Below are 144,179 nucleotides of genomic sequence, written 5' to 3'. Positions count from 1 at the left end.
AAGGCAATATTGCCATGACACTTTTGTGGACTCAGCTAGTATTTTGATAAAACTATTGATATGTGTTTTCCCCCCTGTTAACAAGATTATTAAAAAGCTTACCAAATGATAACCCATTCTCATTTTTGTGAAAGTCGAATCGAACTAAATGGACTAAATATTCATAAACCTTGCTCCATTTATATTAGCCACCAAAGTGGCGGAGAGATGAATAATATATTGAAATTATATATAGAGAGAGAGAAAGAGAGAGAGAGAGAGAGAGAAAGAGAGAGGGGAGAGAAAGATGGAAACAACTGGAGAATAAAAGGTACCTTTTGTCAACATGATAGAAAGTAGAGCGAAGAAATCAGGCAGTATGGGCGTCGATGCATAGGGGAATGTGTGTGCCTGGACACGTCCGCCATATACCCAGAAAGTTCCCCCAAAGGAAAATAGTTCACCCCACCCTCTCTGAATGAATCTGGGAAGACAGGCAAGTAAAGTAATAGACCCGGTCAATAGCCTAGAAATAGAGAAAGATGTTACGGAAACTGAAATATGATACTTTTTTTTGCGATTGATCCAAATTAATCGCTGGTCTTTTAATCAATCGCAAGTCTTATGTACAAAATTGCGATTGATATCCATATTGATAAATCCTTTCACACAACGCAACGTGGACAAATTCTTAATTAATACTTCAAGTTTAAAGTTAAAGATAAAATTAAGTTCTGGCCATGTGATTACTTTGTAAAAGAAATTGTCTAGAGGCAATTTGGAAAAGGTTCCTAATGAATTGAATGAGAACAAAAGTATACAATATTTTGAAGTTTGGGGTAATAAAAATGTTAATAAATTGACTTAATCCTTCTGCAAATCACATGTACTCCACCAACGGTAAAACGGACTATACATACATGTGTCAAGACATGAAAGCTGGGTTAAAACTCTTCAGCTCTTTCCCTTCATAATTTGAATATTAGGGCATTAAAGGACAATACCTTTTATAGGAGATTTTCTACTATGATAAGAGAATGACATCGACCACATATTATTGTTCACCTTCACCAGAACTCATTCTCTTTAACAGGATAACACATGAAAGCAACTACGTTTATTATAAGCTTTTACCTGCTATCCTGTCAAAATGTTTATTTCCTTCATTATATATTTCATGTTGTCGATACATTTATTCTTGACGAATTAAATCAAATCTATCCAAACCGTTTTGATATGGATGTTTCTAGAAATTGTTAAAGTGTTCTGGTTAATAACGTCATATGAATTGATAGGCATTTCATACTGGTTCAGATCCCAGCTCCATGCAGGGAACCCTGGTCTTTGACCTGACCGACCAGTATCATTGGAAACTCATACTCGTACGGGTCACCAATATTGGTCAATAAAGTTCTGAGAAGATGTAAACTTTATCTATCAAGAATAAATCACATTGTCAAATTCATTTCAATAAAAGAGGTTAAAAAATATTACAACTTTTTTAACGGCAACAACGTTCATGTACTGACTCCTCACTTTTATTCGATATTTCGATCCTAATTGTATGCTCCTAGAAGTACATTGTTACCAAAAGTTGATGGTCTGATAAACACGATTCGCCTGTCATTTCATTTCATAAATATTTATTTGGGTATTGGGGTTGAGCCATCAGAAAATTACTATAACATAATCATGTGCGTTCAATTAATTGGATATCATTTTCACAAATATGCATTTGTCACAACTAGAGATAAATTAATCTAGTCGGAGTGCGGTTTTCTCATTTATTGTACAAGTGTATTGAAAAAGAAAATGAATAGAAATTGGTTAGACCTCGAAATAAATTGGTATAGAGAGTACAGAAAGAAAAAATGGAGAGAGAGAGAAAGGGGGAGGGAGAGGGGTAGAGAGAAAAGGAGAGAAGGAGAGGGGGTGAGATCAAACTAGCAAAGAGACATGTTAAAGAGAATGAGACCAAAATGGATAGAAATAGAGATTGAGAGAAAAAGAGAGAGAGAGAAAGAGAGAGACGGGAGCTGAGAAAAAGAGCATATTATGAAACATCGATTATGAATGATAATGATAGAGAATTACTTTAGTTTGGCCAATGGAAACAGCAGAAGATTTCATATATCCCCGTTTAAATGTGCATGTTTATCATATCGTAGCATTTATTTCGTTTGGTAGACGCGTAGGCCTGCATTCTACTGAAATTTAAACCCGACGTTAGGTTTTCGCTTTTTATCAAAATCTGGTTCAACAAAGAAAATTATTCTGAAGTCTATCAAATTTCCTTTTTGTTAAACATGATTTTAGACCCGGAGTAGGTCTTCGGTTTAACTGAAGTAGTAGTAGTACTATACGGATCGTAGGTGGAGCAAACTACTGCATCACAGGATTGGTTTCAAAACTGTTGTTCCATTCACAAGGAAAAGCATTACGATGGATTCAAAGGGAACGACAATTATGATCATCTTCATTAGTCATGGCTTACTAGAAACCGAAGCTGGATCTGCTCCTACGAGAGGTAAGAAATATTGAATTTATCGGTGGTAAACAACGATCTGACGACAATTGCTCCGAGGTCAAACTTAACCTCATCCTAATCCAAAAACTTACCATAAACCTAACTTAAAACCTAATATTAACATTCCCAAAACCTTTGTTGAATAAAGCCCCTGCAAATTGTTGCAGGAGTACAATGGAGGGAATCGATCTGGCAACAAATTGTTGCTCCATGGCGAATGTTCTACACTAGCTAATTTCCTTTATTCAACAGTTGACTCGCCTCCTGATTTGTTTTGCTTTGAAAAAAAAGATATGGAGCACAGTCAAAATGACTGTCGAGAACTCAACTCAAGACCGATTTCCACAGCCAATTCCATATCCTACTTGTAGTGTTCTGATATTAAACATGATACGTTTCTGTAATTTGTAATTTATTTTTGTGCAAATCAAAAGGTGATGGACAAGGCTACTAAAAGTGCTTGAGGCTGTTTTTTAAATGTCTTTGTGATCGTGTTATAAAGATATACAGGCGAAATGAAGTTTTAAAAAATGCACAGAAGATATGTGATCTCTAGGCTAAGGTAGGTTAAAGGGATCCGGTAACTTTGTCTCAGATTCTGAAACAAAATCCTGGATTTAGCTCGTGCTGCAATCATAATTATAAACCTTTAGGTCAGTCAGGAACCCCATGACTTGTACCAGCCGATCGCCTGTCTAATTATCAAGATATTTATGATTGGAAATGGAAACCAAATTTAGCGTTTTCCTAACGGTTTTTCTTATTTGGGGAAAACGAATATGGTAAATCCAGTCACTCAAAGATTTTCTACTTTTTGAGGCACTTCTTAATCATTTTGAAGCGCAATTTTTTTAGGGCTTCAATATTACATCATATCACAGATACTGATAACGTATAATGCTGTAAATCTCAGATTTAACATTGTTAAACAATGCCTTTAATTTGGACACAGAATACAATGATGCTTTTATTCTAAAGAAAAGGCATTATAGTCTGAATCTTATTCTGTTACTAATTTTCTCAGATTACATTCATTTTCTTCAGAATACATTTAATAATAATGTAATGAATTGATCTCAAAGAAATACATGTCTTTCATTCCCGTACCTTTCGAGAGTAGCTGCTATATCAATCAATATCTAAAATTCTTCTATATCTCTTATTCTTTTAGAATCGGATTCACCTTCGTCCTCTGGTGATTGTGATAATCCCACTTTAACATCCATGTTTAAAGGACAGAATAGACAGGTAAATAACGAATTGATTCGTGCATCCTTGTTTAGAGGGAGAAAAAGACAGGTAATAAGGAATTCCATACAGTGTTCGTGAAATATTAGCCATTCCCTTCAAATTTTAAATTAACTCTGCAACATTGTCTGACAATTAGCCAGTACATAGTTGCAGTCTGAGCAAGAGCAAATATCGGAGCTCCAAATTGAGTATCCTTAAAGCGTATGCGGGGAAGGGGGCTGATCGGGCTGTAATGTCTTACATCATTTCGTCAACGTTCCGGCGAGCGAGTTTTCGTATATACTGACAATCACTGGTGCCGAAAATAACAGTTTACAGCATTTCAATTTTCCTTATTGATAAATAACAAAGAGATATGGTGAATGAATCTCAAGTATTGTGAGATTTATTCTTATCATTTTAAAGTGGAAATTCAAAGAAAATCACAAATATGTCAACTAATGTATCACTAGTAACTGCTAGGCCAACAGATGGCAATCGTACACGTTTTGGGTCAACTACATATCGGGTGATTTATAAAAAAAAACACAAATACAACCACCTCCATAGCATCTGGAATAAACTAGAGATTCGCCCCAAAAATAACGATGTTTTAATGACGACACATAATGGACCAATACTGCCCAAGCAGACGACATCCAATAACGAATGAACATAATTGCAAAGCTATTGTTTCTCAAATTATAATGAGCTTAGTGTATATAAATGTGATGGCATTTCAAATCATTCAAAAGGGGATATGAAACCGATTCTGATAACTAAAATATTTTGTTTGTAAATACACAGGATAGGGGTTAATCAATAATCAAAGAAACCAGACTTTCAAATTGAAAAACCCTCGGAATGATATTAAGGACGGCATTTGTTCCCTCTTGAAACATATCGCGGTGTGTGCAGCTGAATAAACAATGGCGTCTTATTTTGTTTAAAAGCGACAGATTCTCTTATTTTTGTATCGCTGCATTTGTCATCAAAATAAATCCATGCGCGGGGTTTAGAGTGAGGCAATAGATTATACATTTAGCCTTACGGTAGTGAAGTAAGAGAAAGAACTCAAAAGAAGATGAAAACACAGGCACTGAAAATGTGTGAGATGTCATGGGACATCGTCTGCTAATTAAAATCATGTCCATCCTGTGATCTCACACATCTCAGCAGCGTTCGGAGAGATCTTCAGGTGCTATGCCGGGGTTGTATTTAAGCGTTTTGTAATTTATAATAATCATTACTTCGAATGTTTCGGAGCATTGAATTTTGATCACCTTACCGAATCAAAGTTTCAACTTTGCAATAATGAAAATAAAGTTAGTTTTTAAAATCAATGAATATCTACTTTAAAAAGAATTCCCACCTTGGATACCCGAAGTGATATCAGCGCATATATTTTGGGGCCTCTCCTCCCGGTATAACTGATTGGGTGGACCACTACTCTGGAGTTTTCCCCTACTCTTATACGAATAGTCCATTTGGGTTATCAATGTGCAAAGGTGGCAACTCTTCTCTACTTGGGCCTCTATTTAACGTCCTATCCGAGGGACGAAGTGTCTTTCACTTTGACAAAGCCTGCATCTAGGATACTGGGAGGGGCGCGTTAACACACAACGCAGTCATCTGTCATCCGTCTGGGTTGGATTCAAACCAACGATCTTCGGTTCAACAGGCAGACGCTTTATCGACTGAGCCAACATGCCTCCATATTGTATTTTCTGTGAAAAGAAAAGAAATGGAGCACGATTTCTGCTTAGAACTCAGCTCAAGATTGATTTCCACAGCCTTTACCACATTTCATGTTAATAGTGTGTTCCGATAACTTAATACGTTTTTTGTAATTTGTACAAATCAAAAGGTGATGGACATTGCTATTGAATTTTGCTTGAGGTTGCTTTTTAAAGTCTTCGTATTGTGTTATAAAGATATTCAGGTACTAATGAAGTACAAATTTACAGAATATATGTGAATTACCAACGTAGGTTAAGTTGTATACAAAATACATTATTGCTTTAATTCTAAAGAAAAGACAATATAGTCTCAATCTTATATTGTCAACAATCTTCTGAAATTACATTTATTTTTTCTGTCAGATTAAGATTATTAATAATTTAATGTATTGATCTCAAAGAAAAAATGTACTTCCACTTCTGTACCTTACTAGAGTAGCTGCTACATCAATCAATATCTAAAAAGTGTTCTATCTCCCTTATTTGTTTAGAATATGATTCATCTTCGTCCTCTGGCGATTGTGACAATCCCACTATAACATGTATGTTTAAAGGACAGAATAGACAGGTAAATAACGAATTTATTCGTGCATCCATGTGTAAAGGGAGAACAAGACAGGTAATAAGGAATTGTATGCTGTGTTCTTAAAATATTACCCATTCCCTTTAAATGTTAAGGGGGTGTGGTCCGCTGTGAAACCTTGGAGCGACTTTCACACCATTTTTCTCTGCAACATTGCCTGACAATAAGCCAGTTCATAGTTACAGTCTGAGTATGAGCAGATAAAGGTCATTGCAAACCAAATTGTGAAATACATGGAGACAAAATACTGGATACGTGCTCATGAAAGTTATGTTATCATTATTTATTATGCACAAGCAGTGAAATCCATGATACACAGGTGGAAGTATTCTTTGAAAAGGAGAAACAAAGGCTATTTATGTAGCACCTCTATCGCTATAGGAGTGATTATTTCAAAATGTACAAAGTGGGACCTTTTCATGTTTTGAAGATCTGTGGATATTCGGAATCATTTGGGACATGTGCTAACCGTGAACCGGTCTATTTAGTCAATAAAAGGTCCTTATGCTTTGAAGATTAGAAAGAAATATTTTTAAAAGTCTTTTCTAAAGCGGTGGAGTGGGTGTGCTTGAACTGATATACCTCTGGGTTGATTTTACCATGGTTTTTAGAAGGTCCATGTTTATACGGGCATTAATTGAACAACGTCTCTCATATAGCAATGTCCTTTGTAAAACTTACACGGCAGTCCAAGAAAAACACAATTATCAAATTTGTTCAGGAATTTCTCATATTTCACGGAGTAGGCTACAAATCAGTATTTATTGTGATTACAAAATGTGTAAATGTCTTTAAATATTTGTTTAGTTCTGCGGTAACTTTCTGATCGGTTGTCAATATTACTAATGTCTAGGTCACATCTGCCGCGGCGGTACTGCGGTTTATAATATCTACGGCCAATAGCAATTATAGGACAGCCGCAGCATTCCCGCGGTCACATGTGTTAGGGTAGCCGCACGGCGTATTCTGAATTTGTGTAGACAGAAAATCTGTGACAGCCGTACGGCCTTTGAAGTGATGACGCACGGTCGCCTTAAGGCGTCTCTGCGGCGGCCGTAGCTTTTTGATAAATATTAAGACAGACGCAAGGTAGCCGTGAGGTGCCCGCAAGGTGGCCGAAGGAGGACATTATGGTGACCGTGCGGCCAGACTACCGCTTCAACCCTGGAGTATATAAAACGCAAGGCTGTCGTTCTACGGCATGGCTACGGCGAACCTAGAAATGAAAATGAAATGAAAGTAGCCATCGTGTAGTAAAGTTATTCGTCGTTCATATAGCTCTTTCGTGCAAAACTAAGACGCAAAACTATAACATTCGGGTACTTTTATACTACCTATTACATTACCTAACAGGTTTTCAAAATGATAACCTTCTAACGTGATTTTATTTCATTTTCTTCGTAAAAGAGCTGTGCCAACCCGAGGTAAGTAAGAAAAATTAATCCTGAAAATAGGGGTAGAACAGATAACTGCTATAAAGTGCTTTAAAGACACCTCTATGACTTCGCTATTCATTACAGTACGGTTCCATGACTTAGGGCTGTAGTAAAGATCCTAAGGCCAAATAAAAGTTATATCTGGTTTTCGTCCCCTTTTAATTTTTTTAAACAAACCGCCTCAAGTTGATTATTATTTGATATTTTTGTTCTGAAATGAAAATACACCCTACAACTCGGAACATACAAAATCGTTAATATAATGCAAACCTAATTCATATATTGTTAAGAAAAAAAAAGGTCTGTAGAAAACTTATCAATAGCATTTTTTGTGTGCAGGATATATATAAAATGTTAAAACATCAAAATTGAAATCCCTCCTCCTCATTTCAAGATTTTTGAACTTAGGCTAAATTATACTTTGCCCAAGGGATGCAGCGCAGACTACGCGATCCGACTGCCATCCGATTTCCGAATGAATAGCGATTGTAATAGATTTGGAAATCTATTAAAACAAGCATCATCTCCCCGATTTGGGTTCTAAACTTATGATAAGTATATTAACAATAGGAATTTTAGTGCATTTAAACATGCTAGTTAGAATAATTGCCTAATCGACTTCAAACCGTAGACAATCTATATTTTCCCGGTTTCAATATTGATCGTCACCTCATGCCAACATGGAATTAATACCCGATATACATATATACAGTGCATCCCAGAAAACACGAAACCGAAAACCGTCGATGTTGTATTATAACTTAATCACAATAATAATTAATAAATGACACATATCTCGAAAGCTTAGATCCTCTTCTTTCATTTGATGCACGTCATATAATGCATATGTCACGCATGAGTGATTAAAAGTAATTTGTAGAGAGGAAACCAAAAAGTCATTTGGCGGGCGGTATCTGGATTTTAAAGGGAAAATCACATTTCTAGAAAGTTCAATTTCTCCCCTTTCATATGACACATACATTCCATGAAAGGAAAAAACAGGGCTTACAAATAGTCTATGCTTTTAACAAAAAAATATGGAAAAGTAATGTTGCAAATGCATAAGATTGAAAATGTAATAATTTCAAGTAGCAGATGATGCTATTCGAGCTGAATATCTGACCTTCAATTTAATAATATGTGAACATGGTGAATTACAATATTTTTTTGTTTTAAGAAAGAAAAAAAAATTGAACCTAATTTGTTTCATCTTATATACAATATTCTCTTCATATCATTTTATTTTTAATGTGCAAACGGTTGGATGAATTTTATCATACGTGGAAAAGTCTGGAAACAGACCGTGAGAGAACAAAGAGAGAGAGAAAGAGAGAAAGAAAACAAAATGGAAAAGTTTGGAAACAGACCGTGAGAGAACAAAGAGAGAGAGAGAGAGAGAGAGAAAGAGAGAAAGAGAGCAAAAGGGAAAAGTAAAGATATAAGAGAGAACTCTTTGATGGTGAGAGAAGTTGATGTCATGAAAATGAAAAATAAACAATGTTGTGAGATAGTAAGAGAGAAAGAGAGAAAGAAAGATGGAGATAGGGAGAAAGAGTGAAAACAGATGTCAATATTAAACATGTTCAAGTATGTAGTATTATAAACAGTTGGCATGTGGGGAGTCGGGTGGGGGGAGGAAGGAATTACCACCATCATATTCCCTGTCCCGTTTCATGTGAATTGCCCCTAGCTATTTCCAAATGACAGGGTTTGGAAGAGCCGATACAACTGCACTTGTTGTGGTTCTCAAAAGAGAGAGGGGAGGGGTGTCTACCTTTAATCTGAAATTAGCTGAACACCCCCCCCCCCCGACACACACACACAAACTCTAACACACTTTACAATGAACCACTTTACCCTGACCCCTCCTCATACCAACATTGAACAGCGTTCTAGATCAAATTAATATTCTTCCAATTGTGTTCCAGTAAGCTTACAATGACACAATATGCTCTTTTTCTGTAACAAAAAAAAAAATCGATCTCAATATTGAGTTAAATCCAAATTCACAGCATTTGATACACATAACGTAATTTTCAAACCCCGCGAAAAGCTTTTAGTTAACAAATGTTTTAAATAGACACGGGATAAAATAAATACAATTAGCACTTTAATGTGAAAGCCATTTTACAGTTACCGCTCATAAAAAGTGCATGTTGTTCTTATCAAAGGTCATTTTTTTTCCTATTAGTATTATGTAGAATGACCGATTGCCGCTTTTGAATGTAGGATTAGACCGAGGTTGAAACTACGCATTATCACACGTTCGTTAAATGGATATTTAATTACAAACGGATTTATTAAATAATGATGTGACGTACAACAAACATTTTCAAAAGTGATAGAATATGGGGAAATCCCAAGCACGCCTCTCTCTCTCTCTCTCTCTCTCTAGGTCAATGTGACACATTGTATAGACGATACAAATAAATTTAATCTTACAGACTCTAAATCAAAGGTACTGCATTACATCTTTATGCGGTAAAAGCTTCATTGTTCAGTAATATTCTAAAAGGCACGTTGGATTTGCTGTCATTTAGCAAATATATCGCAGACGCTCTTTTTTATTAAGCATTTATCTTTCTTACTGGTAATCCAAACCGGTCAATGTCATATAGTCTCGTAGTCTTTTTAAAGAGAAGTTGAATAACAATCTTTGAGCTTTTCATTCTTTTTAATTTAGTGTGGAAGAGTATAATAGAAAAATTATCCCCTGAAAAAGTATGGCACTTAAAATGCCTTCAGAATTCGAAATATATGTATGACAATTAGCAGGAGACGTGATGGGCTCAGTGGTAGAACAGTGACCTCGTAACCAGGAGGTCCCGGGTTCGAAACCTTTGGTAAGGTATTAATCCTCATTACCAAGTCCTTCGAAGAGGACTTAAAACCGTCAGTCCCCTAGTTGCTTACCTACAAGCATACACATGCTTTCTCAGCAGTCAGGTAAAACAAACAACTTCCAACTAACGCTAAAGGTTGTGTACCACGACAACATGCCTGCCACATGCTTGTGCTGTCCCATATACACATTTATATAAAAAGTGCATGTGACTTTGAACAAAACTGGGCCAAGTTCACATCATTTTGACGATTCCAAAACCTCACAGCTTGGTGAATATCTAGCTCTCTAGATTTGCCTTATATCAAGTTTTATAGAGTAATTCATATACTATATATATATATTATGGTTAACCGTATTTTAATTCTTATTTTCGAGATACGACTAATATAGAGGTATGCCATTATACAACCTTCCTCATGACATGACGTTATCATGATGCATAATATTTTGGAACAGTCGCGAACAAGGATCATTCATTCGTTTATTTTGTTATACGGTTTTAAAACGCAGGGAAAAAAGACTGGAACAAAGGCTAATATTGCGTCACGAGGAAAATAATTTTAATCCTATTGCTTCAATCGAATTTAATTATGACAAATATCTTTTGTAAATAAAAAGGTTTCACGTCCATGAAAATGTTATTCTTCTCGTTCAACACTAGGCAACATACTCCTCTGACAGGACAGTCACGTTTTCATCTGTTCCAGGTGTATTTCGAAACTCCTATCACTTCCATAGATTAACAGCTGCTTCATTTTCTACGTCAAACTTCAAATAACCTTTAATTTCTTAAAAGTCAAGATTATAAACTCAGGAAGAGCAATGAATTGTTCCAGAGTCGTTTTCATCTTCGCGTCGGTTATCTCGATCTTTCTTCTTATTGGTCTTTCCAGCTCGACTGAGATGGAAGGTAAGTGACATTTTATAGAACGGTGAAGGTGTCGTGATCGAGTGGATACGACACAGGACTGTGGATCACATGGTTCGGGGTTCGAGTCTCGCCACGACACTAATGTCCTTTGGCAAGACATTAATCTACATTTGCCGCACTCGACCCATGTGAGGCAAATGGGTATCTGGTAGGAATAAATTCCTTCAAGTGTCAGAGCGCCATAAAGGCAGCCATGATAAAGCCCGGGAAATAATAATATTGTGGAGCGCCAGGAATGTAAAGTTTGACAGACATGAGCGCTGTACAAGAACCTTCTTTTATCATTATTATCATCATTATTATTATTATTGTTTTCCTTATTAGTATGCATAATGGCCTCAGCTACCCTAACCCTCCTTTTCTATTTTGAGGAAAAGTCATAATTTTCATTAAAGCGGTCGTCATGAAATGTGACATTAGGGGGAATCAGTTTATGACGTGTATGAACATAAATTTAAATCACGTATATTCTATTACTTTTTTCTTTAATTGTGTGATATCGGTGATCATATATTTGTATTTTAGAATGTTATATGAAATGCCTTGAAAAAAATTGTTTGTGAAGCTTGCAAATGTTTCTCAAAGTCAAGTTTAGTTGCTATATGTAATGCTTTTTCTAATATTTTTTTTAAACATGACAAATTTAATCTAAGCTAAATCAAAATGATGTTTACGCTGCTTATCCCCATAAGAGAGGAGAAATTTTGTGAATATAGAGAGCAGACTTTCAATTGCCTATATGTGATCAAAATTACTCCTAAAGTTCCGAATGAAAAAAGCAAACAAATTCTCTCTCAGTAAGGCATGTAATTCCGAAAAGCGTGTTGCTATAATAGCCAACCACCCCAACCCCTAAAAGATTCAACGGATTAATACCCGAGTCGTCTGCCTGGCGTTCCTATATTTTAATTCTTCCTGGTTCAGCCCCTTCAACCTTTGGCTCATGACGCCCCTGCTAGAATATATTGGCAACAAATCATGGATTTCTTAAAAGAAAAAAAGAATCGTTCCAAATATAGGGGGAATGGGTACTGTTTTTTAAGTTGACTTTGTAAAGACATATATAGGAAAATCCTGTTTTGCAAGACCTATATTCTAAACCGTTTGGTCTCAATCCTGGAATTTAAAAAAAAATCAAATTAACTCATTGCGCAAATATTCATCAAGATTACGTTCGCGGCAATAAAAGCACTTATTTACAGCAAGAAGCGTCAAAATTTAACTTAGAATGAGACTAATAATGTGTATATATGTATGGTCTGTTCTAATGTACGGAGCAGAAACTTGGACATAAACAAAGACTTTGGCAAGAAAAAATCACATCATTTAAAAATTATGTGTACATAAGAATGATAAGAATATCATGGAAAGATCTGAAAACTAACCGAAAAATACTGCATATGGCAGGACTTTAACAAAATATCCTCATAGGAATTATTACAGAAAGAAAGTCGAAATACTTTCGCCACATCAAAATACATCAAAGTTTCTTTTTTTTTAACGCAAAGTAGAAGGAACCAGATCAAGAGCGAAACAAATTTCAAATTGGGAAGTTAATATTAAGACATCCAATGGAATGACACTGCAAAAGTGTACTATAGTGAAACAGAAATATTGAAATCATTCTCTGAGCTGTTAGAAGATACCTCGATATAGTGAAGGATCACTTCCTTTGTGGCTGGATCCACATCAAAATAACGTGACAAATACTCCAAAGTAGTCTTTGAGCTTATGATAATATAACAATGATAGTAATATTAATTGGATACAACCCAAGGCGTTCAAGGCTTGGCTCTGGCATTATTCTTGAAAAGTTCTTTCCACTATTTGTCTTTGTCTTGGAGATTGATTCCACTCTACTCAAAGTGATCTCTTACATACCCCCCCCCCCTCCCCAACAAAACAACAACAAAAAATTGACCTCACTCCTGTACATTTCGAGAGTAGCTGCTATCTTTTAAATCAAAACCTTATTATTGTTTTATCTCTCTTATCCGTTTAGAATCTGATTCCTCTTCCTCCTCTGGTGATTGTGACAATCCAACTTTAACATCCATGTTTAAAGGACAGAATAGACAGGTAAATAACAGATTTATTCGTGCATCCATATCTATTTGAATCCTGCATCCATCTATACGTAACCATAGAACATATTAATGAAATGCATTTGCCAAATGGTAAAAATAGTGATCGTGACATTCGTACTTTACATTCATGTTTTTTTCAAGGGGGGGGGGAATTAATTCAAATTCATATGTTTTCGTAGAACGTTGGTCATCTCCTTCATTCTTTTAAGGGGGAGGGTCCGCCAGGGAATCTGGAAGAGAATTTTACTCCCCACACTTCGAAATTGTCTGACAAGCCGAAAACAGATGTTTACGTTTTGGGGATCACTTTAGAGCAGATAAAATTAATAAAACGTTTTTGTTTTAAGCGGGGGTGGGAGTGTGCTCGTTCTCCAGAATCCCTGGGTTGGTTCAACTGGTTTTAAGGCTTGCATCGAAATTTGAGCAACGTCTTTCATTAAAGAATGGCCTATGTGACACGTAAACGGCAGTCCCCAAAACACGATTATCAAAAATTTTCAGGAATTTCTCATATTTCACTCACCTATGGCAATACACGGGGTAGGCGAAAAATCAGTATAGATTATATTTCTATTTTTGTTTCAAATTTGTTTATATTTACGGATACTTTAACGCTTTCGTGCACAGCTATAAAGACGCAAACATATATGATTTGGGTGTTTTTAGACTATTACATCAGCTAAAAGGTTTTCAGAATGATAGCCTTCTTACATGGTTTTATTTCAATTCTTTTGTAGAAAAGAAGTGCGCAACCCCGAGGTAAGTAAGATCGAGGGGGGGGGGGGGGGTAAACGAAATATAGATTTAATGCATTTCCATAAATCCTGAAAAATAGAGGTATAATGTCTAACTGCTAGAGTGCTTTAAAGCCACCTCAATGCCTTTGCTATTCAATACAATACAATCCCATGAGCTAGGCCTGTAGTAAAGTTCCTAAAGCCAAATAAAATTATAACCTGGCTTTTCGTTCCCTTTTCCTTCCTTTGTACGACCCGCCACGATTTGTTTGTTAATTGGTTAATTGGTATACATACAAAAAACTAGGTACCTGTAAACAGTGAGATAACAAATATCGTTTTTTTTTTTTAATCACATTGTTTTGAGCCTCTGAAGAGCAAATCTAAATTTGATTAAGATTTTTTTTTTATTAGAAAAAGTCTTAGTAGCATTTTTGTGTGCAGGAAATATATCAAAGTTATTTATCAACATTGAAGCCCCTCCTCCTCATTTAGAGATTTCTGGACGAGAAATTACTAATCAATTATACTTTACCTTTAAGGCCATGCAATGCACACTATACAATCCGACTGCGATCCGATTTTCGAATCGTTCTTCTATAACCTAAATGATTTAAACAATGTAATATGATCATAATTCAATTCAATTTCAATTTCAATTTATTATTTCATAAAAAATCACATACAATATATATATACATTGAGAATTGTGCTGGATCATTTACACCCGATAAAGCCGATGGCTTGAGAGAAGTGGGTGGACCCATAACATAAATGACAAATGTGGAAAATACAAAACATTAAAATTCACAATAAAACAAAATGCAAGACGTGTACAAGACATTACAAACTAAAACACAATAATAATACAGAACACTATAATTTATATGATAATTGTATGTATCATAGGAAGTCATATATATGTGGTAAGGAACTAAGAGTGGTTACATGTTTGATTGAGTTGTCAATATTATTCCATAATTTCCCCCCATTTTGTTGAATAGAATTTACATTTCGTAACTTTAAACGTGCATATGGCAAGACAATTTTATTTTTTTTGTCTTGTGTTAACATTACGTTTCTTGTCAACTGTAATAAAGTAATTATCAATCTTATATTGTCACTGATTTTCTTAAATTACACTTCTCTTCTTACAGAATGAATTCAATAATAATGTTTTGTATTAATCTTAATGAAAATGAATTAATCTGAGAGAAAATATATGTGTGTTTAATATACAGTGTAATGTAATTAAAGATGGAAATGTGTTAACCATCATTATGTACAACTTTGTTTCACACCGTGCATAGTTACAGAGTGTAAACCAGTGCTCGAGTCACCAACAATTACGATCGAGTGTGACCCAGGATCAACGATCAGAATCACCAAAGGAGTTTGTGTGTTGGTTTCTTCTTGCGATGCTTATGACCCCTCCCTGGAGAGCCAGTGTGGTTACAGTGACTGGACGGCATCGGGGGCTCAGTACTGCGGGACTCGCAATCCATGTACCTTCACTTCCTCATGCAGGACGACTGAATCAACGTGCCCTGGGAAGTACAACTACATCTACGCCGATTATGAATGTAAGCAGTAGCGGTTCTTGAAATGGCGGGAAATCAACTCTCACCCCTACCCCCTCCCCCTTAAAAAAAATCTTCTAGAACCTCGCCTTACTGTAAGTTTTAGTTTATATGTAATTGCATGGTAGCGAAAAGATGACAAAATTATTGTCTCCAATAGCTTTCATATGAAATGCCTCCAATAAATCAATTCATGGAATTGTTATCAAGAGAAATAAATCGTAAGCGATGTTCCCATCGCAACAATAATTGCATATAATCATTTGCAGGAGGCGCAATGGCTCAGTGGTAGAGCAGTTGTCTCGTAACTGAGAGGTCCCGGGTTCGAATCCAAGTTGATGCGCTAATGCCCTTTGGTAAATCATTAATCCTCATTACCAAATCCCTTGGAGAAGACTGAAAGCCGTAGGTCCACTGGTTGCTTACTTAAAAACAAACAAACAAAAATCTCCTGAAACCGGGAAACCAAAATCGAAATATATTCAAGTTGTTCTTATCTGGGGATGGGTAGAGATTAAGTGATGTTTTATGTTATGTATTCATAGTTATGTATTGGTACTGTTCTTTAACTATATACATGTTCAGTCATGAGAATTGTTGCAATTTATAGAGCACCTTTTCCACTTAACACAAAGTGCTTTAAGATACCATCCACGAATCAGTGTTCCCAATCAGTGACAAAGTGAGTTCAATGAATGCATAAAGTTTTAGAACAGATAGGTCTTCAAACTATGAATTTTCCTTCCGTTGGCAGGTTGGTGATGATTTTAATTTGAGGAGCGAGTCTGTTTCAGAGTGTGCGAGCAGGAGAGGATAAAGCTGCATCGCCAGCTAATTTGTCGATGAGTGGTTGAATAAAGATCACTGACGATATTTTTTCCTCTATAAATAAAATTGTTAAAATCATCGATCATATTTGTCAAGCTATTCTTATTCAATACACAGGTGTTACAAATGGAACAACCGTGCCGACAATGTTAACAAGTGTAAGTTGTCAACAACGGGGTCATATGGCATACACCGATACAAATATAAGCTTGGAAGAATATAATATGGTGTAATTTAAGGAATTTGCAAAAAAAGTTCTTGATAATCGTTTTATAACATTAAAAATTAAATGATCGTTCATCTTGCGATTTATTCATTCAATTTACCCACACGCTAAATATCACTTATTAATTCACTTAATTTTTTTATTTTTTTATTTGTTCAACGTACTTTTGAGGCGTTCTTTTTCCCACATACAAATAAAATTATCAGATATCGTTCATGAGTTAGAACATGAAAGGGTTTCATAACATTAAGTTGAATAATAAAACGATACACTTAATATTAATCTTTGATTGGTAACTGGGTTGTTTCTTATTCTGATACTAACTTATGTATGTAATTCTAAATTACCCCGTTTTCATGAAATCTACGTATCACAATGAAATAATTAAAGTTATTTCATGAAATATTATATTATTATTAATTAAATATATATATATATATATATATTTATGTATATATATATTATTATTATTATTATATATTATCACTATTATGATTATACTGACGGGGAAAATAATATATTTTTGTTTGATAACAGGGCACTTCTGAAACGCCAACCGAAGAGCGGACTCCAACGCCCGGTATGTATACACAAAATTATGCGGATGTATCATTGTATAGCGGTTCATTCACTTGACTCTCAATCCGAATGTTTAGGGTTCATATCTCAGCCCGGCACCAATGTCCTTTGGCAAGACATAAATCCACATTCGCCCTTTCCAACCCAGTTGTAAATGGGTACCAAGCAATTGGTAGGGTAATGAAAACCTGCAGGACCCTCTGGCAAAATAGCACTGAATCTGATGAGGCTTCTGTTGGTAAACCAAATCATGATTATTATCATTATCATTCATTAGCATTTATTACTTAAGATAAGACTAATCCGGATAAAACACTATTGGCTTTGATAGTAATTATATATCAATTAGAAACATTAAGAGCTAAATAAATGTAACTATTATCATTTTATTAGTAGTATTATTATTATTATTATCACTGTTGTAGTTATTGCTGTTGTTATTTTGTGAGGATAGCCTGGTCTCATGCTCACGACACAGGCAATCGAGAGTAGGAAATGAACAATCAACATACAAGCATTTGGGGGCAGTGGACCAGTAAGCCGATGTAGCGTTTCTACTTCGGAAATTTTCGTCATTTTGTATTGTATCCTCGTTTACAGATATCGAGTTAAGATTTTGTATAATTTTATAATTTTTTCTCATTATCAAAATGGGGCAAATACGTGGGCGGGGTTGGGGTCGTAAATGATACCTTTGGGGGCGCAGCATCCAAAGCTCCCCGCATCCCCCTAAAAAAGAGCCTGCCGTTGTGTAGATATTGACGGTATCCGTTGCCTCATAAAGTCATAATTTAATTAGAAATAAATATAAAAAACTATCCAACAGGCTACATGAAATTTCAACTTAGCCTTTAATAAGGAATATGGATATGCTATACTTCAACTGAGCCTTTAATCAGGTATAGGGATATGCTATATGTATTTCTATGTCAAGTGTAGGTCTACGAAACCTTGTAGTTGGATGGAAGGGATGAGTCTTTACCTAACATTGCATCTTTTAATGCTAGTCTTTTTACTGCTATTCTTATTCCAAACATAGGTGTCAGAGGTGAAACAACCGTGCCAACAACGTCAACAAGTGTGAGTTATCCATAACGGGGTCATGGGACATACACACATTTACTGGGAAGAATATGATTCGGTGTTATTAAAATAATTTACTAACTCATTTGTTTTTATAGATAATTTTTGTCGTAATACAATTTATTCATTCGATTTTACTCACTCGCTTAATCACTTATTCATTCATTCATTCAATAATTAATTGTATACATTTGTGCAATGTTGGCTACTTTTGAAATAGATATTTCTTTTTCTCACTTACAAATAAAAGTATTAAACATCGATTATGAGTGGGAATTATAATAGATTACATAACACGATACACATCGATCATTGCTAGGTAACCAGGTTGTTTCATATTTTCCTACTAAGTTACGTATGTAATTCTATATTACCCCGTTTTCATGAAATAAAGTAATCACAACAAAATAATTAACGTTATTTCATGAAATAATCTGTTATGATCAAACTGACGGGAGAGAATGGTACATTTCTGTTTGATAACAGGGCACTCCTGAAACGCCTACAGAAGATCAGACTCCAACGCCAGGTAAATATTCACGAAATTATTGAAAGTGTGATGGTAAAGTGGTTCATTCACTTGACTCTCACTCCTTATGTTTAGGGTTCGAATCCCAGACCGGCACCAATGTCCTTTGGCAAGACATAAACCCACATTCGCCACTTCCAACCCAGCTGTAAATGTGTACCTGGCAATTCGCAGTGTAATAATAATTGCAGGGCCCTCTGGCAGAACAGCACTGAAGCTGATGAGGCTTTTCCTGTAAACAAAATTATGATTATTATCATCATCATTGTTATTATTATCAAAGACAAGAAAAATACAGATAAGACACTATTGATTAATAGAGTAGGCATACAGAAATTAGAAACATTATGATTAAAAGCTAAATAAATGTAACTATTATCATTTTATTAGTAGTAGTAGTATTATTATCATTGTTGTTGTTGTTGTTATTATTGTTATTTTGTGTGGATTGCCTGGCCTCATGCTCACGACACTGGCAACCCAGAGAAGGAAATGTACAATAAACATACAAGTATTTGATGCAGTGGGCCAGTAAGCCGAGGTAGCTTTTCTACTTAGGACATTTTCGTCATTTTGTATCGTATCCTCGTTTACAGGTATTGAGTTAAGATTTTGTATATTTTTGTGTAATAATTGAATGTTTTATCATTATCAAAATGGGGCAAACACTAAGGCGGGATTGAGGCCATAAATAATACCTTTAGGGGCGCAGCATCCAAACCTCCTTGCCCCCTGAAGATACACGAGTCTGCCGTTGTGTTAATATTGAAGGAATCCGTTGCCGTTATCCAAAAGGCTACATGAAATTTCAACATACCCTTTAATAAATCGGTCAGGTATAGAGATGTGCTATATGTATTTCCATATCAAGTGTAGGTCTACGTAACCTTGTAGTGGGTCGGAAGGGGTTAGTCTTTACCTAGCATTGCATCTTTTAATGCTCGTCTTTTTAATGCTATTCTTATTCCAAACATAGGTGTCAGAGGTGAAACAACCGTTCCGACAAGGTCAACAAGTGTGAGTTATCCTTAACCGGGTTATGGGACGTACACACATTTACTGGGAAGAACATAATTCGATGTTATCTAAATAACTAATTCATTTGTTTTATAGATAATCTTTTTTCATAACATGATGAACTGATTCAACTTTCAAATTACAATTTATTCATTCTATTTTACTCACTCGCTTAATCACTTATTCATTCATTCATTCATTTATTTCAATTTATATATTTGTGCAATGTACTTTTGACATAGATTTTTCTTTTTCTCACTTACAAATAAAAGTATCAACCATCGATTATGAGTGAGAATAGAAATAGGTTTCATAACACTTAGTTGAATGTTAAAACGATAAACTTAATTCGATCATTGCTCGGTAACCGGGTTGTTTCATATTTTTCTATTAAGTTACGAATGTAATTCTATATTATCCCGTTTTCATGAAATATACGTTTCACAATAAAATGATTAAAGTTATGTCATGAAATAATCTATCATGATTATACTGACGGGAAAGAATGGTACATTTCTGTTTGATATCAGGCCACTCCTGAAACGCCTACAGAAGATCGGACTCCTACGCCAGGTAAGTATTCACAAAATTATGTAGAGGTGTCATGGTAAAGTGGTTCATTCACTTGACTCTCACTCCTTATGTTTAGGGTTCATATCTCAGCCCGGCTCCAATGTCCTTTGGCAAAACATTAATCCACATTCGCCTCTTCGAACCCAGCTGTAAATGTGTACCTGACAATTCGTAGTGTAATAATAATCGCAGGACCCTTTTGCAGAACAGCACTGAAGCTGATGAAGCTTTTTCTGTAAACAAAATTATGATTATTGTCATCATCATTATTTTATTATCAAAGATAAGAAAAATCCGGATAAGACACTATAAGTTGCGAAAGTACAGTTATTAGAAACATTAGTATGTAACTATTATTATCATTTTATTATTGTTAATTACGATTATTATTAATTTTAGTAGAAGTATTATTATTCTTAATATTATTACCGTAGTTGTTACTACACTGTCGCTCATAAAGGTGGAATATTTTAGTTTTACCCCAATTTATGGAATTATTTTTAAAAATATTTAAAAATAATAGATATAGATAATAGTATACATTCTCAGATTTTATTTAATAATAACTTGCCAAGGTGTGTTTTGCGGAACTGCTAAATCATGTGTATGCTACTATGCTTATTAATTAGGGGACCTACGCTCTCAAGTCATAATTGACAGTAATGAGGATTAATGCCCCACAAAAGGGCACTAATATAGCACAACGACACGGTTTTGATCCTGGGGCCTCACAGTTACGAGGCCATTGTTTCGTCACTGAACCATGACTGTACGCAGCGGGGGCTAGGGTAGGGGGCAGTTTCCATAAATAAAAAAAACACAAAAAATGCAATAAATTTTCAATAATTTATTGCATTTTACCCCGGTCCCCAACATAAAAAAATCCTCTGGACGGCCATGCATTATGCCTCAAGGCAAGGGCACACAGAATTTTGTTAATGTTAGGCACCGGGGTTAAATGCAATAAATTATTGAAAATGTATTGCATTTTTTGTGTTTTTTCTAATTTATGGAAACTGCCCCCTACCCTAGCCCCCGCTGCGTACAGTCATTGTTCAGTGACAAAGCAATAGCCTCGTAACTGTGAGGCCCCAGGATCAAAACCGTGTCGATGTGCTATATAAGTGCCCTTTTGTGGGGCATTAATCCTCATTACTGTCATTTATGACTTAAGGGCATAGGTCCCCTAGTTGATAAGCATAGTAGCAGACACATGCTTTAGGAGTCACGCAAAAAACACATTGGCAAATTATTATTCAATAAAATCTGAGAATGTATACTATTACCTAGATCTATTATTTTTAAATTATTTTAAAAATAATTCCATAAATTGGAATTTAAAAAAAAAATTCCACTTTTATGAGCGACAGTGTATTATTATCTTTATATTAGTAGTAGTAGTAGTAGTAGTATATAGTAGCAGTGGTAGTAGTAGTTGTAGTATTACATGTATTACTTTCATCATCATTGTTATTTTTCATCATCATCGTTGTTATTAATATCATTAATATTTCAGCACAAGAAATGGGGGGGGGGGCGAAAAGGGGCATATATTGCAAGAAAAAGGAACGATCGAGAGGGCATGGGAGTTTTTTCATTTCAATCCTGGACAATTTGTGTGAATTGCCGGATCGCATGCCACCGACACCGGCAATCCAGAGTGAGAAATATACAATATACATACATGTATATATATATATATATATATATATATATATATATATATATATATATATATGTATTTGGGGCAGTGGGAAAGTCAACCGAACGAACGAGCGTTTCTGCTTCTGAAATTTTCGCCATTTTGTTTTGTTTCCACGTTTCCAGATGCTGAGTTAAAGTTTTGTATAATTTTGTTCAATAATAAATATTTGTCTCATTATTAATATGAACGATGGTGGGAAGGGGGGAGGCAGCGCGGGGGAGGCTTGAATAATATTTGTTTCGCCTGAAGCATCCAAAGTCCCTTTCCCCCCCCCCCCCCGCCCTCCCGATACAAATAAAAAAAAAAACGAATCTATTGTGCGGAAAAATTAAAGGCATCCGTTGCCTTAAATTGTAATTCGATATAGGTATTGTATTATAGGTCTATATTATGGACAAGAGGTTTTTCATCATTTTAACGTAATTTCATCTCTCTGTATACCTTCTATGAAAGTAAGCTAATATAGATGGCCAGATAGTCATATGCCTTCTTCTCCAACGGCCAATGGACTTGGCAAACATTCTTTCAAAAACAAAATAATACAATGAACATAAAGAAAGGGAAGGTGAAAAAAATCAAACCGTTACTTTAGACAGTGTGTGGGTTTAACGATCTTTCAGGAGAATTTCGAGATTATCCGACAGGCTACATGAAATTTCAACTTGGCCTTTAAAAAAATCAGTCAGGTGTAGTCTTATGCTACATGTATTGTTTATGTCAAGTGTATGCCTACATAATCTTTAAGTGGGTTGGAAGGGTACAATCTTTGCCTAGCATCGCATCTTTAAACTTTATATTAATTCATAACACGTTCACAAAGACTTCCTAGAAATAAAATCAAAAGCAATTAAAGTACACTATTGCATATATCCCAAAGAAATCATGTTTTGATTAGAAAATACGTCGGTGTAAATGCTCGCATATTTTAAAAGGTGATGACCTTTTTTAAAAGGTGATGACCAAGGTTATTGAACTTGATCAAGGTTCATTCTTTGAAAGCCTTTGCGATCGTATTTTAATTTAGGCCTACATTTTAATAGGTATCGTCAAACGTCACATCAAATGTTTATTTCGGTTATTTTCCACAGATTTTACCACAATTCACCAGGCATTGCCCGCAATACCATCCCAAGCAGACATAGTCCACCAGAAGACCTCCCTCTTCAAACGGATCGAGGGATGGCGCCTTCGAAATCACGTGATCAAAACCAAACATGGCTTGTCATTGGTCAAATGCGGTGCCGAGTGTAACAAGCGAGATGACTGCGTGTCATTTAACATCGACAACGGTGTGTGTGAGCTCAGCAACCAGGTAGTAGGCGGCACTGGTGTCCGCAAAGACGACTTTGTTGAAGACGAGGGATTTAAATATTATGAGAAACAATAGGCTTTGAGTCGAAGTTTGTCTTGGAGGTATTAACCATCATGATAATGGTTTGCGTAAACACGCGATTGACGTTAAGGATATATATATATATAAATTCTTCTTCTTCATATATTGATGTCTTGAAATACCAATTAATATCATGGGTATTCACAGAGATTTTTCGATCAAGATGTCGATTTACTTCTTTTCATGTTTAAAACGATACTTTAGAAGTAGAAAATGACACCAACTTGTAATTGTATTGTACATGTGCATATAAAATTGAAAATGATAGATGTCTGTTTAACCAGAAAAAAGTTACAATCGCTAACACATGAAATAATTTGGTTTGTCATGATTTAGAGTACATGACTGCACTGGCGTACTGGTGAACCATGACCAAGTAAAGAAAGAGAAGAGAAGAAAGAAGGAGAAAAAAAAAGAGGAAGGAGAGGAAAGAAAGGAAAAGAAAGAAAAGGAGAAGAAAAAAAAAGGAGAAAGAAAAAAAAGGAGAAAAAGGAAACATAAGAAAACAAACAAAACGAAACAAAACAAACGAAAGAGAGGAGAGAGAGAGAGAGAGAGAGAGGGTGGTATTAAGAGCCTAAGAGAAGAGGGTGGGAGTAAGAGAGCAAAGGGAATGTTGGGTGGAGTCGCCACGTCGAAGGAGCAAGAAAGATACGCATAGATAATTATGTTGCTGTGTCGGGTCCACATGTGTCGGTATTCTTGCTCTATCTAGCTCGTGTGCTATATCAATGCAGAAGTTTGAAGTCGATGAGATGTTTAATGTCGGTCGGCCGGCAATTTTTTTTCTCCCTACGAACTGTGACTTTTTATCGGACAAAGAAAAGAAAAAATTAATTCAGTCAATTTCTCTGATAATTTAATGAAACGTCAAAGCTTCCGCGGATCGCGCGGGAGGGAGGGAAACTGAATTCAGACAAAGTGAGTAGAAATCAGTACAACGAATCGTCTTCTTTCTCTAATAATTTAATTAAACGTCAAAGCTCTCGCGCTTGGCGCGGGAGGGCGAAGACTGAATTCAGACAAGGATTAAGTGTCGAAAACAGTACAACGAATCGTCTTCTTTCCCTAATAATTTAATGACACTCCAAAGCTTCCGCGCTACGCGCGGGAGGGGGAAACTCTATTCAGACAAGGATTGAGAGTAAAAATTTAAGGAAACGCATCGTCTTCTTTTCCAAATAATTTAATGAAATGTGAAAGCAAGGATTAAGAGTAGAAATCAGTACAACAAATCGTCTTCATTCTCTTATAATTTAATGAAACGCCGAAAGCTTCCGCGCTTCGCGCGGGAGGGGGAGGGTGGGGGAACTGAATTCAGACAAAGATTTAGAGTAAAAAAAATCATTTAAAGAATCGTCTTCTTTCTCTAATAATCTAATGAAATGTCAACGCTTCCGCGCTTTGCGCGGGAGGGAGGAAACTGAATTCGGACAAGGATTGTAAGTCGAAAACAGTACAACGAATCGACCTCTTTCTCTAATAATTTAATGAAACGAAAAAGCTTCCGCGCTAAGCGCGGGATAGGCGAAAATGAATTCAGGCAAGGATTAAGAGTCGAGAACGGTACAATGAATCGTCTTCTTTCTCTAATAAATAAATGAAACGTCATAGCTTCCACGCTTCGCGCGGGAGGGGCGAAACAAGAATAAAAATTCTAGAACGGTACAACGGATCGTATTCTTTCTCTAATAATTTAATGAAGTATCAGAGCTTCCGCGCGCGGGAGGGTGAAAACTGAAAAATAACTTAGTTCCTGGCCCCGGGTTTACAGGGTTGAATTTGTAGACATTGGGATATTGGCATTTATATATTTGTCGGTAATTGGTGGCTCGTTTTGAAGGTAATCGGTGGCCTCTCCCCCCTCCCCCACTGAAAAAGATCTAGCAACACCCCTCATAACAACACAGTTTATACACTCGATATAATTTTTAGTACAACTGGTGAAGTACCGGACCACCGTCTTTGTGCATTGTGCAGCAACGAAGCATATACAACGTCTCACTTCCAGGAAGTGCCGGTGGACATTATTGCGCAAAATGTGGATCTCAAATTGCAAAAGATTCCTACTCTTGGAAGGGGTAGGAGAAAGCAATTTTATGTCATATTACTCCAGGAAGTGCCTGAAAAGGCGTCTAATGTGGTTCTAAAATTGCAAATGCTTCCTACTCTTCCTACTCCAACCCCGCTTGGTCGTTCCGCTCCCTCGCCGCTAAAGCCTCGCTCTGTCGCTTCATCAGGTTTTACATGTATTTCACCCCATGCCACCCCCCGTAAGAAACTCCTGGATCCACCACTGATGCCCATACCCATTGAGCTTCGGGGGCTTCGCCCCCTGACCCCCTGATGGGGCTTTGCACCTAGACCCCACTTTGAAAAACGTTCAGCGGGGCCTGCATGTTAGAGTGGGGTGATGCGGATTTTTTTTTTGTCAGCCCCCCAAACGTTTTTGCTCATTACGCCACTGCATGACTGTATGTAAATAATTCGTTATTTGATTGTGTGAATTGTATCCATTACATTGTTAAAGTTGTGAAATTTTATGATTTAAAAGACGCCCTTTTATGTCAGACTACTGCCATTATGCAATGTAACGTTATTAAGAAAAATGCACTACAATAATTATAAGTAATGAAGAGACAATTAACACGAAAATGTTTGCCTTGACTAATTAATTATTTGGATTTTAAATCATCTTTTGAGCAAAGGCCTACATTTTCATGAATTTCAACATAACGGTATTAATCTAAGGTCTACACAAACACGTACACGCACACCCACACAACCACTCACTCCACAAACGCAAGGAAAATACTGAAGATTGGATGCTAATGTTCTCAATCTTCATGCCTTTACTGTTGGGGCACTATAAATGGGTTTGATTTTCAGGATGACATCATAACTATGGGTATACCTTAATAATAAATGCTGAAACTAGTGCCTATGTTTTATTTGAACCGAATCAGATTCCGTAGGACTAGGTTAGCTTTACAACGATTCATCTTTGCTCTAAGATATCGGCTGCGTACATAGTATTCTACCGGTCGTAAATTTGGATGCAATAAGAATTTGACGTTTGATAATGTTTTAAATGACTAATTTATTGGCTTACAGGCTTATTTATCTCATGTGGTCGGGAAAGCACATCCACTTGATATAGGACCGGTGTTGGCGCGACTTAAATCACTTCATCAAATGTGTGTGTTTACCAGAATTATGTTTGTTTTTAATATTTGTAAGTCGATTTTCCTACTTTTGCAGTGTTGTGCTATAATATGATTTATTTTGTTGTAAATTCAAATCCTTTTTGATGGCTCATCAGATCTGTGCACATAATTCAGTTGAAAGGCCCATGTGATGAACACACGTTCAAAGCTCCGCCCCTTTTGGGATTCTTCATCACTCCTGTAGCCCCTGATCGCAAAAGTATCGAGAAATGTCGATTTCAATCTCATGCATTATTCATAATTAAAGGAGCCGGATATGTCCTTGGTGTGAGTGTGGACCACAAAGCAACCAACAATCTAAATGATGTTCTTTTGTACATCGGATGGTCATTGTTTCAGTGGAGAAAAAAACTGAGTTATGGGTAAATTTTGTTTAAAAAAAAAGAAATCATCATGTTTTTATAATCAAGTTTGTAATACGGTGTAAATCATGATACAATACATTCCATGAAAGGAAAAACAGGACTTACAAATAGTCGATGCTTTTAACAAAAAATTAGGGAAAAAGCAATGTTGCAAATGCATAAGATTGAAATTGTAATAATTTCAAGTAGCAGATGAGGCTATTTGAGCTGAATATCTGACCTTTAATGTTATAATCTGTGAACATGGGGAATTACATGTTTTGTTGTTTTCAGAAAATAAATAAATTGAACATAATTTCTATTATATTATATACAGAATTCTCTTCATATGTATTTTATTTTTAATGTGCAAACGGTTGGATGAATTGAATCATACGTGGAAAAGTCTGGAAACAGACCGTGAGAGAACAAAGAGATAGAGAGAGAGAGAGAGAAAGAGAGCAAAAGAAAAAAAAAGGAAATATATAAGAGAGAACTCTTTGATGGTGAGAGAAGTTGATGTCATGATAATGAAAAATAAATAATGCTGTGAGATAGTGAGGGAGAGAGAGAGAGAGAGAGAGAGAGAGAGAGAGATGGAGATAGGGAGAAAGAGTGAAAACAGGTGCCAATAGCATGTTCAAATATGTAGTATATTAACAGTTGGAGCATGTGGGGAGTGGGGTGGGGGGGGGGGGGGAGGAATTACCACCATCATATTCCCTGTCCCGTTTCATGTGAATTGCCCGCGCTCCCTTCAAATGGTGGAGAGTGGCAAATATAGATGAAAGTCTTCCCAAACGACGTTAGTGCCGGGCTGGGATGCGAACCCTCAAACCCTGAATTAAGAGTCAAGTGAATGAACCACTATACCCTGACCCCTCCTCATACAAACATTGAACAGCGTTCTAGACCAAATTAATATTCTTCCAATTGTGTTCCAGTAAGCACACAACAACATAATATGCTCTTTTTCTGTAACAAGAAAATTGATTGATACAAATTACGTAATTCTGTATTAACTGTAGCTATTGTCGTCAAACCCCGCAAAACCCCGCTTTTAGTTAACAAATGTTTTATAGACACGGGCTATAATTAATACAATGGGTTCACGGGCTATAATTGATACAGTGGGTTAACTAGCACTTTAATGTGAAAAAGCCATGTTACAGTCCCCGCTCATAAAAAGTGATCTTCTTCTTAACAATTTCGAAATATTTTTTTTTCCATTAGGTAGAATGATCGATTGAAATATTAGACCGAGGTTGAAATTACGCATTATCACACCTTCGTTAAATGGATATTTAATTTCAAACGGATTTATTAAAGAATGATGTGACATACAATCAACATTCTAAAAAGTGATAGAATATTGGGAAATCCCAAGCACGCCTCTCTCTCTCTCTCTCTCTCTCTCTCTCTCTCTCCAGGTCAATGTGACACATTGAATAGATGACACAAATAACATTAATCTTACCGACTCTAAATCATAGGTGCTGCCCTACATCTTTATGCGGTAAAAGCTTTATTCTTCAGTAATATTCTAAAAGGCACGTTGGATTTGCCGTTATTGAGTCTTTTTAAAGAGAAGGTGAACAAATAATTTGTGAGCTTTTTCATTCTTTTTTACTTTAGTGTGGAAGAATATAATAGAAAAATATCCCCTGAAAATATGGCACTTAAAATGCCCTCATAATTCGAATACACGTATGACAATTTGCAGGAGACGTGATGGGCTCAGTGGTAGAGCAGTGGCCTCGTAACCAAGTCGATGTGCTAGTGCCCTATGGTAAGGCATTACCAAGTCCTTCGGAGAGGACATAAAACCGTCAGTCCCCTGGTTGCTTACCTACAAGCATACACATGCTTGCTTAGCAGTCAGGTAAAACAAACAAACAAACAAACTAAATCGGAAGGCTGTGGACCACGGCAACATACCTGCAACATATATATGTTTGTGTTGTCCCATAAACACAAATATATAAAAAGTGCATGTGACTTTGAACAAAACTGGGCCACGCTCACATCATTTTCATGATTCCTAAACCTCACAGTTTAGCATAATTATACCAATACTTATATTGGTGTTCAGCCTTTTCCCATCACTTCCGGACGGTCTCTTTTACAATGCAATTACATGACTTGATCTTTACAAAAAAGAAAACAATTTGACATTTTGATGAACAAAAGAAGAAAAAATATGCCAATAAAACGAAATCCCGATACGAATTACAAACAACTCCAATTGTATGACTCTCTTTTTATTAGTGTTTGGTTGGTAATTTTGGAACAGTCGCGAAGAAGGATCATTTATTCGTTTATTTTGTTATACGATTTTAAAACGCAGAAAAAAAGACAAAGGCTAATTGCGTCACGCGGATAAATACTTTTATCCTTTTGCTTTAATTGAATTTTATTATGACAAATGGTTTTTTACCAAAAGGCTGCAAGTTCATGAACAATTTTATTCTTCGCGTTCGACACAAAACAACATACTCCTCTGACAGGACAGGCACGTGTTCATCTGTTCCAGGTGTATTTCGGATCTCCTTTCACTTCCACAGATAAAAAGCTATTTCATTTTCGACGTAATATGAAAAGACATTTTACAGTTCACTCTTATAAAAAGTGCATGTTGTTATTATCAATTTCGAGATATTTTTTGTTCACATTATATAGAATGATGGAGTGCGCCCATTTAGTGGAAGATTAGACCGAGGTTGAAATTATGCATTATCACACCTTCGTTAAATGGATATTTAATTACAAACGTATTTATTGAAGAATGTAGTGACATAAAAACCTACATTCTAAAAATTAATAGAATATTGGAAAATCCGAAGCTCGTCTCTCTCTCTCTCTCTTTCTCTCTCTAGGTCCATGTGACAATATAGTTAATTCTTATGCAGATACACATTGAATAGATAATAAAAATAAAATTAATCTTACCAACTCTAATTCGCAGGTGCTGCATTACATCTTAATGCGGTAAAAGCTTCATTGTTCAGTAATATTCTAAAATGCAAGGTGGATTTGCCGTTATTGAGCAAATAGAGGGCAGACGCTCATATCCAAAAAGGCTTTATCTTTCATATTGGTAATCAAAACCGGTCAACGTCATATAACCTTGCAGTATTTTTAAAGAAAAGGTCAACAAATAATTTGTGAGCTTTTTCATTCTTTTTATTTAAGTGTTGAATAATATAGTATTAATGACTGCTTTGAGAGAAATAGTTGTTTTTATACGCTCTCGGGAAGGTTACAATTGGGCTACAATTGGGCTATTGCCCTCGGCACGCCTTGGGGCAATAGCACAATTGTAACCTTCCCTTGAGCGTATAAAAACAACTATTTCTCTCAAAGCAGTCATTAATATTTTTATATGCCGAAAACAAGAGAGGCAACTAATGACAACACCTTGGCCTTTCTCTAGTTTATCTGCACGGTTGTTTTTTATGAGTGTATCTTTGAGAGTAGACTAGATCTAGATTCTAGTCTAAGCAAGATATTTTTTACAATTTTGGGGGTGGACCGGCCCTGTGGGGGAATAGAGAGAAGAACCTGCGCTTCCATATGACACCTCACTTATTGAGTATCACCTTCAGGATCACAACAGATAAAGGTTTGAATCTCGAATTGAAAAAAAAAACTTGACTTTTTTTGCATGGTCGCGCAATGCACGTAGACTGCATAGAGACTGCATTGCGTGTAATCTCTATGGGAAGAATATAGCACACAACATCGGGTGCGCGATCAGACACCCTGACAACTAGATCTATTTTCGTCTACGTCTATGCTGGTACTCCATTTTCAGCAACTAAACTAACATGTTTATGGATAATTTCACGTACCCTTTTTGTTGTTCTTGCTGTCAGCGAGTCTTGCATTTGATAAGTTGAAATCTTGGGACAGTTTCTTTAGCCATTTTTGTCTTGTTTGGAATTGTCTTGTCTTGTATGAAAATACCGACCAATTCTTCGCACACGTACGGTGTCCTCGATCGCTCAAACCATTTTTTAACATGTAAACCTATGGGGTAACCATGGAGACTGAACTATTTTCCCGGTAACCATGGTTACTGGGATTTTAGAACTGTTTTAACCATGGTTACTGGGAATTTTACAGAAATAGTTAAAGTTTATGAATGCAATTTCGACCAATCAGATGGCTGGATTTCTTAAGTGAGGTACATAATATAATATAAAAGTTATCCTATGAAAAGGATGGAACTTATTAAAATTGCACTCATATTTAAATTACACGAATGACAATTAGAAGGAGACGCGATGGCTCATTGGTAGAGCAGTGGTCTCGTAACCGTGAGCTCCCGGGTTCGAAACTAAATCGATGCGCTATTGCCCTTTGGTAAGGCATTAATCCTCATTACCAAGTCATTCGGGTAGGATTTAAAACCGTCAGTCCCCTTGTTGCTTACCTACAAGCATACACATGCTTTCTCAGCAGTCAGGTAAAACAAACAACTTCCAACTAACGCTAAAGGTTGTGTACCACGACCACATGCCTGCCTCATGCTTGTGCTGTCCCATATACACGTTTATATAAAAAGTGCATGTGACTTTGAACAAAACTGGGACAAGTTCACATCATTTTGACGATTCCAAAACCTCACAGCTTAGCATAATAATTATACCAATACTTATATTGTTGATCGGCCTCTTGAGTCTTAATAGTTTCTTTCACAATGCAATTACATGACTTTTGAAGAAATAAAGACAATTTGACATTTAAATGAACAAAAGAAACAAATATATATGCCAATAAAACGAAATCCCGATATGAATCACAAACAACTCCAATTGTATGACTCTCTTTTTATTAGTATTTGGTTGGTAATTTTGGAACAGTCGCGAAGAAGGATCATTCATTCGTTTATTTTGTATACGATTTTAAAACGCAGAAAAAAAGAAGACAAAGGCTAATATTGCGTCACGCGGAAAAATATTTTTTCCTTTTGCTTTAATTGAATTTGATTATGACGAATAGTTTGTTAATAAAAGGCTGCAAGTTCATAAACATTTGGATTCTTCACGTTTGACACAAAACAACATACCCCTCTGACAGGACAGTCACGTTTACATTCTGTTCCAGGTGTATTTCGGATCTCCTATCACTTCCACAGATAAAAGCTGCTCCATTTTCGACGTAATTACGTAATTTTATATTATCTGTAGCTATTATTCTTAAACCCCCAAGAGGTGTTTAATTAAACTATGTTTCATACAGACACGGGCTATAATTAATTATAATTGGTTAACTAGCACTTTAATATGAAAAGCCGTTTAAAACAGTTCGCGCTTATAAAAAGTGCCTGTTTGTGCTTATTAATTTTGAGATATGGTTCCCCTTATGTAGAATGATCGAGTGCGCCTATTGAACGGGAGATTAGACCGAGGTTGAAACTACGCATTATCACACCTTCGTTAAATGTATATTTAATTACAAACGGATTTATTTTGAACACTTGTTGGGGTTTGAGAATAATAGCTACAGATAATACAAAATTACGTAATTACGTCTAAAATGGAGCAGCTTTTTATCTATTGAAGTGATTGAAAGGAGATCGGAAATACACCTGGAACAGAATGAAAACGTGACTGTCCTGTCAGAGGAGTATGTTGTTTTGTGTCGAACGCGAAGAAAAAATATTTGGGGATAATTTTTCTATCATACTCTTCCCACACTAACAAAAAATCTTACCGACTCTAATTAACAGCTGCTGCATTATATCATTATGCGGTAAAAGCTTCATTGTTCAGTAATATTCTAAAATGCAAGTCGGATTTGCCGTTATTGAGCAAATACATCGCAGACGCTCATATCCAAAAAGGATTTATCTTTCATATTGGAAATCCAAACCGGTCAACGTCATGTAACCTTGCAGTCTTTTTAAAGAAAAGGTTAACAAATAATTGTTGAGCTTTTTCATTCTTTTTATTTAAGTGTTGAATAGTATAATATAACAGTTATCCTATTAAAAGGATGGCACTTAAAATGCCCTCATATTTGAAATACACCAATGACATTTAGAAGGAGACGCGATGGCTCATTGGTAGAGCAGTGGTCTCGTAACCGTGAGCTCCCGGGTTCGAAACTAAATCGATGCGCTATTGCCCTTTGGTAAGGCATTAATCCTCATTACCAAGTCCTTCGGGTAGGATTTAAAACCGTCAGTCCCCTTGTTGCTTACCCACAAACATACACATGCTTTCTCAGCAGTCAGGTAAAACAAACAAACCAACTAAAGCTAAAGGTTGTGTACCACGACCACATGCCTGCCTCATGCTTGTGCTGTCCCATATACACATTTATATAAAAAGTGCGTGTGACTTTGAACAAAACTGAGCCAAGTTCACATCATTTTGACGATTCCAAACCTCACAGCTTAGCATAATAATTATACCAATACTTATATTGGTGATCGGCCTTTTGAGGTTTTCCCATCATGTCCAAATGGTTTCTTTCACAATGCAATTGCATGACTTGATCTTTTGAAGAAAAAAAAGACAATTTGACATTTAAATGAACAAAAGAAAAAACATCTATGCCAATATCACTAAATCCCGATACGAATCATCAACAACTCCAATTGTATGAGTCTCGCTTTATCAGTAATTGGTTAGAGACACATAAGTCTGCTATTGTACTTTTTAGAGTAATATATTATTCAAAATGTGGGTGTGAGTATCTAGCTCTCTATATTTGCCTTATATCAAGTCTTATAGAGTATTTCATATGCTATATATATATATATATATATATATATATATATATGTTTAATCGTATTTTAATTCTTATTCGAGATACAACTTTAAGGTTTGACATTACAATGATGCATAACATTTTGGAACAGACGCAAAGAAGGATCATTCATCCGTTTATTTTGTTATACGATTTGAAAACGCAGAAAAAAGAAGCCTGGAACAAAGAAACATGCAGAAAATAATTGTAATCCTATTGCTTTAATTGAATTTCATAGTGACAAAAAAAAATTGTTAATAAAAAGGTTTCACGTTCATGAACATTTTTATTCGTCGCGTTCGACACTAGCCAACATACTCATCTGACAGGACAGTTACGTTTTCATCTGGTCCAGGTTTATCTCGGATCTCCTATCACTTTCACAAATAAAAAGCTGCTTCAAGTTCTACGTGAAAGTTTGAATAACCTTTAATTTCTTCACAGTCAAGATTATAAACTCAGGAGAGCAATGAATTGTTCCAGAGTCGTTTTCATTTTCGCTTCGGTTATCTTGATCTTTCTATTTATTGGTATTTCCAGCTCGACTGAGATGGAAGGTAAGTGACGTTCATTGTACATGAATATGGAGTTGTCGTGGTCGAGTGGATACGTCACCGGACTGTGGATAACATGGTTCGGCGCTCGAATTCCGCCACGACACCAATACTCTTTGGCAAGGCAGTAATCTACATTTACCACACTCCAGGCCCAGGTGAGGTAAAAGGGTACCTGACAGGAATGAATTCCTTGACATGTTAGAGCGCCATAAAGGTAGCCATGCTATATAAACACTATGAATATGACTGACAAAGAAAGCGGACAAAATATACAGTTCCTCAGGTAGACAAAGGAACATCCCTTCACTGCTATTATGTAAAAATGTGTAGAACAGGTGTCACATGCATATTCACCTTTTTACATAATAGCAATGAAGGGATGTTCCTTTGTCTACCTGAGGAACTGTACATTTTGTCCGCTTTCTTTGTCCGTCATATTCATAGTGAAAGCCAGGGTACGTATAACATTACTGTGGAATGGCAGGAATGTCAAGTTAGAGGGACATTATAGCTACCAAAGAGCCTAGAAGTTCTATAATTGTCGTTATTTTGATAACTATTATTATAGTAATATATATATTTTTTTAATATTGAAGAATAATGCCTCAAATACCCTAGATTTCATTTGCCATTTCGATCATAATTTCAATTAAAGCGGTCATCATGAAATGTCTTTGAAATGATGCAAATCAGTTTAAGACGTGCATGAACCAAAATTTAATCACGTATATTTTATTCATTTTTTCTATAACTAAGTGATATTTGTGATATGGATGTATTTTAGAACGCTCCATGAGATGCATTTAAAAAAAAATTGTTTTGAATTTTGGAAATGTTTTACTAAGTTTAATGTGTACAAGTCAATTGTCTTTTTTTTCCTTCTCAAAAACGTGACAAATCAAATCTTTAAAAAGAAAATCTAAAGTATAATTTTTACGCTGCTTATCCTCAAAAGAAAGGAGAACGTGTGTGTATATATAACTTAGAATTGTATTTACCTCAGTAATCAAATTGTACCTAAATGCAAAGCTCTTAATGACAAAACGTTTTCGCTCAAAAAAGACATATAAATCATAAAAGGGCGTTGCTATAAGTGCGACCACACCCCCTTCTCCCCATGATTCAACGAATTAATACCCGAATCTTATGCATTGCGTTCCTAGCGCTTACGAAATATTTCAATTTCCTGGCTCAGCCCCTTCATTTGTTAGCTCATTACGCCACTGCTAGAATGTTTTTGAGAAAAAAATCTCAACAACAAAAAAAAATAAAATTCGGATATGGGGAATGTGTACAGTATTTTAAGGCCCGGTCCCACTGCACTTACGGATGCAAAGAGGATGTAAAACGTAAAAAATCTTGCCATCCGTTGGAAAACGCTATGCATCCGTTGTGTACTCATTGCATACGTGTTTCATACGCTCTATCCGTCGAGCATCCGTCCACTGTGATTTCATCCGCGCAAAAAGTTTTATTCAAAAACTTTTAGAACGGATGAACTTCCGCCGTATAGGATGTAAATCCGCGACAAATACGAGCAACAAACGTTTTATGTCCGTTATCATCCGTTAAACGTCCGCTGTATCCTCTCTGCATCCTCTGGGCATCCTCGTAACTCACATCCGCTGCAGCTGAAAACGGAAAGAGGGAGGAAAGATAAGGTACACGGAACGTCTATACATCGTTAGTAACACGGAAATAGAAAGGATGTAAGCGTATGCATCTCGTATATAAAGTATTCAAAGCTGTCATCCACTTCCATCCGCTTTCATCCGCTAGTCATCCGATGAACATCCGTTTAACATCCCCGCTACATACTACCCACGTCCGCAAATTTTGTCCATTTCTGGAGCGGATGAAAACGGATGGAGCCACCCGCGAAATTCTGCTCGTCCGCTGTGTCCTTTATGCATACGTTTTGTGTCCATCAGCCAGTGGGACCGGGCCATTAAGTTGAATGTGGATAGACATATACAAGAAAAATCTGTTCGGCATGGCCCTTATTCTAAACCGTTTGATCTCTTTCGAAGCTTTCGAGCATCCTGGATATGATTCTGTTTAAGTAAGTCATTGCGCAAAAAAAGTAGTGACCGCAAATATTAATCAAGATTAATCATTAATCAAGGTCTATTTACCTCAAGCAATAACCTCGATACTTTCAACAGACTCTCTTGAGGCAAAATACGGAGGAATGAAAATACACTCTTAGACACAAATAAAAAGAGGAGTACGCTAATGGTGTGTAAAATACCTGGCTTCGTTCAACATGTGCACAAAGTTGATATTCAGGAAATTGCAGATATTAAGCGTGTCAGTGTTGAAGTTGTTAATACTCTGCTGATGACACTGTATTGTGTGTGCATAGTGAAGAACATCTGCAACAATAATTACTGGAAGCTGTAAAAGTTAAGAGAGAATAGTTTGGCATACACAGTGAAATATTAAGGAAACAAAATCTGTGGTTTGCAGCAAGTCAAAGTAAAAGCGCAGACTCTATTTGAAACAATATATTGCCATGATAACTAGATCAACATATCATAGAGCAAGTCTATATTTACATCTACCTAGATGAAATGAGAGGCAGATATCAAACTAAGGATTGAAATTGCGCGAAAGGTGTTTGGACTATGAAAGACTTATTTACTGCAATGAGCCTGAACATTGAAATTAGAGAGCATGAGAATGATGAGACTATAATGTGAAGATGTGAAAACTAACACAGAAATGAGAGAAATACTGCATATGGCAGGACTTTAAAAAAATATCCTGATAAGAATGGTTCAAGAAAGAAAGACGAAATACTTTCGAAACTAAAAAATTTACCAGAGTCTCTTGAAAGATTCATTGGAAGGGAGAAGGTACCAAAAAAAAGAGAAACTAAGAACCAAGTGGGAGGTAAACATTAAGACATGGAGTGGAATAACAATGCTAGAGTGTAGTAGAATGGCAGAGAACAGACATGTTTGCGATCAACCTCCGAGCTGATAGAATATAATATACCTCGATAGTTAGGGATCACCTCCTTTGGGGTTCGATCCACACCAACTTATACCACACAGTAATCATTGAATTAATGATCATATAGCAATCATAGTAATATTGTATAAAATGTACCTCTCTTTAGTATGCTAAATAAATCTAGTCATCTGATTGGTCGAAATTGGAGTCGTGATTTTAGCCATGCCCGCAATGAAATGAACTATGCCTGTTGCCCCCGGGTAACGGGCAGCATAGTTAAATTTTGTCCCCATTGGTTTACGTGTAAAAGTTTCTAGTGCGAGCGCGGATACCATACAGTGTGTGTGCGATTCCCGAAAGAGCGTAACCTTCAGGCAACTTTCCAGCGAAAATTAACAGACAGTGTCTCAGATTTGCTCTGATGTTTCTACCAATCTTTACTCAAGAAAAGTATAAGGCAAGAATTCTTTGTTGATTTTGTGTGAATTTAGGTATATAAACGAGGCATAGCTATTTCTACAATGGCTCTAGGGGAAGCGCGCCCCTCGCCTCGGGGTCATAGCATGATGTAACGTACCTCCCCTTAATGATACTATGTCCCTTTTGCAGCCAACATCGATTTATGTAAACTTTGCAGGAATTATGAATATGTCATGTATGCCCAAAGGGGCTCCAAAATTATTCTCGAAAATTGCTTTCCACTTTTTTCTTTCAGTTTTGAGGATTGATCCCATTTTACTCGAAGCGAAGTGATCCCTGAAATGACACCTCCCCCCCCCCCCCCCGGAAAAAGGACTTCAACTTCATCCTCTGAACAAGATATATGGACTGCTTTCATATTCGAGGGATAGCTGTTTCGGGTCTCGGGGTCATAGCAGGATGTAACGTCCCCTTCAACCTATAGAAACAGCTATGCATGTCATAGATACAATGCAAGGTGCCAAAGGCGCTCCAAAATTATTCTCGAAGATTGCTTTCCACTTTTTTTCTTTCAGTCTTGAGAATTGACTCCACTCTACTCAAGCGAAGTGATCCCTGATATGACTCCCTCCACCCCCTCCCCCTCCCCCAAAAAGAAAAGAAAAATGTTCTTCCACTCCTGTATATATATATATATATATATCGAGAGTAGTTGCTATATCACGCAGAATCTAAAGATTGTTCTATCTCTCTTATTCTTTTAGAATATGATTCATCTTCGTCCTCTGGTGATTGTGACAATCCCACTTTAACATCCATGTTCAAAGGACAGAATAGACAGGTAAATAACGAATGTATTCGCGCATCCATGATTCAAGGGGGATCCGCTAGGAATCTGGGAGCGACTCTAATACGTATTTACTGCAAAATTGTCTGACAAGTCGATAAAAGGTCCTGTTTTAGGGATTGTTACAAATCAAAGAAATAAACAAATAAGTCTTTACTTTAAGCGGTTTAGTGGGTGGGCTCGATGGTTTCACGGGTTTTAAGGTTTGAATTTATTAAGCAACGTCTCTCATAACTTAATGGCCTATTTAACACTTACACGGCAGTCCAAGAAAAAAATATTATCTAATTTTTCAGGAGTTTCTCATAGTTCACGTCCCTATGGCAATATACGGAGTAGGCTGGAAATCCGTATTGATTCTTTTCTTTTTAATTTTTTTACTTAATTTTTTGTTAAAAGAGATACGGTAACTATAACGCTTTCGTGCACAGGTAACACAAACAATACATATAATGTCGGTGCTCTTAGACTACCTATTACATTACCTAACATGTTTTTTTTTAGAATGATAGCCTTTTTTAATGAATGATTTTATTTTATTTCTTTTGTAGAAGAGAGCTGCGCCACTCCGAGGTAAGTAAGATGGAGTGCTTGTTAAACGAAATATCTTCGATTTGATACATTTCTATTAATTGTAAAAAATTGGGGGTGGGACATTATACCTGCTAGATTGCTTTAAAGCCATCACAATGCCTTTGCTATTCAAAAGAGTACAATCCCATGAGTTAGGCCTGTAGTAAAGTACCTAAGCCCAAATAAATTAATATCTGCTTTTGCGTACCCTCCTTCCTTTGTACGACCTGCCTCAATTAGCGATATATTTAATCCAAAATGAAAATACACACAAAAGCTAGGAACCTATAAACAGTGATATAACAAAATCTTGCAAATCTAAATGAAATATGTACAACAATGTGTCTCAGGGGCGTACGCAGGGGGGGGGGTTGGGGGTTCAAACCCCCCCCCCCTTTGGTATTTTTATGTATGTAAACCCCCCTAAAAAAACCTAAACCCCCCCCCCCCTCCCCCTTTGATTTTTTTTTTATTTTTTATTTTTATTATTATTTAAAAAAAAATAAAAAAATAAAAAAAATTATACCCACGGCTAACCTAAATGAGGTGACCTTACCCCCCCCCCCCCCAACGACAAAAAATGTCAAATTATGAAATTTCGAGACCAAAAAAAAAAAAAAAAAGTGTCCGCTTACCCCCCCCCCCCCCCCCCCCCCCCCCCCCCCCCCCCCCAACTGAAGGACTTTTCGGCCGGCGCGATTTTCAAATTTTCGGGAGCAAAATATTTAAAACCCCCCCCCCCCCCCCCCCTTGAAAAAAACCTGCGTACGCCCCTGATGTGTCTCAGTAGCATTTTATTTTGTGTAGGAAAATATCGAATATTAAATATCGAATTTGAAACCCTTCCTCTTCATTTCGAGATATCTTGACGAGAAACTACAAAATTAATTATACCTTGTATAAGGCCATGCAGCGCACACTACACAGTCCGACTGCGTTCCGATTTTCGAAACGCCACTTGTCAGAGAAACGAAAATCTAAACAAGCGTCATCTACCTGATTTAGGTTCTAAAATGATAAAAATACTAACACTCGAAAGTGTAGTGCATTTAACCTTCCAGTCAGAATAATAGCCCATTCGGCTTCAATTCGTATACAACCACACTACTTGTCTGATGGAACTACGATTCTGTGCCGATTTAGCTTTTCCTTATCCAACGGAGCTTGAAATCCCTTATAATATATATTCCATTAATCATATAACTATTCGGACCCTCAATCATTAAGATTTTCTAATTTTGAATGTTCATATCAAATGCTTTGGCAAATTCTTGCAAAATCGGGTCGTAGTCAAATCGTAGCGTGTGTGGTGGGCTTAACATGTGCAATAAGTCCAAGCTATTGTGTCCAATGCCTTACCGTCAACATTGAATAAGGGTTTTTGTATATCTGATGATTTTTAATGCCCAACCAGAGCTTGAACCACATCAAACATCCTGAAAAATTATACTTTTGATTGATAATTCATGTTGACAATACAATAAAAGTAAGCTATGGGACACCAATGACCCATGGAGTTACTAGCAACTTTGAACCAACACGTTCAAATATAGCCGAGCAATATCGAGTTATGTTTGGATTGATTTTGTAGTAACTAGGCAAATGTCCGCACATTTCCATTTGCTGTTTGGCGATCTTCTGGAAAAGCTTTTATCTGGGCCTTTGCCTAATTGATAGATAGTGATTTAAAAATTTAAAAAACGAGTGCATCAAGAAATTATGTCCGTCGAAAATTCGTGAATAAAAACTTTGGGATTTTAAGCATGAAATGATCCTTCTTCCATATTTATTGCGTTACCATATATGCCAATAAACATATATATTTGTATATATGTATTTTCGTTTTTAATCACGTGTTTATATATTTATGTACATAACTTTGCCTCAATAATTTGAGGCTCGCTTCAACGGATTGTTATTTTTTGGGGAAAACAATGGAATTAAAAGCTCTACACTTGTGAATAGTTTAAACTTCTTTTCGGGATGGACACCAGACAATTCAAAATATGTCTTTCTTCTTTAACATAAATGATTTAATGTAATAATCGTCTTATTCTTATATTGGCACAATTTTTTTTTAATTATAACGAAATTAGTGATGGAGAATACCTTCATTTTCTTTTAGAATAAATTCAATCATCATAAAAAGTTCTCATCTAATCGTATGTTATATCCTATGTATTGTGAAGATGGAAATGTGTTAACCATCATATGTACAACTTTGTTTCACACTGTACATAGTTACAGAGTGTCAAGGAATGGGCCAGTCTCCAAAGATCACGATCGAATGTGACCCAGGATCAACGATCAGAATCACCAAAGGAGTATGCGTGTTGGTTCCTTCTTGCGATGATTATGACCCCTCTCTGGAGAGCCAATGTGATAGCAGTGACATGACGGCAAATTGGGCTCCGTATTGCGAGACTGTCAATTCATGTTCCTTGTCTGTCTCATGTACAGCGGGTTCAACGTGCCCGGGGGATTACACCTACGGCTACGCTGATTATACATGTAAGCAGTAGCGATTCCATACAATGTATATGGCTGAAAATCACCCCCCCCCCCCCCCCTCCTCATAAAATATCTTCCACCTCAATTCAAAATTTTAAATTCAACAAAATATTGAATGAATCCAAAAGCAAATGCCGAATAGATGCACGAATACCCAAGCCCGTGCGCCCCTCAAAAAAAAAATGACAAGAATAAATTGAATTCTCGCTCATACGGCTTCATCAGGAATTGATGAATTTATTCAATTTGTTCAATCAACAGCATCATAGAAATGAAGTGCGCCAAATGCAAAGACGCAGCATCAAAAGCAACGAGCTATTAATTGTTAAGCGCGAAGCACAAAAGTAGCAATCTGCAATGCACATCAGACAATCCTGGACAGTGCAAACATAGATGAACTCTGTGACGATTTCGATGAGATCGGAGACAAGGAGAAAGATTTTCCAACATTAGTATAACTTATAAAATAGTTCACTAGTTGTTATGTTGTTTCCGTTCACCCTTTTTAAAATTCACGTCATTGTATCTTTATTTTTTTATTTTTTTCACTCATTTTATTTCCTGATATTTCCTAAAACATTTTTCATTTTTGGAGAAAGATTATTATGTCACAACTTATTTGTGACACAACTTATTTTCAGTGGGGAAACTGAATTCAGACGAGGATTAATATAGAGAACAGTACAACGAATCGTCTTCTTTCTCTAATAATTTAGCGAACAGGGCAAAGCTGATAGGGGGGCAACTGAATTCAGACGTGGATTAAGAGTAATAATCAAATGAAATGTCAAATGACACGATACAACTAATCTTCTTCTTTTACTAATAATTTAATAAAACGTGAAAGCTTCCGCGCTACGCGCGGAATGGGCGAAAATGAATACAGACAAGTATTAAGACTAATAATTTATTGAAACATTAAAGCTTCCGCGCTTCGCGCGGTAGGGGGGAAACTGAATTCATGAAGGACACGATACAACAAATCGTCTTCTTCCTCTAATAATGTAATACAATGTGAAAGCTTCCGCACTTCGCGTAGGAATGGGCAAAAATTAATTCAGACAAGGATTAAGAGTCGAGAATGCATGGAATCGTCTTCTTTCTTTAATAATGTAATGAAACGTCAGAGCTTCCGCGCTACGCGCAGGGGTATGGGAACTTGATTTAAACATTAATGATTAAGAGTCGAGAATGGTACATCGAATCATCTTCTTTCTTTAATAATCTAATAAAGCGTCAGAGCTTCCGCGCTACGCGCGGGGGAAGGGGAGCTTGATTCAAACAAGGATTAAGAGTCGAGAATAGTACATCGAATCGTCTTCTTTCTTTAATAATCTAATGAAACATCAGAGCTTCCGCGCTTTGCGCGGGGGGGGGGGACTCCCCCTCCCTGCACCCAACCCCCTAGGAACCGCGCTTTGCGTGCTCACTACCGCCCCCTAAAATTAAATCCTGGTTACGCGCTTGGGAGAGGTGCAACTTGCCACACGCTTCTACCACTTTGGTTGCTTTGATCCATTGCCGAAAATATTTTGGCACCTATCATCCTCCCCCCCCCCCCCCCCCAACCACGGATACAAATCGACACCCTTGGTTTGCGAGCAGGAGAGGTAAGAGCTGCATCTCCAGCTAATTCGTCGATGAGTGGGTGAATAAATATCACTGACGAAATTTTCCCCCTATACATCAACTTGTTTAAATCATCGATGGTCTTTTAATGCTATTCTTATTTCATCCTAAGGTGTCACAGATGAAACAACCGCGCCGACAACGTTAACAAGTGTGAGTTATCCTCCATAAGGGTCATCTGACATACAAACATTCACTAGGAAGACTGTAATTCGGTGTAATTTAAAGAATTGACTTTTTTTTCAGATGAAATTTTGTACAACATTATATATTAAATTAACGATCATCTTACAATTGATTTTCTTCTATTTTTACTCACTCGCTTTATCACCTGTTCATTCATGCATTCATTTAATTTCATTTAAGTTTTAATAGTTCGAACAGTAATAAGTTTCATTACACCAAGTTGAATGATAAAACGATACACTTGATATCAATAACTTGGTTACTGGATTCTTATTCTTCTACTGAGTTATGTAAGTTATTCTGAATTACCCTGTTTTCCTAAAATCTACATATCACATTTTAAGAATTTTAGTTATTTCATGAATTATCTAGTATGATTATACTGACGGAACAGAATTGTATATTTCTGTTTGATAACAGACCAGCCGTGAAACGCCTACAGAAATACGGACTCCAACGCAAAGTAAGTATTCACACAATTATGTGGAGGTGTCATTGTAAAGTGGTTCATTCACGTGACTCTCAATCCTAATGTTTAGGGTTCGAATCCCAGTCCGGCACCAATTTCCTTTGGCAAGACATTAATCAGCATCCGCAACTTCCTACCCAGTTTAATTGGGTACCTGGCAATCGCTAAAGTAATACTAATTGCAGGACCCTCTGGCAAAATAGCACTGAATCTGATGAGACTTCTCTTGATAGACAAAATCATGATTATTATCATGTAATATTAAAGATAAAGCAAATCCAGATAAAGCACTACTGGTTATAATAGCAGGTATACAGCAATTAGAAACATTAGAATTAAGCGCTAAATACATGTAACTATTATCATTTTATTAGTATTATTATTATTATCATCATTGTTGTTGTTGATGTTGTTATTGTTATTTTGTGTGAATTGCCTGGCCTCATGCTCGCGACACTGGCAATCCAGAGTAGGAAATGTACAATAAACATACAAGTATTGGGGGCAGTGGGCCAGTAAGCCGAGGTAGCGTTTCTACTTAGGAAATTTTCGTCATTTTGTATTGTATACTCGTTTACAGATATTGAGTTAAGATTTCGTATAATTTTGTCAATGGGGCAAATACGTGAGCGAGATTGGGGCCGTAAATATTACCTTTAAGGGCGCAGCATCCAAAGCTCCCCGCCACCTAAAAAAAAGAGCATGCCGTTGTGTATATATTGAAGGAGTCCGTTGCCTTGTAATGTAACTATGAATAAATATGAAACTATCCAACAGGCTACATGAAATTTCAACTTGGCCTTTAATAAATCGGTCAGGTATAGGGATATGCTATATGTATTTCCATGTCAAGTGTAGGTCTTTGTAACCTTGTACTTGTAGTGGGTTGGAGGGGTTATTCTTTACCTAGCATTGCATCTTTTAATGCTCGTCTTTTTACTGCTATTCTTATACCAAACATAGGTGTCAGAGGTGAAACAACCGTGCCGACAAGGTCAACAAGTGTGAGTTGTCCATGACGGGGCACATGACATACTTGATACACATGTTTGCTGGGAAGAATATAATTCGGTGTTATTTAAATAATTTACTAACTCATTTGTTTTATAGATTTAAACAAATCATAACATGATGAACTGATTTAACGTTCAAATTACAATTCATTCATTCTATTTTACTCACTCGCGTAATCAAATCATTCATTCATTTATTTCATTTTTATATATTTATGCAATGTACTTTTGACATAGATTTTTCTTTTTCTCACTTACAAATAAATGTATCAAACATCGATTATGAGTGAGAAAATAAATAGGTTTCATAACACGATACACACCGATCATTGCTAGGTAACCGGGTCGTTTCATATTTTCCTACTAAGTTACGTATGTAATTCTATATTTACCCCGTTTTCATGAAATAAATTATTCACAACAAAATAATTAACGTTATTTCATGAAATAATCTGTTATGATTATACTGACGGGAGAGAGTGGTACATTTCTGTTTGATAACAGGGCACTCCTGAAACGACTACAGAATATCGGACTCCTACGCCAGGTAAATATTCACAAAATTATGTAGAGGTGTCATGGTAAAGTAGTTCATTTACTTGACTATCACTCCTAATGTTTAGGGTTCGAATCCCAGACCGACACCAATGTCCTTTGGCAAGACATGAACCCACATTCGCCACTTCCAACCCAGCTGTAAATGTGTACCTGGCAATTCGTAGTGTAATAATAATTGCAGGGCCCTTTGGCAGAACAGCACTGAAGCTGATGAGGCTTTTCCTGTAAACAAAATTATGATTATTATCATCATCATTATTATTATGATCAAAGATTATGTAACTATTATTATCATTTTAGTATTGTTAATTACGATTATTATTAATTTTAGTAGAAGTATTATTATTATTTTTATTATTATTACCGTAGTTGTTATATTATTATCATTATTATCTTATTATATTATTATCATTTTCTTGTAGCGCAGTAGAATATATACCTAATGTTGGATAGTTTCTGCGCTTTATAAATGTACTATTATTATTATTATTATTATTATTATTATTATATTAGTAGTAGTAGTAGTAGTAGTAGTTGTAGTATTACATGTATTACTTTCATCATCATTGTTATTTATCATCATCATCGTTGTTATTAATATCATTAATATTTCATGGTTGAGCTAATGGTAGAAGTAGCATTCCTATACAGATAGCAACCAACAGTATGGTTTAATATCAGGGAGAGCCGTTTTATTTATGTACACTAAATGGGGGGGGGGGGTTGGGTGAAGAGGGGCATCTATTGCAAGAAAACGGAGCAAAAATATACAATATACATACATATATGTATTTGGGGTAGTGGGAAAGTTAACCGAACGAGCGTTTCTGCTTCTGAAATTTTCGCCATTTTTTTTTGTATCCACGTTTACAGATGCTGAGTTAAAGTTTTGTATAATTTTGTTCAATAGTAAATATTTATCTCATTATTAGTATGAACAACGGCGGGGGAGGGGGGGGGGCAGAGGGAGGGGGGGAGGGCTTGAATAATATTTTTGCGCCTGCAGCATCAGCCCCTAAAGCCCCCCCCCCCCCCCACCCCCAACACACACAAACAAATAACGAATCTGCTGTTGTGTAAACATTAAAGACATCTTTGCCTTATAATGTAATTCGATATATATATTTCATTATAGGTCTATATTATGGGCAAGAGGTATTTCATAATCTTAACGTAATTTCATCTCTCCGTATACCTACTATGAAAGTAAGCTAATATAGATGGCCACATAGTCCTATGCCTTCTTCTCCTACGGCCAATGGACTTGGGTAAACATTCTTTCAAAAACAAAATAATACAAAGAGAGAGAGGGTGAAAAAAAAGTCAAACCGTTGCTTTAGACAGTGTGTGGGTTTAACGATCTTTCAGGATAAATTCGAGATATCCGACAGGCTACATGAAATTTCAACTTGACCTTTAAAAAAATCAGTCGGGTGTAGTCTTATGCTACATGTATTTTTTATGTCAAGTGTATGCCTACGTAATCTTTAAGTGGGTTGAAAGGGGTTAATCTTTGCCTAGCATCGCATCTTTAAACTTGATATTAATTCATAACACGTTCACAAAGACTTCCTAGAAATTAATTCAAAGACAATTAAAATACACTATTGCATATATCCCAAAAAAAAATCATGTTTGGATTAGGAAATACGTCGCTGTAATGCTCGAACTTTTTAAAAGGTGATGACCAAGGCTATTGAACTTGATTAAGGTTCATTCTTTGAAAGCCTTTGCGATCGTCTTTGATATAGACCTACGTTAATATGTATCGTCAAACGTCACATTAAATGTTTATTTCGGTTATTTTCCTCAGATTTTACCACAATTCACCAGGCATTGCCTACAATACCATCCCAAGCAGACATAGTCCACCAGAAGACCTCCCTTTTTAAACGGATCGAGGGATGGCGCCTTCGAAATCACGTGATAAAAACCAAACATGGATTGTCATTGGTCAAATGCGGTGCCGAGTGTAACAAGCGAGACGAATGCGTGTCATTTAACATCGGCAAAGGTGTGTGTGAGCTCAACAACCAGGTGGTAGGCGGCACTGGTGTCAGCAGAGACGACTTTGTTGAAGACGATGGATTTAAATATTATGAGAAACAATAGGCTTTGAGTCGAAGTTTGTCTTGAAGGTATTAACCATCCTGATAATGGTTTGCGAAAACACGTGATTGACGTACATAGAGATTCACTCTTCTTCATATATCATTCACTTATTATACCAACTAAGAATATGAGTATTCACAGAGATTTGTCGATCAAGATGTTGATTTACTTCTTTTCTTTTCATGTGTATAACGGAACTTTAGAAGAAAAGTAGCAACAAGTTGTAGTTATGTTGTTCATGTGCATACAAAATTTATGGTGTATGATAAATGATCAATATCTGTTTAACCAGACAAATACTGTTACAATCGCCAACACATTAAAGTAATTATGTTAAGAGTACATGAATGTATGTAAATAATTCTGTATTTGATTGTGTGAATTCTATATCCATTACATTGTTAACATTGTACAATTAAATTATTTAAAACGCGCCTTTTTATATCTGACCACTGTCATTATGTAATGGAACGTTATTAAGAAAAAAATACACTTCAATATTTATAAGTAATTAAGAGACAATTAACACGAAAATGTTTGCCTTGACTTAGTAATTATTTGGTTTCTGAATCATCTTTTGAACAAAGGCCTATATTTTCATGATTTTCAACATAACGGTATTAATCTAAGGTCTTCACAAACACGTTGACGCACACCCACATACACACACAAATAAAATACTGAAGGTTGGATGTTGATGTTCTCAATATTCATGCCTTTATTGTTGGGGTACTATAAATAGGTTTTGATTTTCAGGATAAAATCAGAACTATGGGTAACCTAAATATTAAATGCTGAAAATAGGACCTATGGTTTATCTGAACCGAATCAGATTCCGTAGGACTTGGTCTTTGCTATACAAGGATACATCGTTGTTCTAAGATATCAGCTTCGTACATAGTATTTCCCCGGTCGTAAAAATTGAACGCAATAAGAATTGTACGTTTTATACAGTTTTAAATGACTAACCTATGGGCTTACAGGTTCATTTATCTCATGTGATCGGGAAGGCACAGCGACTTGATATAAGACCGGTGTTGGCGCGACTTAAATCACTTCATTAGAATTGTGTGTTCATCAGAATCTTGTTTGTTTGCAGTATCTTGTTAGTAGATTTTCCTACTTTTGCAGTGTTGCGCTAGAATTTGATTAATTTTGTGGTAAATTCAAATCCTTTTTGATGGCTCATCAGATCTGTGTACATAATTAAGTTAAAAGAATTGCTAAAACCTAGGCCCATAACTGTCAGTGATGAACACATATTCAAAGCCCATAATTGAGTTTTAAGTTATTTTCTATCTTTTGGTTTTCCGTACAAGTCCTATCCCCTCTTATTTCATTTTTTCTCCTATTTTCCTTGTGTTATTCTTTATTTCAAACTTTTATTTTTCTTTTATTGTGCTGTTACCTGTTTTTAACACTGCGTTGATCTCTTCTTTTGTGTATATCTTCGTTTTTTCTATTTAAAAAGAAATCATTCCTTATTTTATTCTTCATTCTATCATTCTACCATTCACCCCTTTGCCCCTTATTTGATCCCCTTTATCCTTTAAACCCAATCTTTCCTCCTATCCTTCCCTTTGAATTTCCGTCCCATAGACAACCAAAGTATTATTTCCATATAAGCTGCATATAGGCATTACTAAAAAAATAAAAGGCACCAATATGTCCTTCGTGTTAGTGTGGACCCCCAAAAAGCAACCATCATTCTTACGGATTATTTGTAAATCGGATGTTCATTGTTTGACTGGAGAAAAAAAAAGATTTTGAGTCATGGGTAAATTAAAAACACAAAAAGGATCTTATTTCTATAATTTGTCTTTTAATACGGTGCCAATCATGATATATTACATTCCCTGGAAAGAAAGAAATAGGGCTCAGAAGTAGCATATGCTTTATTTAAAAATTTAGGGAAACAATTTATGTGGCAAAATGCATAAGATTGAAGTTGTAATAATTTCAAGGAGCTAATAAAACTATTTGAGCCTAATATCCGACTTTAAATTGAATAATCTTAAAACTTGATGAATTACAATATTTTGATGTTTTAAGGAAAATAAATGAAATGAACCTAATTATCTTATATCAATATTCTCTTCATATCTTTTAACATATTGTATTGTAATGTGCATACAGTCTTTAAACAGAACGTGAGAGAAAAGAGAGAAAGAGAGAGAGAGAGAGAAAAAAAAGAAAAAAAAGGATAAGAGAATAAGAGAAAAGTATTTAATGGTAAGAGATGTTGATGTTTTGAAAATGAGAAATACATAATGCTGTGATTTAGTGTGTGTGAGAGAGAGAGAGAGAGAGAGAGAGAGAGAGAGAGAGAGAGAGTGAGAGAGAGAGAGTGAGAGAGAGAGAGAAAGCAATTGAGAAAAGGGAAGACAATAAAAGAGAACAATGGTGAGAAATGTTGATGTCATGAAAATGAGAAATATGTAATGCTGTGATATAGTGAGAGAGAGAGAGAGAGAGAGAGAGAGAGAAAGAGTGAAAGCAGTTGCCAATATCATGTTCAACTATTAAAACAGTTGAAGCATGTGGGGGAGGGGGGGGGGGTCTCGCCCCTGCTCTCTCTCCAACTGACAGGGTTAATTAAAAAAAAGCGTTCTAATTAGCCACCAGAAAATGTAATGTCATTTCTCTCTCCCCCCCCCCCCCCCCCATCTTAACAATTCCCCCCCTAATATCCCCCATCCCCTTTCTACATTTTCCTTTTACTTTTACTTTTTTTTCCTTTTAAGCTTGGGTCATCATGGACTGATTATACACATATAATTTAATTACATCAATCTTTTTAAAGATTACTTATTGTTGCCAATGAACAAGATCCATTTGCGATTATTATGGTAGGAAAGATAATTAAAATCTATTAAACACAAAAGGCGCCAATATTCATATGACACCGACCATTCCAACTCTCTAAATAAGCAGTAATCGTGACAACTGTAATCATCTTTTATTTGAGAAGGCAATAATGCCTGGTCACTTTCGTGAATAATTATGTTTGACTCGGTTTTTTTTTTCTTCTCTCCAGCAGTACGAAGCTGTATTCAATAATCAGTGAAAATCATATCGGGTCTTCATTATAATAAAATACTTAGAAGACACTGATTCGCCAATACTGGTGAGTTTTCATTGGCTAAGTGATGAGTACATTAACACTCATGAATAAATTAAGCGGAGATGACCTTTCCCAATGTGCATGTTCGATGCTGATCCGCGTTTTATTTTGTTGGTTACTGTTGCGTGAAGAGCATATACGAATGTAGGAAGCATCGAACATAAAATGAATAATTCATGAGGCTTCGGGCGCTTTCAGATCGTGTTATAATAGGGACTTTTAGATTTGCGTGGACTGATACGTGTAACGTTCATTCAAGGCAGTACATTAAAAGGACGTCGATCGTAGCAATCCACGTTGTCGTTGTGCAAATCTAAATGTCCCTAATCACTGAAATCTAACACTACCTAGTGTAAGAGTCCCGGTAAGAGTTCAGTTGTTCAAACTTCAAACATGGCGGAGCTTGGGAGACTGGTTTCGTGAAGCTACGCACGCGACTATACTGGCACAAACAGGGGCAACCACACACTGACTGCATTTGGTAACCTCCCCTGCTCTACCCATTTACCCCCCCCCCCCCTCCCCCCCCCCTATTTTAATATTTGGCGTCTCGCTTAACCAGCAACGTATTTAATGGATCAAATTTTCACTGGCAATTAAGGTTACCGTTTGTTTGTTAGTATGTTGTGCCCTCTTGTGCTGAAAAGGAAACATGTCCGTATTTTGTTTTTATATGAGATATTACAGCAACAAGTCTGGAAATAGAACGTGCAAGAACAGTGACAGAGATAGAGAGAGAGAAAGAGAGAGAGAGAGAGAGAGAGAGAGAGAGCAAGAGATAAAGGGAAAGAACTAAGGGAGAACTATTTGATAGTGAAAAATGTTGATATAATGCTGTGAGATGAGAGAGAGAGAGAGAAATGGAGTTAGGAAGAAAGGATGAAAACAGATGCCAATATCATGCTCAAATATGTTGTATTATAAACAGTTTGAGCATGTGGGGAGGGGGGGGGGGGGAGGACATACCACAACCATACTGCTTGTTCCGATTCATGTGAATTGCCCCCGCTCAATCCCGACACAGTTTGGAAGAGCTGATAAAACTACACTTGTTTGGTTTCTCAAAAGAGAGAGGGGAGAGGGTGTCAAACTTTAAATCTAAAATTGAACACCCCCTCCCCCACCAAATGTGAGAATGATAAATTTCACATTTCAAACGTCAAATTTTTCCATTTGTTTTCAACAAGAAGACAAAAAGCGTTCCAATTTGACAACAGATAGTATAACTGTGTCCCCCTTATTTACGATCCTGCCCCTAAAATCCCCAACCCTTTCTATTTTTCCTTTTCTTTAAGGTTGTACTTTTAAGCTTATGGCCATCCTACAGATAAACTTATATTATATCAATCATTTTAACGATTACTTACTGTAAATGAAAAGTCCGCTTTGTGATATATATTATAACATTAATAAAAAATGTATTAAACATGAAAGACACCGATATCCGTATGACACTAACCATTCCAACTATCTAAATAATCAGCAGTCATGACAATTGCAATATTTTTTTATTGGAGAAGGCAATATTGCCATGACACTTTTGTGGACTCAGCTAGTATTTTGATAAAACTATTGATATGTGTTTATCCCCCTGTTGACAAGATTATTAAAAAGCTTACCAAATGATAACCCATTCTCATTTTTGTGAAAGTCGAATCGAACTAAATGGACTAAATATTCATAAACCTTGCTCCATTTATATTAGCCACCAATGTGGCGGAGAGATGAATAATATATTGAAATTATATATATAGAGAGAGAGAGAGAGAGAGAGAGAGGGAGAGAGGGGGAAGAGAAAGATGGAACAACTGGATAATAAAAGGTACCTTTTGTCAACATGATAGAAAGTACAGCGAAGATATCAGGGAGTATGTGCGTCGATGCATAGGGGAATGTGTGTGCCTGGAAACGTCCGCCATATACCCAGAAAATTCCCCCAGAGTAAAACAGTTCACCCATCCCTCTCTAAATGAATCTGGGAAGACAGACAAGTAAGTAAATAGACCCGGCCAATGGCCTAGAATTAGATAAAGATGTAATCATGGTAATTTATGGTAATTTTTGAAATCTCATTTTATATCAATTGTATATTGCATTCACAGGTATTTCAAAAGGAACAACTGAGGCAACAAGGGTAAGTTATCAATGCTTCAAACCTTCTAATCCTCAATGTATCATTCTCATGCGAATAGTGTGACGACAATATGGATTGCATAATGCACATAATAATCATTCATGACATCATCTACCAAGAGAAATGATATTTTATGACATATCAAATTAAACAACAAAATGAAGCATTGAAGAATCATCGACAATAGCATCAGTGCATAATCTCCTCCAACGTGAATAATAAGTAGACATCAAACTACATAAATATATTGATATCCATTTATAATGATATGTGTATGATTATGGGACTGTAGACATTTGATGAAGTAAATGAAATATCTGTTATTGGTTTCTCTTGAATTTCAGGGACCTACCAGTCAAGCTCCATGCAGTGTCAGGTAAATGATTGTATCCTTCTGCAGAAAACACACACAAAGACGCACACGCACACCTCCTTCCATTTATAAACCTACATAAACACAGTGTTAGTCATGTTAAGGATGCAAAGTGCATTTGAAATCATAGAATTCTTCAACAACAACAAATCTCGTTTGGAACACGTTCGTCCTTCTTCGTTGCTTCAATTAACAAAACTGCTCGTCAAAAAAGAAACATCGATTTATTATATGAAAAGTTTTAAAAGGCATTCCACATGCATCCACAGTTAGTCGAATATCGAAATTAATCAATCGTTTCATCTTATCTTATCATATATATATATATATTCAATTAGAACAATTTGTTCTATAATGAACTTGCTCTTGGTCATTTATATTGTATAATGTGTTTCAGGTATTTTTATATGTTGTATGGCTTCCTTGGAAATCAAGTCATCAACAGTTATTCTGTTGCCTTGAACGGAACTACCGTACGGAGATAAAACTGAATTAGTTTTTAAATAAATAAATATTACATCTTAAAACACTATCTTTTACATCATACTCCATATTACATTCAGTGCCACTTGGAGCAGACGTAGTCCGTCGAAAGGCTACTCTCTTCAAACGGATCCACCAAGGAGGGCGCCTTCGAAATCACGTGATCAAAACCAAACATGGCTTTCCATTGGTCAAATGCGGTGCCGAGTGTAACAGGCGAGACGACTGCGTGTCATTTAACATCGGCAACGATGTGTGTGAGCTCAACAACCAGGTGGTAGGCAGCACCGGTTTTCGCAGGGACGACTTTGTGCAAGACGAGGGATTGAAATATTATGAGAAACAATAGACCAGGTCAAAATCTTGGCATGATTGTCGTAAATAAACAGAAGGAGAGAAACAGTAGATAGCGATGCCAGAGATGCATAGCAATGTTGGTTTCAATTGACTGATATTTTTGAAGCTTCTTGTACAAAGTTAAATGAACAAGCTTGGCGTAGAAAAATGTCAGCCTTTTCTTCAAATTTAGATTGTATATCGTTACCATTCTTTTGGAAAGATTAGGTATATTTAATCATTAGATGCAGATAAATAAAATTTAACATTTTTTGTAAACGGAAATCATTGTCAAATTCAGCACCAATTCAATTCTTTATTGTTTGTACCCTACTAGATCCATAATGCAAGTACACACACGGCAGGTATTTCATCGAACTGTCCCTTTTAACGTTTTCATCATTATGATTTTAAGGAGAACGCACGACATCCAACTTGAAAATTTATGAATCAGCTCACTTGTATTAGAGATATTTATTTTATTACTGCCTTTATCATATATGAAAGATATTAATTGTCTATAATTTGAAATAAAAGCACCTTTACGTCATGGTCTTCAGTGAGGACAATTTATGTGGCGGCAACCATGGATTCCAGTAGGATTGTGATAAAATTGAATTAGAAAACAAGATGAGCAATATCTGGAATTTCTAAATGATTTCAAACGACTGAAATCATATTTTTGCGTTATAAGATACAGAAATGTAACATGAAATTACCTTTCAAGATTTCAAGATTTCAAATTTATTCATGTTTCCAACAAAACATTACAAATCAATTATAAGCATTTAAAACAAATTTGAGAAATACATGTTGGAAACAGAGGGGTCCACTAAAAAGCAATGATTGTACAAGTGTGAACACTTCAAATGAACCTTTGTTGTTGTTTGATTTGGTTTTTTTAAGGCAATTCAGTCAAAATCGACTAGTTATGCCTTACCGTCGCGGTTCGGCCCCTTTATTTCTGAACGGGACTTAACCATATCGTATATGCAATATTTCCACTGGAAAGGGAGGAAATCAGCGATGAACTTTCGGATATTGTGCCGATTTAAATCAAAACTGTTGAGCTTTTGAATAAAGCTTTTTTATTTTGTAATTCATCGACTCTAAACCTTTATCGATTGTGTTACTCCAACCGCTATTAAGGCAAAAATCATACATAATTTAGAAACGAGTTGAAATAATAATAATAATAATAATAACTTTTATTTACCCAGGGTAGCCACTTCAGTTATGAAACTGTTCTTCCAGCGGGCCCTGCATAACATAATATGTTATTACTACCCTTCTCCAATCTAATATGCTGAGCGCCTAGCTAGAAGGCAGAAGGTCCCATTGTTATAAGTCTTTGGTATGACTCGGCTGGGGTTCGAACCCACGACCTCCCGTTCATGAGGCGGGCGCTCTAACGACTGAGCCACCATGCCCCGTGTTTAATACAACTGTATCATTATTTGCATAATCTTTGCTAAAAAATTATGAAAATATCTTATTCAATCCATGGCTAATTAATATCTGATTTCGAGGTTTTATTTCAGATTTCGGAAATAGGGCAGGGGAAGGGGGCTATGTGAAACAAATTGTAAATACCTCTCCCTCCTCCTCCGAAGTAAAAAAAAAAAAAACCCTCATTTGTTACAGTTGGCATGGTTGTTGTTCAGATATTGCATCAATTCGGACGTTTTAAGTCACGTTATAAAAGAATAAGATTGCACGATTAATCATACTAAATTCAAGATGATAAAACATATGTAGTTCAGTTTCAGTAACTTGTCCATTGCATTGTTCATTTTATTACGTTATTTCAGAATTCTTGTACATTCAGAGCCAAATATATGTACACAGTTGATCTACATTAAAATGTTCAAATAGCAATGTTAAGTTTATCCACCATTCCCTTTCTGCATTATGGAATCACATGTACAAAAAACGATATAGCAACAGACATTCAATACACAATACAAAATCAAGTTGATTTATCAACATAGTTCCATCTATATCGTACGCATTATAATACATTACAAAAATACAAAAATGAAAACTAACTAGCACAGATAATTGTTGATTAATAAACAGTTTACATATACTCTTTTACTTTATGTAGAAGTGAGTTTAAATAACGTACAAAAACGTAACAAATACAGTTTATGTCCATGTTTCCTGTTGAACTGTAGGCCCGCAAAGTTTAACAACAAGTATTCGGTAATGTTAACGCCTTAGTTTTCTCCTTTGATTTTCTCCATCTCACTTTCAAAGGAACCCGCAAATTAGTCTGAATATTTTACACTATCATTATTAAACCCTACCACAAAGCCATTTGAATCAAAATCACACAAATCACAATCCATTCTTTAAAAAGAAACTGCGTAACAATGTTGAGAGTATTAAATTTTGACCAAACAAGAAGATAGATGCGTACCATATATGTATACGTTACTTCGAACATTCCCAAGCTAACTTGCATGAAAAATGGGCTCTTTCACTATGACCATCGCGTCTTTCCTCCCGACTTGAGAACCACCTTCAGGAACGCTAGATAAAATGTCCATACTATTTAAACTACATGTACATAGTTTCAAAATTAGTTAAAAGTAGGTCATATCCATACACTAAATAGCTAAATGGATATTTCCATATTGATAGGTCCTATCACACACCACAACGTGAATACACCATATCAATTCAATTTGTAAGTTGAAGTTAAAGATAAAGATGGGTTATGTTAATGTGATTGATTTGTGAAAAATTGTCTAGAGGTAATTTGGAAAAGGTTCCCAATGAAGTAATTGAGAACGGAGATACACAATAAGTTTGAAATCAGTGATAAAATGGTAATAAATTGACTTAAAGTTTTTCTGAAAATCACATGTAATGCATAAATGGTAATTTACATGCTTGTGGTATGAAAGCCTTGTTCAAACTCTTCAGCTCGTATTAGTCATAATTTGGATATTGGTGCATTAAAAGATAACCCTGCCTATAGAATATTTTCTACTACGATATGAGAATGACAAATTACTGTTCGCCTAAACCAGAACTCATTCTCTTTAACAAGATAACGCATGAAACAGCTTTTACTTGTTATTTTGTCAAGAATTTTAAAACTTTATCATGTATTTCATGTTTTCAATGCATGTATTCCTGACGAATCATATCAAATCGATCCGAGCTGTTTTAGTTTGGAAATTGTAACAGTACTTTGAAGCTACTGTTCTGGTAAACACCGTCAGATGGACTGATGGGCATTTCATACTCGTTCGGATCCCTGCTCTTTGGGACCCTGGGCTTGGAACTACCGGAGACCTCTATTGGCGACACATAATCGTACGAATCTTCTATCTTTAGCGTCTTGCTCCCCGATGAACTGGGGCCCTTGTAGAGAGGCTGATATGCGTCTTCGGGTGTACCAACGTCGACAGAGTGAGGCCGGTTCTCGTCAACGTACTCGTTACTTGAAGACGCCATTGCGATATTGGTCCCCGCAACGCTGGAGCCCTTGATGAGCGGTTGGTAGGTGTTATCGGGAGGGTCTACGTCGGCAGAGAACGCCGGGTTTTTATGTACGTGATCATCAGGGGAAGGTGACATTAGTCCCGCGGGTGAAGACATCGATGACCTACCCGTCTGTGGTGGTTTCGATGACACTCTGCCGCAAACCCTAGTGAGGAGAATAATCCTCAAATTCAGTTTTGCAAACAAAACAAATACAAATAATATTGTGCGGTCACTTCGTGATTTCACGTTTTGACTGATCTGCATTCTATTTATCATTTTGAAAGGCAATGTAAAACAGGTTTATGATGCTGGATAATGCAACATAACCTTTTTAAGGGACATATGTATGCTAAAACTGAATCTTGTAACATATAAATCTAGAGCTACAACTACAACCATTCATCCCTTGTTCGAAGTTATAGAGTAACTTGGAAGAGCTTTTCAAGTTTGATTCGGAACTTGTATGAAAGTCTTGTTCAGTTCGTAATATTTTAAAAAGTAGGCCTAATCTTGCAGTCCAGGGGAATGTGTCAATAGCGAGTTGCGACTGATTCTGATTAATCGCAAGTCCTCCATTCAATCACAAACTCACAAACTCCTAACTCTTTGGTACAGAGTTGCGATTGGTATCAAGTTGCAATAGACTGACTCTATCGGAACTGTTTATGAGACCGGGGCTCAAGTCCTACATTACGTACCTCTTGCCGAATAATACACCAAGACACACAACGAGACAGACGAGTGTGATCCCTAAGAGCGCCCACAACGCGCTCCCACCAGACCAGGCGCTTCTCAAGCTTCTCCCCGTGATGTCAGGTTCAGAGGTCTCGCTCACAGTGGTGGTCGATCCATCATCTATGACTACAGGCCACAAATTAATGTAAGAATTTGCATTAGCGTATTCGAATGAGGGGCAAGAGACGCAGTCTGCCCCTCTTGAGAGATTTCATACCAAGCAGTTAGGTTAATAATGATCTAGGAAACGCACGAAACAAAGACACATTCTTACTAAAATTTCCCAATCGGAAGTAGAAAAGTGATCTCCTGCATATTGTTTTGTTCTAGTGGCACCCCATACTTAAATATATGCCTAACCGTTAGCCGTAATGTTTTCCCCTCCCGAGCCCAAGGTCTGTTCAAGCCACTGATATCTTGAATTAAAATATGACATTTCTGTGGATAAAAGGCCTTTAACTTTTGTTTTCTTCTTCAATTCCATGCTTTGGTATATTTTCTTAGTTTAACGACACTGCGTCATACTTTTCCATTGTTTTCTAGAAACCAAATTTCCTAAAGCTATGGCCTGAACTATGCTGCTTTGCAATGTGTTCGTGAATGAGGGTGTAGGTGGGTACGTGTGCGTGCACCCGCGTGTGGGTGTTTGTCTGACTGCACAATGCAATACAAAATAAAGCGGATATGGTATTGATAGAAATTCGAAATCGTTCATTAACAACATGATAATTTAATATTTGTTTACATTTCATCATGTTCATTAAGTTTAATCCGCTTTACTTCAACCCAGAACCAAACTATTGAACCCTAACCCCAACTTCCAAAACTGTCCTAATATACAATGTCTGCCCTAAGCCTAAAACCTGCACAAGCAGATGTCAGGTCACATCTTGGGCATCAATATTATAGTTATTATATTTATTTCATCACGATGTACAGTACAACAATTTTGAGCAATGTGACTGGTTCTTTTTTCCAATGCCACATTCTGTTCTTTAGTTTGGAATACTCTGTATGCATGTTTTTATTGAAGAGGGGGGGGGGGTAACTTTTTTTAAAACAACAACCAATGAGGATGTTCAGGCATTGGTTGTTGTTCTCGTTTCTGTTTTTAATAGTTGTTCTTGTTCCTTTTTTTAATTGTTGTCATTGTCATGATCTTTGTATGCTTTCACTAGCTATGCAATATAATTTCAAGTTGTGCTCCTGGAAATCAAATAAATAAATAAACAAGAATATATGGAGGTAATCCTCAGCTCAGAAGATTTCACGAGAAATGTTCCCATCGATGGTGCTAGCTTACCAGTCTGACAGGCTGGTCCATCCCATCCAGAGAGGCATGTTCCAGAGAAACACCCGCCCGTTACAGAATTACAACCTGAGGCTCCTTCGGAACAACGGCATGTCTTGGAACACGAGTCAAAACAACCAACGTCTGCATAAAGCGGGAAGACAGAAACGGTTAATAGAATTGACTAAGAATTCGTCAACCTTAATAATCTGGTTTCTTACTTCACTTCTCTGCGCGATCGCTTGATTTCTACACGTGCAATTTTGCACAAAACAATAGGCACCGATTGACGAAGCAATTGCTTTGCACTGCGCAATGGCTTTGCCAAAATTTCCTATCTTGATTAGCTCCCTGACAACCCTTCTAATATCGGGTAGATTAATATGGCAGTTGAATAGTTAAAGTAATCTTGAAGCGTTTGGTACATCTGTCCCATTACAAATACAAAATAAAGTTATGCAGACATTGCGAACAATGGAAGATGGGATTCGTGCAATTTAGCACCGAATTATCTCATTATTATAAATATACATGTAGTCCACATGAATGTCCGCTGTACTGACGCGATGGTACGTCACTGGGTGGTGAAAATATTTTTTTTTTAAATTGCTGGCATAATGGACAGTGGCCTTTACAGGCTCGATTACTTGACAGACGCAGGTTATGGAACAATCGAAATGACGACTTGTAGGCGACGGACATATCTACAACAAGATCTGTTAAAAAGTTACCAAGGTTTTAACTCACAGACATCGCAATACGTGTCCCTCGAGGGATCCGTCACATACCCATTAGCGCAAGCACCGTCCACATCGACGCAGTAACCGGTCAGCTGATCACAGGATACGGTAGGACAGTGACATACCTTACTGCAGTGCTCGCCGTAAAACCCATCAGGGCAAGTTTCGGGAACTTTGCGAATAAAGAGAGAGAAGGAAAGATGGAAAATAGAAGAAAGCTGTTGATCAGAGATCAAATGACCATTAAGTAGATACATGGATAAAACTAGAATTAAACCGATATATTCCTGTAGAGCCCAATTGACCAACAACACACGGCGAGACCGACTAATTCAGTCTCTGTGTTTGGTTACAACATACAGAACGGCGTTATACAAAATCAAAATCAAAATCATCTCGGTTTTGCCCCGTCATATGTTAAGAAAGCTCAACGCCAACCATGACCCTGACCCTAAGATTCTGAGGCATACATATCCAAAATGCCAATTTAGCGCGTTCTTTCCCATTTACTTCAGAGCACGACGACAACTTGAGCTGGACTTGTTAACGTTAATGTTCTGTATCCTCATACCTTGACAGCTTGGACCAGACCAGCCGTTTTCACATTCCCCCGGACATTCACCGCTGAAGACATCACAGGCTGACCCTCCTGAGCAGTGGCAAGTCTGATTACAGTCCACGCCGTACAAACCAGCTTCACATGCTATAACGAAACATAATGAATAGGCAACTATAGTCCTTCGCTCTCTTGGGTTCCCTTCTCCAATGTAGCAAGATAGGGACGGGGTAGACATCATTTGATAAAGTTCATCAATTTATCGAGTACAAGCCAAAACAGTTTTTTTTGTATGTAATATATACTGGTCCACTAAATAGCTCGCCAGATAAACTGTTAAACTCCCCCGTACCCCCCCCCCCCCCACCCGAATTAGACCTATTGACTGATGTGGCCCGTGAGACGATTTGATGTGGTCCATCAAACTTAGCAAGTAAAAAAAAAACAAGAACAGTTTTTAAGTAATTTTGTCTAATACTCAGCGGTCCATGAAATATTTCAGACTAAAATATTTCTTGCCGCCTGATTTAAAATTTCTGAAATATTGGCTGACATACCTTTCGCACGATACGTCACGCAGCTCTATTTCGAGAGTGGCAATATTATATAATATTCTTAAAGAATATCCATCGCAAAAACCGTAATAATAGAGACGAAAAATATAGAGGTTATTATGTCGGTATGAGAAAGCCCATAGGTCATTACGTGATACGCGGTATTCATCTGGACCAGCGTTTTCAGCCCCTTTTATTGTAACGGTATCCTTTTAAGAAATAAAATGTTACGGTCACCCAATTTGAAATTCATCACAGTTTTATTTTTCTACATTGTGGGACTCGTCAAGGGCTATGCACACACCGTCTTATGAGCAAAGGTGTCAGTACACACAAATGAAAATAATGACACTTATAAGGCTGCAAAGTTATTACAAAAACACACCTGAAGATATTCGGGCATCTCGTTGCTTAGATGTGTAGGTATTCAGGCATTTCCCTGTTTATATTAATATTATTGTTCCTAAATGATGTGAGCGAGCAAAGAAAGCGAGGAAAACGATGCCTTGTTCTCTTTAATACTATTTTTCATGAAAATACATAGCGGTTTCTAATATCTTATTTTCACGAGTCTGATGTCATTCCAAAGTTTGTTTTCAACATAACTCAATTTCCCTTGGGGAACCCTGTCAAGAAACGCTAATCTAATACCAAGCTAGTTTTCGTTTACTAAATGTTTTATGTACTTAGTAACAGCTTGGCATAGTAAGGCTTAATGAACATGGATCCTGTTTTAGATCTTTAAATATTATGGGCTCGGCTTTATTTACTATTTTCAACTGGCTTACATAGTCCTTGGGGCGTACTCGTAGTAACCAACAGGTTCATGTTTAGCATTTTCCGACAATGGGTAATTCAAACAGTTAAAGATAAAGTTGAGTTCTGGTCATGCGATTGCATTGTGAAAGAAGCAATGTGGATTCGATCAGGAAAAACATATCATGTAGCATTTAAGTATTGGTGTGTATTGCAAGGTCCTGGAATCATCAAAATTATAAGAAATTTGACCCAGTCTTGGTAAAAGTAACAAGCACTGTACACAAAACGATGTTTATGGGACTACACAAACATATGTGGCATAAAAATGAGGTCCTCATTATTAATAACAATTAAAACGCTCACAAACTGTTCACCTCTTCTAAGAACTCAACCTTCTCTTACAAAATAGTCTCTAACCCTCTCGGGACAGGTACTATTCCACATTTGGTGGTTGGCTAATTAACGTTTGAATCAGAACGCTGAATAATAGGCAAGATGCATGAACAATTGGAAATAAAGGGCTTAATTTCTGCACATGCTGTGCCCATTTGTATTGCATGACAACGTTGTATTTGAAGCCAGGTACTTTAAAAAGAAACCGTTAATATCGTTAAATTCATTGTCTTTTTACCATCATTTGCCATCTTCTAAACTTTTCCAAAATATTTTTTTTCTCAATATAAATTGTTCTAAGTGAAATTGGATTTTATTAGAAGAATGAGGGATGAAGAGAAATATATTACTGCTGCCAATTTGAAGAACATTAATTTCTTAAGTGATTAATGGAGCCGTTAAAAATCCCTGTCCAGAAAGGGCTAACGTAAGCATGATTGAGACTCACTCCGGTAACATTTCCCAGTGTACCCCGACATGCAGTTGCAGCCATAAGGATCGGGGCGACAGATCTGGCTTCCTGCACAAGAAATGTTCAACTCCTGGCCAAGGCCACATGCGATTTCACAATCTGAACCGAACCGATGCTTGCCACAAGCTTCATACAAAAAAAGAGAGAAAATTATTGTTTAAAGGACTCTTAAGAAATCAATATTTTACAAATTTGTGATTGGAGGATCAAGACCGTATTATAAAAATTAGGACCATCCAGATGGGCGAAGAAAGTAGTTGGTTATACATAATGCACAGGGTTGTGTTCAGTGGATATTTTGTTGAGCGGTAAATATTACAGATAAAAAAAACAGAACTTCAGTAGTTTCTTTTAATCTGAAATTTTTCAGTTACTGAATTTAATCATTTTCATAGACTGAGTAAAAGTATCATCTGGTTCCCGAAGCAATGTCTTAGAGGTAGAGTATTTGACTGACACTGCTTCAGATCTACGTATACTGTCATCTGCTGCTCACAATGCCCTGATGTGTCTACAGTCACGTCCTAGAATGAATCACCAACTACATGATACGCTCGTGATGATGCTTGGGTACACTAAACGGAAATTGCTCGATGTACGCTTTCGACGAAAAAAATGGTCCAGTTGAAAATACACTACAGCAGTGGTAGCGATGTGGGTAAAATACCCTGCCTTAGTTAATGGAATCAAACTTTATCTGTTCTCGGGCAAAGTACAATTTACTAATCTCTACCTGTCAGACAATTGTCTCCGGTGAATCCAGGTGGACAGACACACGATCCAGAAAGATCATGACAGATCCCTCCATTGTAGCAGGGATCACAGATACCCAGACACGCTGGAGGACCCCATCTTCCTGCAGGGCAATCTGTATGGAAAGAGAGGTGAAGAGCCGTAAAACCTAGTGGCCCTGGGGGGTCGAGCGAACTCCCCTTACAAGAAGTAATCTTTGAGGTGGAAGGTTCGATAAATCCCAACCCGCAACGTATATCCTATGATGATACATTAGTCCACTTTTGCTACTCTCCACCAAGATGTTAATACGTATCCGATATGCCAGCTATGACCGGGATAATAATATTGGAGCACCAGGAACGTCACGGCGTGACGGACATTGTACTTTAATAAGAAACCACCATTGATATTAAAATGACTCGGTAACATTGTTGAAGGTTCATGAAAAAACTGTTACCATCAATAATGATCTGTTTTCACTCAAAACTTTCAGATTATCTTTAATTGTACATCTAGCATTCAAGACACTACCTTAATAGCACCATTTTCACTCATCTGAACAAAGGGCCACTCTAACCAAAAACTGGCTAAAAAATGAAAACAAGACATGTAAAACAATTTTTGACGGAGATTCCGAACATGACAATGATCTTTCTTAGAAATCATTGATAACACTGGAATCTAGACGACTCAGAACGCGCAGAAAAGGCCCAGTATCGGTGATAACGCATTTGACGTCACTGCAGGCGCCTCTCTGGTTATAAAAGGAGGGTGATTTAGGCATTAAAAAGTCTTTAAAAAGGCAAACTATGATAATATTTGAAGAAAAAAAGACATTTATCCGAAAAATAATATGCACTTGATAATCCTAGTACGTTTCTGGTAATTTCGTCATTCCTAATTATCAAATCGGACATGCCCACAATGACGTCAAATGCGTCATCAGGTCACGTGACCGTATTACATTTTTTTTGTTTGGGGGGGGGGGGGCAATGCCCCTCGGGTCTATTACTGGCAACAGCGCAACAATTCATGTCAATAAACAACGAGAAACAAAACTCACCAGGAACTATTAATTGAATAACACTGCCGTTGAATCCGAATGTGCGACAGTTGTCCGTATCATAAATCCTTGCGACGTAGGCTCCCTCGTGCTCCTCGCCAGCAGACGTTTCAACGTGAGCTGTGTCGCCCAAATAAGGCGAAAATATATCACCTCTGTCATTAGTATTACTCGACATGTAGAAAGTCCATGCAAGAATTAGCAAACGTAAACCATCAAGACGCCTGACTTTATTCATTCCCAGACGAACTGGTGTTCCTGGGTAGGCCGTCACTGTAAATCGCCCTAAATTCGGTTGCGCGTCTCCTGAGGAAATGATGAAACAACCATAAACAAATTAAATTTGAACGCGTGCTTGCTGATGATGCCCGTTGTACATATAGCGTCATTAGGGACTTTTCCATGTGTACGTCGACGTAGCAGTCCACTATGTCGACGTGCAAATCGAAAAGTCCCTATTTGCTAACGTACATGTAAGACTGCGTCCACGACTAGCGCAGTCCTTGACTCACCACCTGAAAGTTAACCGAACACAACGTGAATACGAAATGAACTCTACAAATTAGCGCGTTGATTAATTAGCGCATGCGCTATTTTTTCTTCAGACTTGAAGTGCTTAGGTAATAACACTATCGACATTTATTAATTTGTTTACCCATGGTTTAATGAGATTAGCAGCCAATGGCTGAAATGCTAATTATTTACAAACACATTTAAAATACATAGAACACACTATTGCAGATGGTAAAACTATACAGACACCACGATAAATATATTAGTGATAATCAGTGCAAACAATCGCGTTTAATGATTGGCGCATGCGATATTTTCTGACGCTCCTGTACAACGAACACAAGGGAAAGTGAGTATTCCGACATTATACTGCGGCGACAAATATTGGCCGAGCTTTATTTCGTCAAAAGGATAGGGTCACGGTTAGGGATAGAGTAGCAATTAATTTTTGGGTTAGGCATGGTTACGAACAACCGCGGAGCATATGGGTTTTTCTTTCGAGGAATCAATATTAAAGAACAGCATAAAAGAATGTGAAAGAATTTCGGACACCCTGCAGGACTACGTAACTCAAGCACGTAAACTCAAACAAAATCAGTATCGACTGTTTCACAGGCACCCATAAAATGTTACCAGCACAATGGTTCTATGCCCAAAATTTGTTTAAAAAACATCTCAGCCATATTACATCAATAAAAGCTCAAATGTGACACGTAATGCCCCCATCTATATATCTATAACTTGTAAATGTTAATCAATTCTTTTAAATTACATCAATAAAAGCTCAAACGTGACACGTAAAGCCCCCATCTATATATCTATAACTTGTAAATGTTAATCAATTCCTTTAAATTACATCAATAAAAGCTCAAACGTGACACGTAAAGCCCCCATCTATATATCTATAACTTGTAAATGTTAATCAATTCTTTTAAATTACCTTTTAAAGTTCCTTTAATACATCTTTTAATTCCATCTCTTGTGAACTAAACGTCGGTATGGGGTCGGTTTGACGGTGAAACTGGGTTATAAGGCTACATCCACCATCCATGAAAATACTGTCCTTCCATGACCCCCTTCTTTTATTTATACTATCTTTTTTTTTTAGAGAGAGAGATAGACAAAGTGAGAGAGAGCCACATACTGCCAGGTACAAGATGAAATGCTGATACGGTGGTTGTGTGCTCATCAAACTCCGATGAAATTCCGCAAACAATTTTACCGGCTGCGTGGTAGTTGGAATTCGGATCTAACAGCAATTCATGGACGGCAGACGATGAGGGTATCGATAGTGACACGATACTACTCGAGATGTGTTGGGTAAGCGCATCTCTCGTGTCGTAGGTGACATGTTTGCAAGCGATCCTCTCCTGCTGTTGGCGCGTAATTACCAAGACTTTAAGATCAGAGACAGGAGCAAACGGATTAGAAACCCACAGGTAGACATCGGCTGGTCGTTTAATCACTCTGTGGAAATCTTTGTATTCAAAGAAAATAGATAGGGCGAGATGAATTATTTACACAGGTTACTCCGCCCCCTACCCCCCCCCCCCCTTTCCAAAAAAAAGGGCTTGCACACTTCATTAAGTGGGGTCAAATTCACCGGAAGCATCGGAAGGATAATCTTTCACAGGAAAAATATTACCGAGATTGACAAATTTGGTAGTGGGGTTATTGTTTTACGGGATAATTTTGTGATGCCAGGTAAGTGTTCAAAATGAAACTGTGTCAATGAAACTGTATCATTATAAAAGTCGTATTAGTTCAACAGGTCATTCAAAAGCCTCGAAACATGTTTGTGTGATGTTATGATTGTGTCCAATCTGTCATTTATCATATATCGCACAAAAGCCCAGGCGTAATAACATGTCTAAAAACTAGATGGAACTTCGACTGCGCGCAGTCGAAAGTGATGCCTCCGTCATAGAGCAATTTTACAAACAAAAACGGAAGAAATATTTCAAATCCAAGTTTGGTTGTAATCCATTAACAGGTTCTCAGAATATCGTGATTACAAGCTATTTCTCATATATATGTATGACCCTTTGATCTTTGACCTCATGACCCCAACTGCAAGATACAAACATATCTTGAGTTTGATGGTAATCCATCCATCGGTTCTAATGATAAAGCAATCACAAGCTATTTTTGCATACATAATGATCCCCATGACCTTTGACCTTGACCTCATGACCCCCAAATCTACTCAGTTCATTGTCTTAGCAAGATACATACGTGTCCTAAGTTTGGCAGGAATCCATCAATCGGTTCTTGAGATAACGCGATCACAATCTATTTTTGCATATATAATGAGCCCTGTAACCTTTGACCTTTGACCTCGTGACCCCCAAAATCTAATCAATTCATTGGCTCTGTAATTAAGTTACATACATGACCAAAGTTTGGTAGGAATCCATCAGTCGGTTCTTGAGATAACGCGATCACAATCTATTTTTGCATACATAATGAGCCCTGTGACCTTTGACCTTTCACCTCGTGATCCCAAAATCTAATCAATCAATTGGCTCTGCAAGATACATACATGACTAAAGTTTGGTAGGAATCCATCAGTCGGTTCTTGAGATAACGTGATCACAAGATATTTTTGCATACATAATGACCCCAGTGATCTTTGACCTCTGACATCGTGACCCCAAAATCAAATCTATTCATTGGCTCTGCATGTTACATACATGAACAAAGTTTGGTAGGAATCCATCAGTCGGTTCTTGAGATAACGTGATCACGAGAACGGGACGTACGAACGTACGGACGGACGGACGGACAACCGGAAAACATAATGCCTCCGGCTACTTCGTAACGGAGGCATAACTAGGCAATGATACGTTATATTTTACGAGGAGCAGTGGATGTCCTCAACATTTCACTAACATTTGTCCAGGAAAAAAAATCGTACTCATGTATTATTATTACAAATTTTTTTCTCCATCTACTGGCACCGGTGAAATGTGGGGAATTATGCTGGGAATTACCATGTGTTAGGAAGAATGGATTGTCTTCCTTCTTTCAAACAAACTTTAGGAATTATCAAAATAAAAAAAAAGACTTTAAAATAATGAAAGATTTCACGGCAAATTCAAACCTAGGATTTATTCTTTTATGAACATCTCACATAGTGTAACACAATAGGCCTGATGGGACAACGCAGTCTTTCTGTGACGCAGATCCACTTTAATGTTCATTGATTGGGAACTTTCTCTTGATTAGAATAAGATCCTGAACAAGTACATTCATATATTTTATGTGTGTATTGGGGACACGTTTAATAGGCAGTTCGTTTTGAGACATGGGGTCACGTACTCTTGCTGTTCCGTCCCTTTATAATTATATCACATCCTCCATGTAAAAAATCAGTAAAACTATAGGACATGGTATAAAAACACCAACACCATTCAATGTAAACTAGGCGTTGTGGCGTGCGCCTGTAATCCAGCTAAGAGTGGAAGTTACAAACTGATTCAGCAGAGGACGCAGGTTCGAAACTGGGTCACGTCTTTCGGATGGTGACGTTTAAAGGTAGGTCCCCAGACGTACATAATCATATCTGATTTATACACGTCTGTAAAAACCCAACACACTTTTTTTTTTTTTTTTACAATTTTGTTTTATTTCTCCAAATGTGCAATACAAACCATAACATACAATTGAATAAAATAAACGTGTTCAATATTGATGCTTTTACATAAACATAATTAAACACAAACTTATTTGCAGTATAACTTAGTAACAAAGTAAACGTATAAGTACCTAAACATAATATGTCAATTGTGAATGTTATTCACTTATATACAACACAAAAAACTTAAACAAATCTGGAGGTAATTTTACTGGAACAATCATGCCCCCTCCCTGCCCCCCTCCATCACACAAACATACTCACCCACCCACACACATACTCATCCACCCACCCCCCACACAAACACACTACTCACTCAGTGGATGTCTGCTAACATTCTCAACTCAAGAAAAATATACTAAATAATTATCCAGGCCGCAAAATAGAGTTATCCTTTTAACAGGCTCACGATGGAGAAGAAGAAAACAATCTTAATTAATCTTAAGCTGCTCCCACTTTAAGAAATGTGATCCCAGCTTTCCCATTTTAATTGCTATTTTCTTTTCCTCATCCCTATACTTTAAAATGGTTTTGTTCATCTTTTCTAAAGTTGGTACTCGCCCCCCCCCCCCCCCGATATTGACATGAATGTAACATACTTCACCATGAAAATGATAGTATTACACATTTTTATTCTATATGAATGAAGCGATCCACGGCGAGACGGCCCGGTGGCCAAAGCCGCCCCGCCTAGTACCGACTCAGAAAATGTTAAAGTATAACTTTAGCTCTTGAAGTGTGGAAAACGAAGATAAATCAAAGTCACTAAAACAAATTCTTGATTGGAGTTGAAGATTTATTAAAATAAACGTAGAATTAATAAAATCACGAAGTTCATGTTTTTGGGCTGGGCAACCCACTTGAAGCAAATTAGCAACTCATGTCGGTATCGTAACGGAAAAGAGGTCCCGCTCCAGAGACGCAACTCGGTTTTTATCCCCCCCGAACTGACACGCCTCGTCCTCCCAAAAATTGAGGCGTGTCACACAGACGCTTTGCGTAATATCAATCCACCCATAATTAGTTTCCGTATTAAAAGGTCCTATATTTCTTGGCGAATTTACCCCCCCCCCCCCGGATATAAGGCGCTCCGGATGATCCGCATCTCTATTCCTCACATACTTCTTTCACGCACCCACCTGTGTCTCTTACATTCTAATCTTTCAAACAAGAGATGCAAATCACCCGGAGACCCAACAACCCTGGAAATTAATTCAATGAATATAAAAAGGGATAAATGTTGCTATGTCCGTCCACACTAGCGAGCCCGCATGCTTCTGGCTATTACACACCTGTAATCCTCACTTCCTCTCTCATACTATTTCGATAGTGTGAACAGACCCGGCAACAAGGAAAAACCCTTCCAATTGTTATACAAATCTATTTCCCAAATTTGCCTAATTAAACTTAAGTCAACTGTGGCGACACGCCCAGCGACACCTAATCCAATCGGCCAAGCCGAAAAAGTAGAGCCAAAATTAAGAGCGCAACGTCTCGGAACAGGTGTTAAAAATAGCATACAAGGAATTCACCATGTATGTTTGTAAACATAGTTCTAGCGAAATCTACCAGGAATTTGCCTTGTACATGTACGTCAATGAACCTTTGAGGAAAACGTAAACACGAGAATATCCATATCATTACATGAACTTCCTACCAACCCAACAAATATATCTCGCCATTCTAAATCTGTAATTTCATCTAACTCAAAAAGTTGTATTAAAGCCTGCCATATCCTTTTAACGCTCCCGCAAGATAAAAATAAATGTTTGTATGATTCTATTTCCTGCTTACAAAACGAACATAAATTATCACCTACAAAACCAAATCTATGAAGATGCTCATTAGTGTATATGGCTCCATGCAATAATTTAATTTGAAATTCTCGTTGTTTTCTAATGAGTATAGTAATTTTTGGTCTAACAAATATTTCTTTTAATTCTTTATCTATAAAATCATAATCATTTTGCCCATCCCTTACCTGCAAATCATACGTTTGTTGCAGTGCTTTGATAAAATAATCATAAATTGTTCTTGAACCCACATCCACAAACTGTTTTTTTTTACTAGAAATATGAAAATAAGTATTAAAGCTTATCAAATCAACCTCGACGAATTGTATTAACCTTGAATCATCCTTCCATAACCTGGGTAAAGCATCATAAATATCAATAATCATAAGCAAATTATTACCTTTCATACCGAGGTTCATAAAATATTTAACAGACTTAACATGGCCTTTCTCAACCAAGTGATTCAGTTGAACAATCCCTCTTTCAAACAAGTATCTATCAAATATACTTTTTCCATTTATACATATATTCCGATTATTAAAAATAATTGGATTAATATAACCCTCCAAATATCTTAAATTACTTGTCTCTTGCCATGCTTGCAACATTTCCATATAGTATGGTGGAATATCTAAAACGAGTTTAATCTTTTTTAATTCATAATCACATTAAAAAAAAAAATCTACCACCCACACACTGTAAGCAATGATCAAAAAAAAAATTTCATCCCAAATTTTTCTCTCCACATAAAAGATGTTTTATCCACATTATGCGCTGTATTTTAACAGACATTTCAAAATTAATCATTCTTAATCCTCCAAAGTCATAATCCTGATACATTATTGCCCGCTTAATTCTATCTTTCCCCCTCTATATAAATTCAAATGAAATTTTTGCAACTTCTTTGTATACCCAATGAGGGACAGTAACGAGAGCTGAAATATAATTTAATTTTGAAAGCGCCTAAGTTTTTAACAAATGTATTTTACCCATAATAGTTCAATCTCTATGTTTCCACCATACAAGCATTTTTTTAATTTTACTTAGAATTTCTTTATAATTCAAATCATCTTTTAATCTTCCATCTAATGAATAACTAACCTCTAAAATGTGTATTTCCTTAACCAAATTTCCAAATAAAGGCCCATCAGGCTTGTTCTCATCCTCACCCATCCACATAAAATGTGTCTTTGTTTTATTCACTTTAAGACCACTAATTTGTTCAAATGATTCAAAAATATATCGCAACCTTCTAACCGAATCAATATCCTTTAAAAATATTGTCATATCATCTGCATATAACACTTGCCTAATTTCAGATTTTCCAAACGTAATCCCTTTAATACCGTTGTCCCTCCTTATTGCATGCGCCAAAACTTCGATGGCAACCAAAAACAAATATTGCGATAATGGATCTCCTTGCCTTACTCCCCTTTCTATTTCAAAATACCCCGTGGAGTGACCACCGTAACACAACTACTTATCCCTTTATACAATAATTTTACCCAAGAGCAAAATGAATTTCCAAAACCAAACAATTTCAATATTTGAAATAAATATCTATGAGATACAGAGTCGAAGGCTTTCTCAAAATCCAGTGCACACAAAACCCTTTCCCTTGTTCCCCATAATGCATAGAATAAAATAACATGTCATCAATCGTACAGCTTCCCCAATATTTCTATCTTTTATATATCCAACTTGATCATGATGAATTATTTCATTTAAAACCTCTTTCATTCTTTTCGCTAGAACTTTAGATACAATTTTATAATCTACATTCAAAACCGTGATGGGTCGATAATTTTTTTATATGGAGAGCATCTTTCGCTTCCTTCTCAATTAAGGTAATAACCCCTTGTTTTTGAGATGCCGTTAATTCACCCCTTTCGTATGTTTCATTCAATACTTCTACTAACAAATCACCCAAAGCTGGCCAAAAATTATAATAAAATTCAACTGTTAACCCATCATTTCCCGGGGTTTTATTCAATTTCATTTCTTTTAAAACTTTCAAACATTCATCTTTAGTTAATTTACCTTCACAGATTTTCCTATTGTCTTCATTTAACCTTGAAATATCATTAAAAAAGAAAGGGTCGTTTTGATTTATATCAGCCCTTAATGAATATAAATCTTTATAAAATAGTTTAATTTCCTTCAAAATTTCCTCCTTATCTCTAGTAGTTTCCCCATTTTCTTTGTACACCTCCCTAATTACACTTTTCCTTTTATTCGATTTTAACAACTGTTCAAAGTATTGCGTATTGTTTTCTCCATCTTCAAACCAAGCTGCTCTTGATCTTATTTTAATGCCGTGTCGAGAAAAATCATACAATTTATTTAGTTTATCCTTTTTTTCCTCAATACAATCAACAATATATTTAGTGGGTCCCACTTCCAGTTCGCCTTCTAAATCCTTGATTTGTTTCTCTAACAGTTCTATTTCAACCCTCCTTGCTTTTGCCTTTTTCTGCGAGTATGTTATAATGAATTCTCTCATTTTCATCTATAAAAAGTCCCAAAATACTAATTTATTCAAAATCTGTAATGACCATTCAGATTTTAATTCCTGTATTTCCTTAGTCATCTCTTCAACAAAATCTTTATCCATACATAAACTACTGTTAAATTTCCAATATGATTTCCCAAAAACAAACATATCAACCAAATCATTAAATTCTAGCCTAACGCCAGAATGATCTGGCGTAATAAATGTCAAAATCTCACACGTACCCACCAATTTTTTAACACTACAAGGTATAAACCAATAATCTAAACGGCTTTGCACAACCGGCCAATTTTGTCGAAAAGTAAATTGCTTTACATTCGGATTTTTTTCCTCCATATATCTTCTAAATCGTATTTATTTAAAAATTCCTTAATCAAATCAATAACCCGAGATTTCACAGGTGTTTTTGACCCCACATAATCTAATTTTCCATCCAATATACTATTGAAATCATCTCCTAATAAAACTAAATAGTCCCGATCACACTGATCAAAAATACTTTCATCTAACTTCTTTAAAAATTCAATTTGTAAAGTTTCTTTATCTCTCGTTGGAAAATAAACATTAACCAATAGCATTTTAACCCTTTGCATTTCACCTTTAAAAAAAATGTATCTCCCCTCTTCATCTACTTTAATTTTTTTTTCTTCAAAATCTAAATGATTCGAAAATAAAATAAGAACCCCTCTACTATGGTTTGACCCATGACTAAAAAACATTGGCCCTCCCCAATCTTGTTTCCACCGCTCTTCTATCTCTACTGTACTATATGTTTCTTGTAAGAAAATTATACTATACTATACACACACATACACGCACGCACACACACACATGCACACACACAATGTCAATAATTATTGTATTCGGGTATTTTTTTCTGGGAAGTAGGCCAAACGTTAATTTTGTGTCAATCTTGGCGCTAAAGGAATATTACCGACTCAGCCTTCGGTTTTTACTTTAAAACAAAATTAATCAGGTGGTTGTTACATTTATATCAAATTTGTATTTCAAGTAAATATCATTTTATTATGCCTTTAAAGAATAACATTTAAAAACATTGTTTGATTTCATAGAAAGGATCTGCTACGAAATATACCCACTTCATAAATACAAAAAGAAGATACATACCTGAGTGTTCGCACACAAACGAACTCGGGGAAGAACAGTTGTGTTCCTGCCATCTACCATGCGCTAGTAGATGGACGCAGTGGCTGCTAGCATGACATAGAGACGCATCACTGGCATTCCATGCGGTAAATCTTTAAAAAAAAATATATAGATTTTAAAGAGAGAACTCGGAGAGAGTGAAAGGCAGAGAGAGGGAGATAGAGAGAAAGAAAGAAAGGCAAGGAGAGAGAGAGAGAGAGAGAGAGAGAGGGAGAGATGTACATGTATAATGCATTAATTCATACGATCAATAGATTTTCAATAATGTACAAAGTGCTAATTAGGCCTGGGGTGCCTAGTTACCCCTGAATATTAACAGAACTAGCAGATAAGACTGTACAACAAATTATGATTGCAGGGCCCGTGCCTTTGGGACAATTTTTTTAAACTCTGACGGGGCTACTTTGGGTAAACAAGACATTGATGAGGTATTTTTTAAAGAGGTGAACACTGTCCTTACGTATGGTTAAGCAAAGACCCATCAATCCACTGGTAGTCGCAGTTCTCTTCGAGATCAGTGAGCCCAAACCAGACAGATTGATTGCCTATCAACGTCTGCACAAAGTCCTGTTAAAACACAATTTAAAAAAAAAAAACGTGTAAGGAACCACTGTTATGTGGAGATGCTGTTTTCTTATTGGATACATCACAATAGGTACATCGTTCGAGTCCCTACCACATCACTAACGTTCTTCGGCGAGACATTAATCCGCATTTGACAACTCGACAACTTTACAATCAAAAATGAAAATCATATTTCGCGCGGTTTAGATGCGGAAGCTGGGTTGAGGTCGATTAGTGCGGGTGCCACCACTTCCGGAAGTTACGTTGAGTAACACTGGGTCGGTGGAATGTCGTGTTGACTTTATAATCGTGGCAAGTTGGTCCAATATGGACAACTAATGCTGTAAGTTAAATATTTATGGAATATCTATTCATGCTTCAGGGATTAACTTTCGTCGACTAGGAAGCCCTGTCTGAACATTATGTGCTTTATTAGCAGACGAAGTTTGGGACGTGATATTGTGAGGAAATGTATACTTGTATTGAATGAAGGATGAGAAGAAACCAATTCGGAGTATCAAAGTTCTACTTTTTATCGGGGGTATAGCTAGCCTTTAGACAAGGCCTCATGTCTGATAGACGCCGAGCGACTAAAAAGAGACTAATCGCGAAAACCCGAGTGAACGCCAGAGCGAGTGGCCCAGCCAATCAAGTGGCCTTTAATAATCTGGTTTGGATTTCGTATATGTTAACCCTTGTTTCCGACTGGAATTCTCTACCGAAATGGTAGCGTCCAATCACCGAACGTATCATCGCGTGACGTCGGCATATATTATCCATCACGTTCACATGCAGTAAACTCTACGTAGTAAGATTACCTATAAAATCGAACGAAAGGAGTTGGACTGGTTCATTTTATATACAGGGAAAGTCCAATTATCTCACTTACAATTATTGTCAAGTCATCAAATGCTTCCTATTTTTTTGTAATTTTGCATGTCAAATAGATTTGGATGTGATTATTTTGTATTAATCATTAATATACGTTCATCTCATAAGCGAAACCAGTTAATGTCTTTTACCTTTTCTTACATGTTTTGATGATGAACGAATCATGAACGAAATCAAGTGGGGGATGGCCATTTTGATTGGTCAATAAATCCAAAGTCATCAATAATTCATGCAGAGCAGTAAAAGCTAGAATCCAAAAGGCCTCGCGGCTAAAGCCACTCGATCGCGCGTTCACCCCGGGTCTCTAGACTCATCTCAGCCGATGATTGGGGTGGAAAATAGCCAGAGCCACGAGGCCTTCTCAAAAGGATAGCATATATAGCGGAAACACTTGTTCCCAGATATTATACATTGCAATATAGTTGAAGACCGAATTCAAGAATTTAAGAAATCATGCTTACAATAAGACTTCATAAAAACGAATAACCTAAAAGTCAGATATGTCAACGCATCCATACACCCCTCAAAGAAAAGTTACGCTTGAAATACTTAAGAAAAAATGAGGACTCTCTTACATTAATTTCTCGCGTCTTAAGTTGGGCCAGATCTCCGCCAAACTTCTGGCAGTATTCTCGAGCATCCTGGAAGGTCCGATGAGTATCAACATATCTATAGGAGTTGTGTTCTAATGCATGCCAATCTGATGATCCACTGGTAGTACCTGATTGAAAGAAAAAAAATGGACAGAAACTTTTCACGATTTTCAAACGATTTTATGAATCCCCCGGATAGCCCTCTGAAACAGTTTTAGTGGTGGTTAGAGCGAGAGGGGAGGGAGGGGGTGGGGGACGAAGAAACCTGCGGGAATTTATATTTTCCAAAGATTATGATTCGGGATCCCCGATGGCCCACTTCAGTTAGAATTGCTTTGTGGAAGGTAAGAGATAGGATGACAAACGTGCAGATTACAACATTCTTGTTAAAAGGTGATTATACTGACATGCGGAAGTTGCTTTTTAGACGTAGTTCGGGAGGGGGAGGAGCGCTGGGGGGGGGGGGGGGGTTCTTGGTTAGAAGTGATTTTAAGTAAAGCATATATAAAAATGAATGCATTCATCCCAAGTCCCTCTCCCGAGGACCCTCCCACAAAAGAAATATACAAACAAGCGGAACAAAACTATTCTTCTCTAACCGCGCTTGGTATAGACTCATGTTAAATCTATCCTGGACTATTTTTTTTTATAGTTATACCACCAAAACTCACGAATTAAAAAAAGATATCTTACCTATTGCAAGCAGAATGTACAACACTGATAAACAGATAATCAACGCCATATTCGTCATGATGTCAATCAGTCAATGTTGATTATTTCTTACTCCATGTAGAATCAGGGTCTGTTCACCATATCTACACGTTTCTTAATTAACGCAAATCACCAGTTATATACAAAAACAGACTCGGTGTCTATCCAGCGAAGTAGAAGATCCACAATAAATTGCAAAAATATTACTGATGTGTTTTATACATTGGATCTTAATCAAAGCACTACTTCCTCATTGTCCGGTAATTGTAACTATACAGACGATACTGTTGAAAAAACCCGATTAAAAAAATAAGGAAATAATACTAAATTGTTATGGAAACGGGCATTTCCGTAAGGAAGGGAAACTACAACCGCTGGGACAAAATGAAAGTGCATGCAGCGAGTACTCGATTCCAGACTTGCCAAATACCGCATGCAATTGGTATAATAAGTCAGCTTTTATTCTTTTCTCACAAATTATTTATCCACAATAATGTTGCCTGTGAGGTGTATTTATTATTATTGTTTTTTTTTCTTCATTTAAAGATATCGTTCAAGGCTACTTTTCTCCCTTTTTAATCAGAAGAGTCGCTAATTTTGTGTGGATTACAGACAGCCAACGATCGGGTCCAACGAATCGTCATTACAGATCTCCAAATGAATGAATACATAATAATGATAATCATTATGAATAATAATAACAAACAACATGAATAATAATAATTGGCAAAATTAAAGAGAGGGAGATACTTAATTGATATGATAATTATAGAGCGAACGAGAAGAAGAAAATATGAGAGATATACGAAGTAAAAAGAAAAGATAAATATACATAAGCTTATATAATTAAGTTTACTGACATACCGCATAATGTCCAAAATTTTCACTTTAGGCCTATATTTCTGAGAAAGAAAAGCTTGTCTTAATCAGCACTGGTGTACGGTCAGGCAAAAAATATACTCATCTGAGCGTAATTAAACGCCTAAAACCCCTGAGCTTGCGAAGGTTCCGCCCCCTTGACCCCACCTGGGGCCCTATAGCATGAAGGCCCTTGGATGCTCATCTGAGCGTAATAAATGCCTAAAACCCCTGATCCTGCGGGTCTCCGCCCCCTGAATCCCACCAGGGGCCCCATGACAGGCCCCTACATGCTCATCTGACCGTAATTACATGCCTTAAACTCTTGAGCTTCCTTGAGTTCTGCCCCCTGGTCTCAACCAAGGGCCACCAGGCGAGCCCCTAGATGCTCATCTGACCATAATTTAATCACTAAAACTTTTGAGCATCTTGGGCCCGGGTTCTGCCCCCCAGGATCCCACCAAGGTCCCTAAGGGGGGCCCCTGGATGTCATCTGATCATAATTGAATGCCTAAAACCCCTGAGCTTCGCCTTCTAGACTCCACTAGGGACCCTAAGCCTAAGGGGGGCCCCTGGATGTTCGTCTGACTGTATTTAAATGCCTTAAACACCTGAGCCTCCGGGTGCTCATTACAGATCTCTAAATTAATGAATACATAATAATGACAATAATAATAATAATAACAAACAACTAGAATAATAATAATTGGCAAAATTAAAGAGACGGGAGATACTTAATTGATGAGATAATTATAGAGCGAACGAGAAGAGGAAAATATTAGAGATATACGAAGTAAAAAGAAAAGATAAATATACATTAGCCTATATGATAAAGTTTACTGACATATGCCGCATAATGTCCAAATTTTTCACCTTAGGCCTATCTTTCTGAGAAAGAAAAGCTTGTCTTAATCAGCACTGGTGTACGGTCAGGCAAAAAAATACTCATCTGAGCGTAATTAAATGCCTAAAACCCCTAAGCTTGCGAAGGTTCCGCCCCCTTGACCCCACCTGGAGCCATATAGCATGAAGGCCCTTAATTGGATGGTCATCTGAGCGTAATTAAATACATTAAAAAAAACCTGAGCCTGGGGGCTCCACCCCTGGACCCCTCCAGGGGCCCTATGGCAGGCCCCTCGATTTTCATCTGACCGTAATTAAATGCCTTAAACTCTTGAGCTTCCTTGGGTTCTGCCCCCGGGATCCCACCAAGGTCCCTAAGGCGGGCCCCTGGATGCTCATCTGATCATAAAACAATCATTTGGTTGTCCTCGACCGCCCGCTCGTCATTTTCGGGCCGCTCGTATTTTTTTTATTTATTTATTTATTTTTTTTTGGGGGGGGGGCGGGGTTGGTGGAGCAATCTTAAATGTCCTGTTGCCAGTTTGGTCTTTTTAGAACGGAATTCTGTATTTATTAAACTTGCCATTTTTATTTTTTCTATGTCAAAATGCCGTTTATTCAAACATGTTCTGAGCATTCAAAAAAAAAAAAAAATCATTTTAAAGCTTATCTGTACTAGTTTACAGAAGGGATTAGGGGGGAGGGGGGGGGGGGGGGTAAGAGGACACTTTTTTTTTTTTTGGTCTCGAAATTTGAAAATTTGACATTTTGCTCCGTTGGGGGGGGGGAGAGGGGTAAGGTCACCTTTTTTAGGTCAGCCACGGGAATAATTTTGTTTTCCTTTATTATTAAAATAAAAACACAAAAAACAACCAAAGGGGGGGGGGGTTAGAGGGGTTTATACACATAAAAATACCAAAGGAGGGGGGTTTAACCCCCAAACACCCCCCCCCCCCCCTGCGTACGCGCCTGGGTGGTTATCTCATCAAATCAGCTCTCAGTTAACATAAGATAAAGAGGATCATGGGGACTGATTAGGCATTGTTTGCTATATAGAGGGCGCAAGTAGCTATAAGTAGTACAAGGGACAAAGCCAAAAATACTTTCTGTGTTGGTCTAAATATTCATTATACATTAAACTAGTCTTTTACCATATTAAAGTGTTTTATAGACTTTGTTTGTTTAAATGCTTGAAATCCCAATGATTTTTTTTTTTAATGGAAACAAAAAAATAAAAAAAAATGGGGGGGGGGGGTGGGGAATCAAACAAAAAACACCAAAAAAAATGGAGTTAAAAAAACCAAACAAACGCCCGCCCGCCCCTACCCTAGAAAGACAACCGAGGACAACCAAATGATTTTTTTTTTTTTTTGGTCTCGAAATTTGAAAATTTGACATTTTGCTCCGTTGGGGGGGGGGGGGGGGGGAAGAGGGGTAAGGTCACCTTTTTTAGGTCAGCCACGGGAATAATTTTTTTTTTCTTTATTATTAAAAAAACAAACACAACAAACAACCAAAGGGGGGGGGGGGTTAGAGGGGTTTATACACATAAAAATACCAAAGGAGGGGGGTTTAACCCCCCAAACACCCCCCCCCCCCTGCGTACGCGCCTGGGTGGTTATCTCATCAAATCAGCTCTCAGTTAACATAAGATAAAGAGGATCATGGGGACTGATTAGGCATTGTTTGCTATATAGAGGGCGCAAGTAGCTATAAGTAGTACAAGGGACAAAGCCAAAAATACTTTCTGTGTTGGTCTTGATATTCATTATACATTAAACTAGTCTTTTACCATATTAAAGTGTTTTATATACTTTGTTTGTTTAAATGCTTGACATCCCAATGATTTTTTTTTTTAATGGAAACAAAAAAAAATTTAAAAAATGGGGGGGGGGGGGGGTGGGGAATCAAACAAAAAACACCCCAAAAAATGGAGTTAAAAAAACCAAACAAACGCCCGCCCGCCCCTTCCCTAGAAAGACAACCGAGGACAACCAAATGATTTTTTGTTGTTGGCCTAATTGAATGCCAAAAACCCCTGAGCTTCGGGGGGCTTCGCTTTCTAGACTCCACTAGGGACCCTTAGCCTAAGGCGGGCCCCTCGATGCTCATCTGACTGTATTTAAATGCCTAAAACACCTGAGCCTCCGGGGGCTCTGCCCCTGGACCCCAAACATGGGCCACTATATAATTAAGGCGGCCACTGGATGCTCATCTGACCGTAAATTAAAGCCTGAAACCCCTGAACTTTCGGGGGCTCTGAAGATTTGATCCTGGACCCACGCCAATTTATGCTCCACTCGCTACGATCTACCATATCCTTTGCCCCCACTTAAGTAACATGTAATTGAGTGCTGGTGATTCCTATTTTTTTCTGCCCCCCCCCCAAACGTGTTTGCTTATAGTGCCACTGGATCTATGTTTATTGCGAGGTTAGATAGCAAGACAAAAGTCAATTTACATTACAATTTATGATACAAAGGGCATTTTGATTTACAATTTTAGACATTTTTGTTTCCTTATTCAAGAAGTTGCCCCATTTATAAAGCGAGCGAGAGAGACTATATCACAGAAGAGTAATAAACAAAGACAGAGAAAAGTAATTGAAAATGTAGGTTAAACAATGAATATAATAAAAAAAAATGTAGAGGAAAAATGTGAGAAAGAAAGAAGGAAGGAAGGATCGAGCGATTCATGCCATCGCCTGGAATGGTGAAGTCCTCCGTTTTGTTATTTTGTTATTGTCACATGATCTTTGTACAGAATAGGTCATGTGATAGCTGTAGCACGCATGCGTATATCATAACATATTGTAACATCATCTAGTAAAGTCAACTCTGTCATAATCATCGTCAATAAATTTGGCTATTAAATTGTATTGCTTTGTTTGAACTTTATCCACCATTACCATACTGTGCGCAACTATTTTAAGATTATAAGTTGACATATGAAGAGACATGCCACAATATCGACCGCTTTTCAGCCAAAGAGACGATGACGACTTTGGTTCAGGGGTTAGCGGCCCACCGCCAATACCGGGTGGCCCGGCCTTCTCCAGCGGGGAAGTTTCCCGTACTGGCACTGCTGAGTATACGCTGTACAAAAGGAGGTGGCTTGTTGTTGCAGTCCTTGCCTTGTTGAACATTTCAAGTGCCCTGGTGAGAATAATATCTTCTTTTTTTTTCTTTTTAAGATACGCTTAACACATTTTAATGTTACCAAAGATACATTAAATATGAAATTGTTTTTGTTTTTTTAAATTAAATTTCTGCAGAGACTTTGATCTAACTCTAGGGCTAGACTAGGCCTAGCCCTAGGGTCTATATGACAATGCCAATAGGGGGTCTACGTATTACTTCACACCCATGTCTGATGTCATGCTTTAAACAGGTGACAGACTTTACACATAACTGACGCACACTTGGCATTTGTTCACACATGAAATAGAAAAATAAACAAACATTTCAGTTCAACTTGCCAGTTTGTACCTTAAATATGACGAAAATGAGAATTTGTCAAACTTAAATAAGACTTAAAGGGGCATGTTCCCCGTATTCCAGAGGGCGTTAAAAATACATACTCGCTGGCGGACAGTGCTATAGCTGCCTATTGACACCAACAGAATACGGCTCTTACGCAGATGGCATGTTCCTTTAAACTTCTTCCTCCAAGAAAAGTGCTGCTTCAACCTCAAGGCCTTGAAGATTGCGCACTGTGTGTGCCTGTGAGGAGCCTGTGTCAGCCTGTGTGAGCCTGCTGGCCAGGATCCTTGTGCATATATGTACAGGGTGCGAGTAAAAACTAATAATCCTGTGGGTAAACATTAGCTATTTTTGGCAGTGTTTTTCTAATAATTCCTATTATCATCATCAGGTTTAATTTATACTACTGTTTATTTTGTTGAAATACAGACCTGGATTAGCTTTGCCCCAATCGCTAATTATGCAGCTGTGTATCTCAATACGACGGATGCTAACATCAACTGGCTCTCGACTGTATACATGGTCACTACTCCTTTCGGTTTCATCGCTGTGTGGATATTAGACACCTATGGCCTTGCACCAGTCGTAAGTTCCTTTCTAATAACATTCATTGACAGATGATCACTTCCAATCCAAGCATCACGGAATGACATTTTCATTGAATTTCCTAGTTTTAATGAAGAATAATGTACCGGTTAGCATTTTGATAAAAAAATCTACAAATTAATGATATGGTAATAGAGACTAAAGTCCTTTGGCAAGATATCACTTTTTGCAATGGTATGAGTCCCTCTCAACACAAAATACATGTTGTTGAATAAAGTGGTGGGGGTTCTCAGTTTTGTTTTGTCTGTTTTTTACATTTTGGTTGCCAGCCAGGCAATTGAAATAAAAGCGTTAAGGTTGTCAATTGCTTGGATTGCCAATTTTTATTTAAAAGTAACAGCAAACTTCACAAATTAACAAAATTTAACTTACAAAACAAGTTTTTGTTTCAGTTTCCATCCATGTACATGTTAACCACAAAGGCAGGACTTTTGGTTTTCAACAGAACCATGACAACTTCTTATTTCAAGTTCTAACGTACAGTAATTTACAGTTCTTTAAACCTCTGATCGATAGTGGACATAATATATGTTAATTTTTTATATTTTTAAAATATTTTTGTTTTGTTTTATACATTGTGTAAATTGCTGGTAACACCAGCAGACCTGGCAAGGAGAGTTCCAAATATTCTAATAACTTAGCTTGCGGCACCTCAGATGATGTTATGTTCCTCTACTCTATTGAAAAAAAAAGTAACAAAACATTTCTTACACACTTTTTTGAGGAGTAGACGGTGCACGAATGTGGAAGTGCACAATCACATGCATATTAGATAAAGGCAACATTGCATGACAAATAGCCAGCTAAAAGCCTACATGTAGATCCGAAAGTTAAAGACTCTACTGCCATTATAACTGGGATTTAAAGTGAAATCCAACCCTTGTAAGGAGTTGATTTGTATCAAAGCAGAAAAATAACAGAAGCAGAATGGCAAAAGTATGAAATGAATCGGACCAATAGTAATTTAAGGAAGTTATGAATGTTTGATATGTGAGATCAAGTCCATGCGAATCTCAAATTGGTAGTTCAGTCAGTGGATTGTGATGTAGGAGGTAGAGATGCTGTTCATAGGAATGAGTATAAAAAATGGAGCTATATTAAAGGTGCCTGAAAAGCAAAGAATTAAAGTGTACCAACGAAGTGTACTGAAATCAAAATAATAATTTTGTTCTAGAAATGTACCAACGATTTGACCTTTTTACTCAGATCATCCTCGGGGCATGCTGTAACACTCTCGGCCTGGTCATCCGCTACCTGTCTGTGTTCAGCTTCTTCAGTAGCCACCGGTATCTGGTTGTGATGGTAGGGCAGGGCGTGGCATCCTTAGCCCAGCCATGCTTCCTCTTCACCCCCACCAAGGTGGCAGCTCTCTGGTTTCCGGAGGGGCAGAGGACCACGGCAAACACAGTAGGGTCGACGTCCAACCCCCTTGGAATCCTCATCGGGCTGCTCCTCTCGTCGATGCTAGTTACGGAGCCACATGAAATGGAATCATTGGTAAAACAATTGTTCATTGAATTTCTAGATGCAAAGCCTCTTAAGAACTCACTCAGTGTTGAACTTAGCTCTGTTGAAATGTGTCAAAGACATTGTTTTTAGAGTTCCATGTGATTGTGTCCTGGTTCGCTTACACCAGACCTGGTGGAATTCCTAATTGATATGTTCACACATCTTAATGATAATATACCGCTTTTATATACCGGTATGATATGCCTAAGCGCTTGACAGATATATTATTTAAAGCGAAGGTTGAGTTCTGGGAAGAGGTGAAAAATAATTTGTGAGCGTTACTCATTCTTATTATGCAAGTGTGGAAGAACATCAGATAAGACATGTTCCCTGAAAAGCATGGCTCTTCAAATGCCTTCAAATATGCAAGTAACATTGTAAAAATTGGGGGGCCGGCTTTTTACGCCACGTGTTCGTGTAGTCCCATATACATCTTTCTGTGTACAGTGTTTGTAACTTTACCAAGACTTGGCCAAATTTCTTATCATTTTGATGATTCCAGAACCTTGCAATACACACAAATTCTTACATGCTAGATGAGCAACCTTTTCTGGTCGGTTCCACACCGTTTCTTTCACAATGCAATCGCATGACCAGAACTCAACTTCATCTTTAAAATCTTACATGCAGCAAAACTATTGCAATTTCTTCTTGTTCTTTTTTTTTTTGGGGGGGGGGGGATTTTTTTCACACTTGTTCAAGTGATTCTTTTCAATTCTTTTATTGTATGCATTTGTATTCATATGTAGGCCTCCATTATTATAATTTAGTACTGAAATATTTAGGAATGATTCCTTGTGGTCTCCGGAAAACATGTAAAATAAAGAACAAAAGGATTCAAAACCCCTTTGAACTTTTATTTAAGAAAAAATATCAGTGCTTTACAGGAATATTTAACATGTGATAATAAAATAAAAATATATATATGCTCAGCAAAATTTGTTGAATATTGCCTGTTTTTTTTATTTGCATTACATGTACTGTACATCCAGAATTTGTGGAGATCTTGACTGTACTGAAGAGCTGAAATAAATTGATGTGCACCTTTGTTTTTACCTTTTCGTAGTTGATGGTGTACATGATACCTGGCGTTGTAACTGGAGTGCTAGCCATCGTAGTCATGTGTTACTGTAAGAATGCCCCGCCTACTCCACCCAGTGCAAGTGCAGCATCCCATCATGCATCATTCTTCTCCGGGTTAAAACAGGTAAGTTATTATTAAACCCCTTGACTACTGAATTCTAATGTGCCCCGTCGTTCCAGTAGGAAATGGGTTAATGTTCTGTGAGGTGGGTAGGTAAACACAAAATAGCACCGAATTTCTTTTTCATCCAGGTTTTCATGCTTATTCCTCTGTAATAATAATAATAATTATCCTTGCTTATGTAGCACCTGACACTTACTTTATCAGAAGTCTCTAAGTGCTCTACAATAATGCAGCATAATTACCCTGGCTGTAGCAGTGCAGCTGTTACGCGCGCTGCGTTTCAAGGAATAAATTCCTACGAGGTACCCATTTACTTCACCTCGGTGGAGTATGGCAAATGTAGATCAATGTCTTGCCAAAGGACATTAGTGCGGCGGCGGGACTCGAACCGCGGACCTTGTGATCGACAGTCCGGCGACGTATCCATTCTTTATACAGAAGGCTTGTGGTTGCATCATGTGAGAGAGGGAAGAGGATTGGGGAGACCTGGAAAGGACTCTAATCTTTTGTTCTTGAGTGTGTGTAGTCCTGGAAAGGACTGTTGGTAGTCTTGAAAAAGACTGTTGGTTGTCTTTCTTTAATTAGCTTATATGTACATATGTAGTTCTACAGAGAACTATATCGCTGGTTGGAGAGGATGGGTAGTAGGAGTGGCTCGACGTTTCGAACAGGTTGGCTGTCCCTTGTCAGGAGTGGGGAATAGCTGGCGTGCGTGAGCTTAAAGGTAAAGACCAGTTATGGTCATGCGATTGCATTGTGAAAGAAACGTTGTGGAATCGATCAGAAAAGGTTGATCATCTAGCATCTAGCATCTGCAAGGTTCTGGAATCATCAAAATGATAAGAAATGTGGCCCATTCTTTGTAAAGTTACAAGCACTATACACAGAAAGATGTATATGGGACTACCCTATATCTCTCACAGACCATGAGAGAAACAAATTTACCAAATATATGAATTAGTAGGCGGTTTCCCTGCAAATTTTTTATCATCATGTATTAGTCAAAACATATTCTTTCACATGATTGGTAATGAGAGCTTCCATTTCATTTTTTGAAATTGGGGCGTTTCCAATACTGGTCTTTACCTTTAAGTCACTGGGTTCCTTTTGTTTGTATCATGTACATTTATATCTTATTTCAACTGTTTATGTGATTTTTTTTACATGAAATTGCTTGTATCGATATACATGTTTGTAAGTGCAATGCATGTAATTTGTAAAGAAAGTGAAAGTAAATAAATTGAACTGAAGTGAATTGGAGAACTTGCAGAACATTTTCAAATCATCACGTTGAGGGGATAGGGTGAAATCTATCTTTTTCCAAATCTTTAGAGTGTCTTTCCCGTGACTTATCAATTGATGTAAAAATACTCTCGTCAAATATTATTTATCAAATATATTATCTGTCTCTGGGATACACATGTAGCTGAAATGAAAAGAATATGTACGGTAATGTACTTTGGCAAAAGATAGAAAAGCGTCTGGATTTGCCAATCTATTTTCATTAAATGAAGACATTCTAGGTAAGTGATCTTCATGACGTTGCATTCTTATAATCAAGGAAACGTTATTTGTTTGACATGTACTTGAACTAAGTCCGGTTTCGATGCATGTACTTCAAGTTTTAAACAAATATTTGTCAACCTTTATATTAATGTTTGTTCATAGCAGTTGCTTAATATAGATTTAAAGATAAAGTTTAGTTCTAGTCATGCGATTGCATTGTGAAAGAAACTTTGTCGGCAATTGGAAAAGGTTGTTCATGTACATAATGTAGCTCATAAGTAATGCTGTATACGATAAGGTTTTGGAATCATCAAAATGATATGAAATTGGCCCAGTCTTGCTAAAAGTTAAAAGCACTGTACACCAAAAGCAATATACACCTGTATGGCATAATATGGGACTACGCAAACATGTGACATGAAAGTGTGGTTCACAATTTTTAGCTGTTACTTCTTATATCTTTAATATGAAGGTATTTTTTCACACTACACTGCATATGTGTAAAAAGATTTTAAAAGTTCACAAACTATTTATAACCTCTCCAGAACTAAACATCTCTTTAGTAGACTCTGCATTTTTAATTATCAGCATCATAACATGTTATTATCTATTATGGTAGAGGCTAAAGTTTACTTATCAGATTATTTGCATGATAAATTAGTGTTTGTGTGGCATGTGGGTGATATCTTGCTAGCCTGCGTGCGCTTAAAAGCCCATACTGTACATCATTGGGCAAACGTTTTTGAATTGTTGTGAACATGTACATGTACACAAGTACACATTGAAGAAAACATGAATATACAATGAGTTAGATGTATATTCATGCTAGAGTGTGTCAGTTAAAAAAAACTGTTATTAAATATAACCCATCTTTGTAAATGTAATGTATGTAAAAATGCCCTCAAAACCCCATCTTAGATTTCTTTTATCATAAGTAAGCAAGATTTCCTCAGTTTTGGCAAGAATTGTTAAGTTTTATTCATTTTCTCATACGGTAATCTGTACATTAGAGGGGGCTAAGGTTTTACAACACAATTCTCCTCTAAATAGTTTGTTTTCATTGATTCCTGCATACCTGCTGCTCGGTGGACTTTGTACCGTTGCATCATTTGTCAAAAACTAAACAGGACCACTTCAACACTTTAAATACTAGCAGTTTATTTGTATCTTCTATGTTTCAAACTGTTTGTTGATTGATTTATTCACCAACAGTAACGATACATATCTTTACATATCTTTACGATAAACTACAGTTAAATTAATTCTGTGAAATGCTAGAGCGCTGAAATGGCAGCCCAGCTAAAGCTGGGGTCATTACCAAAACAAATTATTGCATGTATGTACATGTATGTATTGTATTTCGATTTCTGTGTATATCAATTATTGATCATTATCATAAATATGAAATGAACTTGAACTTGAACTAACTTCCCCTTGCAGATTGTACGGGTCAAAGCTTTCTGGGTGTTATTTATCGTTTTTGGTGCCGGACTAGCAGTCTTCAACTCCATCATATCTCTTATAGAGGAAGTGTTGTGCCCACTAGGCTACAGTGATGTGAGTAGATTGATATATTCAGAATCGAATGATTGTTTTAGCTTCTTAATCCTCATTTGATGCTGTGAGATAAAGACATTAAGGGGGGGGGGGGTACCTTTGATCATTGTAATGTGTGAATGCTACTGTATTAGCTATTATTTTCACATGCAGATGCACTCATGGTCTTGAAACTTTGAGTGTATATTCACAGATTTAAACCACAGACGATGCTATGATTAATGTGTAAACTGCAAGCAGTTTGGGGGTGGGGGGGGGGGTGAATCAAAGTTATGTGCCGTGCAGATGCATTTACATGTAACTTGAGGTTTAAAGCTTAGTAGGTCATTGTTTAAAATGTTGAGGTTTTTGCAAATGTAAAGTGATTGTATAGTTTATTCAATGTATAAAATCTACCTTAAAAACCTTTTTTGCCCATCATTCAGTTGGTTATCAATTAAAAAGTATAAAGAAGTCATGGATAACATACAATGGCGCGTATAGAACTCAAGTCCGACCTACATGTAGGTTCTGTGTGCCCCTTGTTCTTTGCAAACATGTACACATGCATCAACTAGACTACTCAACAGGCCATTTTTTTGTTTACTGAGAGTATATATTTAAAGGTAATACAAAGTTTTGGGAAATTTGAAAATTGGGTGGATAGCGATTCTTTACAATTTTGATATATTTGGATTCCCCTGTGGATGTATTAAAAGCACTAGAAAATCAACCCCTAAAACACTTCTGCTTTTGAGAAAAATTGAATATCAAAATTTACCCTTGCTCCCGGTAAATTTTGATAAATTTCAAATAGCGCCTATGGCCGTACAATGGTAGCTGCGACCATGAAAATCTCAGAATATGTAGTTGTGATATATAATTTCCAAACGGGAATAGCTAATCGGTCGATTTTAGTCAAGAAACATTGTTTCATAGCTTAGTTAATCTTTTGACCTTAAGAGGGAGCTATACAACATAAAGAGTTTATTATTTACAATTTCATAAGTTTAGATTCGATTTCAACCACAACAACGATCACTGAATATTGTAGGATTGCATATGCTTCCAATATGTTCATTTGAACCAAATTCATGACCCCATACCAAAACTTTGTATTACCTTTAAGCTGTACTCTATGTCACTAATATTTGAAGCTCATATTTTGAATACAGTATAGTGAAATAGAATCCCTTTCTATCAAGAGTAAAACATGTTTTGGTAATTGGTACACTTTAAAGGGATTGGGTATCTTTGTCTCAGATTCTAAACAAAATCCTAGATTTAGCTCATGCTGCAATCATAATCACAAACCTTTAGGTCAGTCAGGAATCCCATGACGTTTACAAGCCGATTGGCCTTCAAATTATCAAGATATTTTTTATTTGAATTCAAAATTTGAGAAAAAACTTTTTGAGGCACTTCACGATCATTTTGAAGCGCAATTTTGTTAGGGCTTCAATATTACACCATACCACATAACCTGATAACACGTAGGGCCATACATGTACATCTCAGATTTAACATTGTTAAACAATGCCTTTATGGTTTGAAACTACATGTATGTTGGTCGTGTGTAACAGGCGTGGATCCAGGATTTCGTAGGGGGGGGGGGGGCCCACTTTTTTTTTTTGTCTGAAAAAAAATTGTAACGACTCAGCCAGCCGCTAAATAAGCGGGGGGGGGGGGGGGGGGGGGATGAGGACACTTTTTTTTTTTTTTTGGTCTCGAAATTTGAAAATTTGACATTTTGTTCCGTTGGGGGGGGGGGGGGTGAGGTCACCTTTTTTAGGTCAGCCATTGGCATATTTTTTTTTTTTTTTTTTTAATTAAAAAAAAAAAAAAAAAATCACAGAAAAGGGGGGGGGGGGGGGTTGCTCCAAAATACACACATAAAAAACCGAAGGGGGGAGGGTCAACCCCCTAACCCCCTCCCCCCCTTCCGTACGTGCCTACTCGTCTGAAAATAGTTTTTCCCCTCCCGCGCGAAGCGCGGAAGTTTTTACGTTTCATTAAATCATTAGAAAAAGAAAACGATTCGTTGTACCGTTCTCGACTCTTAATCCTCATCTGAATTCAGTTTTCCCCTCCTCCCTTTCGTGCGAAGCGCGGAAGCTTGTACGTTTCATCAAATCATTAGAGGAAGAAGACGATTCGTTGCACCGTTCTCGAAAATAATCCTCGTCTGAATAAAGCTTTTACGTTTCATTAAATCATTAGCGAAATAAGACGATTCGTTGTACCGTTATGACTTTTAATCCTTTTCTAAATTCAGTTCAGGAGTTAAGGCACTTAATTACGGTCAGATGAGCATTATTTTGATATACCTAATTGTTACAATGGTAGGTCACTAATTGGCTTGGGGTTCAGGGGGCGGAGCCCCGGGATCTCAAGGGTTTTAGGCACTCAATTACGGTCAGATGAGTATCGAGGGGCCCTCCTAAGGGCTCTTGGTTGGGTCCAGGGGGCAGAGCCCCCAGAAGCTCAGGGGTTTTAGGCGTTTAATTACGATCAGATGAGCATTTTTGATACCTTATTATTTGTGACACTAGCAGGACACTATTTGGCATGGGGTCCAGGGGCAGAGCCCCCAGAAATCAGGGGTTTTAGGCATTAAATGACCGTCATATTATGAGCATCTAAGGGCCCGCCTTAGGGCCTAGGTGGAATCCAGGGGCAGAGCCCTTAGGATTTTGGGCATTAATTTTAATCATGGTCAGATGAGCATATTTTGATACCCCATTATAATGTGACACTGGCAGTTAACTATTTTTTCTTTCTCGCTCTCTTTCTTTCTATTTCTCTTTAATATACTTTTTCAAAGAAAGTGTGGGGGAGGGGCTCGAGGATCCCGATCCCCGCCGTTCCGCGGGCCCTGATATGTAGGCATCTCAAGAAGCATTTTCTTGCCTGGCTGTAAATTAGGAATTTTTAGGAATTTTTCCAACAAACGCATGAAGTGAGGAAAATTATCTCATTTCAGCATTATTTGTTAACCACCGTTATGTAATTATAAATAAACCACGTTTGAATTCTATTTCTCAACCCCCCTCCCCTATCAGTATGCCAGTGCCCCCCCCCCCCCCCCCCCACCCCCCCCCCTCCGATCTACACCTTGTTGGCGGGAAAATTGCAACTGATATCCCCTACCTTTCTTCATTCTCTTTTTTTTCCTTTCCCTTTCTCTCCTCTTTCTCTTTCCCTTCCCTTACTTATCTCTCTTTTAGGTTTGCTGGGGGGGGGGGGGGAGGGGCACGGTCATTTGGTCCCCAACCCGCTCCACACATTCAATTTGTTGGCGGGATTAACCGCAACTGATCTCCGCTTCTTTCTTCTTTTCTCCCTTTCTTTTTTTCTTCCTCTTTTTGTTCCCTTTTAGCTCTCCTCTTTCCTTTTCCTTCCTTCTCTCTTTTTTTAGCGGGGACGGGGGGGGGGGGGGGGGGGGGGAGGCTAGGGTCTTTTGCCCCCCCCCCTCGATCCACAACTTGTTGGCGGGAAAATTGCAACTGATATCCCCCTTCTTTTCTTTTCTTCTTCCTATTTTGTCCTTCCCTTTATCTCCTCTTTATCTTTTTCTTTCCCTTTCCTTCCTTCTCTTTTATTTTTTATGGGGGGGGGGGAGGGGGAGGCAAGTCCTCCCCCTGATCTCCTTCTTCCCTCTTTTCTTTTCTTCTTCCTCTTCTTTTTTTCCCTTTCTCTCCTCTTTCCCTTCTTTTCCTTCTCTCTCTCTCTCTCCTTTTTTTTTTTTTTTTGCGGGGGGGGGGGGGGGGGGGGCCAAGGCACGCTCGGCCCCCCCCCTGGATCCGCGCCTGGTGTGTAATCATATATTTGCTATTATCTCCCTCGATGCAGAATTTCTCTGGTATATGTGGGGCTGTCTTGATAGCCAGTGGCATCCTGGGAGCCTTCGTATCTGGGTTATACGTTGATAGGACGAAGAAGTTTGCTCTCGTTGCCAAGGTCTCCTTTGCCCTCTGTGCAGTGTGTATAGTAGCTCTGTCAGTGGTAAGTGAGCTGCCCTCTTTAGTTTTTATCGTTCCATGCAAATTCAAAATGAAATTTTGATTACCTTTTGCTAGCGCATGCAGTTTAATGTGATTTTTACAGACTTGTATCAGTCAGATGTTATAATGTATGTCTCAGGACCGACCTTTTATGTTGCTGTTAAAAAAAAAAACGCAACTTGGTTTTAAATGAGGTCCATCAGAGTCAGTTTATTGATGAAAACAGAGAGTTGACCACTGGACTGAATTACAACTTGCATTTCACTTACATGTCAAATTGTAATGGGTTTTTAAACAAGATCCAGTCACAAAAATGTCATAAATGTAATGTCAGTAGACAAATATTCCCATTTGATTATAATGCATGCAGAATTCCAAGTGTTTGTTTGCTCATACAGACAAGGAAGTGTTTATTTGTACTTCCAAATGTTAATTAATATTAATTTCCCTTCAAATGAAAGAACTTCATTTGACACTCATACAAATAACCTTCAGGATGCAATGTATAAAACAAATACTGACTGCTTTTTTTTCAGGTCATGGTTAAAAACCAAAGCTCTTCTGTGATCTCGAAACTGCACAATGCCCCTCGACTTAATTTAGTCTCAAGGCACAGTGCTGTTTCAAGATCACCTTGGGCGATAATTATATCCATACCCCTTCACAACAAAATCAGTATTTTTTTCTTCAAAATTAATGTAGTTTCTCACCATGTTGCTTTATCTTCCGTGTTTAATTTCCAGGTAACGAGATACCCAAATATACCTGCAGCTATTCTTGGTGTTTGTGGAGCTTTAGGTTTCTTTGGGTTCGCCCAGTTCCCGGTCTCTCTGGAGCTTGGTGTGGAGGCGACGTATCCGGTATCGGAGGGTACGAGTGCAGGCTTCCTCATCATGTCTGGGTAAGCTGTGATGAGGTGAAAGACCGGGGGGTGTTTCACAAAGATCCTAAGTTGAACTTAGCATCTATGAAAATATTTTGTAAAAATAATTTTAAAAGGCATACAATTTTTGATTCAAATCATTCATATTTCTATTATCAAGGAGATTTCATGTTCTTGATGTGGAATTTATAAAAAGTATAAAATAAAATGAATTTTCGCTTTTGATATATTTTATTATAAGGCTGCAAATGGCTCTCCATAATATTTAAGTACAACTTAGAGTTAAGTTCTGCTTGGGATCTTTGTGAAACACCACCCCTTATCTGATGAAAATACAACTTCATATCAATGGAAAGCTGAATGAATGTAGAATACAAATATAAAGGAAAAAAAAAATTCCTTTCAGTATTGCACAAAAGCAAATTGAAACCTCATTTCTGCACCCCTCCAAATTTCAGTTTCAACAGGGGTCTAATTTGCCGCAGTTACGGTGACGACATATGTGGACCCTTTCAGATCGCCTAGATATAATACACTGTGCATGTAGCCGTGTTTAGTTAATGCAAATTCACTGCGAATAAGCATACTCCTCATAACATTGATATCATTCAGTTGATAGCTAGTGTGTAGGTCAACCTCTTCGGAATGTCAAAACTTTGGATTTCGAGTTTTCAGAGAGCTGTCACCCTCTGACAGACACTAAAATAGCATGTAGTTGATATTATCGTAATCTATGGCTTATAAACTTTCCGTTGATATATAATTCATCTATTTCATTTTTCACTTCCGACAGGGTCTTTAAAGCCCCACTGTCTTACTTGTAGCTACTTGCTCCCTCTATATAGAAAACTTCCCAATCGTTGCCTGTTGCCCTCCATGATCCTCTATTTCTTATGTTATTTGAGAGCTGAGTTGATGAGATAGCCACCTGTCAGTGACCTCACTGTGTGGTCTAATCCCTCCTAGCCACACTAGTGTTGATAAGCTTTAATACATTCTCTCAAAATGAAGCTGTACTGCAAGTCTGCAAGTGCTCCCAATCAAGTTCAACCATTCAAATCGTTTGTTCTCTATTGCAGTCAGGTTCAAGGTTTCCTCCTCATGCTGGCTGCAGAGTGGTTAGCCAGACCCCTTACATCTCAAGAACAACTCTTAACTCCTGCAAGGTCGCTCCGACCGTTCCTTCCGTCACCACGGCATCTCTCTTTCAAGACGGTGTAGAAGACATAGAGGATCTACTTGTTGGCAATGCGGTGTCACAAGACATGACTGGTAAGTAGGCCTTTATATCATCCATGTAATCATTTGTTTTAAATCAGGCAGTCAATGTTTGTAAGTAATCTTGTATTTCTGAAATGACGGAGCCATATTTGCACTTGACTTACTTTCGAGACTAAGAACAAATGATTTTTGCCAAATGATATTGGTTGAAAATGTGTAATTGATAAGTAATCAACCAAGGAAGATACAGAAATCTCGCTTGTGGTCCCAAATAATGCAAGTCTTTTGAATTGTCATGTAATTTTATAGATAGAGATCTTTGAAGGAACATTTTCTTGTTAATTTGACTGCAAAAATTATTGAAAACTTCTTTTTGTTTTACTGGCAAGGTTACTAAACAACTCAGAATTTCTGTGAGGGACTGTCTTCATCATTCTTGTAATCATCACAGTAAGTTTAACTGTACTTTCATATGTTGCTTCCCTCCTTTCCAGTAACAATGATGTTTTTCGGGGGCTATGCGACCCTCGCTGCCATCCTCTTCATCCTGGGCTTCCACACCAGGTATAAGCGCTTGCGAGCAGAGCACTGCAATGCTGCAGATGCCATTCTCAACTTCAGCCGACAAAACAGTAACAACAGGCAAAACGTGATATACTGATCCCCACCCCGAACGAAGCACGTGTGTGCCAGAGGAGATCTGATGTGCTGTTTAACCCGATGACTACCGAATTCTGTCATTCCCATTGAGAGACTACCAGGTTCTCAGAGGGAACGGGTTAAGAACTTAAGATGGTTCCGTTCTCATATGACCTGCACTTCCGGTGGGTTTGAACATCGTTATGTTCAGTCTTCCTATACAAATAGCTTAGAGAGACCGCCTCATGCATGCTACGTATGTTAACCACCATAAGAGTAGATGATGTTTGTCTCATCGGAAGAAGAAAGTCATTAGTTACTTCACAGTCCATCATGCACTTAAGAAAACAACTTTTTTTTAAACCTCTCCTTTCTACAAAATGTGATTCCAGAAGATACTAATTGAGAGTAGTTGTATATCTCTCAGTAGTTTATCTGAAATAGAACAGATCCATGCAATTAATAGCTGTTAAAGTGTATTTTAAAGTAAAAACTTCTTTGTTTCTGTTTAAGTTTTTTGTTCTTTCAGAAAAATCATGTCAATTAATGAAATATATATTTTCGTACATACATCAATGTACTGTAAAAAAAAATAATGGATGTTTTACGGCATTTTATGTGGTGTATTCTACTTTAGAAAAGAATGATAGTGATCATTGTGCTTGTTTTTTTTCACGTTTTTTTTTAAATTATTTTTTACACTGCCAGATCAGTCTCCATGGTAATTCTACCTATATTTGTTATTGTATGAAAATGATAATGGTTACAAATATTGAACTGTAACCTTATGCCCATTTAAATATATATTGAAAATAATTATAAGGTTTATTCATTCGTCAATTTAAAAAAAAAAAAAAAACACTTTTGTAATATAATTCAAGGTACACTGATAATATTATTAAGAATATTATTATATCCTGACAAATTTGCTGTCATGTAATACCTGTCTGTTGATTTTCAAGCAGTATTAAGAAGACGGTGCAACACAAGTTGCTACATACAAGTAATATTCTAGTTTACAAAAAGTTGTAGATATAACTTGAATCCATTTTTGAAAAGAGAATATATTTATGACATGTATTAGCTTTAACATTGTCAAGTATTATGCAAGTAGTCACTTTGTATTCTTTACATGCCCCTGCAATTGTGAATGTTTATAGTACAGGCCCTTTACATTAACAAATGACTTAATCAGTACTTATGAAATTATATATTTGAGATTATGTACAAATAGGTAGTGGACAGAAGAAATCATTGGTAGTTGTTTTTATTCACTTCAGTTTGCACAAAGGGAATTGGTGCTGCGAACAAATACCTCACAGAAGTATTCAGTGCTAATAAACATGAACACAACTATTACACCATTTTGATTTATTATGCAAGGCCAGATGTACAAGGATATCGGAAATAGATAAAGGCATGGTAAGACCTCACTGATAATGATAACAATAAACTACATGCATACAGTATATTATGATGTGACAATAACAGTAATGATAAAAGTGGTGACACATCATCAGCAATAGAATGGTTGGTGTTCTGATTTTGATAAAGCAAGAATTACACTGTCCACATTATTTCTTCTGATTTGAGTCACATCGTTGGAGTTAAATAATTGTTGAGTTCTGTCCTATCAAAGAAAATAGTTGGCCGAGTGATTCCAAAAAGATGATAGAACCATTGAGGGACTCTCGTTAGCATAAATTGTTGAGGTCCGACCTAGAGAGTTTTCTACTGCCTTCTACACAAAAATGAGGGGAGTGATTTGGGACGATTTATCACGTTATGATATTGTTATCGTTACTAGTGGGGTGTGACCAGACTTTAAGGTCCAAAGGGTTGCTGATCAGCTTTCAAGAAGTAAATGAAAATACAGGTGGATAGAATGTTGAATAGATGGTTGAATAGAAATTTTACATGCATCTTAACTGAAAGCATCATTATTATGATAAGGCCTAACAAAAACAATGTTGTATTGCCCTTTAGGTGCCAAAACATGGGTTGGTCGGTTGAAAATATATTTTTTGAATAACTTTTTTAAAACATTTTTTTACTCCCTCTTTGGGCTGATAATTCTCAGTTTTGAATGCTTTGCTACATTTTTTTTCTCTAAAAAAACGGTTAAAAAAAAAAAAAAAATCAAAAGCCGGCGGTAGATTTCAAGATTTATGGGTCGGTCGCAAAGAGGAATACATCTTCTTTTTTTTTTTGCCTAATCAAAATATATACATTTCCCCCAGATTTTTCATTGTATGATTGAGCCATAATGTTTTAGTGAATTTCAATGTTGATGTAAAAATTGTGTCATGATGTACTATTTTTACTGTACATCTTGTAAGGTGTACTATCTATTTTTCTTTAAACAGTGAAAAGTATTTTGTGTATACAATGTAGTTTCTCTTATTCCTATCAATCATCTACTTGTGGTAAATTATCAACTATTATTGTATGTGGAATATATCATATTTTTAAAGACTATGCATTTGAATGTGTGCACTGTATATATCATGACTGCCATCTAAAATCATTTTATGTACGTGTGTTTTTTCTTTTTCTGTAAATGTGTCACTCTCACTTGTAACCAACTGGTAGTCAAATTGGAGTTGTAGTTCATCATTTTTTATTTTTTATTTTTTGGCGGGGGGGGGGGGGGACTATTTCCGTGACAGCTCAGAAAATAATTCTGCGTCAAAACGAAGACAGTCCTTGCTTTTAATTCTTATCCTCGCAAACACTGGGTGTGTTTTTATTGGGGGGGGGGGGGCTGTGTGGGAAGTGTGTAAGGGAGGAGGACATAGATGGTTGAAGAATTTTTTTTGTTGAAAATGGACAGAATCTGGACTATAAACCTGTAGGCATGCCGATGCTAGACATTTGTGGGTTAGAGTAATCTCACTATCATTTCCCAACAGTGTTAGGCAACTTCACAGAGAAGCCTGGGACATTACCATATTTGCCTGTCCTAGATACAAGTTCATTACTATAATATCAGTCTTCCAATTAAAATGCAGATTTACTCTTGATTTCTCTCATTCGTTGACACAATTTAAACGTGTTAGACTACAAGGGCAGTTAATATCCAGTCTTTCTGATATCCCAAGCTAAAATTCCAGAACAAATATCAATTTTGGCGCCAATTTTTCTCTGAAATTTTTCACATATCAGGGTATGAAATTAGTGCTCTGTCTCAAGTGTAGAATATGTTACTCATTGTTTTTGTTTTTTAAGTCTCTACTTCATATAGAGGTATAATATTTGTATGAAATATACTGGTACAATGTACTTGATACAGTGGTCCTTTGGACCAGGAAATGACCTTGTTCTATCAGGAATCTTGGGTAAAAAAACCCCAAAGAATATAAAGATCTGGGATCAGCAACATCACCGTTATATCAGATACCTCGCTATAATCAGAGCTCTTTATAAAGAGGTTCCACTGTATACATATGTTTTGTATAGAATAAGGTAAAACCTGTTTATAAAGACCGTTAAAGGGTAACAAGAAAAGTGGTCTTTATAGGCAGGTGGTCATTATGTAAAGGTTCCTTTAATACATATACCAATGGGAATCCCTAGTCATAGTGCATCAAAAAATGCGGCCATTTGTGGACCGGTGGTCTTTCTATACAGGTGAGGTGTTCACTTAAACAGATTTGACTATAGTTCTGACCATGGGGAATATGCTGGGTGTTGAAATAAGCCATGTCAGAGATACTATCCGCGCATGGGCAGATAGAGTCGGTTGTAAAAAATGTAAAACCCATCAATGTTCATGAAAGTTATGTCATCATTATTCATTTATGCACTGGTGGTACATTATAGGATACATGAATGGAATTTTCTTTTCAAGAGGGCAAACAAAAGGTATTCATGAAGCACCTCCGTAACTTTGGCAGTTATTATTCTAACATGCACAAAGTGGGATGTCTCCATGATGTGTATGTAAAAGATCTGTGAGTATTTTGGGGTCATTTGGACAAGTGCTATCCTCTGAAGTGGTTTATTGATAAACAGGGCTTCAGTATATTGTATATTCTATTGGTAAGTCATGGGATTTAAAAACAGGAAACAGTGGAGGTCTCGGTTGTTATACAGTGCGTCCCAGAAAAAAACGAAACCGAGAACTATCAATGTTTTATCATAACTTAATCACAATTATAATTAATAAATGACACATATTTGTAAAGCTTAGATCCTCCTCTTTCATCTGATGCAACTCATATGATGCATATTTCATACATGAGTGATTAAACACAATTTGAAGAGAGGAAACCAAAAAGTCATTTGGCGGGCGGTATCTGAATTTCAAAGAGAAAATCACATTTCTAGAAAGTTCATTTTCTGCCCTTTCATATGACACCTCAATCAGGAAAATGAGCCAGGAATAAGTTCTGTTTGTTTAATGTAATGCTTGCATTTCCATAATTTGATTAATCGGATTCGTTTTCACTAGCTACCTGCCGTTGCAACAAACAGAGTTGGCAAAAGACTTCACTCCGTTTCGTTGATGATCAGCCATGCACTTGAGATTGTGATTAAGTTATGATAAAACATTGATAGTTCTCGGTTTCATTTTTTCTGGGATACACTGTATATCCTTTAAATTTTCCTGTGGTCTGTCACCCACATATTTGTACATGTAACTTCCTTTCTTTCAAACTACTAGATGTTTTGATGATCGCTTTTTATTTTTACATTTTATAAAGATTAAGTCCGATTAGAAATTGTGTGTAGCCACCACCCAGAGATCAGTGAGTGAAATTTTTGAGTGAAAAATGTGGTCCATTTATGATGTATATGGTCCATTAATACTTGACAAGTTTTAGTCATGACTTCCAAACTAAAAACCTTTTCAGGTTTCATTTTTTATATGTATATTTTCTTTGTATGAATTAAAGCGGAAGATATTTTTATCTGTATATTTTCTTTCTTTGAGTTAATTTATTGTTAATATCAATAAAATACAGCATTATCTACTCTTGAATATTGGCTTTGTGTTGGCATAAAACACTGTGACATGGAGTATGAGATAAAGGGAAGTTAAAAGTGATTTTTTTTTTTCTTTATCCAACATTAATGAAATCAGAAATTCAGACAGCCCACAACTGTGTAGAGTTAAAAATATATGTTTTATTCATACAAATCACACACATAATTGCAATCTATTCTTAATTAAATTCAATTTATATAGGTAATACATAAATAAGATTTTTGTTTGAAGAGTATGGGTGGTACTCCGGTAGCGCATACTAAGCTAGCGCGTACTTAGTTAGTTCACACTTTTATGGAGTGCCTGTTGCAAACTAATTTACCATGTACAGATTATTTTAATCCTTCAGTGAAAAGTGTCCAAAAAATTAATATTGCAATGAAATGGGAAGAAAAGATAATATGAGTATGAACTGAATTTAACAAAGTCTTTGGTAGATTATCTTTGTCATTAATATTGAAGGAGGAAGATGAAACCTAGCATTCCATAGAAGTGTGAACTAAAATTCTTGTTTAGTCTGGACTTAGTCCCGGCTTAACTTATGAGAATACCACTCTATGTAATTATGAAAGCTCCATACTGAGTTTATATAATGTCCTATGGCAAGGCATTAAAGGGACTTGTTCAGATGATAGATAGTGGTGCTAAGGTGGTGACTTCAATGCGAGATGTACAATTAAGATAATGTGAAATTTTGAGTGAAAACAGACCATTATTAATGATAACAATTGGGAAAAACTGATCTGTTTGATTCCTAAATTCTCCCAACTATATTATAATTAAATTAAATTCTAGGTGAATTTAAATTGTCACAAAGAAATGAGTTCGCTCAATATACCATACCAAACAAAGTGTTGAAAGATTTTTAAAAGCCTATTTTATGTCTTATTTTCACAGAAAACGGTTGGGAGAATATACTATTAGAGGGAGTTACACATTGTCGCCTTCAAAGAAAACCATAAATATCGATGTGATTTGAGAATTTGTTCAGGATTTTTTTGTTTGTTAGAGGGTTAGTACAGTAGAAGGGGTATAATGAGTAACATTTCAGACAAAAACTATTAGGCGGTTTTTGATTGATATGAAACCTCAATAGACTAGTTGGAAGTTAGCACTCGGTACAAATGACCCCCCCAAACATCCGCAGATCTTTTAAACAAGGAGTACCGGTAGTTTCACTCCTTTTGTTTGACCTCTTGAGTAGAATAATTCCAGCTGTGTAGCGATCGGTGGACAAATGCTTTTTTAATGATTAATAACTTTCGTTAAAACATATCCAGCAGGCATCTCAATGGGTTTAAACTGTTTTGTACAAATTACCTCTCTTCTGCACATGCCCAAGTTCTATCTACAAACTGGCTTATATTTCAATATTACCTGTATTAGTATTCATGATTAAAATTTGCAATTGGAATATTGCACATACAAAAATATTAGTTTACTGTAAATTTCTGACCTATAAGATGCACATGTAATTACCTCTTAAGTTTGTAGTATAGAGATATCGACTGCTACGAGAGGACTGGCTGTTTTTGTACTCTCTAAGGGAAATTTGCCTCTGCTGCTATCACCCCGAGGCACGCCTGGGTGGGTGGCACACAGAGGGGTGATAGCAGCGGAGGCAAATTCCCCTAGAGCCAGTATAGAAACAGCCAGTCCTCGAATATTAAAGCAGTCGATATCCCTTTTATATACCAAATTTACACAAAAATCTACCAAGAATTCTTACCTTATCCTTTTATTGAGTAAAGATTAGTTAAAAAATCACAGAAAATCTGAGAAACTGACTGTTTATCTTTGCCGGAAAAATTACTGAAATTTTTGATCAGTTGGGAATCGCAGACAATATGTACTTAAAAAGATTTAGGATTGAAATCACATACAGTAGTAGCTCAGAGTAAATACACTGTAAAAGCGACTTTGGTTTGATTTGGAATGTTTTTACACAATTATTGCTATCAATTTGGGGAAACTGCTTCGAGGGAGATCGTGTGCAATTTTTTGTTGGCTCAACAGGGAAGGGGGGGGGGGATGTTGAGTAAGGAAGAAAAAATGCTCACTACCCCCCCCCCCCCCCCTTTGAGCAAAACATACAAAACGAATACGCTGGTTCATTTTACACGTCTGGCGGGAGATTGCGGGGGAGAGGGAGGGGGAGAGGGAGGAAGGGTGTGGTGGCGGGAGTCTCCCGCTACGAGCTGGTGGGACGGCAGGAGAATGAGCGTGGTGGCGGGAGGGTTGACAGCCCTGATTATACTCCAAACCTTACCTACCAAACATAACCTTAATCTTAATCTTAGCCATGGCCAAAATGCTCTAGATAAGTTGACCAAAAAAAGTCAGCAAAGATATGTGGAATCACTAGGAAATCAGGTACATGTATTAGAGGTCATCCAATTCTGACATGAATATACTAAACTCGAATGCATTGAAATTGACATGAAAAAAATAAATTTGTATTAGGACAACTTGAACAAAAAATATATAGCTGCAATGAAACATTTGTTATGAAATACAAAACATAAAAAGTAGAGTTAATGCACACATTTATATCATGTAAATGTTTGTGCATATGACATGTATGCTTAATTAATTAATTATTATTGGTCAACAGGTAATATGAAAATACAGAATACTAAATCTACAAACAAATTACACAAATTTGACTCAATTCCGTTCAATATGTACATGTATATAGTTCTATCACAATAATTTCATATCTAGAGTAAAAAATTAATCTTTCTCTTTTTGCACATTAGTATCAAATAGAAGCACCTTACATGTTTATCAATTTAATACAACCAAATGTTAAAAAAAAAAAAATTATAATATATCAAGTCAATATTTATTGTTTACCAAAATACCAGCAATGTCTGTTATTAGTATGCTTCATGTTCCTAATATTCAGCACGTATACATGTATATATATGGGGACTTGCATGTGCTAACAGATGACAAAACCTTACAGGTAAAGGTCATTTTCATATGCAGTCAATGTTTGATACCTGAGAAATACAGACTTAATTAACAAAACATATCTATTAATAGCACTTTGTAAGATCTCATGATTATAAACCCATTGTACCATTTCCACGCCTTCTGCATTCTGTTCTGTAAAGTGCATAGAGACATGAAATTATGCCTATGTGTTATGCGCTATACAAAAACGTTTATTTATTATCATTATTAACAGATCCCAAGCTGTCAAGAACATCCAAACAATGACAAGCCCTGCACCATACATGTAGGTCAAAGAATTTTACCACCGAGTCCCTATAACCACAAAAAATGGATGTACAACACTTGCCCCCCCCCCCCCCCACACTCCGAAAACGGAGGGATACCATGCATGTTACCAAAATGTCCGGTAAAGGGATACTTTTCACGCACCAAAGTCTGGTCCGTATTGACTTTACACAACAGACTTAGGGGGGTGTTTTCAAAAGGAGGGAACATGCATATGCGTACCCAGGAATAATTTTCCTCAAATTTTTTGATTAGCAATTTCAGCCGATGGATAAATATTTCAAATGAAATTCTGTACATTTCTATGGAAGAAAACTGCTACACAAAAGATATTTTGTATAGCAGTCATGCAAAAATGCATAGCAAATTGCGATGCGATACCAGGAAAATTATTCCCTGGTACCCTAAATAACACTGAGTGGGGGGGGGGGGGGGGGCCGGGGGCAACAACCACTCAAGGGGGGTGTTTCACAAAGATCCCAAGTCGAACTTAACTCTAAATTGGACTTAAATATTATGGAAAGCCATTTGTAGCCTTAAAATGAAATATATTCAAAAGTGAAAATTCAAGTATTTTAGACTTTTTATAAATTCCACATCAAGAACATGAAATCTCCTTGATAATAGAAAATATGAACGATTTGAATTAACATTTCATGCCTTTTAAAATAACTTTTACAAAATATTTTCATAGATTTTCATAGATACTAACGGCTTTCCATAATTTTTAAGTCCAACTGAGAGATAAGTTCAACTTAGGATCATTGTGAAACACCCCCAGGCTTTTACTTCATCAAAAGTATAGGGTGAGGTTTCAGGACAGGTTTAGGGTTAGGGTTAGGAGTAGGGTTAGGTATAGTGTTGGGTCCAGTGTTGTAGTGTGAATCTCAGCTATCACAGGAAACTACCAGGCATGTAGCAATCGTCACGGGGACATTTGTCGGTATCATGATCTCAATGGTTTTCAATGATGCTCACGATAGATGCATAGACACCGGCCACTCCACCGGCTAAACCAACAACAATTAAGAAGATGTTCTTCATCCAGACCAAAGGATTCAACTGCTTACCCCTCAGTATTAGGTGTATCGTGCAGGGCAGTATGTAGCCTAAGATTGTGCTTCCAATGGCTCCTGTAAAAATAAAAAAATAAAATTTAAAATACATGTTTAATGATAATAACAAACAAGTACAGTACATATATTCGGTCGTTTGGTGCCCAATACACAGAGCTACCAAGTGTCAGGCATTATCCAAGACATCACGCATTCTGAGGGTCTGGAAACGCTCTCACGCACCATCTGCACAAGCGATTTCGAAAAAACGCTATACCCTCGCCCACGCGAACATGAACATGTCACGCATAGCTGATCTTTGAACTTGGCGTTTCTGCATACATGACTGTTATTGTGGAGTTCTGAATATACATGTACGTTGACACTATTTCCATGTCCAATAGGCCACAGCAACTCCATAGACTATGTAAGTGAGAAAGAAAGAAAAGAAGAAGTAAGAAGAAGAAGAAGGAGGAGGAGGAGGAGGAGGAGGAGGAGAGGAGGAGAGAAGAAGAAGAAGAAGAAGAAGAAGAAGAAGAAGAAGAAGAAGAAGAAGAAGAAGAAGAAGAAGAAGAAGAAGAAGAAGAAGAAGAAGGAAAAAAGAAGAAGAAGAAAAAAGAAGAAGGAGAAGAAGAGAGAGGGAGAGAGAGGGAGAGAGAGGGAGAGAGAGAGAGATGTCATAAACTTTCTTCCAAGCCAGTAGTTCAAAGTATGTGGAATAAGACATAACTAGATACATTAGAGAAATTCAAACACACACAAAATCTTACCTGTAAAGGCACTAAAATATGCAATACTGTCTTTGAGAGTGAGAGCTATCCCAGCTTGAAAGATAACAATCAAAACCCTCAAAATATTCCTTTTCCAAGTTGCTACCTGCATTTGGAAATGGGGAATAAATGAAAACAATGAAAGAAATGTTTATTCAAATTCACCTTGAGACAGAAAAAGAGAGAGAGGGAAAGAGAATAAAGAGAGAGAGAGAGAGAGAGAGATAGAGAGAGTGGGAGGGGGGGGGGGGGGCTTCTGCTTCTAAGCATGGCTATTATAGCTACACTAAAGACAGCAAGGATACAGAGAGAAGATGAGGTGTTTATTTTAAAAATAATTAATGTACCGGTAACACATTTCAGCAAAATGAATGTAATGACTCATTTTACTGCAGCATGTGATATACAATGTATATTGACCAAACAGTTCATGATGATTATGTACAAAAGCTATCAGACCAAATATGCAACATTTATCCAACTTTATGTTTCTCTTGGAGGAAGGAATGAGGAAGTCCTAGGAAGAGCAAGGGAGAACCAAGCAGAGACCACTCAAGCATGACAGTGAAAGGATGTTGGCTGAGGTTCTTTAGTAATAGTGGGAGTAATAGTAGATGACGTGTATAAAGCGCTTTAAATAATACAATGTTTCTAAGCGCATAACAAAAACACAAAGTAATGTTAACCTAAAACAATATTATACATGATACATAATTTTAATAACAATTTCCTAATAACAATTATATAATAATAATTATCTATAACACAGTGCTTTATAAATCAACAAATGAGATACAATTACATTACATATTAAACAGATCAATTTTTAGTTTACTCTTAAAGGTTTCTAAGGTTGGGGACTCACATATTTCATGATTTCATAGGGAAGTTTGTTCAAAAGTTGGGGCGTGGGGCACAAACAGAAAAGGCATGATCGCCATAGCGGGTGTGGGTGCGAGGGCCTAAGGGGTTTTAGGACTAGACGGAGATGTGCCGTGGACGATGATCGGAGACAAATAGATGAAGTATGAGTTTGTAGGAGTGATGAGTTCTGAGATATATGAGGGAGCAAGTTGTGAAAGGTTCTTTGGACATGTTTTTAGAATGCCATCGAAACGACACCCACTGATCTCCATAGATTGAAAGCCAGACAGTGGAAAAAGACAACAAGGACGTCCATTGTATACCAAACTAGAAACCAGAAACGTGTGTCCTTATATCCTTGAGCAAGGCATTTTATCAATATTGCTCCTCCTCACCCAGGTTTTAATTGGGTACCCGGGAGGATTTGACCATCACTGTAGTTGGATTATTATGTGCTTGTGCGTGCCCGTAAAAAGACGACTAGCTTTGATGCTTCCAGGGAGTGAAGAACATGCACTATAAGGTGCAGAATAGTAATTAAATCCAGTGACCGGCGTAATAATACTGCAAGCACTTTGGTCCGTTAACTCTTATCGTATAATCCCCGTTGTGCCAGGTTGTTTTGGAGATAATCCGATTAACGCGATGGTTCTATGAATGGCAAGTGCAAAACACACAGCACAGCCCAATGAGCATGAACAATAACTGCTATTACGAAAGCGCCCTTGCACACACATGGCACTCAATAGGTAGCGTGCATGCAGCCTCATGGCAGGCTATGAGTTAATGGTGTATAGCGCTATATATCAGAAACAGGTATTATTATTATTACAATTAAAGAAAACTAAATATAAAATCTCTGCTTAACTGCAAATTTTACTCATGTAATGGCGCGCCAAAACAAAAGACCCACAAAAGGATTATAGACTGGTCGAATCAGTCATGCATGCAATGCATGCATGTATGCAACACACTGCACAATGAAGCCAATTGCTGATTACAGAGCGTTTTTTTTTTTTTTACTACTGCCAGTTTTCATGTACAGGTACAAGGTTTCGGAAATAGTACAGTAGGCTCGTGCGCATGTATGTGGCATTTCTATGTACCGGTCAGGGGTGATAGTGAGCACTAAAAAAAATTTGTTTTTTTGTTTCCCCCTCAACCACGCCCCCCCCTTGAGCAAAAAAAATAGAAGAGGATTCGCTGGGAAAAAATGGCATCTAACAACATTCCCCCCTTTCGAGTAAGAAAATTGGGGAAAAAATAGGGCAAAATAGGGAAGATTAGCGAAAATAACGGGGAAATTGGTAAAATCAGGATAAAAGAGGGAAGAAGAAAAAAAATCTGGTAAAAAAAAAAAAAAAGATTTTTTTTTTTTTTTTTTTTTTTTTTTTTTTTTTTTTTTAAATAGGCGGGACGAAAAAAAAAACAGGAAAAAATTGGGAAACCGATTTAATTCGGTTTTTATCAGGCCTGGCACCGGTATTGTAAATGAAAGTGCAAGGAGTTGGCAGCCTAAGGGCTAATTATGCTTACAGAATCAGGTATGGTCACCGTGACAACACACTGACGGAACGTCTCCATCATCTTCCTCTCCTCTTCATCTTGACTGGGTGGTATCAGCTGCGACTTCTCATCAGTACTCTTGTATAAGTCATCCTCGTTATTGTCGTCATCCTTGTTGATGGAATCTTCTTCCGTCAGAAGCTGCTTAGAGGGTCCTAAACACTGGCCTGTTGATGAATGGGATGCAGGAAAAACATTATTATTATCAATAAAGTGCTCTCGCGAGTCTTCTCATTCTATTATATCCAAAGTTGGCCACTCACTATTCAAATTTGCATTTTCTTTTTAAAAATCTTTATATATCAAATTGAAATCCAACTACCACATAAGTCTGTGAATATTGAAGTGCATCCCCTCTTTATTTATTTTTTTTCTTCCTTTTTTCTGTCTTTTTCCCCTTTTCCAATATTTTGTTCCTCCATATTTGTATTATTATATATCCTTTGAGGGTAGTCATACTATCAAGCTTTGCTTACTTTGTCAACCCTCCTGTTTGATGTTTTTCGATTAGTTACAGCCAACCTTACTTTATTCTACATATATTCTTTTGCCATGTGTAAATTTGCAATATTTGTTTGTTATATATTTGTAAAAATACTAAAGAAAAAGAAAATCAAACAGAAATAAATAAATCAAATCAAATCAATCAATACACCATCACTTTGTTTTTATACATACATGCAATGAATAACATTCAGTAGCTGTAGAGCGTAACACGTACATGTTCATGTACTTCAACAATGTCTCTACGCACTTGCAAAGAGATTTTTGGATGATTACACCAGCTCCAGGATTAATATCCTGATTGAAGAACTTGATTAATGAGAAACTGCTTCCTACAGGAACCTACAAGGTTGAAAGTCTCCACCTGGGTTGAGTTTGTGTTATGAGTCTAAGTTACATATTCATCACGACTACATGAATACATACCGATACTTTAATTTGGGGCTCACTGAGATTTGGAAGCAGGCTGGAGTTCAGCGAATAATTTGTTTTGAGCATTTGTGTGAGAAGATAATTATTTAATCACATAGGATCATCATGTTAGAATACTTTGCAGAGATAAATTAAAGTCTTGACAACTGATGCTAGTGCTGTGGCAGGGATTTGAACCCTATACTTTATGACTTATAGTCCGACAACTTATCAACCAAAACACAACATATCTATATCTAAAAATACACGGGGCTCGGGGCAAATTAGCACCCAAAATGCCAAAAAGAGCCCCTGAAAGTCATAAAAGAGCCCCTCAAAATTTGCATGGAGTTCCATGCAAAACAAATTAATGAGTGTTATTTTCATGCAAGGAAGCTTGTAAAGTAGCCCCCCAAATGTTTTAAATATTTTTTTCCCTGGTAAAATATGCTGTACAAAGCACAATATGATGTCTACGGGCCAATTTCAGATTGTAACATAACTAAAATAACTTTTACAAAATGTTTTCATAGATGCTAACGGCTTTCCATAATCTTTAAGTCCAACTTAGAGATAAGTTTAACTTAGGATCTTTGTGAAATATTCACCAGGTGCGAAGATCAACTGCTCCATGATCTCGACGATGGGGAAGACTTGAAGAGGATAGGTGAAAACGATGGCGATGATGAGGGTGACATTGACGGCTATCGTCAAGGGGTCCTGTAGGGGGAGGCTCCATATGATCATCTGCTGGACGTCGGCCCCGTAGAACAGGTATCCCAAGATGCCGATGGAGGCCATGAGGAGGGTGAAGAAAGTCACATTGATGTGGAGCAGGAGGGGTAGAGGTGACGGTTGCCCTCCATGCTTGATTCAATCGGAATAATCTAAATTGCGATGTCATGGAAGAAAACAAATGATAAGATTGCAGAAGTTGTTGATAATTTTAAATGGATTTTTCTGATGGATGGAATCTATATTATAATAATAATAATACATGTAATAGTGGTGGCTTTTTATATCATCCACATCTCTGTCATGCTGTGACGCTCCTGACGCTTCAACATTATCATCCCTGGGGGGTGTTTCACAAAACTTGTCATCAGTGACCAATGACAGTTGTTGTTATAAGCTACTGAAATCCTTGCTTCTGATTGGTTATCAGCAGATTTGTCACTGATATTTGTTATTTGTTGTTGAAAAAAGGCTTTGTGAAACAGGTCCCTGGTCTTAAGGGGCCGCTAAATATGTAATGATCTGGGATAGCGGGTAACCATTACACCTGGATGGAGAGTGGAAAATTAGATTATCATTCTCTGATCTGATTTACGACTTTAAGGGATGATGGAATTTTTTTTTTTAAATGTGGGGGGGGGGGGGGGGAGGCCTGGGGGAGTCTTCCATGCTTTGTAATTAGGAGTTATTCAGATAGAAGAGCTGTGGCAATAACAAAAATTACACACACACAAAAAAAGGACAGAACACATATGCCCCTAATTGTCATCAATTGCTTGTTTGTAATAATATTTCAACCTCGACCCTGCACTGTGAACTTAAACTTGGAAATTCTTAATTCCTTCATGTAAGGTATATTTTTTGTTACAAATAATGAACTACGGAGCATGCCTAATTTTATTGTATTAATATCTAACTTGTAGAATTGAAATATGAAATTTATATACTCATTGTTCACAAAACAAAGAACTTTGAGGGAACCTTGACACTCGTCCAGCTGCCCAGGCTTTCTAAGGGTCATGACCCTGAAGAGCTGCGAAGGGGGAATCCCCATTCAGCCCCATGGGTATTTAGACTGTCACTATGCGCAAGCTATAAAGGCATTTAGGAAAAGAATGCGATGCGTTCAAGCATGTAGTTGCATATTGTTGCTATGTGAGTTGAAGGCAAGGTTCGCGCCATGTAGGCAGAGCGCTATAAGTCTGTGTAGAGTAAGGACTGAGTGAGAGGAGTGAGCTAGTACACATAGGGCGTGGTTTGAGCTTAGACTAATGGGTATTTGATGCTGCTTGTAAGTATCGGCTTGCATGGTGATGTAGATATACAGTAGGCTTGCGGGTGCACCATGTGAGAGAGAGGGAGGATTGAGGAGTCCTGACTCCTGACGACGGATAGTCAACCTGTTCGAAACCTCGAGCCTATCCCACCACTCATCCTCTCCAAGCGCTATAGTTCTCCTTAGAACTATAAGCTAAGAAAGATAACCAACAGTCTTTTTCAAGACTACACCAACAGTCCTTTTCAGGACAACACACCCTCAAGAAAGATTACCGAGAGTCCTTTTCATGACTGCTCAATACTCTTTCTCTCTCACATGGCGCACCTGCAAGCCTACTGTATAATGGGTATTTGTTCTTAGAAATCATCTTAATATCCTTAATAAGCTACAAGGGAGAACCAAGCCTCTACAGGACCACGCTAATGCCACTCTGGAGTCTTTGGACCGTGTCCAGAGGAGATAGATGTGAGTTTAAATGTATCTGTTTGTTCTTTACTATATTTATTTCAGTATACATTTCTATGTATATTGACGGAGTTTTGATAAAGTAATCATTTTGAAGTTCTTAAGAGTTTGAAGAAGAGAAGGTTAGAATAAATCAATAACTCTATAGTTTACCTTATTTTACCATAGATGCAAGGTACATCTGTATCTCATGAATTTAAATATTGAAAGGGATCATTGAATATGTTGTAGATGCGCATCATCAGTGAAATAAGTGCGAAGTGCCACATATCGTTTAATTAGAGAGCCGCATGCTGAATAAGCCTCTTTTATGTTGACAGGTTTTAAATGGAATGACAATCGGAAGATTTGGGAACAAGGTGATGGGATTGTAGACATTTAACTACTTTTATGTGTATTTGTAATCTCTATTATTGCTTAGATTTGTTAGATTGAAAGTTGGTCAACAGAAAGAGTAAATCCCTTTTTACAGTCGTACCTTTGGGCTTTGCCCTGGACACCAGGCCGCTATTTACCCGAACTGGATTTTTTCGCTAGCCGGGATAGCATTGGACGGCTTGACTAGAAGGTCACATGAAGGTCGACCCGACGGTACCAAGGCATGGTGGACATTGATGTCATATGGGACATCAGTTATACAACATTAACCAGCAGGCCATTATTCAGTTCATGTGAATATTCATAACACTTAATTCGACTCAACTGAAGTGTTCATTTATTTTCCTTTATGTATCACATGCCTTTGATCTAGTTCATTCCTGACACTATTTTATTATAATTAATCTATGTGCATAAATAAAGAAGCTTAGTATTTGTTAAGTTTATAATCATACACAATTTGTGCAGATGCTGTTATTTTGCATGTATGTGTTTAGTGGGGACTGGTGGTGACAGAGACTACAACCCCTGGTAATAACAGTAGGCCTACATGTATCTTCACAAACCTATATTCTGGATCGCTTTTTATATTGATGATTTCATCAAGTCCTTTGACCCTCCTTCAAAAAAATAAAGATGGGAAAACTATGAGAAGTTCATATTGCCAAGAGGGAATGCAAAATAATAATATTCACAACTTAACCAGACTTCCCTAATTAGATGTCGATGTACAATGTACCTAAGATTTGTCAGTGTGTGCTAGCTGTACTGCTTATACTTACCGTTCCAATGCCCTCATATGAAGCTGTCACTTGGCCAAAGAAAACAGGAAACTTAATCCAGTTCACGTTCACGACCGATGGACTTATTTTGAAATCTGTGAATACAACATACACATTTATTCTCGTTATAAAGAACAACTACTGTACATGTATATCTTTCAAATTACAAAATGCGAAGTGTAAACATGGAATTTCAACACATGTAAATCAAATTTGATCAGATACAAGGAGAAGTTTGATTGACATCCATCAAAAGGATCCTCTTCTGAGTTTTAGACAGTGTAAATGTATAGAATCAGCTTTGAGAAACCAGTGTTGTAGACCTGTAGTGGAGTGCAGCCTTGATATCTTCTTTCAGTGGACTTGGCATTGGTCTTGCACCGAGTTACCAATATAAAACCTATGGAGGTAATACAGCCAAACCTGCTTTAGCCACCACCTGTGTAAGAAGACCACCTGTCAAACAAGACCACATATTTTTTATCCCTTGAAAAATGGTTTCTAATTGAAACATGTACTAAAGGAACATGTGTATATAAAAAACACCGGCCTATGAAGACCACTTTTCTTGTCTCCCTTGAGTGGTCTTTGAATACAGGTTTCACTGTATTTTTCAGTGACCTTCTATCCCCTACTGCTGGCCTTGTCTACATCACTTTTGGAAACATCAAGTGCAAATGGTATTACATTTTGGAGGCTAAGGTGAATATTCATCATTTTATGACATAGTTTGATGCATCAATTCAAGACGGAACTTAGACAATGAACTTCTGATTAACTTACCTCTGAGGATGTAATACATGACGACAACATAAGCAATCAGAACAGATGCGTTGGCGATAATGCTACTTGAGCCAAGCTGCCTAATCTTCCTCAAAAGAGCAAACGCAATGAACAGTGGTAACGGTATCAACATGAGCAGTTGATAGGAAGGCGCCGTTGTATACGCTGCGTTGCTCACAACACTAGTCCAGTTGGCAGTCTGCGTCATGTCTGCCATCGTCCAATCGGCATTTGACAGCGGGAGTTCTGCCGGAACCACGTCCGACACGGGCACGCCGGTGGTGTTCCTGAACGGAAACATCCGCTGAATGGTGTTGCCGATGAAGATGAAGTAGTTGATGCAGAAGCCAAGCTGGGTCACGATCAGGCTGATGTTGGTGATCCAGGTGCCCCATTTTCCTAACGCGAGCCTGGAGATATCGCCATATGACAGGGACTTCTCTATACTCTGGACGAGCTTGCGATGGGTGAGTGATGATTCAGGGTGGAGATTGAATTTGTTGACGATGTCCTCAATGGCGTACTTTTTGCACTTGACGATAAGGTAGCAGCAATGGACAGTAGCAATTGCAATAAGCACCAGACCAGCAATGCCAAGCTACAAAACATGCAAAGAAAGAGATTTGTTTTATTCAAATAAATGATAATAAATTATAGCTTGTGTACATTTAATATTCATTTGGGGGTGCTTAATGTGCCAACAAAGTACTATTCTTTCCCTGGTTTTAGCAAAGCTGCCTTAAAGTAACTTGGTAACATTGCCTCATATTCTGAAACAAAATCCTGGATTTAGCTCATGCTGCAAAGTGCAATCATAATTATAAACCTTTAGGTCAGTCAGGAATCTGATGAATTTTACAAGCCAATTACACCATATCACAGACGCTGATAACACGTACAATGTAGGGCCACACATCTCAGATTTCACATTGTTATACGATGCCTTTAAGATACTGAAAGCATTAAATATATTGCTCCAATTACACCTGGGGTAGTGTTATCATGACCCACCCCCCCCCCCCCAGCAAAAAATGGCACAAGAGGGAGAGAGAGAGATAGAGAGAGAGAGAGAGAGAGAGGGAGAGAAAAAGAGATAAGGAGAGAGACAGGGATATACTCTGATTGGTGGGCTTTATTAATTTGCACTTCATACATCTAGAGTCAAACCAATGCCTTGATTGCATATCACTTTTAAAATCTTACTATCCCAAAACAAAGTGAATTAAGTCTACAATGCAATATAAAAGCAACCAGAATCTGGCCAGAATACATTTAAATGTAAATGAGTATTATTTCCACAAATATCATACATAAATTAGGTTCTCCCTCCTCGCATCACCTTCAACCCTCACACAAGAAGCACTTTGATGGATAAAGGGTTAAGGTACGGGATACAATGGAGATTTTAATCAAAAACTGGGTGAATTGCACAAAGTGGATACTTTAGTACCTGAACTTTTTTAGGACAACATCGGCACAGAGATACATTTACAGAATAAGAACAGCAACAAATACAGATCTATTGAAGCTTTTTGTCTTGCACAAGAATGATCGGAAAGCTGAAATCAGACGATATAAACAGAAGCCAAGAAACAAAGCACACCCCAAAAATGGGCTGTGATTGGCTGTCGGAAACTATACGTAATGCCAGTCGTTTCATGAAAATGGGCTGTAGCAATGCTAGCTAGAATAACACAAGAATCCTTTGCTGGCTTTCGTCTACTCTCCGGTAGACGATGCAAGATGAAAAACTTTAGGATTAATCTGTATCTATTACTTTCTTTGATTTTGCAATTAGTACCGGTACTAATCATCTCTTTTTAGAATTGATTTACAAATAATGCAACTTACATACAGCCCACTCATGCTGAGAGCAAAGGATATGGAGAGAAAGTTGGTTCCAACAAACGCCTTAAAAATGTTGGCATTATCAAGGAATAGCTGTCCACATTTTGAAGTAAATGACCTGGGCAAATAAAAACAATGTGAATGCAACTCAATTCAACAAATTTATTATAATATTTGGTAAAAAATTAAGTTTCTCTTCACCTATGATAATGTAATGTGCCATACCACTAATTTGGGGCAATAGTCATGCATTTCCCTTGGGTCCATCATATAAAGTATAAACCGTCTACTCACAAAGTTTGTTAGAAGTTTGTTTTGTGGGTAAAATAGCTAGTGAATCCAATAGATGGAATGAAAAATGTACAGGATCAGTAATACACCAGTTTACGGTTACATCAGTGCACATGCGCAGACAGGCTGACCTCGGGTCATTGGTGACCTGAGGTCAGTGGTATTTATGCGTAAATTAAGATTGCGCCCATGCAAATGATGATGTGCGCGCACAACGCAGCGCAAAGGCAGTGATGTCATCATAATTTGCATGGGCGCAATCTTAATTTACGCATAAATACCACTTAAATCCTTGTATACTCGCCAATTAAAATGGCGCCCCTAACCGTAAACTGGTGTATTGTTTGCCTTCCAAAAAAAGAAAATATGTTGCCTGTTGGTTTGTTATCCTTTTAACACTTATTTCAGAGCCCTACAAATAAACAAGATGCAAGAGTAAAAAGAGCAAATATGTTTTGCACATAATACTACATCCATTTTTGTTGAATTACCATATTCGATGCAAAGAAAAGGAAAAAAAAAACTTAACAATTCCTACATGCAAATTGGCAACATGGTTTAATACGGGTTGAAATCCCTTCACTTTTAAACAAAATTGGTAATTTTAAATTTTGTTGACACATTGTCTTGAAGCAATTATTTAGCAACCACCAAAATTTAAAGAAGGAAAGGTGTTCAATTTAAAGCCCGCCTGCACTAGTTTGGCCAGGGGGATTAGACCTCCCTGTAAGGTCACTAACAGGTGGTTATCTCATCAAATCAGCTCTCAATTAATATAAGAAAAAGGGGACCGATTTGACATTGTTTGCTATATAGAGGGCACAAGTAGCTATAAGTAGTGCAGTGGGGCTTTAATGTTACAAAGTGCACGTTTCTACTCACCTGCCGGTCCGAGTGGTATTCCTGTCTGGTGGAAGTATTACATAGTCTTCTTGTGACATTTTGATGAGAGGAAACTCTGTGAAGATCGAGGTATCTACTATCGAGTCTTGGCAGAGCTATACAGGTATCACAGAGGATAAAAATAAAGTGGTGGACAAGTCCTCACCTTATCAGGCAGGCTTTCTCAAGTTTCTGTGCAGTGATTCTAAATATGAAGAGCTTAATTCTAAAAGGAACTAAATCGACTTTTGAGGCAAATTGAGTTATTGATTTCAGAACATTGTCACTGAAGTACCCGTCTTTCAACAAAATTATTTACCTAAATTTTGGGAGTAATTATGACAAAATGCACCTTCTAATATTAATTTTCCATAGACACCTGTACAAAAGGATGGAAAAAGGTGCATCCATAAAAGCCACAGCCCTGGGCTTAAAGGTAAAGACCAGTATTGGAAACGCCCCAATTTCAAAAAATGAAATGGAAGCTCTTATTACCAATCATGTGAAAGAATATTTTTTGACTAATACATGATGATAACAATTTTGCGGGAAATCGCCTACTAATTGATATATTTGGTAAATTAGTTTATCTATTGGCATGTGAAAGATAAACGCATGTGTCGCGTACGTGTGCGTAGTCCCATATACTGTACATCTTCCTGTGTATACAGCGCTTGTAACTTTACGAAGACTGGGCCAAATTTCTTATCATTTTGATGATTCCAGAACCTTGCAGTTCACACCAATCCTTATAATTATATGCTAGATGATCAACCTTTTCTGATCGATTCCACAACGTTTCTTTCACAATGCAATTGCATGACCATAACTGTTCTTTATCTTTAATGCATTGGTGCACTCTGCATAAGTGTGTCACAATTTAATTAACAATAAAAAGCTCAGTCTGCTGGAGTAGAATAAAGGGATTAAACAATGCTAACAGTGAAGATATAATTTAAGAAGAATTATATCCCTCATAGTCATACTAAGAATCTTGCAATCTGATTGGTCTAAACGAGGTCACATGATCAGAACTATCTCCCTGCGATAGGACTTTTGTACCATAATTTTTTGCTGCTGCCCCACTTGCCCATTCAATAAGCATATAGCAAAGTAGGTTAGGCATTTAATGAATACTTAATTCACTTTGGATATGTTTTAGTAGGGTACTGTATCTATCTCCACGCCGGAGTTACGGGTCAAATTTTTGATACATTTGTGAACAAGCACCACAAATTTATATGAAATAGTTTAGATCTAGGTCTACATCTAAAACTCTAATCCAGATCTAAAACTCTAATCAAGATAAGTTAAAAGATGGGAGTTGTTGCTACCTTGTTTGGCATTCAACAATAAGGGATAGAGCAACGTCGATCTGGCGCTGCTCAGTGGCTGCCGGGCTCACGATCAATTGGGCAAAAAGAATTTCCGTTTCGGTTTAATAAAATTTGGAGTGGACTATTATTAGGCAATTATTATTATTATTATTATTAGCAACAATAAACTGCAGCTGCTGCAACAGTAAACAGCAGTGGAGGCAAGCTGCTATTATTCAGCACCACCCGGCCCTGGCCCTCGACTGCCTGCATGTCGCGTCGTTGGTTCCGAGTCTGCATGAAGCCCTAGCCGTCGGGTAGAGTAGAGACAAATCTGCACAGCAGCTCCACTTAACTTCACCAACTCTCAACTTGTACTTGTCTACATATTTTCTTCTTTTTTCATTCATACATTCGGATCAACTAGACATCATACATGTATTCCTTAATGGATCATGCCAAAGAACATCATAATTTATTTATTTTAATAATTTCGTGGTTTTACTTACAAGTTACAGTATGCAGCTACAGCAGCAGTGTATTTCCGTGAATGTCTGAAAACCGGCGTTTCGTTACACCCGCGGCGGCCCCATGGTCAGGTGACACTCGTCAGCTGATTGTTTTTTTCATTTTTCTGTTGTCGCTGTTGCTGTTGTTTATCTGTTGAACGTATGGAACGCCCACAGGGCAATACTTCATGTTAGGTTTACATTGTAAAGTTCAATTCGGCTCCAATATAATATATTACAAAAATAACTAAGCTAATGAATCCAACGCTAGGATAAATCCTAGGTTGAAACTCGAGTTTAACGAAGGAAGTTAGGCTGCAGGTTTAACCCTAATAGGCAGGGGGGGGGGGGGGCATTATGGAGCACCATGGCATTTAAACAAAAATCAATAACCCCCCCCCCTCCCCTTGAACAAAACAACAACAAAAAGTACAAAGGGTTATTATCAGAGGTGAAATTTGGCACTTACCTGATAAGAGACACCCACCTGGGATGAAAGGAGGACCTCATGAGAATGGGAAATGGGCATAGTCGACGAAAAAGGGGGACACATCATATTTTAATAGGGGCATTTATCGGAGGTGAAAGCTAGGGGGCACTTATCAAAAGTGTAAAGGTTCATTTCTCGTACCTGAAAAGGGGCACTTACTAGAGATTAAAAAGAGAATTTATGAGAATGGAAAATGGACACTATAATTCAAAGGAAAATGGGAACTTGTCGAAAGAAAAGGGGCACGTGTCAAAATAAAAGGGGCCCTTATCAGAGGTGAACAGGAGAAGGGACACTTTTACATAGTAATAAGGGCACTATTCAAAATAAAAGGGACACTTTCCTATGTAAAAAGGGGCACTTTGCCACCTGCCCCCCACCCCCCGGAGCGCCGCCCCTGCCCTGGAATGATTCCCCCCCCCCCCCCCCCCATCCAAAACTGCTTCCGGCGCGCATAATTGCTCTAGTCCAGGTCATCAATCTGAATAGTAAGCTGGTGTACCGCGTCGATCGCGGAGGGTTTCGAATCGAATCGAATTCTCGTGTCCTAGAATAATCAGCTATTTGATTTAACTGTTCAATCGTCCATGTCGATGACTTACACGCTCTTCACGGTGTGGTGCATGAAACAAGCGACGAAGTCCAAAAAGTGTATGAAGTTGTATGAAGCAAACAGGTCAGTAACATAATTTTTATTCAAATTTGTGTACAGGGATCATTGACCACCACTAAACGCAAGCGCCGGAAAGCAGTTAGGGATTGGGGGGGGGGGGGACAGGCGCGGATCCAGGGGGGGGGGGCCGAGCGGGCCTTGCCCCCCCCCCCCCCCCCGCAAAAAAAAAAAAAAAAAAAAAAAAAAAGAGAGAGAGAAGGAAAGAAGTGAAGGGAAAGAGGAGAGAAAGGGAAAAAAGAAGAGGAAGAAGAAAAGAAAAGAGGGAAGAAGTAGATCGGGGGGGGGAGGCAAAAGGACTTGCCTCCCAGGCTGTTGCCCCCCCCCCCCCCCCCCAATCAAAAAATAAAAGAGAAGCAAGGAAAGGGAAAGAAAAAAAGGAAAAGAGGAGATACAAGAAAGGAAAAAAGAGGAAGAAGAAAAGAAAAAAAAGGGGATAACCACACAACAAATCGTCTTCTTTCTCTAATGATTTAATGAAACGTAAGCTTCCGCTTAGCGCGGGAGGAAGAAAACTCAATTCAGACGAGGATTATTTTTTGGGAACGGTACAGCAAATCGTCTTCTTTCTCTAATAATTTATTGAAATGTCAAAGCTTCCGCGTTTCGCGGAGGAGGGAGGGGGAAATCGCCCCTCCCTGCACCCACCCACCCACCCCCAATTACGTCACTGCTGGTCACCATTACGAACCAATATTTGGCTCGCATAATTTCAAATTTTGCCCCCCCCCCCCCCCCCCCTAAGAAATCCTGGATCCGCGCCTGATGTATATATACAGCGGCAACAGTTTTAATATAAAATGTAGGTTCTTCTTACTTAAATCATTGGTCTGGAAACAATTATTTGCCCATTGTTGTGTATTGTATTACATTTTCACTGACAATGAATTCACATTGTAATGCAATTTTCAAGTTTCCCAGGCCTATTTAGGAGAACAGAAGATTGATATTGTTTAGTTGTACGATAACATCACTCAGTTTGATTTGATTTGATTGGAGATATATCTCATTAAAAACAGAGTAAAGGCTATACAGTTTCAAACAAACCTACACCATTAAACTTCAAGCTCACTCACACATGATTTATTGCGACACTTTCAAGGCTACTTATTATTTCAAGTTCATGTATATACAAAGGGCAACAGCTTCAATATTAAACGTAATTAAATCAATGGTCTGGAAAATGTTAATGCCCATTGTTGTATATTATACAACATTTTCCAAAACGATGAATATACATTGTATGATGCAATTTTCAGGAAAACCATACTTGTCATTACTGTTATATTTGTTATATGATACTAAAGCAAATCGTTTCGCTTATCGATAAGATAAATCAATGTGAAGTACGTGTCAAATAATGAAATCATTACGTGCTATTTTTAACCAGACTAGACATTTGAAACGTATAAAAAATGTATACACTATTGACAGCAAGCAAGTTTTTTAAACAAAGAATTCAGAAATTGAACAACATTGCACATTTTAGTCTACACGATATGCTCTACACCCTTAGTTGGACTGTAAACAGTTGTCTTCTTAAGTCTTCCATATAATATAAATTTAAAGGAGGTCAATAATCATTACGAAAACACCACTTTCGTAAGGTTGACACATCAATATATATTGTGCACACATGTAACAATGTGATAATATTTTTTCTGGGGGGGGGGGGGGGGGGGGGAGGAGGGCAATCCAAAAAGGGACTGATATGTGAACATTAATATTGATAGGTCGCTTCACAAAAGGGGCATACATAGTCCTTTTTTGTGGATAGTTTTTTGAGCAAAACACAAAATAGGTGGAAGGACGGGGTACACGTCTTTCTTCAATTTTCTGAGGGGGATCGTCCCCCATGGATAATTTGAAAAAGTGCACACGAACAAAATGTATAGCAAATACTGACTAAAGACTGCAACACGCTTTAAGGCTCTGGTGGGCCCAAGAGTACAGCGTTTAGACTAATAGAAATGCTAAAATCTTCTCGCTCGGTCGCTACGCTCCTTCGCATAATATCCTAAAAATATACAAGTAAATATTGAAGAAAATATGTATTCTGTTAGTATCACGTATGTACAAATTACACTGTATGTTAACAAGATTAAAAGTTATAGAAATAGATCAGTGTTCCAAAAATGAATATTCAGCTTGCTCTTTTAAGAAGTCCCTTCCTGCTCAGTCAAACTAAAATTTACCTAGTAAATATTTACAACCCTTCGGACTGCACACTAGATATCGGCAAAGTAAAAGTGAAGCGTGAAAAAAGTATATTGCTTGTTTTTATGCTGTAGTTTTGCTAAAGAATGTAATTTTGTAACACAACAAAACTTCAAAAACCTGTGAGGGGTTTACATATAAGACTTATCATACAGCTTTATGGGGTAGTCCCTTCCGTCACCTCCGCCTCTTTCACTGGCGTACTGATGGGGGGGGGGCAGTAACCCCCCCCCCCCCAATACAATTTAAACATGGGTTATTTTTAATTTGATACCAGTGATTTACAAGTATTGCTAAAAATGGCAGTATTTTTCCATGAGCTCCCGGGGGCTCTACCCCCTGGAACCCACCAAGGGCCCTAAGGCGGGCCCTGTTTGCTCATCTGGCCGTAATTAAATGCCTAAAGTCCTTGAGCTTTCGGGGGCTCTGCCCTTTGGACCCAACCAAGGGGCCTAAGGCGGGTCCCTAGATGCGTAATTTGGTGCCTAAAAGCCCTTCCGTTATGTATTTCTTATGTATTTCTTTGTCTTTCTTTCTCCATATCCTCTGCACTCTCCTTATGTATTTTTTTGTTTTCCCTTTTCTATTACCTTCTCTTCCCTGGGTATACGTGCTTGCACATGAACTATATATGGCTAAACAGTTTTTTAAAAAAAAATATGCGCGAACGGTCAAGGAGTAAGAAGAAGGCAAAAGAGAAAAAGACGGCATCCATGGAAGCCATGTGAGAGTGTCCACTTTTTTCGCTTTTACTTTCACCCTTGCATTCTTTCCTGAATCAGAGTTTTCTCACACCTTGTAGACTCGTGCAGGTTATGGTCTTGTGTGTGTGTGTGTGCGTGTGTGTGTGTGTGTGTGCGTGTGCGTGTGTGTGTGTGTGTGTGTGTGCGTGTGCGTGCGTGTGTTTGTGTGTGTTCGTGTAACGAAATAACGTATACAATAGCTTGGCAATTCTCATGTTATGAGATACAATGTGAAAGGAATTGAGAGAATAATGGTCGCGTAGTTCCCTATTGCAGTCCTCTCTTTTTGGATATTTTTGCATTTTGTTTTTGTAAGAGGTGTAGCGCCAGAAGAAGAAGAGGAAGAAGAAAAGAAACGGGTAAAGAAGGAGATCGGGGGGGGGGGGGCGAAAGGGCCTTGCCTCCCAGGCTGTCGCAACCCCCCCCCCCCCCTCTAATAAAAAAAAAAGAGAAAAGGAAGGAAAGGGAAAGGGTAAGAGGAGATAAAGGGAAGGAAAAAGAAGAAAAGAAAAGAAAGGGGATATCATTTGCAATTTTCCCCGGTGGATCGAGGAGGGGCAAAAGGCCCTTACCTCCCCCGCCCCCGCTATAACAAAGAGAGAAAGAAGAAAAAGGGAAAGAGGAGAGCTAAAAGGGAACAAAAAAGAGGAAGAAGAAAAGAAAAGGGTGAAAAGAACGTGAGATCAGTTCGGGTTAATCCCGCCAACAACGTGTGGATCGGGGTGGGGACCGAAAGGCCCTTGCCCCCCACCCCCCCCCCCCCCCTCGGCAAACCTTAAGGAGGAGAGAAAGGGAAAGAATAAAAAAGAGAAAGAAGAAAAGGGGGCACTGGCGTACTGATAGGGGGGGGGGGGCTTGGGGGAATTCAAATTCAAACGTGGTTAATTTCTAATTCCATAACGGTGGCTTACAAATAATGCTGAATTCTTTCCGAGATTTTTCCTCAGTTTTTAGTAAATTATACTTTTGTATGCGTTTGTTGGAAAATGACAAGTTCCTAAATTTACAGCCAGGCAAGAAATATGATTCTTGAGAAAAGTTAGGGCCCGGGGATCGGCTGGAATCGCAAGCCTCTAGCTCCCCCCCCCCCCTCCCCTCCACTTTGAAAAGGTATAGTAAAGAGAAATAGAAATAAAGAGAGAAAGAATAGTTAACTAGCTGCTCATCTGACCGAAATTAAACGCCTAAAAACCCCTGAGCTTCCGGGGTTCCGTCACTTGCACCCCGCCTAGGGCCCTAGACTCCCCTGGATGCTAATCTGACGGAAATGTAATGCCTAAAACCCCTGTTTTCTGGGGGCTTCGCCCGCTGGACCTCACGCCAATTAGTGTCCTGCCAGTGTCACAAATAAGGTATAAAAATATGTTCATCTGACCGTAATCAAATGCCTAAAACCCCTGAGCTTCTCGGGTCGGACAAGGTATCAAAATTTGTTTATCTGACCGCAGGCGCGTAGCCAGGGGGGGGGGGGGGTAGAAAAAAATAGAGAGGAGAGGAAAGGAAGAGGACGTAGGGAGAAAAAGTAGCAGACAAAAAACATCTTTGAAATTCAGACAAGAATTAAGAGTATAGAGAACGGTACAACGATTCGTCTTCTATCTCTAATAATTTAATGAATCGTCAAAGCGTCCGCGCTTCGCGGAGGGGGGGGGGGACTGAATTAAGACAAGGATTAAGAGTATAGAGAACGGTACAACGAATCGTCTTCTATCTTTAATAATTTAATGAAACGTCAAAGCTTCCGCGCTTCGCGGAGGGGGGGGGTTGAATTAAGACAAGGATTAAGAGTCGAGAACGATTCAACGAATCGCTTTCTTTCTCCAATGATTTAATGAAACGTAAAAGCTTCCGCGCTTCGCGCGAGACGGGGGGGGGGGGGGGGGGGGGAGGGGGGCTGAATTAAGACAAGGATTAAGAGTCGAGAACGGTACAACGAATCGTTTTCTTTCGTCAATGATTTAATGAAACGTAAAAGTTTCCGCGCTTCACGCGGGAGGGGAAAATTGCATTCAAACGAGGATAATTTTCGAGAACGCTATAACGAATCGTCTTCTTTCAATAATAGTTTAATGAAACGTCAAAGCTTCCGCGCTGCGCGGAGGGGGGGGGGGTGAATTAAGAGAAGGATTAAGAGTCGAGAACGGTACAACGACTTGTCTTCTTTCTCTAATACTTTAATGAAACGTCATATATAGCTTCCGCGCTTTGCAGAGGAGGGAGGGGGGAAACTCACCCCTCCCTACATCCCCCTGCATTACGTCACTGCTGGTCGCCATTACGTACCAATATTTGGCTCGCATAATTTCAAATTTGGGCCCCCCCCCCTAAGAAATCCGGGATCCGCGCCTGGGGGGGGGGATCAAACATTCCAGGGGGCTCACCTTCCAGGGGCAGTGGCGTAATGAGCAATGGGGGGGGGGGGGGGGTAGAAGAAAAATCTGCATCACCACCACTCTTACATGTTAATTGCAGGCCCCGGGGAAGTTTTTCAAATTGGAGTATAACGATCAGGAAGAGCGTATAGCGAGCGTAAATTGGCGTAGGGTCCAGGGGCTTTGCCTCGGCCGGGGTCAAAGGGCAGACCCCCGGAAGCTCAAGGTGTTAGGCATTAAATTACGGTCAGATAAGCATATAGATACCTTATTTGTGACAATGGCAGATTCACTAATTGGCGGGGTCCAGGGGGCAGAGCCTCCCGATCTCAGGGGTTTTAGGTATTCTAATTACGGTCAGATGAGCCCTAAAAGGCCGGGCTATTTGAGGTCTTAGTACGGCCGGGGGGGGGGGGGGGTGCATTATGGCAGTCAGACCGCAGCCGGTGCGAAAACCCTCTATTTTATTCAGCACGTATGCAAGAATTTACGTGTCTTGCATACGTAATGAGTAGTGCAGACGGTCTTGCCGATCGGCAATTTTTGCCTTTATAATTGTTCATTTCTCATGAAATGGGTCTTATTTTAAAGATAAGAAGTTGCACTCTCTATATACTTATATGTCAATCATGTTAGATATATTTTGGAAACAGATATTTCGCCTTGAAAAAAGGGTTTTTCGACGATAAATCTATCTAAAGAGTAGGGCTGATTTTCACATAGAAATCATTCTTGCGTCAAGAAGATGTTATAATCAGCATAAAGCATAAATATTTTTCTTTACAATGATATCAAAATTATTATATTTTACGCTGTACCAAAGTCAGGAACCAAAAAAGATCACGCTCATGTTCATGAATAATTAAAAAAAGTAGTCATCTTTGCCGATGTGATAATAGAGAGTTCTGATTGGTCAACTACGTCAACTACGTCACATATGTTTCGCTTTGGTTTATTAACATTCTGAATACCGCCATTTGATAACCATGCGTTGTGGCGTGCGCCTGTAATACACGTGCGCGCAAGCCGTCTTGACAACAATCTAAGGACCCGAGATCAAATACCTCTCATGCCAGATAAAACGAATTTTATTTACTCATATTCTTTTTTAATCATTTTCTAATTTTTTTTGGCCAGTCGATGGCGCGGCGGAGCTCCCTGGAGTTTAATAATCAGTTATGCATTGCCATTGCTCAGACGGCGAGCATGCACGATAAGGAAATCACACACAATTTCGCGCTATCATAAAAGAACAAATTGGTAATTTCCGGGTTTTTAGGGTCTTAATTACCATGGTTATAAAAAGAACATGATTTTGCGTCAATTAGGTTTTGACATATTTTTGATCAGTGACTTTTCATCTTTCGAACGAATCTCAAAGTGGACAAATTTATTTTGTACCAAAGTCAGGAACCAAAAGTGAAATTCCCGGGTCAAAACAGCAGTTGAAATGTTACAAAAATAACGTCAATAAAAGTTGTGAAAATTATTGTTTACAAATTGCGAAATATGGCAAATTACATATCAAACTGATGCTGAAAATCTCGAGAGTGACTTTCCGTTGCATGCTGCCATGTTGAATGAAGTTAACGACCAAAACGCAGCTACATGTACACCCCTACAAATCTCACTGAAAAGCGCATGGAAATTCAGCAGACGTAAATGTTATGTGATCGCCAGATATCGCTGAATAAAATCAGCTTTCAGCCTCATTAACGCGCGCGCTGCGGTCTGACTGATGGCCCCCTTAAGATCTCGGCCGTGAAGCGGCCGATCTCCGCACTTATTTGCATATTTATGGTAATTTATGCAAATATGGTCATAAAATCACATGTTTACCCATAAATCATATATTATTCATATTTAAGCATTCTTTTTCACAACAAATTATATTCGTTAGACCATTTGGAATAAAAAATACGACAACAAAATTTGGAAGAGCCAGCTTATTTCTTATGAAATCTCTTGTTTTGATAATTTGTATTTCATTGTTTTTTTAACTTATGTATTTTATTGTTTTTTTTTTTTTATTTCACTTCTTACTACAATTCAACAATTTTGACTCCCAAAACAACCACCTAAATTTTAAACAAGACCCAATAACCAATGTTTATTTTGGTTAAAGGAAAAATGAGATTTTCGGGCTGACATGCAAAGACAAAAGGTCACGTGACCTTGTAACTCACGGTAGGTCCGATTTTCAATTTTTTTATTAAAGGTGCGCAAGACTCGAAAGAAAACAGTCAGCGAGCGGCGGGCGCCATCCATCATATGCGTTCCCGAGCAATCGGAAAAATCGTGGAGGGGGCCATATAGCCCCCCGGCCTTATTAGGGTTAAGGCCCTTGTTGGGGTCCAGGGGGCAGAGCCCCTGAAGCTCAGGGGTTTTGGGTATTTAATTACGGTCAGATGAGCATCCAGGGGCCCGCCTTAGGGCACTTGGTGGGGTCCCGGGGGCAGAGCCCCCCGGAAGCTAAGGGGTTTTAGGTATTTAATTACGATCAGATGAGCATATTTGATACCTCATTTGTGACATTGGCAGGTCACTTTTTTTTTTCTCTCTCTCTCTTTTTGTTTTCTTCTTCTCCGTAACATTCTTTTTCGCTATATCACCGGTCGCTATATTGCCGGTAATCATTGATCGTGCTCAAGTCACAGTCACACTGACTAACAAAATCACATAAAATCAAACATCGTTCAGTGTTTGTTTCGATGGAAATTACTCCTAGATTAACACCCGTCTTCTGAATCTCCACCGGCTTCCAACTGCGATCTCTGCCGTCTAGTAATTCTTGAAATTAAAACCCCTCTAAAGTGTTGGGAGCCCAACAAAATTGATGGCAAAATTTCACTTAAATTTTATCATAATGTGAAAGAGGATGTCATTTGAAACACAATTCTGCAATGATTTCCAAACAGATGTGTTTGAAGTCGAATATTGATGACAGAATACAAAATTTCGGTTTTCTGCGTTCAACAGAAACTTAAAAACCCAAATAATGTTTTCAAACACAGTTTTTGTTTGGGAAATCTTTGCAGATTGAAGTGTGTAGTAAATGACATGCTCTTTCACCCATCAAATTTGTGCCAAAATTGGGGCTCCCAACACTTTAGAGGGGCTTTAAGGTACGTTTAAAAACACATAAGCATACTATTACAAGCTTATAAGTATTTAAATAATTGAGTAAGTAATCTCAGTTCGCCCATTGTTTCGGACCTTCTATTTTTCATAGAAATCACATCTTGACCTTTCAGGAAACAGTTTGAGAACCCTATTCCATGATGTGGTGTAAAGCTTACTTCAGCATTGGGGAAGTTGTGACATTTTTTCGTGTTATATTAGTGAATAGAATTTCAAAGTTTTGTCTTCTTATTGTATTTAATAACGTGAACTTGAAAATCAGTGTTTCGAAGAAAAAAAAACAATCATGGATTTTATCAATGTTTTTGTAATAATATGCGTCATTATGACGCATATAGTCGACAATGAAATTTGAATTCATAAAGGCAAGAGGAGAATTACATTATTTAAAACAAGATCCGGTCTCCTAGCCTTTATGAATTCAAATTTCATTTTCGACTAGACCTACACATCATTTAAAATCAACTTCGAGTGTTTATTTAATTCGTATTTGATTCGTAATTACTTGTAAATTAATGATACATTTAAATAGTGTCATGTACTCGGTTCTCCTTTTTAATTTTGTTATCAAGAATAATTGTCAACTATTCTTTTGTATATCCAGTTTTAATAATTCTTCAATTGCAATTACTTGTTTTAGTGGTAATTTCAATTTAGGGGAATCTGTATTTCCATAAATTGGTTTTTTTTTCTTCCCCCGAGTACGTTCAGTTTCCCCCTCCCCGTCGTTCTAATGACCCCCTCTGAGAGTGGACTCGTAATATACGCCACTGTTTGGGGTCATGGAGGCTAAGGTCAAACGTCCACGTTCATATTTCAAGACTCGCTGTGTGTTTTACCAGATGGGAAATATATACTTCCGCACCAAAGTCATGTTTACATGCATTTGTACCTTGAATATATGCAGCGACTGTACTAGCCACTCTACATACCAACTGATTGAGCAACATACCGGTACATGCAGTTAGTCTCGTGAGCTTTGGAACCCACTGATTTCTTCTTTTTGGGAGGTGGTTATCTAGCAGGTCTAGAGTTGAGTTAGTAGAAATAAATCATTGACATCTTACAGAAGCCCAACGCACCAGGGATGTTGGAAACATGAAACTTAAAATGGGAGCAGAGTCATGGATGATTGACACTGTATATAAGTTGTAACTTCGTGGTCGTACATTAGATGGACGTTACTATTCAACTTCACACAGTGCAGTCAAAATGCAACGACTTGGAATTGGTTTCGGTGTTATTCTCAGGATAAACTTCTTATACAGGCATGTGTAAGTATAACTTGATATACTATTATTATTCATTATAGTAACGTTAATCCTTCGATCCACAGTATTACAAGCTCTCGACGTACATGCCCGAAAGAAGACACTAATTCAGTTAAATAAATTCAGATTCATTGGCACCAAAATAAAGATACAATTAACTGGCATAAAAAACAAGTCACGACGTGGATGCCGTTTTTGTGAAAATACAAGATGTTAAATACACATGATTTTAAGAAACAATCAAAAATGTGAATAACACAGAATCCATAAATGACAAATATGATACAGTGGCGGATCCAAGGGGGGGGGGCGACACGGCCGCCCCCCCCCCCCCCCCCTATTGACGACGCCATAAAAAAAAGAGAAGGAAAAAAAGAGTAGAAAAAGAAGAGAAAAAGAGAGGAGAAGAGAAAAGAAAAGGGAAGAAAAACGAAAGAAAAGAAAAGAAAGAGAGAAAGAGAAAAGAAAAAGAAGAGAGAAGCCAGGTGAGAAAGGAAGAAAGACAAGGAAATGGCACTTAGTGAGAGTAACGACGAAAACGGGAAAAACTTGGGGGGGGGGGGGGGTTGGCTGACCATATTCTGATTTTTAGGTTGTGCAAAACTGAGTCGGAATTCAGCTTAGGGTTAGTATAAAAATACTTCTGAAATGGCCGCGCCCTGCCCCTCCAAAGAGCGGCAGTATGGTAATCAGAATATTTTGAATTATTCCAGAAGTCTTGGGAGCCTTTATTGAAGAGGGGCCGGCCACATACATAAATGGCAGTGACGGTAACGATGGATGAGGGAATAAGGAGGAAGGGGTGCACATAATTGAGAACTGCAATCCTATTAGGGATGACCATCTTATCATTTTAGGTTGTGCAATCTGGATCGGAATCCAGCATAATATATTTATTTTAAAAAAGGGTTCATGTAAAAAGCACTCATGATATATCTTTTGTATTCATTGGATAACGAATTTCAAAGTTAAAGTGACGGTGACGTGGCGTGAGACTGCCCCCTTTCCAAAGCCTGTGCCCGCTGGTAGTTACCGGTACGGTGCTTCTAATATGACCTTGTCAGTATTGGGATCTTGAATTAATTAAATAACGGTCTGTGCGATTTTCAAATTTCCCTCGAAAACCCTTAAATGGCCTACGCACACGGTAAAGGAACGTACATGTACTATATAGGGTACTTTCCTGAGAGATAATAGCAGCGGCACTATACGATTCCGAAGGTGGGGGGGGGGGGGCTCTCGCTGGTAATCTTGGATCTATTGCGTGTGATGTACATGTATGTATGCCTAGGCCTACAGTGTGGATTTTTTTTGTTAATACAACAATATTTGTATAAAAGAGAACGCTCCATCTGTTGGTTATTGAATTTTCAGTACAATTAAATTGGCACGTTACTGTCTGTTTAGGATAGCACAATGAAAAGGCTTCTAATCGCAAGAGATCATGCAAACGTCAATAATTTGACGGATATTCATTGATCAGGATTTGTTTTTCCCCTGAACAATAGGGTACACCACTTTCTCACGCCACAGAAGTGTCAAGTTTGTTTATACTGATGCATATTTTTCCATTATAAAGTTTCTATCCAACCTACTCTAAGAGAGTATATTAATGTTGATTAAAACAATTGAAATACAAATCCTTGAAATTAACTTTTTTTACTACGTCCGCGGTTTCATAAAAATAAGATGGTTCTGAATTTTGCAGGAAAGATTATTTTGAATGTAAGTAAGAAAATCGAAGACAAAAAAGAAATCCAACGCCAGGGAAATACATTGATTTCCTAGATACTTTTAGTTGCTGTCATCCCTTTTCGGAATTGATTGCGAATATGGAAAAAATGACTCCGCCGGGAATCGAAAAAAGGGTCACAGCTGGCTATTAGAACGCCAATGTCTTGACCACTGGACCAAGGAAACGGGCCAGAATATGACAGGAATAAATACATTTACATTCATATTTCAAAATTATAATTGTGAGATATAATTACGGCAACACTTGTACAGTAAAATGAACCCTTAACGATTGAATAAATCAAATTAACGCTTTACCGGCACAATCGTATGAATATCATGATACAAAGGAGATATGATTGACATGATTGATATTATGATCATGATCTAAATATGATATCTTTATGTTATTGCACTCATGTGATATCACCTGACTTAACATTGCACGAAATGATAACAAAATATTTATTATAAGATACGATATCATGTGATGCAAGAATATAATGTTTTTATGAAAAGATATGATATGAATATGATATAATAATTATTATGATATTATATCATGAAAAGATACGATGTGATATAGTATTAATGTGACAAGGTATGATGATGTAGTATATAAATAAGATATATAAGATAATAAATAACATAATATAGATTGTTAATCAAGTTAGCTCAATCGGTAACATTTTAGTTTTTAAAAATGTAATAAGGTCGAATTCTCGCAGGTTTTTTTAAATATCAATTTTATGATATCCGGTTATGTTCGTTATTTAATTTTGTGGTATACGTATCAGCTTGGGGAAAAAGAAGAAAAAAAAGAAGAAAAAAGAAAATTTTAAAAGGGGGGAGGGGAGATGATGTTGATGACGAGGATGATGATAATGGTGATGGTAGTTACGATAATGATAATTTACACCGTTGATATGGCGACATATTTCTGATTAAAGAACGTTCAAAGGCACAGACCCCTCCATTGAAGAGAATATTTTTCACACTTGCCGAAATATATATGTTTTGAGGCATGACATGTTCTAGATTGTAGTCTCACGAAAACAGAAAGGGATTGAGTCCCACAAAGGCTGAGGAATGAATGAAAAGACACAGTCCCCATAAATCCCTTCACGCGTGGTGTGGGTACATGGGGAGTGAGCCTAGAATGAGCGCAACCCAGGGCGAAGGCTATTTATTAAAAAAAAACTTAGTCCCTTGCGTTTGCCATACTTCATTGTTATTAATATTTTTATTGGGAGTTGTCTGTGACGGATGGGAAGAATTCAATTTGTATAACCTTTGGGTTTTTCGTCACGGAGTGATCGAGATGTCATGTGCAAGCCCTGTATCGAAGGTTTCAACCACCACCATCCCTGATTCCACCCCTTATCTCTTATGAAGAATACAGTGGGGTTCTTGCTTACCATACATGTTCATTATAACAGGCGCGGATCCAGGGGGGGGGGGCCGAGCGGGCCTTGGCCCCCCCCCCCCCCCCCCCCCCCCCCCCCCGCAAAAAAAAAAAAAAAAAAAAAAAAAAGAGAGAGAGAGAAGGAAAGAAGTGAAAGGGAAAGAGGAGAGAAAGGGAAAAAAGAAGAGGAAGAAGAAAAGAAAAGAGGGAAGAAGTAGATCGGGGGGGGGGGGGGCAAAAGGACTTGCCTCCCAGGCTGTTGCCCCCCCCCCCCCAATCAAAAAATAAAAGAGAAGCAAGGAAAGGGAAAGAAAAAAAGGAAAAGAGGAGATACAAGAAAGGAAAAAAAGAGGAAGAAGAAAAGAAAAAAAAAGGGGATAACCACACAACAAATCGTCTTCTTTCTCTAATGATTTAATGAAACGTAAGCTTCCGCTTAGCGCGGGAGGAAGAAAACTCAATTCAGACGAGGATTATTTTTTGGGAACGGTACAGCAAATCGTCTTCTTTCTCTAATAATTTATTGAAATGTCAAAGCTTCCGCGTTTCGCGGAGGAGGGAGGGGGAAATCGCCCCTCCCTGCACCCACCCACCCACCCCCAATTACGTCACTGCTGGTCACCATTACGAACCAATATTTTGCTCGCATAATTTCAAATTTTGCCCCCCCCCCCTAAGAAATCCTGGATCCGCGCCTGATGTATATATACAGCGGCAACAGTTTTAATATAAAATGTAAGTTCTTCTTACTTAAATCATTGGTCTGGAAACAATTATTTGCCCATTGTTGTGTATTGTATTACATTTTATTACAATAAATTCACATTGTAATGCAATTTTCAAGTTTCCCAGGCCTATTTAGGAGAACAGAAGATTGATATTGTTTAGTTGTACGATAACATCACTCAGTTTGATTTGATTTGATTGGAGATATATCTCATTAAAAACAGAGTAAAGGCTATACAGTTTCAAACAAACCTACACCATTAAACTTCAAGCTCACTCACACATGATTTATTGCGACACTTTCAAGGCTACTTATTATTTCAAGTTCATGTATATACAAAGGGCAACAGCTTCAATATTAAACGTAATTAAATCAATGTCTGGAAAATGTTAATGCCCATTGTTGTATATTATACAACATTTTCCATAACGATGAATATACATTGTATGATGCAATTTTCAGGAAAACCATACTTGTCATTACTGTTATATTTGTTATATGATACTAAAGCAAATCGTTTCGCTTATCGATAAGATAAATCAATGTGAAGTACGTGTCAAATAATGAAATCATTACGTGCTATTTTTAACCAGACTAGACATTTGAAACGTATAAAAAATGTATACACTATTGACAGCAAGCAAGTTTTTTAAACAAAGAATTCAGAAATTGAACAACATTGCACATTTTAGTCTACACGATATGCTCTACACCCTTAGTTGGACTGTAAACAGTTGTCTTCTTAAGTCTTCCATATAAATATAAATTTAAAGGAGGTCAATAATCATTACGAAAACACCACTTTCGTAAGGTTGACACATCAATATATATTGTGCACACATGTAACAATGTGATAATATTTTTTCTGGGGGGGGGGGGCGGGAGGAGGGCAATCCAAAAAGGGACTGATAATTATGTGAACATTAATATTGATAGGTCGCTTCACAAAAGGGGCATACATAGTCCTTTTTTGTGGATAGTTTTTTGAGCAAAACACAAAATAGGTGGAAGGACGTGGTACACGTCTTTCTTCAATTTTCTGAGGGGGATCGTCCCCCATGGATAATTTGAAAAAGTGCACACCAACAAAATGTATAGCAAATACTGACTAAAGACTGCAACACGCTTTAAGGCTCTGGTGGGCCCAAGAGTACAGCGTTTAGACTAATAGAAATGCTAAAATCTTCTCGCTCGGTCGCTACGCTCCTTTGCATAATATCCTAAAAATATACAAGTAAATATTGAAGAAAATATGTATTCTGTTGGTATCACGTATGTTCAAATTACACTGTATGTTAACAAGATTAAAAGTTATAGAAATAGATCAGTGTTCCAAAAATGAATATTCAGCTTGCTCTTTTAAGAAGTCCCTTCCTGCTCAGTCAAACTAAAATTTACCAAGTAAATATTTACAACCCTTCGGACTGCACACTAGATATCGGCAAAGTAAAAGTGAAGCGTGAAAAAAGTATATTGCTTGTTTTTATGCTGTAGTTTTGCTAAAGAATGTAATTTTGTAACACAACAAAACTTCAAAAACCTGTGAGGGGTTTACATATAAGACTTATCATACAGCTTTATGGGGGTAGTCCCTTCCGTCACCTCCGCCTCTTTCACTGGCGTACTGATGGGGGGGGGCAGTAACCCCCCCCCAATACAATTTAAACATGGGTTATTTTTAATTTGATACCAGTGATTTACAAGTATTGCTAAAATGGCAGTATTTTTCCATGAGCTCCCGGGGGCTCTACCCCCTGGAACCCACCAAGGGCCCTAAGGCGGGCCCTGTTTGCTCATCTGGCCGTAATTAAATGCCTAAAGTCCTTGAGCTTTCGGGGGCTCTGCCCTTTGGACCCAACCAAGGGGCCTAAGGCGGGTCCCTAGATGCGTAATTTGGTGCCTAAAAGCCCTTCCGTTATGTATTTCTTATGTATTTCTTTGTCTTTCTTTCTCCATATCCTCTGCACTCTCCTTATGTATTTTTTGTTTTCCCTTTTCTATTACCTTCTCTTCCCTGGGTATACGTGCTTGCACATGAACTATACATGTATATGGCTAAACAGTTTTGTAAAAAAAAATATGCGCGAACGGTCAAGGAGTAAGAAGAAGGCAAAAAGAGAACAAAGACGGCATCCATGGAAGCCATGTGAGAGTGTCCACTTTTTTCGCTTTTACTTTCACCCTTGCATTCTTTCCTGAATCAGAGTTTTCTCACACCTTGTAGACTCGTGCAGGTTATGATCTTGTGTGTGTGTGTGTGTGTGTGTGCGTGTGTGTGTGTGTGTGTGTGTGTGCGTGTGTTTGTGTGTGTTCGTGTAACGAAATAACGTATACAATAGCTTGGCAATTCTCATGGTTATGAGATACAATGTGAAAGGAATTGAGAGAATAATGGTCGCGTAGCTTAAATCAAAGTTCCCCATTGCAGTCCTCTCTTTTTGGATATTTTTGCATTTTGTTTTTGTAAGAGGTGTAGCGCCAGAAGAAAGAAGAGGAAGAAGAAAAGAAACGGGTGAAGAAGGAGATCGGGGGGGGGGGGGCGAAAGGGCCTTGCCTCCCAGGCTGTTGCACCCCCCCCCCCTCTAATAAAAAAAAGAGAAAAGGAAGGAAAGGGAAAGGGTAAGAGGAGATAAAGGGAAGGAAAAAGAAGAAAAGAAAAGAAAGGGGATATCATTTGCAATTTTCCCCGGTGGATCGAGGAGGGGCAAAAGGCCCTTACCTCCCCCGCCCCCGCTATAACAAAGAGAGAAAGAAGAAAAAGGGAAAGAGGAGAGCTAAAAGGGAACAAAAAAGAGGAAGAAGAAAAGAAAAGGGTGAAAAGAACGTGAGATCAGTTCGGGTTAATCCCGCCAACAACGTGTGGATCGGGGTGGGGACCGAAAGGCCCTTGCCCCCACCCCCCCTCGGCAAACCTTAAGGAGGAGAGAAAGGGAAAGAATAAAAAAGAGAAAGAAGAAAAGGGGGGCACTGGCGTACTGATAGGGGGGGGCTTGGGGGAATTCAAATTCAAACGTGGTTAATTTCTAATTCCATAACGGTGGCTTACAAATAATGCTGAATTCTTTCCGAGATTTTTCCTCAGTTTTTAGTAAATTATACTTTTGTATGCGTTTGTTGGAAAATGACAAGTTCCTAAATTTACAGCCAGGCAAGAAATATGATTCTTGAGAAAAGTTAGGGCCCGGGGATCGGCTGGAATCGCAAGCCTCGAGCTCCCCCCCCCCCCCTCCCTTCCACTTTTTTTTGAAAAGGTATAGTAAAGAGAAATAGAAATAAAGAGAGAAAGAATAGTTAACTAGCTGCTCATCTGACCGAAATTAAACGCCTAAAAACCCCTGAGCTTCCGGGGTTCCGTCCCTTGCACCCCGCCTAGGGCCCTAGACTCCCCTGGATGCTAATCTGACGGAAATGTAATGCCTAAAACCCCTGTTTTCTGGGGGCTTCGCCCGCTGGACCTCACGCCAATTAGTGTCCTGCCAGTGTCCCAAATAAGGTATAAAAATATGTTCATCTGACCGTAATCAAATGCCTAAAACCCCTGAGCTTCTCGGGTCGGACAAGGTATCAAAATTTGTTTATCTGACCTCAGGCGCGTAGCCAGGGGGGGGGGGGGGTAGAAAAAAATAGAGAGGAGAGGAAAGGAAGAGGACGTAGGGAGAAAAAGTAGCAGACAGAAAACATCTTTGAAATTCAGACAAGAATTAAGAGTATAGAGAACGGTACAACGATTCGTCTTCTATCTCTAATAATTTAATGAATCGTCAAAGCGTCCGCGCTTCGCGGAGGGGGGGGGGACTGAATTAAGACAAGGATTAAGAGTATAGAGAACGGTACAACGAATCGTCTTCTATCTTTAATAATTTAATGAAACGTCAAAGCTTCCGCGCTTCGCGGAGGGGGGGGGGGTTGAATTAAGACAAGGATTAAGAGTCGAGAACGATTCAACGAATCGCTTTCTTTCTCCAATGATTTAATGAAACGTAAAAGCTTCCGCGCTTCCCGCGAGGGGGGGGGGGGGGGGGGGGGGGAAGGGGGGCTGAATTAAGACAAGGATTAAGAGTCGAGAACGGTACAACGAATCGTTTTCTTTCGTCAATGATTTAATGAAACGTAAAAGTTTCCGCCCTTCACGCGGGAGGGGAAAATTGCATTCAAACGAGGATAATTTTCGAGAACGCTATAACGAATCGTCTTCTTTCAATAATAGTTTAATGAAACGTCAAAGCTTCCGCGCTGCGCGGAGGGGGGGGGGTGTGAATTAAGAGAAGGATTAAGAGTCGAGAACGGTACAACGACTTGTCTTCTTTCTCTAATACTTTAATGAAACGTCATATATAGCTTCCGCGCTTTGCAGAGGAGGGAGGGGGGAAACTCACCCCTCCCTACATCCCCCTGCATTACGTCACTGCTGGTCACCATTACGTACCAATATTTGGCTCGCATAATTTCAAATTTGGGCCCCCCCCCCCCTAAGAAATCCTGGATCCGCGCCTGCATTATAACGTTTATAGGTTGGGAACTCTTCTTCACATTAGGCCTCCATTGGCATCCTATTCCAGGGATCAAGACTTTTCCACCATGACCTGGCCTGTGTTTATAGAACATGATAAGGGAGGGCCGCACTTGCGTACTGATGGTTTGGGGGGGGGGGGCTTTGGGGCGTGCCCCCACATAAAATTAAAACGTGGTTTATTTCTAATTCGATACCAATGATTTTCAAATTTTGCTGATATGACATGATTTTCCAGGATATTTTGTTACTGTTTTGTAAATTATACTTTTTTATCTGTTTGCTGGAAAATGACAAATTCCCAAGTTTGCAGTCAGGTCAAACTTTTCTAATTTAGTAGCCTACATGTCAGGGCCCGATAAACGGCGGGGCTGGGGGGCTCGAGCTACCACCTCACTAAAAAAAAAAGTATGTGTAAGATATTAAAATAGAAAGAAAGGAAGAAAGAAAAATTATGACCTGCCAGTGCCACAAAATTAATGAGGTATCAAAATATGCCCATCTGATCGCAATTTAATAGCTAAAAACCCTGAGCTTGCGAGGGCTCCACCCCCTCAACCCCATCAGAGGCCCTAAGTCGGTCCCCTGGATGCTCATCATTCTTCATTCATCATTCATGGGGCTCAGTCCCCTGGACCCCACGCTTAATAAGTGACCTGCTAGTGTGACAAATAAGGTATAAAAATATGCTCATCTGACCGTAATTAAATTCCTTAAACTCCTGAGCTTCCGAGGGGTCCGCCCCTTGACCCCCGCTGGGGCTTTCCCCTGGACCCCACGGCAATTTACGCTTCACTCGCTTCGCTCGCTACGCTCTACCTGATTGTACTTTGAAAATCGTTCTGCGGGGCCTGCATGTAACAGTGGTGGTGATGCGGATTTGTTAAAAATATTTATATTGTATTCATATGAATACGGAGTAATATGAGCACGTTGGTATTTATAAGCGAACGAGAGTGATAAAGTAATATAAATATGTAAAGATAAAAAGAAAGTGTTTAATATATTATGACAGTCATGAAACACATATAGAGCACCACAAGTAAATTGCTCTGGATTTCCAATTAAATGGAAATTCACATTGCAATCATAGTTATAGCAAATAACTCAGCACGTTGATATTTTATAAGGGAACGAGAGTGTTAAAGTAATTCATGAATATAAATATGTAAAGATATAAAGAAAGTGTTAAATATATTTTGGCAGTCTCTAATTGTAATCATGGTTTTAGCTAGAGCTGTTTCTTTATTTACTCCACAGGGATTCAAATTTAATTTCTTGCAGTTAATGCCGGGTACAGCCTCTCTTTCCCCGCAATTTTACAAATTACAAGCTGACCGAATATTCATTTTTTTTTGGTCTTATCTCGCGTATTTGTTGGATAAATAACACTTTCACAACATACATATACTCAATTTTTCGCTCGCTTGCGTCGGTCGCTCGCGAAATTTTGAACCCAGAAAAATAATATTTTAGCAAGTGGATTTAGCCCCCCCCCCCCCCTGATGAAAATGTCAAAAAATTTGCTCGCGCATAACTTAAACTCGGGGAATGTTGATATCAGACAAGAGACGTGACTTGAGCCTGCCCCCTTTCCAAAATTGTGCCCGCTTGTATGTACCGGTACGGTACTTTTATTATGACCTTGTCAGTATTGGTAAGTTGAGTTGAAATAACGGTCTGCGTGATTTTCACTATTATCACTATAGAAGTGACAGCCTTCTTGCGGGCACCCAACTATATACGCGTGGTGCCCCTTTCACACCAGATCTGCGTAGAGTTGCGTAGTGTTGCGTACCGACTACGCCGAAGTAAGGCTGCGTATTCATGACAAAAATATGAATCGGCGTATTTACTGCGTAGGTTATGCGTAGGCTTGCGTACGGTGGCGTATGTTTACGTACCATGTGCGTAGGCACCGCGTACATACGGCGTATGCGATTGGTGTAGGGTTGCGTACGCTTACGTAGGCCTGGCGTAGGGTTGCTTACGGTTACGTAGGCCTGACGTAGGGTTGCTTAACGTTGCGTAGTGTTGCGTATCGACTACGCCGAAGTAAGGCTGCGTAAATGAAAAAAATAATGCGTCGGCATAGTCCCTGCGTAGGTTATGCGTGGGCTTGCGTACGGTGGCGTATGGTTACGTACCCTGTGCGTAGGCACCGCGTACCTACGGCGTATGCAATTAGCGTAGGGTTGCGTACGCCTACGTAGGCCTGGCGTAGGGTTGCTTACGGTTGCGCAGGCCTGGCGTAGGGTTGCTTAAAGTTGCAAACGGTTGCTTATTGTGCGCGAAAGCACCGTGTAAAAATGCAATAGACGCTCGTTTTTTTAAATTTCAACAGCCTGAGATGTCAAAATCACAAACTGAACTAGATTTGTAATACTTGTTTGGAACAAGTATAGGTGGGCTGATTCAACAAAAACTCGAGACAAAATAAAGAGCACATTTGATATATCTTATTGTCTCAGCTACAACATACTCGAAGTTCAGCGTAAACGAAGCTAAAACGACGTAGATATTGCTCACGAAAGACGGGAATGTAGAATCGAGTTTTGAGAAAAAGTCATGTCCCATAGAAAATAAACGCAAAATGTGAAAAATTGACATGCCTCCTTTAATCGCAAAAATACGCCATGATGCCTTTGTCACAATGAAGGATAACACCAACTGCATTTCTAGAAAATTGTCTCAGCTAGAACATATCAAAACTTGGAAGAAAATCGATCAATATTTTCCATAAATATGCTGCCGTCAAAATATGCAAATTGGAATTTATAGTTCGGAGGCCATTATGATGACGTCATGAGTTAATTGAGGGTCAAATGAGACATGAAACAATATCTCCGAATCATACTCTTTTAAAATATGAAAAAAAATTGGGGTCACCTTGCATCCTAAAGAGCTACAATGGATTTTGTATAGGCATGTTTTTGCCCATATATGCTATGTATTACAAGAGCTCGCGCGCGCGGAAATTTATGTTAAACGGTCGATCATTCCGTTATTAATAGTCATAAAGAGACAAACGTGGTATCAATTTGTTTGTAAAAATACGTGAAATATTATGAAAGATAAAAAATGGCGATTCTATGTTGTGTAATAGTTTTACGCGCGAAAACGCGCGCGCATACGCGCGCGCATTTGCGTGTGCGCGATTTTTTAAAAAATGCCTAGAATGGCCTTAAACGTATGTAAAATGATTTTGAGACGATTTTGAGCATTTTAAAATTTTGCGGACGTACGCGCACGCGCGCGTTATTTGACCTGAAATTGACCGGACGGATATTGACCTTGATCATGATAAATATGAATGAGAAATAGCTTTTGGTTATGAAGATATGATCATGAGTTGATTTTCGTAAAATTTTACAAAATGGCGCCTAGATGACGTCATCAGTCAAGGTCAAGGTTGAAAAAATTTCTGTGTTTTGTACATATGCCTATACATATGTGTGCCAAATTTCAAGGCATTTGATCGAGCCATTTTCAAGTTATCTTGCCAACAAAAAAGTGGTTAGAAATAAGAAAAATATTAATAATAATAATAATAACTAGATTTGTAATACTTGTTTGGAACAAGTATAGGTGGGCTGGTCCAACTAAAAATTAAGACAAAATGAATGGCACATTTGAGATAGCTAATTGTCTCAGCTACAACATACTCGAAGTTCAGCGTAAACGAAGCTAAAACGACGGAAATGTAGAATCCAGTTCTGAGAAAAACTCATGTCCCATAGAGAATACACGCAAAATGTGAAAAATTGACATTCCTCCTTTAATCGCAAAATTACGCCATGATGCTTTTGTCAAAATTAAAAATTGTGAACAGTGCATTTGTAGAACATTGTCTCAGCTAAAACATATACAATTTTGGAAGAAAATTGATCAATATTAAGAGAGATACTATCAATTTTCCAAAAATACGATGACAACATAATATGCAAATTGAAATTTTGAGTTCGGAGGCCATTATGATGACGTCATGAGTTAATTGAGGGTAAAATAAGACATGAAATCATATCTCCAATTTATATTCTATCACAATTTGAAAAAAGAATAAGGGTGACCTTGCATCCTAAAGAGCTACAATGGATTTAGTGTAGGCATGTTTTTGTCCATATATTCTATGTAATACAAGAGCTCGCACGCACAGAAATTTATGTTAAAAGGTCAATCATTCCGTTATTAATAGTCATAAAGAGACAAACATGGTATTAAATTGTTTGTAAAAATATGTGGAATATTATGAAAGAAAAAAATTGCGATTCTATGTTGTGTAATAGTTTTACGCGCGAAAACGCGCGCGCATGCGCGTGTGCGCGATTTTTTATAAAATGCTTAGAATGGCCTAAAACGTATGCAAAATGATTTTGAGACGATTTTGAGCATTTTAATATTTTGCGCGCGTATTGACGCGCGGAGGTACGCGCACGCGCGCGTTTTTTGACCTGCAATTGACCGGACGGATATTGACCTTGATCATGATAAATATGAATATGAAATAACCTTTGGTTATGAAGATATGGTCATGAGTTAATTTTCGTAAAATTTTACAAAATGGCGCCTAGATGACGTCATCAGTCAAGGTCAAGGTTGAAAACCTTACCGTGTCTTGTCCATATGCCTATACATATGTGTGCCAAATTTCAAATTATTTGATTGAGCCATTTCCAAGTTATCTTGCCAACAAAAAAGTGGTTAGAAATAAGAAAAATATATAATAAACTAGACATATAATACTTGTTTGGAACAAGTATAGGTGGGCTGGTCAACTAACATTTGAGACAAAATAGAGCAAAGATAAGCGACATAATGCTTACAAATTCTTAAAAGACAATATCATGTAGATTCATAACGTGAACTAAATTCACCTTCTATAGGCATAACACGCAAATTATGAAGTTTTTGACATGAGGCCTTTAATCAAAATTTTCACTATGATGACGTCATCAAAATGAAAAATGATTATTACTGCGCTTGTAGAGAATTGTCTTAGCTACAACATATCGAAATTTTGAAGAAAATTGATCAATATTTACAGAGATACAATCAATTTTACATAAATATGCTGACGTCATAATATGCAAATTCGTATTTTGAGTTCCAAGGCCATTGTGATGATGTCACGATACACTTAATGGCCAAATGAGACATGGAATCATATTTCCGACTCATACTCTATCTTAATATGAAAACAAATTGAGGATCCCGGTGCATTCCAAAGAGCTATAACGGATTTTGTATAGGCATGTTTTTGCCCATATATGCTATGTATTAAAAGACCTCGCGCGCACTGACATTTATCTTGAATTTACGCTCATCTTGTTAATAATGGTCATAAAGAGATAAACATGGAATCAAATTCCTTGAAAAAATATGAGAAATATCATGAAAGAAAAAAAAATGGCGATTCTATGTTTTTTAATGGTGTTACGCGCGAAAACGCGCGCGCATGCTCGTACGCGCGATTTTTTATAAAATGCTTAAAATGACCTAAAACGTATGCAAAATAAATTTGAGACGATTTTGAGCATTTCAAAATTTTGCGCGCGCATTGACGCGCGGACGTACGCGCACGCGCCTGTTTTTTGACCTGAAATTGACCGGACTGATATTGACCTTGATCATGATAAATATGAATGAGAAATACCTTTTGGTTATGAAGATATGATCATGAGTTGATTTTCAGAAAATTTCACAAAATGGCGCCTAGATGACGTCATCAGTCAAGGTCAAGGTTAAAATCCTTACTGTGTTTTGTCCATATGCCTATACATATGTGTGCCAAATTTCAAAGCATTTGATTGAATAATTTCAAAGATATCTTGCTAACAAAAAGTGGGTCGAAATAAGAAAAATAAATAATAAAGGCGATTTTAACAAAAATATAAGGTGGTCTGTATTAGATACAGCCCACCTGATAATAAATAATAAATAAAGGCAATTCTAACGAAATTATAAGGTGGTCTGTACGTTATACAGCCCACCTGACTAGAAATGCAATCGTGTCACAACGATGTGCGTGCAATGACGCCGTGTTTCTACGTGTCGAACGAAAGAGCTTCTCTCGGACTATCCAGAGCAATTTCTACGAAGTCTTTAGCTTCTGTAATATTGGAGACAGGTAGGGCGAAAGAAAGGCCTCAATAGTGACCTTGATGGGATGGTAGTGACTATGCCTACGATGTTTGAAAGAAATTGGGATAGGGGAAAGAACCTAGAAAGGGCTCGCAAGCACTACGTGCAAAAACAAATGGGATTAGTTGCATGTTCGTCATTGCAATCAAGATCGTTCTAGGGGTCAAAAGCGTGAACCCGATTTGCCCCATAGACAATGCGTGTAATGCATGGACGGAAAACGTACAGGATCTGTATTATGACCGGAGTTAAATTGTTTTTTCTCTCTCTCTTTATGTCTCTTTATGGGCCGTATATGGTATCATTGGAAAGAGAATTTCATGGTCGTTATTGTAAACTACTCTTTTTTTTTATATGATAATCCTATCGAAACATGTGATGTAAAATAGATTT

At 37.6% G+C, this 144,179-nt stretch overlaps 3 protein-coding genes across 3 annotated transcripts; 1 reads left to right on the top strand and 2 right to left on the bottom strand.

Annotated features, from left to right (window-relative positions):
• Nucleotides 1–56,194: 56,194 nt before the first annotated feature.
• On the bottom strand, nt 56,195–77,750 carry LOC105445103. The gene is made up of 13 exons (XM_030985800.1): nt 77,380–77,750; nt 76,669–76,814; nt 75,099–75,205; nt 74,600–74,730; nt 66,674–67,006; nt 65,017–65,322; nt 63,952–64,086; nt 63,195–63,344; nt 61,056–61,187; nt 60,492–60,656; nt 59,757–59,888; nt 58,417–58,579; nt 56,195–57,881 (listed from the first exon to the last, which is right to left on the bottom strand). Exons 1-13 carry the CDS (start codon nt 77,435–77,437, stop codon nt 57,398–57,400), a joined length of 2,442 nt encoding a protein of 813 aa, XP_030841660.1. The 5' UTR covers nt 77,438–77,750; the 3' UTR covers nt 56,195–57,397.
• A 4,139-nt stretch (nt 77,751–81,889) lies between these two features.
• On the top strand, nt 81,890–96,322 carry LOC584154 (solute carrier family 49 member A3). The gene is made up of 9 exons (XM_011663138.2): nt 81,890–82,256; nt 83,010–83,165; nt 84,393–84,683; nt 85,762–85,902; nt 88,849–88,965; nt 92,797–92,949; nt 93,692–93,849; nt 94,911–95,103; nt 95,547–96,322. The coding sequence occupies exons 1-8, from the start codon at nt 82,056–82,058 to the stop codon at nt 95,050–95,052; spliced, it is 1,359 nt and encodes a 452-aa protein (XP_011661440.2). The 5' UTR covers nt 81,890–82,055; the 3' UTR covers nt 95,053–95,103; nt 95,547–96,322.
• An 8,297-nt stretch (nt 96,323–104,619) lies between these two features.
• LOC100892108 (proton-coupled amino acid transporter 1) lies at nt 104,620–118,530 on the bottom strand. The gene is given in 10 exon segments (XM_003728954.3): nt 104,620–105,060; nt 105,753–105,858; nt 108,153–108,349; nt 109,706–109,933; nt 109,936–109,984; nt 112,737–112,831; nt 113,520–114,117; nt 115,371–115,485; nt 116,541–116,656; nt 118,366–118,530. Coding segments are annotated over 9 exon segments (1,626 nt in total). The 5' UTR covers nt 116,600–116,656; nt 118,366–118,530; the 3' UTR covers nt 104,620–104,881.
• Nucleotides 118,531–144,179: the final 25,649 nt, after the last annotated feature.

This window comes from Strongylocentrotus purpuratus, unplaced genomic scaffold (genome assembly GCF_000002235.5).
Source record: "Strongylocentrotus purpuratus isolate Spur 01 unplaced genomic scaffold, Spur_5.0 spur5_scaffold_15, whole genome shotgun sequence".
NCBI classification, from domain to species: Eukaryota; Metazoa; Echinodermata; class Echinoidea; order Camarodonta; family Strongylocentrotidae; genus Strongylocentrotus; species Strongylocentrotus purpuratus.
This window is presented reverse-complemented; position numbering and strand designations above follow the sequence as displayed.

Coding starts and splice junctions, on each gene's coding strand:
- LOC105445103 (XM_030985800.1), bottom strand. CDS start 77,437: ATGACGAATATGGCGTTGATTATCTGTTTATCAGTGTTGTACATTCTG. Junction 67,007..74,599: donor GTTTGTGTGCGAACACTCAG/GTATGTATCTTC, acceptor TTGAATACAAAG/ATTTCCACAGAGTGATTAAA. Junction 59,889..60,491: donor GGACACGTATTGCGATGTCT/GTGAGTTAAAAC, acceptor CGCTTTATGCAG/ACGTTGGTTGTTTTGACTCG.
- LOC584154 (XM_011663138.2), top strand. CDS start 82,056: ATGCCACAATATCGACCGCTTTTCAGCCAAAGAGACGATGACGACTTT. Junction 83,166..84,392: donor CCTATGGCCTTGCACCAGTC/GTAAGTTCCTTT, acceptor CTTTTTACTCAG/ATCATCCTCGGGGCATGCTG. Junction 85,903..88,848: donor TCTTCTCCGGGTTAAAACAG/GTAAGTTATTAT, acceptor TTCCCCTTGCAG/ATTGTACGGGTCAAAGCTTT.